This window comes from Notolepis coatsorum, assembly GCF_963971535.1.
Source record: "Notolepis coatsorum genome assembly, chromosome: 8".
In the NCBI taxonomy this organism is placed as follows: Eukaryota; Metazoa; Chordata; class Actinopteri; order Aulopiformes; family Paralepididae; genus Notolepis; species Notolepis coatsorum.
The window spans coordinates 8,960,248-9,104,426 of record NC_140172.1 but is presented as its reverse complement, the minus strand read 5'-3'; positions in this window follow the sequence as shown (position 1 = coordinate 9,104,426).

Here is a 144,179-nt window from a genome sequence, read left to right as displayed (position 1 = left end):
GTACACCGCCACATTAAAGCTCCTTTGGCCCAGTTCTCCGTGCCCGAAAGGAGGTTTGACCACGTGAATGTGGACCTGGTGGGTCCATTACCCCCATCGCATGGTTTCACATACCTCCTCACGATGGTGGACAGAACCACTCGGTGGCCAGAGGCCGTTCCGCTGTCATCCACAACGTCCACTGATGTGGCTCGGGCGTTTATATATACGTGGGTGGCCCGGTTTGGTGCTCCGTCTGACCTTTCGTCGGACCGCGGACCTCAGTTCACCTCTGAGCTTTGGTCCGAGATTGCCAGAAACTTAGGCGTGAGACTGCACCGCACTACCGCTTATCACCCGCAGGCTAACGGTTTGTGTGAGCGGTTTCACCGGTCCATGAAGGCTTCTCTCCGAGCTACCCTTAGCGATGGTAGTTGGGTCGACAGGCTCCCGTGGGTCATGTTGGGTCTCAGGACCGCCCCCAAGGCTGATCTCCAGTCATCGTCGGCTGAGCTGGTCTATGGCCAACCGCTGCGGGTCCCCGGGGAGTTTTTACCTGACACCACAGACCCCTGGTCTGCGACCCAGCAGCGCGTTTCAAACTTGGAGAACGCTAGGGCATTTGTGCCAGTCCCCACCTCGCAGCATGGTTTGCCACAGACTCGTGTTCCACCCGGCCTCCAGGCGACGGAATACGTGTTCATACGGCACGATGCCCACCGCGGGTCCTTTCAACCCCCCTACGATGGCCCGTTTCGGGTCCTACAGACGGGAAGTAAGACCTTCGTGGTGGACATTGGCGGTAAACCGGAACATGTCTCGGTGGACAGGCTTAAGCCAGCTCACTTGGATGTGGATCACCCCGTGGCACTCGCTCAGCCCCCGCGGCGGGGGCGACCTCCCCGTGTTAAACCTCGTCACCATAGGTCGCTTTTTGAAAATATGAGTCCCTCACCGCCCATTAGGCACCTTGCCCCTTGCCCTCCCCGCCACTGCAAGGCCCCAGGGGGTCCCACGGTAGCTCATATGCCGGCTCCAGTTGTTCGGAGCCGTTATGGTCGGGAGGTCCGTCTACCGACCCGTTTTGTGAGTTAGTAGGGTGAATTCTGGGGGGACATATGTAGTGGGCACTTACATGGGCACTTACCTGGACGGGACATAATCCACCTACACTGTCACTTTAAGGACACGGGGCATCCGGGGTATCTAGAGCGGCCATATTAACGCTTCACTTGGTTTGTTGTGGTATCCATGGTTATGCTATTAAATGATGCACACTGATGTGTGGTCAAAGAAACTTCACTCTCTTTGGTCGTGATTTTCCGTCTCCTACACCATCAATATTTAGGGTGAAATCCTGGGTGTGGCTGGTGAGGGATTTTGGACCGATAATGATTATTTCTGATTTATTGCAGTTTAGTTTAAGAAAGTTATTTTGCATCCATGTTTTGATGTCTGTGAGGCAGGTGCTGAGGGTGGAGAGAGTGGCTGGAGTGATAGTCTTGGTGGAGAGGTAGAGCTGAGTGTCGTCTGCATAGCAGTGAAAACGCAGGCCATGTTGGCGGAGAATCAGACCAAGTGGAAGGATGTAGAGGATGAAGAGCAGGGGACCAAGTACTGAGCCTTGGGGGACACCATGAGTGATGGGGGCAGTGGGGGATTTGCAGTTGTTGATAGAGATGAATTGGTGCCTGTGTGAGAGGTATGATTGGAGCAAGGTGAGGGGGATTCCGGAGATGCCAACGGAGGACTGGAGACGAGTGATGAGGATGGGGTGACTGATGGTGTCAAAAGCAGCGCTGAGGTCTAGGAGAATGAGGATGGAGAGGGAACCAGAGTCGGCAGAGAGGAGTATGTCGTTGGTGACCTTTAGAAGAGCAGTTTCGGTGCTGTGTTTGGTGCGGAATCCGGATTGAAATGTATCATAAAGGTTATTGTTGTCGAGGTAGGATTTTAATTGGGAGGCAATGGCTCGCTCAATTATTTTTGAGAGGAAGGGGAGGTTGGAAATGGGGCGGAAATTATCAAGGGTTTCAGGGTTGAGACCGGGTTTTTTTAGTAAGGGGGTGACGGAAGCAATTTTGAGGGCGGGGGGAAATAGGCCAGTGGTCAGAGAGGTGTTTACGATGGAGGTGATTAGGGGAGAAAGGGCAGGGAGACAAGCCTTGACTAGGATGGAGGGGATAGGGTCCAGGATGCAGGTAGAAGTTTTCATTGTAGAGAGAATGGAGGATAGGTCCGATGCAGTGATTTCAGTGAAGGATGTAAAAGGTGGGTTGGGCGGTGGAGAGGGGGTTGAATCCGGAGGGGAGATAGTGTTGGCGGAGGCAATTGTTAGTTGGGTGTGGATTTTGTCAATTTTTGTTTGGAGATGTGACAGATAGGAGACACATTTACTGACAGTGAAGGAACAGGAGATTGTGTCAGAGGGTTTAAGAAGTGTGTTGATGGTGGAAAACAGAGTCCTGGGGTTGTTGCTGCCAGACTGTATGATAGCGGAGTAGTGGGAGGAGCGTGCAGAGTTGAGGGCGTCTTTGTAGAGCTGTTGATGTTGTCTGTAGGCCTCTTAGACATAGAATGTACCTTACCTTAGCCAGAAAGTATTCCAAAAAGAATAATTCCAAGTGATTGCTGTAAAGTCAACTCTTGCTTTCCACTCCAAAGGACATAAGGAAACAACTCCAAGTTCCAACTCCAAGTCAATTTTTATTTTCAACTTTTCAACAGTTTCAGTTGCAGTTGATTCTTGACTGGTTGGTTCTTCATATAGGTTGAAAACCTTCGAAAACAAAGAAAATGGTTTTAACAATGCAATAAACATAAACAATAAACAACAATAACCATCTTTTCAAACCAATAAGTTCTTTTTAAACATGGTTGATTTTAAACATTAAATATATATTTTAAATAATCAAACGTCTGAATGCCAAAATGTAAAGTATTAAATTACCTTATAAAGTCGATATTTTAACACAGTTTTAAATTAACTCATAAAGTCGACATTTTAACCCAATTATTAAAGTCATTTTCAATTAATAATTTCTGAATTGTAACCTTTAATAAATGATTCAAGTTAGTAAACATTTGATTCAAGTCAAGTAAACATTTGGTATTTTAAATTGAATAAGTGAAGAAATATAGCTAAACTTTAAGCTTGTAGATCAGCTCTGATTGAACAAGGCATTTTAAACCTTTAAACATGAGTTGTCAACCTTTTTAGTAGTCTTTCAAATTCTTAAATCATTTTAACATTTCTAACTTGGTCTTAATTTGTAAAGAGATACTTTTAAACATAATTGAAATCCAACTCTCAAGCAAGTGAATGTGTAGACTGAAACAGTTGGAGCTACTAAACACACAATTGAATTAGCCTGATTTTAACCACATTTAAGCAGAAGTATAAATAAACAGTAGAATAAGTAGAACATAACCGACCATTGGCGTCTTTGGGGGTAGAGCTCCTTGGGTCGACCTTCAACTTGCTTTGTTTGTTTGTTCTGTGAGTGTCTCCACCACCAGCCTTTAACAGCTGTTCAATCAGCCAACGGCAGTCATCTTGCAGCTGATGCACTCTGGGAGATGTAGTTGGTAGTTGTCTGAGGTGTCTTGACATGCTCCACTCATGAGTTTTAACTCAACACCTCCCACTTGAGCTCCTGGGTTCTTAACCACAGAGGTCAATCAAGTCCTTCACGCCTCTGTTGTTCTTCAGTAGGAAGTAGAATGACCAGCCGTCTGACATCTCGATGCAGAATTGTGGCCGGGATTTTGGTTTTTTCACTGTTTGATTTTGTGGGCATTCCTTTGTCATTTGCTTTCGTGATGGGGACAGGATAGCTGGGAAAGGTCCTCACCAGCACATCTCTTACGATGCCTTTGCGGTCAGCGTTGACACTGACTACTCTAGCCAGCTTGTACTGTCCTCTCAGGGCATTTTGGTCAGCCAACCAGACCACATCTCCAACAGCAACATTTCGCTCTTTGGTGTGCCATTTGTTCCTTATGAACAAATTAGGACCGGCCAATTTGCTCCATTTCTTCCAGAACTTGCTGACTTCTGCCTGAATATTCTGAAGTCTTTTGTATGGGTAGCCATCAAACTGAAAGTCTCCAGGGTCACCTTTAGGATGGGCATGTCCTAAAAGCAGAGAGTTTGGAGTGATGTACTCTATGCAGTCTTCCCTGCTTTGAGTTCTTGCATCGATGGGTCTCTCATTAGCAAGGTTGGCTGCCATGAAGAGAAACGTTTGGAATTTTCCCCATGTGAAAACACCTTCTCCACCAAGGTTGCTTAAGGCCCGCTTCACTATTCTGACAGCTGCCTCTGCTGCACCGTTCCTGTGGGGAGAGTCTGCGGGGTGGATCTTCCATGACCATTCTGTGCCATGTTTGGCAGCTCTTCCTTCAAGTTCAGGCCTGTTCAGTTGGTCAAGGAATTTGTAAAGCTTTTCCAGAGCAGGCTTGGCTCCCACAAAGTTAGAGCCAGGGTCTGACCAGAGTTTCTTGGGGTGTCCTCTCAGCGAAGTGAACCTTTGATAGTCGAGCAGGAATCCTTCGGATGACTGGTCACTCACCACTTCAGTGTGCATGGCTCGGGAAGTCATGCAGCAGAAGACGATTCCCCATACTTTGAGTCTGGTCCTCTTTTTGACCTCATCCTTCACTTCATAGGGGCCGAACAGGTCCATGGTGGTGAATTCAAAGGGTGCAGCTGGGCCTGTTCGCTCTGGAGGCAGGTCAGCCATGATTTGTTGACACTGTTTTACATTGTTCTTTCTGCAAACGACACAGCTGTCAACCACCCTCTTGGCAAGTCTCCGGCCTTTTATCACCCAAGCCTTTTTCCTCATGCGAAGAAGGGTTCCTGCTACTCCCTCATGGTTTGCTTTGTGGGATTCTTGTGCCAGCAATGTAGACACCCACGATTCAAAAGGTAAGACTGGCACTGCAGTCTTCACTTCGTTGAACATCTGAATTCTGCCTCCACAAAGTAGGAGTCCAGAGTTCACGTCTTTGTACACTGCCAATCTGCTTAGAGTCGTCTCTGGGAAGGCTATAGCTTCTTGAGCAGCGAGGAAAAGGTCTTCAGATGCGTTGTCAAGTTATTTTACAGTCAACCCAGCTTGTTTGGGTGATGCCTCCTGTAACTGAGGGGTACAATTCCCTGACTGTATTAAATGAGTATGGTATCATTAAACCACTACTGTCTTATGTACATTACTACTGGCCATACAGTACACAGGTATATGATATGAACACCTCCACAATGACACGGTTCCACACAAATCTTGGTTATAATAATATTTATTAGCAGCAATGATAGTTGTAACTGAGGGGTACAATTCCCTGACTGTATTGATAAGTATGGTATCATTAAACCACTACCTGCTTTATGTACTTTAAATACTGGCCATCCAGTACAAGATATAGATATGATGAACACTTTCCCACCTGATGAAACGAAGTCCACACAAATGTATAAATCGAATATTTTATATAGCAAAGGGTATATACAACGTTCACTTAATGACATTTATGATTTGAATGCACTTGTAAGGCAAATGAGTATTCGTAGGTAAATCAACATTGAATGTCCAATCTCTGGTTACGCAGGGAGCAAGTATACAACCTGGTTCTTTAGGGAACTATAGCGATGGTACTTAAATGATTATAGCTGGATACACTAAAGGGGGGTCCCGCTGGTTGTAAGTCAGTAGGGGGGGGGGGGGTTAGGAGAGCCGCTGGCGATATCCCATCTGGCCGACGATTTCTTGGGAGAATTCAGAGTGCTGAACACAGAACCTCGGTCCGCAGATGAATACAGCTGGGCCCTCTTGTAGACGGTAGCTGCCGGTCCACAACGAAGAGACGTGAGGCGACCTCACTCGGGGTAGAGCGCCGTCTCACCTGGACTCCTCTCGGGGGGGGTAGTTCCAACACTCAGCAGTGTTGGCCGTTATCCATGGCATAATCAAAGCACCCAAAGCACGTAGATAATCCAAGCCGTGTAGGGCTCGTCGTCGTCCGGGTAAAGTAATCCAATGTACAGGTCCACTCGTCCTGGCCCAGAGCTCCTCGGATGCAAGCACCACACGTGGTCTGCCCAGCCTGGTTAAGACTCTAGATAACGCCAGGAACGATGGGGGTACTGCTCACTCTATAACTCTAACCGAACGATGCACCATACATAATAGACTATTATTAACTTAATAGAAATACGTCCCACTCGACGGTATAGTGCCAAACTATGACAATTCAACTATTAATCCACACGATGTCTCAATGCCTATTCTGAGGCCAAGTAGGCCATACTGCACCACACGTGCGTCGTGGGTGAGGCTTCACGTCTGTTACTAGGTTGGAGGGTAAAGGACTAATGGACTAAAAGAAAGTTCTACTTTACTTGCGCCATATATATATGCGCTGTGAACAAATAGTACCATTCGTATTTCGCCAGACGTATTCCTACGCGGAACCGGGCTTGTAACGACATGTTCGTCGGCACGATTGAACTTGAACCAAGGGGCTTGGCTGCTGGCGCCAGGTTCTCGTCCAATGGTAGAATGAAACTATTATGGGCTGTTAGTAGACTAAAGGGATATTCAGTGTATATGTACAAGGAATATACAGGGGATATCAAACGATATACAAATACTATTGAATATATATCCATAAATAAATATATATATTCGGTTTAATCTGATCCTTCACAACAATAGTATATAACAATACTTTACTTAGAGTCGCGCTTATAAGGCGAAGAATGTGCGTGAGTAAATCAATAGCGTAAGGCAATTATCATATTACGCAGGAGATAATGAATACCACCTGTATCTTAGGAATTATATCTATGGTACACTAGTGGGCAGCAGGAGATACTGGTAGGGTTCCCACCGGTTGTAAGCCAGCAGGGGGAGGAAATGTTCGAATGCAAAGTCTGGATCAACGGGGAATCAATAAACTCCAGCTACGGGAGACGGTACATTACTCCCTTGATCGGCAGACGAAAGCAGCAGCTGTAATCCAAGTATGCGTGCAGCATAGGTGAAAGCCGGCCAGCCTCTCCTAGAGACGGGCTCGAGTGATGTTCCTCACGGGTAAATCCCACACAGTAGTGGGTGTAGACGATTCTCCTCCGCTCCAACAGCCACAGGACCAAAGCAATAATCCAGCTGGAAAGGGCTCTGCATTCACCGGTGTAGATTCTCCGGTGCGCGGTACTTCACATTAACTAGGTCGAACTTGACGTTATTCCACTAAGCTCTGACACTTTACTATCCTATTCGCACGCGGTTATAAGTGCTCTATTTAGATGCACGGTTGCTCACTTCACTTGGTCGTTGACTCGTGATGAAGGCTTTTACGTTTTTGAGGGTAACACGTTTCTAGGTTAACTTGACTTTAGGCTAAGTGCTGCTGTATCCACCTGCGACGTATTTATACGTACGGCGAATAATCTAGTACCAGCCTTATTCCTGTCTCGTATTCTTGCGCCGAACCGGGCATGTCCAGGCAAGCCTTGGCGGTGACTTTGAACTAGACATTGGGGGTATGGCTGTGGCGCCTAGTGGATCGCTTCCAATAGGAGAACGAAATATTATGGTCTGTACTAGGTAAAAGGGATATTCCGTGTATATGTACAAAGAATACACAAGGGATATCAGACGATATACAAATATTATGCAATATATATCAAGTAGTAAATATATATATTCGGTTTAATCTGATCCTTCGTAACAGCCGCCTCCTAATTAGTCCGCACCTAATTAGATAAGCAGAGACAGATTAACCGCACTGTCCACTACTCAATGTCCGTTGTGAGGGTAGGGCAATTCACAAAGTCAGTGGTTCATGGTCATCATTAGGAGAGTCGGGGAGCCTTGGCAACTCTATCAGCCTCGCCATGGGTCGGGTGTATGTCCGCCTCTGGCCGAGCACTTCTGCCGCTCTGACCTTTCCGTCGGCACCAGTGATCACTTTGCTTACGCGGCCGGCCGGCCACGCAGCTCAGGGTAGTGACTGGTCTATGATCATGACGACTGGACGGGATGAAGGGGGGCTTAGGAGGAAGCGGGCCTGAGACTGCTTTGATCTGTGCTTGGCTGTGCCTCCTCCTCCTCCGTCTGTTTCTCTTGTTTGCTCTGTACCCCGTCTGAGGAGGGGCCGGTTCTGGCCGCCCCGTCAAGGAGTCGCTTGGGGTGCTAGGTTCGAGGTCAGCTACGTCTGAAGCGCAGCTGAGGGGGGTGGAGTTCCGAACTCCCTCTTGTGCCCACGGTTCTCTCACAGGCCTCTCGCTTAATGTCAATAGCCTCTCAACGGGCTGTACGAGGGAGTGGCCGGTGTTGCTCGCCTTTGTGTGTAGGCAGCGTGTAGACGTGGGTTGACTGTCAAGTCCGTAGAGGGGGCCCTGGAGCGTCCACCCCAGTCGGGTCTGAACCGCGACTGGGCATCCTTTGGGTCCGATGTGGGCCGCCTCAATTGGGAGAATGAGGTCCGCGTGGTCGGAGCCGATGAGCAGGGTCGGTGTGGCGCCGTCGATAAGCGGTATAGGTAGTTGACGTAGGTGCACATACTTGGCCATCAGCTGTGGGATGGGGTAGGTGTACTGTGATAGGCCTATGTCATGGCTGGTGAAGACGTTGGTTATACTATACTGCTTCTCGGGCTGGTCCACCGCTGCTATCTTGAAGGAGACCTTTTCACCTTTTATGGTCTTCTGGTCCCTTCTGATGGTGCGTATGGTCATGGTACCTTTGGCACCCCGCAGGCCCAACTGGGCTGCTGCGGAAGCGAGGAGGAGAGTCTTTTCAGACCCGTTGTCCAGGATGGCGTAAGTGTCCAGGACCTTGTCCTCGTAGCTCAGGAGCACTCTGACCACTTTGATGAGCACTCGGGGGGTCCCGCTATGCTGGTCAATGTGGAGCACTCCTGTTGGTCGGTTGCTTTGGATCGTCTGGGGTGGTGCCGACTCGCGGTCGTCCGAGTAGCACCGTGACTCCCAGTGTCTGCTGTAGCAGTCGGTACAGTAGGGAGCGGTCTGGTGGATCTTTGGTACTGGTGCCACCGCCTCGGCATGGTACATTACCGCGACGGGCCCACTCTGTTGTCCTGGCTGACGCCTGTTGATGTCGTGCAGGACCTCCAAGTGGGCGCCACCGCACCTGCTGCACTTCTTCTTCAAGCGGCACTCAGCTGCCATATGGCTGCGCGCGCAGCGGAAGCAGCGGCGGTGGTCCTTGATCCACTGACTCACCTCGTTCGTGGTCAGCTTCCCGAAAGTGTCGCATTGATACAGCCGATGTTCCCCTTCACAGTACTGGCATTCAATCTTCCACTCCTCTTTCGTCGAGGGGGTGTTGTGGTTCTTGTGCGGCGGTACTGATTCGGCTTGGTGCATAACGGTCACCGACCGGCGGTTATCATTTAATCCCCGAGGTCCTGGTCTTGGGCTTGGTCCACTCCATACGAACGTGTCCAGTCGTAAGCTGCTGACCTCCCTGGCGAGGAACTCAGACAGGTCTAGGAGGGATGCCTCTGGGCCGTTGGGGTCACGGTGGTCTCTCTGCCGCCGAAAACGCTCTTGTCGGGCGGGAGGGAGCTTCTCTAATATTCTCTCTACATTAGAGTTAGCGTACAGTTCGTATATCCCTTTTTCCTTTTGGGACCCCAGCATCCCTACCAGGGACTGTACCTTGATAGAGAGGTCATCTAGTGCTCTGTTGTCTCTGGCTGGGGGGAGACGGTCAATGTCTCTTATCTCCTGTATCACGTAGTCCCATATGCGTCCATAACGTTGGTCGAGGGCTACTAGAGCCGCGGTGTATGGGGTAGTAGAGTTGGAATATGCCAGCGCTATATTGTGCGCTCTGGGCACCTTCAGGTGCTTGAGTAGGATAGCATACTTGTACGTTTCATCTGGTACATCGGACATCATTGTCTCTAAGCACATTCGTAGCTCGGTGTACTGTGCTCGGTTCTCGTGTGTGAAGTCCGGGAACGTCGGTGTGCCAAGGTACGATGCCATGGATGGCTGGCACATCGGTGAGCGTTGGGGGAGAGGCCTCCTGGGCGAGTCTCCCCGTGCGTGTCGTCTTGGGCTGGTACTTGGTGGGTACCGAAGCCCGGGTACCCAGGTGCTGTTCCTCGGGGCTGGCGGTGCGTCAAACTCACCCGTGAGTTGAGTCGGGGGTTTGTAGCGCAGTGCCTCGGGGCTGACGTCTGGGCTGTACTGGACCTCCTGGTCCAGAGTACGTTGCTGCTGGTCGGGGCTGTACTGGGCCTCCTGGTCCAGAGTACGTTGCTGCTGGTCGGGGCTGTACTGGGCCTCCTGGTCCAGAGTACGTTGCTGCTGGTCGGCTTGACATTCCTCCTCTTCCTCCTCCTCTTCCTCTGCTAGGTCCTGGAGTCTTCTGTTCAGTCTCTCGGCGTGGTCCGGTTCTTCCCGGTTGCTGGGTCTCGTATGGACCGGCCGGGGAGGGGGTTCGGAGACGTGGACAGGATCCTCCTGTTGGCGGGGTCCCGGGTCGCTTGGTCGGGTAGGGGAATGTGCCCTAGACCCTTGTCGTGATGATCTCCGGGAGCTCCGTGCGGAGTGAGGGGGTGTCGCCATGGCAATCAATTTGTCCATCAGCTGCGCCTGCAGCCGGTCGCGCTCTGCCTCGCGCTGGGCATGGGCGGCGTCGCGCACTGCTTCGCGGCGGCTTCTTTCAATGTTCTCTTCCGTCTGAAGGCGTCTGGTCTCCAGTCTTATGCGGTCGTCTTCACTCCTTTGTTGCGCCTGGAAGCGCTCTCGCTCGGTTGCAGAATGTTCGCATTCACTGAGGGCTTGCACTTGGAGTTGCGCGTGAAGGCGCTCTCGTTTGTCTGCAGCTTGTTCGCGCTCGCTCGTCTGTTGCGCTTGAAGTCGATCGCGTTCGGTGGAGGCTGCCAGGGTGGCGATGAGTGCCTGCGCCAGCATCTTGTCCGCTTCGCTGGGGGAAGACACCGGCGGAGGTGATCGGCTTCTGTCAGTGCTCGTTGGAGATCTGCTCTCTGGGCGCGCCTCGAGGTCCGTCTCCTGGGCGCGCTTCTCTTCTGGTAGTGGGTCGGGTTCCGTCCCTGGAGGGCTTTCTTTATCCTGGAGCTCTCCGGGGACTACCTCGTTGGCGTCGGCGGGGGGTAAAGTCATGTCAGGTCCCTCCTGGTCCCCCCCGTGAGCTTGGTCAGTTACGTTAGAACCCACTAGGGTCTCTACTGGCGGGGTCGCCTGGTCGGTAGGGTTTGACATACTTTTACTATCCGCTTTATTTATTTTATCCGTACTTAACTTCTTTATAAAGCTAGGTAGTAGACTGTCAGCGTAGTCCTCTAGGGAAAGAGGTGGCTGCTGTCTTTGCTGCGGGCGATCTAGTTTAGGAGAACCGTTTGTGGAGTGTTCATCATCGGCCATGTTAATATTAATATTATATTAATATTACGCTAATTACCATCCGGCTCGAAGGACCAATTGTAACTGAGGGGTACAATTCCCTGACTGTATTAAATAAGTATGGTATCATTAAACCACTACTGTCTTATGGACATTACTACTGGCCATACAGTACACAGGTATATGATATGAACACCTCCACAATGACACGGTTCCACACAAATCTTGGTTATAATAATATTTATTAGCAGCAATGATAGTATATAACAATACTTTACTTAGAGTCGCGCTTATAAGGCGAAGAATGTGCGTGAGTAAATCAATAGCGTAAGTCCATTATCATATTACGCAGGAGATAATGAATACCACCTGTATCTTAGGAATTATATCTATGGTACACTAGTAGGGCAGCGGGAGATACTGGTAGGGTTCCCACCGGTTGTAAGCCAGCAGGGGGAGGAAATGTTCGAATGCAAAGTCTGGATCAACGGGGAATCAATAAACTCCAGCTACGGGAGACGGTACATTACTCCCTTGATCGGCAGACGAAAGCAGCAGCTGTAATCCAAGTATGCGTGCAGCATAGGTGAAAGCCGGCCAGCCTCTCCTAGAGACGGGCTCGAGTGATGTTCCTCACGGGTAAATCCCACACAGTAGTGGGTGTAGACGATTCTCCTCCGCTCCAACAGCCACAGGACCAAAGCAATAATCCAGCTGGAAAGGGCTCTGCATTCACCGGTGTAGATTCTCCGGTGCGCGGTACTTCACATTAACTAGGTCGAACTTGACGTTATTCCACTAAGCTCTGACACTTTACTATCCTATTCGCACGTGGTTATAAGTGCTCTATTTAGATGCACGGTTGCTCACTTCACTTGGTCGTTGACTCGTGATGAAGGCTTTTACGTTTTTGAGGGTAACACGTTTCTAGGTTAACTTGACTTTAGGCTAAGTGCTGCTGTATCCACCTGCGACGTATTTATACGTACGGAGAATAATCTAGTACCAGCCTTATTCCTGTCTCGTATTCTTGCGCCGAACCGGGCATGTCCAGGCAAGCCTTGGCGGTGACTTTGAACTAGACATTGGGGGTATGGCTGTGGCGCCTAGTGGATCGCTTCCAATAGGAGAACGAAATATTATGGTCTGTACTAGGTAAAAGGGATATTCCGTGTATATGTACAAAGAATACACAAGGGATATCAGACGATATACAAATATTATGCAATATATATCAAGTAGTAAATATATATATTCGGTTTAATCTGATCCTTCGTAACACCTCCCACTTTGACTGCCCTGGCACCTGGCACTTCCTCTCTAGCCACTGCTTGACAGCTCGATAGACCCAGGCGATGACTCTCACCAGTTTGGACAGGTTGCTGAATCTTCTTATTTCCACAAGATCTTTGACCCAGCCAGTGGGCTTCCTTCTTAGAAGAGTTGGCATTTCCTTTTGAATTTCCTGTGTGGTCAGAGGGTCGTCTTCCTGCGGACTGATTTTAGCTTGAGCTCGTGTGATTGCAGCTGAAAATGCCTTCCTTTGGAGTGTGTTTACGCTCTCCCTGGCCTGGGCAGCTACCTCTCCAGCTGATTTAATGGGCCACTCCTCCACTGGCCACTTCAGGAAATCTGGTCCATTTTGCCAGGTGGAATTCTCTTTTAAATCGTCAGGAGTGCCTCCTCTTGTAATGATGTCAGCTATGTTCAGACCTCCACGGATCCACCACCAATCCTGCACTGGTGCAGTCTTTTGGATTTCACCCACTCTGTTGGCAAAGAAGCTTTGGTACCCATAACCGTCTCTCTGGATTGCCCCAAGGACCGTCTGACTGTCCAGCAGATGGAACCATTTCTCGATCTTCATTCGAGCATGCTTTTCCACATACTTCCTGATTCTGGCTGCGAAGACTGCTCCACAGATCTCAGCTTTTACAGCTTCTCCCTTTTGATCCAGAGGTGTCAGTTTGGCTTTTGATTCCACGAACCGAACTGCAATGCCATGACATGTTTCCCACCTTAAGTACATCACAGCTCCAAAGGTTTTGTCACTTCCATCAGAGAATGTGATGCCCCAAGGGTTCCCTTTCCAGTCAGCTGGTGTGAGGCTTCTGTAGAATTTCACCTGACCAAGCTGTACATATTCTTCAAAAAGCTGTATGCCTTCTTCTCTGATGCTTTCCGAGAGTGGTTTGTCCCAGGTTTCTTGGGTCAGCTTGCCACCTCCTCCCTCTTGGAATGCCTTTCTGACAATAATTGCTCCCTTCTGCTTGACCGGTGCTACTAGGCCAATTGGGTCGTACAGCCCGGCTACTTGGCTTAAGAGAGCCCTTCTAGTCAGTGGGTTTGGTGTTTCGGTTCTCACCTCTTCTTTGAGGAGATCTTTGCAAACTCTCATTTTCTTCTTTCTTTTGGAAAAGTTAACTGAGGTCAACATGTAGAGCTTGTCTTCGTCCACTTGGTAGCCGATGCCTAGGGCTTTGTTGTCTTCTTCCCTCATTTGATTTGGGAGAATGAAGGTTTTCCCTTGTTCCTCTTTTAGGACTTCCTTCTCTGTTCCTTTCCTCCCACTTTGCCCTGACCGGACCCATGGTTTGAGGAAGAAGCCTCCCAGCTCCCAAAATCTCTTCAACTTTTGCAGTGATTTTGTCGAGTTGATCCAGGTTATTGTGGGAGGTCAAGAGGTCGTCCACATACCTGTCCTCTTCAATGACTCTGCGTTCATCTTCCAAGTGAACAAAGCTGGGCAGGCTCACCGTTTCTCTCATAGCCAACTGAGCGATGCAACCAGCAGGTTTGTCCCCGATGTTGACTCTGGTGATTGCATATTCACTGATCTTGTCTTCTGGACTGTCTCTCCAGAGGAATCTGTGTAGATGCATCTCACGCTGCTCCAGCCTCACAGAGTTGTACATCTTCTTTACGTCTCCTAGAGCTGCATGCACACCGTCTCTGAAACGTAGCAGTACAGCTCTAATAGGGTTGAGTACATCTGGTCCCTTAAGAAGGATGTCATTCATGCTCACGCCTTTGTATTTCTGGCTGCTGTTCCAGACAATACGAACTGGTGTTGTCACTGAATGGGGGTTTGGCGCCACCAGGTGGCTCACATACCACACTGGTCCAGTCCACTTGTCAATGATGTCATCGGTGAGTTTTATGGCTGCTCCTTGTTCAACCATTTCCTGGATTTGGGTTGTGTATGCGACTTTCCAGTCTGGTTCTTTGCTCAGTTGTTTTTCCATCCTTAAGAAGCAGGCCTGGACTGCACTTTTGTTGTAGGGGAGAGAGACAGGATCTACGGTCCAAGGATATTTTGCATCCCAGTGTGGAGATGGGGTGTGAGCATCCTCCTCTTTGTAGGTGAGGCCTCCTTTAATGATTTCATACTCCCTCTCCTCTGCCAGGGTCATTTCTTTTCCTCCTGGTGGACAGTGTCCACATCGACATCCTCCACATCTTGGTTCACATGCAGCTCCGATGCTGTCCCAGTGCCACCACTCAAGGAACTCACGGTTACTGGCAACTGTGAATGTCTCTTGATATTTGACTGCTGCTGTTCTCATGGAGCGAGCAAAGTGAGTTCTTGATTCATATGCTTCCACGTCCACCTCTTCATGCAGATCAGGATGTGCTCCGCCCACCGTCTTCCCCAGTGGACTCTCCCATAAGACGAGGTCTCCAACTACTTTTACTCTTTGGGGAGCGAGTCTTCCCTCTCGGTGGCTTATGAGTAGTTCAACCTCTTCTGGCCTCCAGCTCTTCAAGCTTGACCTCCGGGAAAAACCTTTGCAACCTCTCCGGTTGAATCACTTGATGGACCTTGGCGATTTCATCTAGGCCGTAGCAGACTAGTTCGTGGACTCTTTCAGTGCCTGTAGGAGTCTTCACTCTAACTTTGAGGAGGTATCTCTGAGTGTCCACCTTCATGGCCATTCCTCCAACCCCATGCACAATCAATGTTATCTTCTCTCTTCTCAACCCAAGTCTTTCAGCAGCCTTATGGGTGATGTAGTTTGTATCTGACGCTAGGTCAATCAATGTCCTAATTTTCTGACCAGCGTTTGCAGTGACTTTCATCAGCATCATGATGACAGGAAGCTCGGCGAGACCATTTCTTCGCAGTAGTTCAGACTGGCCGGAGGTTTTGAGTGCCACTGTAGTTTTGTTAGTAAAAGCCCTTCTGCCTCGATCTGCCATTTCAGAGGAGAGTTCAGACAAGAACGACTCTTGTTCCTCTGTGAGTTTGCCTTTGTTGCCGTCTCTTCCACCTCTTCCTTCTTCCCATCGAGGCTTGAATTCTCCTTTTGGGCAGAGGATATAGTGGTGGTCTGCGGCATTTCCTCCCTTCTTACAGTCTGCATTTCTGCATAGGAATGTCTCTCTGCAGTATGCAGTTCCGTCATGGCATCCGAGACATTTCCTGCATGCTCCCAGCTTCTTCAAGGCAGCCGTCTTCTCCGAAAGCTTCAGTCCCTTGAACTTCCGGCAAAAGAACAGTTTGTGGTTATGTCCACTGTCGCCACAGACAACACATACGTCAAGCTCTAGTCTCTTTGTGTTCTTTGTCGAGGCAAACTTTCTTTCATTCTTTTTGTCCGGGCGATCTGGCTTGTCAGTCTTCTCCACAATTCTTAGTTGATCAAGCCTCTCCAGTACGTCTTCCTGTTTCTTCAAATATTTCAAGAGCATGTCAAAATGGTTCTCTGCTGTGACATTTCTGCTGGGATCTACCATGAACATCAACCAGTCTTTCTTGATAAAGTTAGGTAACTTGCTTTCAATTGATTTGATCACAAGTGCGTTGTTTATGGCCCCAGAGTTGCCCAATTCAGTGAGATCTGACAGAGCCTTCTCCACAGTTTGTATAAGGTCGATGACCTTTCTTGGCTGGTTTCCTTTTACATATGGTATCCTGTCGAGCTCTTCAAGGATTTCCAGTGATGCTTGATTTATTTCCATGCCTGTTCTCTAAGACTCTGAAAATGTCTCTGGCTGTAGTGTAGGTAGAAAGTCTGAGTTATTTGGAGATTATCTCCTCCACGCTGTCCAAGAGCTGGATCTTTTTAACTTCAGGGGATCCGGATGGCTCTCCCTGCCTTTGCAGGCTTTCCCAATCTTTTCTCCATCTGTGATATTCTCTCTTATTTCCAGAGAAGGTAGGTAGGGTGGTTGGCTTTATCCTCACCAACGGTGTCGTCGGATGGTGTGGTGCAACTCCTGTGCCTTGCTCAGCATTCCTCAGGCTGCGTGCAGATGTAAACTGAGGTTTCCTCATCTTCAGCCTGAGAAGGGTGTCTTCTAGCTTCTTGAGCCTCGCATTCAGTTCATCTCTGGATTCGTCAGGTATCCATTTCTCCCACGTGGACATTATAGAGATGGCCTTGTCTCCCATCTCGTCTGAGAGCGTTAGGTGCTGTTCATAGCACTCTAAGGAGTCAGTCCTCACTGGCACAGTTCCTGCTGCTTCACTTACTTTCTCAGCTCCATCAATAGCTGTTTCCAGCTCATGTTTTCCATATTTGGACCACAGGATTAGCTGCACAATGTCTTTGATCTCTGCCATCTTTGTTTTGGCTTCTTTTGAAGTATGTTTGAGGTCGTCCTCTTGCTTCTCGTCAAGCCCTTTCTCTTCATCCTCAGGTTTTACTTCAGCCTCCAGCCCAAACCTGAATTCATCATTGCCTCAAGCACGGCTCTATAACAGAGTGAGAGTGTGCTGAACTCATCCATCAGCTCGGATCGCAGCATGGTGTCTGCTCCTCTGGCAATGTGGTTGGCTTGTTTGGTGAAGCGGCGTTTTGCTGTGGTCCTCTCCTTCTTTAGTTCTTTGACCTCCGCCATATCTTCCTCCATCTTTATCCTTCCGTGTCAGCAGTATTGGGTCGAAACAGTTTTATCCTCGTCCTCCACTGCTAGCACTTGGTTTTCAACTGTAAAGTCAACTCTTGCTTTCCACTCCAAAGGACATAAGGAAACAACTCCAAGTTCCAACTCCAAGTAAATTTTTATTTTCAACTTTTCAACAGTTTCAGTTGCAGTTGATTCTTGACTGGTTGGTTCTTCATATAGGTTGAAAACCTTCGAAAACAAAGAAAAAGGTTTTAACAATGCAATAAACATAAACAATAAACAACAATAACCATATTTTCAAACCAATAAGTTCTTTTTAAACATGGTTGATTTTAAACATTAAATATATATTTTAAATAATCAAACGTCTGAATGCCAAAATGTAAAGTATTAAATTACCTTATAAAGTCGACATTTTAACACAGTCTTAAATTAACTCATAAAGTCGACATTTTAACCCAATTATTAAAGTCATTTTCAATTAATCATTTCTGAATTGTAACCTTTAATAAATGATTCAAGTTAGTAAACATTTGATTCAAGTCAAGTAAACATTTGGTATTTTAAATTGAATAAGTGAAGAAATATAGCTAAACTTTAAGCTTGTAGATCAGCTCTGATTGAACAAGGCATTTTAAACCTTTAAACATGAGTTGTCGACCTTTTTAGTAGTCTTTCAAATTCTTAAATCATTTTAACATTTCTAACTTGGTCTTAATTTGTAAAGAGATACTTTTAAAAATAAATGAAATCCAACTCTCAAGCAAGTGAATGTGTAGACTGAAACAGTTGGAGCTACTAAACACACAATTGAATTAGCCTGATTTTAACCACATTTAAGCAGAAGTATAAATAAACAGTAGAATAAGTAGAACATAACCGACCATTGGCGTCTTTGGGGGTAGAGCTCCTTGGGTCGACCTTCAGCTTGCTTTGTTTGTTTGTTCTGTGAGTGTCTCCACCACCAGCCTTTAACAGCTGTTCAATCAGCCAACGGCAGCCATCTTGCAGCTGATGCACTCTGGGAGATGTAGTTGGTAGTTGTCTGAGGTGTCTTGACATGCTCCACTCATGAGTTTTAACTCAACAATTGCATCGCCATCGCGATTACCAGTGTATATGTCTATACACGTTTCGATGGTCAAATACGCTTAGGCGATGGAATTTCTAGGCGATCAATGTGAATGTATGTCCCGGCAGGAGGAGTGGCCACTGGCCGAGCAGAAATGCAAGTTAGAGTGTGATTCAACCCAAGCCATCGCAGTTCAGACATGGACGATACCGCCACCTGGTGATAGTCGATCGGCATTACAGTTCTAATGTGTGGGGATGGTCGAAAATGATGCAGATCTCTCTGGGCAAGTCTGTAGAGCGGGGATCAAAGTAAGAACATCAAACGATCCCAAAACTACTTTTTTTAATTTATTTTTAAAAATGTTCCCCCTCCTTTTTCCTCCGTTTTTCTCCCATCCCAATGTTAGTCGTTATTCCAATTCCCAATCCCCTTCCTGGTCGCTGCGCACTTACCCCCCACAGTCGGTCTGGGAGAGTGGAGGCTACCACGTGCTTCCTCCGACACACGTCCAGCCAATCAACCGCTTCTTTTCACCTGGCAGCGCGGACTCTCACTGAGAGGGCGTAGCGTGTGGAAGGATCACACTACCCCCCTTAGATCCTTTCCTCGCTGAGCAGGCGCCCCGACTGAACTGTAGGAGTCGCTGTTTACAACGACCAGGACCCACCCACTGGCTTTCCCACCCTCTAACACTGCCAATTGTATTAGTACGACGGCCGGCCAAGTCGGAAGCAATGCCGAGAGCTGGGCTCGATACCCCCCAAAACTACTTTTTACGTTTTTTGGCACTCAACCGCCGGCGCCTAATAATGACTTTTTACGTGTTTGGCACAGACTGTGTTAACCTGGCAGTGCTGTTAACGAGGCATTAACGATACTGCGCCCTTGCAGTAGAGGTTCGATTTTTAAGAGCAGGATCTGTATACAAGTAGCCCCACAGCTGAAAAGAAGAATATGCTATTGGATTCTTTTTTATTTTGCTAATTGAATGACCGAGCTCTTCATACAAGTTGTGTAACGTTTTGGGGGTTTGCTCTCATCTGGGAGCAAAAGCCCTAGTGTTACCCGATGGTAATTTCCTGTCTATCTGCCCTGATTGCTCTATTGGTACCTGGTGTGTATAGTTTAGTTGGCTTTATATGTCCTTCCTGGTCACAAGTCAGATTGTCAGTCGTTCACTGAACATTACCGTGAGTAGTCCTGTGTATTATTGTGAAAGCGTTATCACTCATTGCCACGGAGGAGAACCTTGTTTCGCTATTTTGTCTGCGTCGCCACGTCATTATGATTGACCGTTTATTGCAGTCATTATTTAAAGTGTTTCCTACTACGAGCACATGCAGCGCCGTCGTGTGACGTGCTTATTTAGTGCGTTTTGGAGACTTGCTTTCTCCCCTTTCTTTTCTTCTTTATTGTATTATTACCGTGTTCATTATTATAAAGCATTTAGCATGTTTTGGAGACTTGCTCTCTCCCACATACTCGAATTGAAGGAGCAGTGCTCATATAGTTATATTCAAGAACCAAGAACTGTCTCTCGTCGTGTCTGTGCTTCACTGCGCCTGGGTCCTACACACCTGTCCACACCGTAACGAGGTTGGGGTTAGGGTTAGGGTTCTTCACTGCGCCTGGGTCCTACACACCTGTCCACACCGTAACGAGGTTGGGGTTAGGGTTAGGGTTCTTCACTGCGCCTGGGTCCTACACACCTGTCCACACCGTAACGAGGTTGGGGTTAGGGTTAGGGTTCTTCACTGCACCTGGGTCCTACACACCTGTCCACACCGTAACAAGGTTGGGGTTAGGGTTAGGGTTCTTCACTGCGCCTGGGTCCTACACACCTGTCCACACCGTAACGAGGTTGGGGTTAGGGTTAGGGTTCTTCACTGCACCTGGGTCCTACACACCTGTCCACACCGTAACGAGGTTGGACAGTAAACGATAGCTAAACCTGAATATTCACACTTTTATTTAACCTTTATTTTACCAGGTAGTCACTTGAGATCAAAGATCTCTTTTTCGAGCAAGACCTGGCCAAAATGGCAGCAAATAAAAAAAAAAACATACAAAAATACACAAAACACAGACAGAGACATAAATTAAGGCAAAGTGGGGCAAGGGGACACACCCGAGCTGCAGCAAACTAGATTGAATGGGACTGGGGGGAGATTGGAGGGTAGGGTAACAAGGTAGAAAGAGGAGGGAAGGTGAGGCTCCGCAAGAGGTCGCTGGGCAGAGAAGGTCAAGTTAAAAATATAAAATATAACACCACATTATGCAGTGAAGCATCGACATTCTCCCATCTCATTCTTTAAAAATGTGTAAACAGCACTAGTACACCATAGTTGTATGATGGGTTGAGGAAATTACAGACATTATTATTAATAATAATATTAATTATTATTATTAATAATAATAATCACATAATATTATATATATTATAATATTAGTAATACAATAATAATAATTGTATTTATAGAGCACACTTTAAAATACAATGTAGGCTCAGGTGCTTTAACATACTAAATAACATACTAAATAAAAACATACAGTACATCATAATGAAACATTAAAAAGCAGTACAATTAAAACAATAGAATGGCCAAGGAAAGCAGTTAATGGGGAACTATGTTATAAATGGCTTTTTTCAGTGTTTACCATTGTTTCTTAGCTATGTGGACTTATATTAATAGGATATATGTCTCTAATTCTCATATTGGCGCATTCTTCCAATTCTCCTCTCACAATATTCACTGAACTGAGTCATCTGAAAATGTGCATATCTGTGATGTCAGAGATTTCTCAGCTGCATAATAATGTGGCAGTTGATGTGGCAGTTGGCACCAGGCCACACAGTGGTTGGAGCCCAGCCTCAAAACGGCTTAAGATCTTGAGGTAGAAAAATGCGGTTTTTGAGTACTTGATTAGAAATACAAAACAATGCATTTTCTTTTTGAAAAAAACCTAGGTGTTCCATAGACTCTCAGGAATTGTGTAAAAGTGCCCAAATAGTGAAAGAAATAGTAAAATAGTTCCCCTTTAAGTAAAACACATCAGGACCCTAAAAAAAAGCACAGTTTTGACTTAAAGGAAAACTCCAACATTTTTGGAAATTAGCTTATTTGCCATCTACCCTGGAGTTAGAGAAGAAGATACATACCCTTTTCTTCTCTGTGCATGCAGTAGGAGTAGGAAGACGTTGGGAACTAGGCTAATGGAGGAACCTACTTCCAGTGACTGACGCTAAGCAAGGCTAACGGTGTGCGTCTTCCTACTCCTACTGCATGCACAGAGAAGAAAAAGGTATGTATCTTCTTCTCTAACTCCAGGGTAGATGGCAAATAAGCTAATTTCCCAAAATGTTGGAGTTTTCCTTTAAAGAAAGTATAAAAACAGAGTCCGAGGCCCGAATTGTTTCTGGGAGCTGCTGATTCCACACTGCTGGAATTTCAGCCCAGTGCTGAAAAGTCACATCCCCCCTTAGTTTCCAGCTAAGTGTCCAGTAAGTGGTGAGTGAGGAGGTGTAATTTGGTGTACCGGCGTTAATTTGGCAGGATTATCCAAAATGGCCGTCCGCTACCATTGATTACGAGGCGCCGGTCAAAACAAAGAACTTCCCCGGCTTCTTCTTTGTCTTTCTCGTTGTAATCAGCCCTCGCGTGGGACAGCCCTGGCTCCAGAATGTCATTGGTTACAAGGTGGTCAATAATTTTCGCCATCAGAGGTGACTGGTCTGTTTAGGACCCGGCCAACTGGACGTGGTCACTTGTCCGAATGGCTTGTCAAAAATGCAGCCCGGAGCCGGCAGACGAGGGCAAGGTGCCGTGCCGTGCCGAGGGAAAGGTGCCGTGCCGTGCCGAGGGCAAGGTGCCGTGACGTGTCGTGCCGTGCCGAGGGCAAGGTGCCGTGACGTGTTGTGCCGTGCCGAGGGCAAGGTGCCGTGACGTGTTGTGCCTTGCCGAGGGCAAGGTGCCGTGAGAGAGAGAGAGAGAGAGAGAGAGAGAGAGAGAGAGAGAGAGATAGAGAGAGAGAGAGAGAGAGAGAGAGAGAGAGAGAGAGAGAGAGAGAGAGAGAGAGAGAGAGAGAGAGAGAGAGAGAGAGAGAGAGAGAGAGAGAGAGAGAGAGAGAGAGAGAGAGAGAGAGAGAGAGAGAGAGAGAGGGAGAGGGAGAGGGAGAGGGAGAGAGAGAGGCCCGTTTTAAGCTGTTGTGGGCAGGGCTTTAGTCAGCTCAAATCTGATTGGCTAGTATTGGTTTGGGAGTCCACATACATGGGGAGGCTGGAGAAAGACACCTCCCCCAGCCTCCTCTCCAGTCTCCTCTGCTGCAGTGAGTCTGACAGTGTGTTAGAGAGTGAGAAGGAGAAGAGGGAGACATTTAAAAAAAATTATAACACAGATGAAAAATAATGATTTTTTATTATTATTATAAACTATATATACATTTTTTTTCTTTTTTTTTTTCATATTTGATATTAATTCATATTTTTATAGGGAGGCCTGGCTTCCGTTGGCTTCCATGAGGATTCGCCACTGCTCTTGTGTTAGTTGTGTGTTGCACTGCAGTAGTGGAGGCTCTACTCTGCTGACATAGTGCTGCACTTCCTGATTTAATAGCACAATCTTCAGGTGCTCAGAGTCAGATATATATATATATATATATATATATATATATATATATATATATATATATATATATATATATATATATATATATATATATATATATATATATATATATATATATATATATATATATATATATATATATATATATATAATATATATATCTGTATGTCATGCATGTCTTAAATGTCATGATTAGATTTGTTTAGATGATTAGATTAGATTATTATATCTGTATGTTGTGTATGTCATAAATGTCATGAATTGAAAATGGGGGACCCTGATGTAAACGAGACAAAAGTCTTTCTCTGGTCTGCATCCCCTTAACAATTGTGTGTATTGAGCTGTACTGTACCCATTCTGCAATCTGTTAATAACATTTGTCAATCAATCAGTATATATTTGTTATTTATTTTTGGTATAGTGCTTAACAAGCATAATTTAATGTTGCCCAGTTGTGGCCTGTTGAGGGGCAATACATGATATCAAAAGTTCCAAAACATCTATTGTATTTGTATGATCCACTATATACAGATAGTAATTATAATAATATCTACATACATGGCATTTGATTGGAGGCTAGTCTCACTTTGTCCCACAGCAACATTAAAATAGTTTAGATTTGTGTATGTTGTTTATGTAAAAAAAAAGTACTTGAAAGTAACACAATAGTTACTTTCTGAAGTAACTAGTTAGTTTTATAATTTGTAACTGAGTAAGTAATTTAGTTACTTTTTGGAAGAAGTAACTAGTAACTGTTTCTAGTAACAATTTCTATCTGTAACTGAGGGGTACAATTCCCTGACTGTATTGTTAGATATGATATTTAATACCACTACCTCATGTACTTTAACTTCTGGCCACCCAGTACAAGATATAAGTATGATGAACACTTTCCCACCTGATGAAACGAATCCACACAAATGTACCAAATCGAGGGTTTAATACAGCAAAAGGTGTATACAACGATCACTTAATTACATTTATGATTTGAAATATGAAATATGCACTTTTATGGCAAATGAGTATTCGTAGGTAAATCAACATTGAATGTCCAATCTCTGGTTACGCAGGGAGTAAGTATACAACCTGGAATATTTAGGAAACGATAGCGATGGTACTTAAATGATTATAGCTGGATACACTAAGGGGGGGGGGGGGGGGGTCCCGCTGGTTGTAAGACAGTAGGAGGGGGGGGTTAGAGAAGCCGCTGGTGGTATCCCATCTGGCCGACGGTGTCTTGGGAGAATCCAAAGTCTTGGACACGGTGCCCACAGAACCTCGGGCCGCAGACGAATACAGCTGGACCCTCTGTGGAACGGTATCTGCCGGTCCACAACGGAGAGACGTGAGGCGACCTCACGTGTAGAGCGCCGTCTCACCTGGAGTCCTCTCCGGGGGGTAATTCCAACACTCCGCAGTGTTGGCCTTTATCCATGGAATAATCAAAGCACACAAAGCATAATCCAAGCCGTGGAAGGCTCGCCGTCGTCCGGGTAGAGTAATCCAATATACAGGTCCAGTCGCTCTTGGCCCGGAGCTCCTCGGATGCAATCACCACTAGGGGTCTGACCAGCCTGGTTAAGCGTCCAGATAACGTCAGGAACGATGGGGGTACTGATAACTTTAGAACTCTAACCGAACGATGCACCATACATAAATAGACCATTACTAGCCCAATAGAATACGTCCAACTCGACGGTACAGTGCCAAACTATGACTATTCAACTATTAATCTACACGATATCTCAATGCCTATTCTGGGCCAAGTAGGCCTTACTACACCGCACGTGCGTCGTGGGGAGGCTTTGCGTCTGTCACTCTGTTGGAGGGTAAAGAACTGGACTAAAAGAAAGTTCTACTTTACTTGCGCCATATATATATGCGCTATGAACAAATAGTACCATTCGTATTTCGCCCGACATATTACTGCGCGGAACCGGGGGTTGCCTCGACATGTTCGGCGGCACGATTGAACTTGGACCTAGGGGGTATGGCAACCTGGCGCCAGGTTCTCGTCCAATGGTAGAATGAAACTATTATGGGCTGTTTAGTAGAAACGGGGATATTCAATGCATATTGTACAAGGAATATACAGGGGATATCAAACGATATACAAATACAATTAAATATATATATATATAAATAAATATACATATTCGGTTTAATCTGATCCTTCACAACACTATCAGTTGACAACACAAAGCCGTGTGTAATTTATTTTGCAGTAGCACAAGTGACAGCTGTCAGAACTATGCCGGGCTAGCATATGGATAAAAGTTCCCATATTATGTGCATTACACAAACTAAAAACAGATATGATCGTCCGGATCATATGCAGTTTGAGTTATTTCTGTAGCATCTGTAAAACGGAAATGCCATTGGATATAACGTTAGCAGCTATTAGCTCTATAACTAGCCTTCCAGAAAATATACTAGACCAAATCCGCTATAATGCTTATATTCACGGCGCTATAAAATGAGAACCTATTGATGATTTTTGCTGGCCACACCTCAGGCTCTGTCAAGAAGAGAGGTCTGGAGAAATGCACACTATAATATATTAATTATTATTATTAGAGCTATACGTACATACATATCACAAAATAAATAATGCAATTGCATTGAACTGCATGATAATGTAAAGTGTGATCGCAAATCAAAATGATGTTCCTTTCAAATAGCATCCCCTCCAATATTGAAGATCTCCTTTTGATTAGATAGATTAATTCCAAACGTGCTTACCGTCTTCTCCAGAGTCAGACAGGAAGATAGATAGCAATTTCCTCTCGGTACGTTCAGTTGAAAGTGTTGGTCAAAAACACCTCTCCCAGAGTTTTAAGCTGGGCTAGCTGGTAAGCTAGGGAAGACACTCAGCAGATTGTGTTGAAGGCAAACAATTTGTGCGTGTTGTGTCAATAAATGTGTCTTAAATGAATGAAAAGCATACATGCTCTGGATACAGAGCATATATCGTGTGGGTGATATCATGACTTGTATTCTGCTTACAGAATTTCACTTATTTAGTTTTACAATGTCAAAGCCTAAATCAAAACGTTCCCGTATTTCTGCAATCTATGCACAAAATAATAACGAGTTGAGTTCTAACAAAGAACGTATTATGCTGGTAGGCTGATAGAGTAAACTATGATATGAATATGATATGATATAAAGGTATACTGGTCCGTCCGCGAGGATAGCGAGGACTCGAGTCGGATAGCCATTAAATGCAATTTGAGAATATAGGCTATTAATGCAAAGCAACGGCCTATAGCCTATACATATTATTTAATGTTTTCATAAGCGTAAAGATACAACAGCTAGATTAATGATCAAGTTAGTTTACTGTATGCAGGCATCGCAGGGCTGTGTGTTATTATATATGCGCAAGTTACTGTTGCATAATGTAGGGCTGGCTGCTATTATATGTAATTCATATAGGCTACCTAATACCCACAACAAAATAGATTGTATCATATGCCTCTACACACATTATATTATACACATCATATTATGTCTTGGTTCGGCAGCGCCTCTGTGAACAATCTCTCAGAGTTCGCTCGGGTCAGTCCATTATTTCACATCCCATGGGGGTGTTCTATTACCATATATGGATAATCGGGGCGGTTCTGGTATGCAAATGCATACAACTGTGCATGAGCTCCAGCGTAGGATCAAAGTGATATTTATCAAGACAGGTGTGCGTACGACCTGTGTACGCACGTGTGATAAATCCCGTTTTTTTTGTGCGTACACATTCTAAATTCTGTGCTCACGAACGAAAGTAGAAGACTTTCTAAGAACTGTTGATAAATGAGGGCCCAGGAGCCTCAGTCAGATACTTTGATACAGTAGCTGCTTTCAGTAGGCCTCCCGTTCTTCTACTTTGAAGGAATTTTTTTTAACATTTTCATCAAAAAAAAAACAACAACACACGAGTGTGAGAATAGACTATTAGTGAAACCAAAATACACGGCTGCCAGGTACTACATATACTCCTGCCGTCGCCCTTGACCAAGGTACTGACATTAGAACTGGAATTGGTCCCTGGGGAGTCTGTCTGGCAGATGCAATTATCATATTGGCCTATTTAGCTGCAAGCAGAGCTAAGTCCACGTCTGTCTATTAGTCCGTGGGTCGGTCAGGCTAGGAGGGACCAATCAGCGCGAGGCTTCTGTGCGGGACACCCAGGACCCTCCGCGGAGTGGGGAAATAATTCCCCCTTAATGGGTCCAAATCTCTCCACAGAATTGTGTCAGTAGGGTCAATTGAAACCACAGGACAAAACATGTATATTTCAGTTAGTTAGATAGTAAATTATAACACTACCTTATGCATACTGCACCGTATGTGACACTGTGAATACTGTACATTTCAGTTAGTTAGATAGTAAATTATATTGACTTATTTGTTTACACTGCTTGTGTTGTTTTTACTACCTGTACCCCCCCCCCCCCCATCCCCCATGCTGCCATGATGCCTGAATTTCCCCAAGGGGATCAATAAAGGAATATCTTATCTTATCTTATCTTGTAGGTTTGAATGGTACGGTAGGCCCGGTACAAAGATTCACTCAAGATTCACTCCCCCCCACCCCACTACACATTTATATTACATAAGTGCAGGGCCGGATTAACGACCGGGCCGACCGGGCCGCGGCCCGTGGGCCTCTAGTGATGAGGGGCCAAAAAAAAAAATATATATATTTAAAGAAAAATTATTTATTTTGTTTGGAGGCCCCTCGTCACTAGAGGCCCCAACATTTTTTTTATATTTTTTTTTAACTTACATTTTTTATTGTTTGAGGCCACTCGTCCCTATAGAGGCCTTTTGGAGGCCCCTCGTCACAAGAGGCCCCACATTTTTATTTTATTTTTTTTTACTTTAATTTTAAATTTGTTTGGAGGCCGCTCATCACTCGAGGCCTTTTGGAGGCCCCTCGTCACTAGAGGCCCCAAATATTTGTTTATTTTTTTTTAACTTTTATTTTAAACATTTTTGGAAGCCCCTCGTCACTAGAGGCCCCACATTTCATTTTTATTTTTTTCTTATTTTGGAGATCGATACTGTGACACTGAATGAAAACATATTTCATCAACTAAAATATTTTAGTCAGGTTAGAGTTTGTCTTAGAGCAGGGCGATAGAACACCAGCCCTGATTCCATACTCTAACCTTAACCAACTTCAAAAGAGTCGCCTAAGAAACGTCAGTGGCCAATCAGATCGCAGAACGCGAACGCGGAAATGGAAATCCGTTGGTAGAAGAATAGACACAGCCCCGACACGTCAGGTGTGTCTCCTGCAGAAATGCAATTTCAGTATTGAGCTTTTTCAAAGGAGCCATTACTCTTTCCCGCTTCGCAGCCTTATTAAGGCCCTTTCCTTTTAACACCCCTCCCCATATACCCCCACCTCCTCCCCTCCCTGGATTAGGATATTCCACAGTTATACATGTCTGTACTGAATCTTTATGTATTTGTATTTATTCAAAACAATTCAGCCTAGCTTTGTTTTATTATTGCATTTGAAACCATTTCAACATAGGCCTGAGAATGCCTTAAAGTGCGGTCTGAAAGAAAACGCTAAATCTGAATTTGAACTTGAAAAATATTTGTGGACATCTGACATTCAACTTGCCCCAGAGATACCATATGTAATTAATTAGCCCCAGAGATACCATTATGTAATTAATTAGCCCCAACAGCTCAAATGGTGTGCTATCATACAGCGTTTTGCGGGTAGACTAAAGTTTGAGGTAGGCAATTCAGAGTTAAAGTGGTATGGGGGGAGGGGGGCTGAGACAATGGGTTTAGCCAGATTTAGCTATCAGCTCAACAAACACACACACACGCACACCTTCAAGTACAGTATACCTTCAAGTATCAAACTAAATGAATGCAGGCATGATTGATTTATCAGGATCCATGTTTTCACTTCAAGAAAAAGTTTGAAAGTTTGTGCAGATTTTCAAATCTGTGGGGATCTTGTTCCACTCCTTTATAGCAGGTTGTGCATGATGGTGGTGGGTATGATGCAAGAAACATCCCATTTGAACACCAGGGAGTTGAAAACAGCATAGAATAACATTCAACCCTGAAACTAGACACTCTGAACCACCTCATAATTATATCTGTTTTAAATCACATAAAAAGGGAGCCCTAATGTTTAGATTACGATTTAAAATGTATTGTCATTATAATGCACAAGTACAGTACAACAAAATGGTTGGCATCCAACCAGAGTGCAAATCTAACATTAAAGTGCAATAGTAATACACAATGTACAGGAGATTAAACTGGGTATAAAATATATACATTAGTACTACTGAGTGTAGTGCTAATCAGATGTATGTCGATAGCTAGTGTTGTAGTATTAATGTTCAGTGATTCAGGTATAAAGACATTATGGTAGTAAGTCATACTGGCCAGCAGTGTAACTAATAATAATAATGCAGGACTTTGGATAAGTCTTTATTTGGCATGCAGGCAGACACACATGCGATGGGTGGCACACACATAGGAACACACACGCATGCAATTGTTGGGTCGCAGATGCGATTGAGTCTCTGCACTTGACCCATCCCGTCGTCCTTCCCCCCAAGGGCAGCCGGGAGCAGATAGGGGCGTCGGCGAGGGAACAATCCAAGTGCTCCTGTCCATCTTTGTCAGGGACGCGACAGCGTTAGCGATCTGTTGTGCATGTTTTTCCATTGGGTTTCTCTTTTCGGGAGGGGAAACCCTTGCGAGCACGGAGAGAACATGCAGGGAGATCCCCCACCTGGGTAACTGGCATCGCGGAAACCTGGTCCCTAAGAAGGAATCGAACCCTTGACCTTCTTGCTGTGAAGCGACAGTGTTAACCACTACACCACCGTGCCGCCTATACTACGCCTATAAGAGTAGTAGAGGTAGATTATTATGATTAGAGTGTAGTTGTAAACAGTGAAAGCAGTAGGTATGTATAAAGTGAGTGAGTATAGGCAACAGCCCAGGTGGCCAGCATACTCGGCCTGATTCCGGCTACCGGTCGGCACACTCGGCACATGTCCGGCACGGCACGCCAACGATGAGCCGGATCTGGCCCGGTAATGGTTTCCGTGCCAGAGCCGACTCCGGCTCGCCAAAGATAAACCGGCTCTGGCCCGGTAATGGTTGCCGGGCCAGAGCCGAAATTTCAGTCAAGCGACGCCGCCCCCACACACAACAGCGGTGTGATTGGCAGAATCGACTATCAATCAAAATTGTTCCATTGAGACCACCGCAACACTTCCATCAAATGAGTGAATACAGCTGTACTGTACCCACTCTGCAGTCTGTCAATAAAGCTTTCAATCAATCAATCAGACAAATGCATAGAAAAGCCCTTATTATAACCAAATAACAAAGAATTATATTATTGTTTATGAAAATGTTTTAGCCCTATGCTTGCCTATTATTTTAATGGCAACAAATAAAATAATAATAATAAAATGAATAAATAAAATGTTAGAGGAGTGGAGGGGGGGGGGGGCAGAGCCTCATAAAACTAACATTAGCTGCACTCATAGGAGCCTGTTGATGTAGCCTCATGAAGCTAACATTAGCTGCACTCATAGGAGCGTGTTGATGTAGCCTCATAAAGCTAACATAGCTGCACTCATAGGAGCGTGTTGATGTAGCCTCATAAAGCTAACAAGAGTATATGTAATACTGTGGTTATGGCCTTTAACTAGCAGCTCATAGCTAACATAACAATACTGTGGTTAAGGCCTGCAGCAGCTCAGTAGCTAACATAACAATACTATGGTTAAGGCCTTTAACACTTTGACTGCCTAAAAACGCTTTACAGCGTCATTGCTGGCCATGCTAAAGTTGCCGGGGGACGCTGTACAGCGTCCTTATATCAATATTTCAAAAATCTGGAATCGGATTCATATTCCCCCTCCGCTGGCCTGAGGTCCACCAGCAGGACCCACTGAGCTCTCTGGCGGTTCAGGAGCGCCATCTGGTGGCCGATCGGCGCAACCGCTTAACAGGAAGCGCAGTAGAGGTTTTGCTGGTCGGCCCTATTACTTCCGGGCACTCGGTATTGGTTCCGGCATTCTAGCTCGTCACTCTACATAGCGATCGATTGCCAATAACTCGATAAACAACATGATTTGGACGTATATACCATTATACAAGCTGGAGATGGACCGGGTAATAATATATCCCATAATGATAAAATTTCTACTCGACGATGATCGCCCAACGGCGCGCGGAGACTGGGGTGAGTTTCAGTGTGTAACGTTACCATCTTCGATACTAACTGCTTTTATCAACATTTGACCCACATTAGATGATTGGTATAACGCTGCCCACGGAATTATAAACGCCCCCTCGCCCATCCGGTCAACATCAGATGACGTGTAGTAACTTCTAGAAGTACGTCTAGTTGGAATTTTTTATATCGCGCTGATTGCCATCAAACTGTATTTCATCATCAATATAATGCATTTGGGGCTATATATCACGTTCTGGAGAAAGTTGCAGAAAGAGATGAAAACATACTTATACATTAGACCATACTTTACTATGAATATGTGAATGAAAAAGTTTAACGTTGCTACACAATGAACAATACATATAGGACTTTGAATGGGCCCTAATAATGGCAATGTAGCAATAGAATTAAAAAAGTTATAGCCCTGCAAAGAAGGGGACTTTCTCCATAGACAAATAGCGCTGGCAATCTATGGTATATCATTAATTTAACCCAAGGCAACCAAAGTGTTAACCAGCAGCTCAGTAGCTAACATAACAATACTGTGGTTAAGGCCTTTAACCGCATCTCAGTAGCTAACATAACAATACTGTGGTTAATGCCTTTAACCAGCAGCTCAGTAGCTAACATAACAATACTGTGGTTAATGTCTTTAACCAGCAACTCAGTAGCTAACATAACAATACTGTGGTTAAGGCCTTTAACCAGCAGCTCAGTAGCTAATGTAATACTGTGGTTAAGGCCGTTAGCTAGCAGCTCAACGTAGATAACATAACAATACTGTGGTTAATGCCTTTAACCAGCAGCTTATTGGCAATGATAGTTTTTAGTTCATTGATCTAGTAATATTCGATGTCAATATCTTATATATCTGTGCAGCCATTGTCTCCCCACGCTGTAGGACCGTGGCTCTGTGTCTCCCTCCACCCACACACACACAGGGCCCCCTGTACATCCTGATTGGGTTATCGTCTGTGGCTCCCTCCACATACACACACACCACACAGACAAACACACACACACACACACACACAGACAAGCACACAGACACACACATATACACAACTATCAGATGAAGTGCCTGAACTCATCAGGACCCGGTGACCCTTGACCAGTGGGCCGGTAAACTAGTTACATACAGAGAACTGTCATGAATATCACGAACCATTAGATGGATGTTAACCAGATGGCCCCCTTAGAAAAAACATCCATTAACTCTTGCACTTAGACACACACACCACACAGCCTAGCACACACACACCACACACACACCCATACATGCACACACGGATACATACACACACCCCCCCCTCCCCTTCTCTCCCTCCGTCCAAGAGTGTATAAATGACATGTACTGTGATGTATTCTGCCCTTCTTCTTCTACTGGTGCGAGAGGATGTGCCCGCGCGGGGTGACTGTTCTTCTTCTCTGTGAATAAAAGCTCTGTTTGAAATACTCTGGCTTCCGCGAATCTTTTGGTCGACTGGTCCACACCCATATCAATTTAAGAACTCACGAGGGATAGGAAATCCCTAACAAATGGAGGTTCCAAAGTGAGAATTGATGTGGGCCAGCCGCAACCAAGGACGGAACGAGGAATGACGATGCAGAAGATCCAGACATTCACTACCAGCTGTCTGCAGCGCGTCTGAACCAGGGGTGAGATACCAGCAGCCCCTCAGACGTCCGTGACCAGACCACCAGACGACCGGATGACGGGCAGGAGGAGACGAAGGACAGACGGGCCAGGATGAGAGGCAGACCGGAGGAGATGGCAGCTGAGCAGCAGAGGCCGGAGAGGAACACGGCAGCCAGGCACCGCAGGCACCGCAGATAATAGGCACCGCAGATTGTCTACGACAGGCAGCTCATCCACGACGAGAACGGGGGAAGCGGCAGCAGGGGAGACACTGAGCTGAGCTGGAGTGACGGTGGTCGAGCTGAGGAGAGGTGGAGGGGACAGTCCAGAGACACTGGGAAGGCAGCAGACCAGAGGAGACACGTTTGTCTAGGGGACCCGCACCTGGAACGGGGACCAACCTCAGGAGGAGGCCCTTGCCCTCCAGAAGACGGGGCCGACCCAGATGGGCGTTGTACTGTAACAGAGGGAAGGTAGCGCCCTGATGGACGTTGTGTGTGCCTGAGTAAGGGGGGTCCAACGGGGTTACATGTGTCTTCTGTTAAGTTGCAAGTCTGTGTTTCTCTCTTTCTTCTCTCTCTCTCCCGCTCCCCCCCCCTCCCTCTATATCTCTCTCTCTCATCTCCTGATGTTGATATCCCGTCTGGTATTGGATGTGATGCATGTAATGGTTGACAATCGACGGGTACAGATCCATCAATGAACTGTTGTGTTGACATATGGATTTATATGTCAAAAGGGGGATTGATAGTTTTTAGTTCATTGATCTAGTAATATTCGATGTCAATATCTTATATATCTGTGCACCCATTGTCTCCCCACGCTGTAGGACCATGGCTCTGTGTCTCCCTCCACCCACACACACACAGGGCCCCCTGTACATCCTGATTGGGTTATCATCTGTGGCTCCCTCCACATACACACACACCACACAGACAAACACACACACACACACACACACAGACAAGCACACACACACACACACATATACACAACTATCAGATGAAGTGCCTGAACTCGTCAGGACCCGGTGACCCTTGACCAGTGGGCCGGTAAACTAGTTACATACAGAGAACTGTCATGAATATCACGAACCATTAGATGGATGTTAACCAGATGGCCCCCTTAGAAAACATCCATTAACTCTTGCACTTAGACACACACACCACACAGCCTAGCACACACACACCACACACACACCCATACATGCACACACGGATACATACACACACACCCCCCTCCCCTTCTCTCCCTCCGTCCAAGATTGTATAAATGACATGTACTGTGATGTATTCTGCCCTTCTTATTCTACTGGTGCGAGAGGATGTGCCCACGCGGGGTGACTGTTCTTCTTCTCTGTGAATAAAAGCTCTGTTTGAAATACTCTGGCTTCCGCGAATCTTTTGGTCGACTGGTCCACACCCATATCAATTTAAGAACTCACGAGGGATAGGAAATCCCTAACAGCTAATGTAATACTGTGGTTAAGGCCTTTAACCAGCAGCTCAGTAGCTAACATAACAATACTGTGGTTAATGCCTTTAACCAGCAGCTCAGTAGCTAACATAACAATACTGTGGTTAAGGCCTTTAACCAGCAGCTCATTAGCTAATGTAATACTGTGGTTAAGGCCGTTAACTAGCAGCTCAACATAGCTAACATAACAATACTGTGGTTAATGCCTTTAACCAGCAGCTTATTGGCTAATGTAATACTGTGGTTAAGGCCTTTGCATCTCAGTAGCTAACATAACAATACTATGGTTAATGCCTTTAACCAGCAGCTCATTAGCTAATGTAATACTGTGGTTAAGGCCGTTAACTAGCAGCTCAACATAGCTAACATAACAATACTGTGGTTAATGCCTTTAACCAGCAGCTCATTAGCTAATGTAATACTGTGGTTAAGGCCATTAACTAGCAGCTCAACGTAGCTAACATAACAATACTGTGGTTAATGCCTTTAACCAGCAGCTCATTAGCTAATGTAATACTGTGGTTAAGGCCGTTAACTAGCAGCTCAACGTAGCTAACATAACAATACTGTGGTTAATACCTTTAACCAGCAGCTCATTAGCTAATGTAATACTGTGGTTAAGGCCGTTAACTAGCAGCTCAACATAGCTAACATAACAATACTGTGGTTAATGCCTTTAACCAGCAGCTTATTGGCTAATGTAATACTGTGGTTAAGGCCTTTAACCAGCAGCTCAGTAGCTAACATAACATGTGGTTAATGCCTTTAACCAGCAGCTCATTAGCTAATGTAATACTGTGGTTAAGGCCGTTAACGTAAGGTTATGTATATAACCTAGTTATATGAGTACTGGCTGAGCGTCCCGCTCTTAAGCCTATTGAGATATACCTCATCTCATGTACCTACTGTACTCCACTAATGAAAAACAAATACGCCCACACCTGCCGGGTCCCGCCCCTATGGAGGCGTAGCCTATAAGACACTAGGCATGGTCACCAAACACTCTTCCTCACCAAAAAACCCGTTTCCAGGAAAAGATTCCTCAAAAAGGGGACTCAGGGCCGTTAAGAGCGGGACGCTCAGCCAGTACTCATATAACTAGGTTATATACATAACCTTACATTATATTATCGTACTTGGCCATCGCGTCCCGCTCTTAAGCCTATCGAGATATAGGGTTAGAGCGGACGAGAGGCCCGACAAATGCACCCCCTGAGGACCCGTAAGCCCACATCAAGGGGTTGGGGAGTCCCGTCACCCCATCCTTTCTAATGAAGGGGGGGCGCAGTCAACTCCACCCAAGTGCGAGCAAGAGGGAACTAGAACCCCTTGAACACACAGCACAGGCGGAACCACGTGTGAACTAACACACTGTGGCCCATACCCACACACTCCTGCTACCCTACCAAAGGACGGGAAGCAGGAAAGGCCACAGACCCCAGAACCGCCTGGGAGACAGAACCCCCGGTCATGTCCATGAGGTAAAACCTTACAAAGGGGCCCGGGGAGGACCATGAAGCTGCAGCACAGATGTCCTCCACCGAGGCCCCACCCAGCAGAGCGGCAGAGGCAGCCACCCCACGAGTGGAGTGCGCCCTGACGCCCCCAGGGGGATCCAGCCCGGCCAACGTGTAGCAGAGGGCAGTGCCCTCGCACAACCAATGGGACAGGCGTTGTTCGATAGTGCCTTACCGGCATGAGAACCACCGTGACAGACAAAAAACTGATCGGTGACCCTGAGGTCCTGAGTACGGCTGAGGTAAATTCCCAAAGCACGGACCGGACATGACAGGTGAAGGCCTGCATCTAACTCACTAGCGTGAGGAGGCGGATGAAAACGCCTGAACCACAATATCCCTGGAGCTGAAGAACTCCGGATATTTTTAGGCACGAAGGCAGGATTAGGCCGCAGAGTGACACCGCAATCGGAACGAAAGACAGGCACTCTGGTCGTACCGAGAGAGCACAAAGCACACCCACGCGTTCAGCGGAGGTGACGGCCAGCAAGAACGTGGTCTTGAACGACAGCTGTTCCAATGGCGCTTGCTCAAGAGGCTCAAACGGGGCCAAGGACAACCGACCGAGGACCAATTGAAGATCCCAACTCGGAGCCAAAGAGCGTTGCACCGGCTTAACGCGTCGAGCGCCAAGCAGGAAACGCTTCACAAGAGGGTGGCTGAACAAGACATCCCCCTCAAATCCCTCATGATAGGAGGATATAGCTACTGCATATACCCTCACTGTCGAAGCCGACAGTCTATCAAGGAGAGACTGGAGGTAACTAAGGACAGCATCCAGGGGGCAGGAGACTGGGTCCCGGCCCCCCGCCTTACACCACACTTGGAACATACGCCATCTGCCCGCGTAAAGCGTGACAGTGGAGGGAGACTACCAGTAGCTGGATCAGGACCGGGAACCACACAGCTGCGCCCCGGTCCGGCGCCATCAGGATCAAGAACCTGCGCCCCTCAACGTACCCGTCCCAACAACTGACCTAACAGATGAATGGGGAAGAATCCCAGGCGGCACGGCATCGGTCCCAGACCTGCCTGGCTATGTCCGGACGTAATCCCCACCCGTCAGGATGAGGACCGCCCCGCGACAGTATACCTGTACCCACATTCACCCTGCCGGGGATGTGGGGAGCCCTCAGGGCGCGCAGATGAGGACGCCCATAGCCAGCCGCCTGGTGCAGATGGGGGGAGCGTACTCCTCCCTGTCTGTCGATATACGACACTGACGTCGTATTGTCCGTCCTGATCAACACCGTTTGAGGACCAGAAGGACTGCTTTCAATACCAACACATTGAACGTAGCGCAGACCGGGCAGCATGGTTTGCCAGCTGCCCCCTACTGCGTTGGCCCGACGCGTCACCAGCAAGGGAGGCGTCGGTGAAAAACGTGACGTGAGACAGCGCCGTAACCGTCCTAGGACGGAACATTTATGCAGGTGAACACCAGGAAGGCTGCTGGCCCAGATGGCATAACAGGACGTATACTCAAGACCTGTGCCAACCAGCTGGCCCCTGTGTTCACCGCCATATTTAATCAATCACTGGCGGAGTCAGTGGTCCCTGCCTGCTTCAAGATGTCTACCATCATTCCTGTGCCGAAGAAACCCTCCCCAGCATGTCCAAATGACTACAGACCGGTGGCACTCACCTCTGTGGTCATGAAATGTTTCGAGAGGCTGGTCAAGGACCACATTTGTGCCTCCCTCCCCAGTGATATGGACCCTATGCAATTTGCATACAGGACAAACAGGTCCACCGACGACGCGGTCTCCCAGGTACTGCACAGCACCCTCTCGCACCTTGACCGTCAGAAGGGGGGCTACGTGAGACTGTTGTTCATTGACTACAGCTCAGCGTTCAACACCATAGTCCCCACCAGACTGGTGGACAAGCTGATCGAGCTAGGTCTGAGCTCCGCCCTGAGCGCCTGGGTACTGGACTTTCTGAGCGAAAGACCCCAGGCGGTCAGGGTGGGGGGTCAGACCTCCAACACCATCACCCTGAGCATCGGGTCCCCCCAGGGCTGTGTTCTGAGCCCCCTGCTGTACTCACTCTACACACACGACTGTGTGGCCAAGTTCAGCTCCAACTCCATAGTGAAGTTCGCAGATGACACGGTGGTGGTGGGGCTGATCTCGGACAACGAAGAGAAGGCCTACCGGGAGGAGGTTGAGGTACTGGAACACTGGTGCCAGGACAACAGCCTGCTCCTGAACATTGGTAAAACCAAGGAGCTGATCGTGGATTATAGGAGAGGACAGCAGGAGACGCACACACCACTGATGATTAACGGGGCTACCGTGGACAGGGTGAGCAGCTTCAAGTACCTGGGGGTCCACATCTCAGAGGACCTGACATGGTCAACACACATAGACACAGTAGTAAAGAAGGCGAAACAGCGTCTCTACCACCTGAGACAGTTAAGGAAGTTCAGAGTATCGGGAAAGATACTCCAGTCCTTCTACTCAGGAGCTGTAGAGAGCATCCTGACCGGAAACATCACTGCCTGGTATGGAAACAGCACGGCACAGGACAAGAAGGCCCTACAGAGAGTGGTGCGCTCAGCCGAGCGTACCACGGGTATTGCACTACCCCCCCTGCAGGTTCTATACAACAAGAGGTGCAAATCCAGAGCCTGCAGGATAATGAAAGACCCTCACCACCCCAATAACAGCCTGTTTCAGCTGCTGAGGTCAGGCAGACGCCTGCGAACCCCAGCTACTAGGACAGAGCGGCTTAGGCTCAGCTTCTTCCCCCAGGCCATCAGAGCCATGAACAATGAACATTGAGTGCTCAGAACATTGAACTGTCCACACACAAGCACACATGAACACACACACGACACGCACACTGTGCACGCTCACACACGAGCAGCCACTTAACACTTTAACATGAGCGGGCACACACTCATGTCGCACACACGCACACTTATGGCCAAAGGAAAGGACACTTTAAATTAGAATAACAGGAACAGTGTATTGCACTACCAAAGCTAACTAGCATGTCCCATATGCTCTGTAAATAACTATGTACAGATACCGAGATGTCACTCCATGTTACCTGCTACCTGTTACTGCACAATGTTGTTTCCTTCTTTTGATTCTATTATATGTACCACTGTATTGCACATCGTTGCGGGCGAGACCACCCGCATTTCATTGTATACCTGTATGCCGTGACAATTAAAACTCTTGACTTGACTTGACTTGAACCTCCCGAGCGTGTCGACAACACGCTCTGAGAGGGATGCCCATAGCACTCCAACCGTTGACTGGGAAGAGGAGTACTCTACTTCCAGTCTACAGCAAACCCCAGGCTGGTAGGAACCTGCCTGGTACGAGACCCGACGATCCACCTTGACCGCGAAGGACCAGAACGTCGTCAGGGCAGAATACACTTCGTAACCCCTGACGACGCAGAGGCCCCAGTGCGGCCTCCACGCACTTGGTGAAGATGCGGGGAGCCAGAGAAAACCGAACGGCAGCCTCTGGTACTCATACGCTAACCCTGCAAAGGAAGCGTAGGTAAGCCCTAGGATGGAAGATCGGAGATGCGAATACGCATCCTACAGGTCTATGGAGGAGAACCAGACCCCCACCTGACAGTGTTCAACAGGTAGGAGACGATCCAAAAAATGCTGAACCTTCCCATGGAACAGGTCCAGCATGGGTCTGACACCCCTCCCCCTCCCGATTTCTCAGGCACCAGAGAACACCGGGAGGAGAACGCCACAACGATGGCTTGCTTCGTCCACAGAGATTGGATCTCGTTGTCACTGCTGGTGACCCTGACAATAGGGTCTGTACCAAACCCGAAAACGGTTGGTGGGGTTGTGTAAACACAAGTCCCAGCCTCAGCGTTCTCTCCATCCACCTCGACATATGGTACTGCCGTAGTCATATGTGATGACACTCCCAACGCACCCGCCGCCATGTGGCGCAGGTCCGCCAGGAACTGTAGATAGTCGGCCCGGTCCCACCCGCTGTGCGTAGCCAACCCTGGACCCTTGCGAGCAGAGCGTTCCGTGGAGTCGGGTCGGAATCTGACACTACCCACGAGGCAATCGCACCCAAGGGGGGACCCCGACAGAAAGGGCCGGTTTGATACGGGGGAAGCTGACATCAATCTAGGTGACAAAAGCCCCCCCACTGAACACCCCTCCAGAACATGCTGAGGAGTTGTTCTGCAGCCGGACATGCAAGGCGTGAGGACCCCATGGGTTCCACACACCGTAGCCCTGCAGTGATATTACTACCACCCAAATCACGCACGCCTGCGAAACCACTGCCAATCTTTCAGGAGTGGGAGGCACCAACATGATACCTGGCCTGTCGAAGGCGAGGTCAGGGAAGCCCGCACTGTGTGCCTCAAAAGGTTTCGAGCCCCCCTGCTGACAACACTTATAGTTGACAGACGTAACACCAGGCTCAACCAACACAGGTTATGGTGTGGGAGCCGCTTGACAGCACAACATTCTCACGGACAGACCCAGGCTCAGCCATCAACTGGGTGTCAGCCCCTGTCCCCATGAGAAGCGAAAAGTGGGGACGCCCGTGCTTCAACGAAGGCACACGGCCCGCAGCCAAAGGAAACAATCAGAGCCCCCTTTTTCCGCTGGTGTTGGGAGTGGGAGTGATCGTAGAGCGGGCTGCTCGCGGCAGGACGTCGACGGCTTGTTGTTCAAGCCGAGCCCATCCAACATGGCCGATCCCTCGGCCGCCAAGGCTGTCGGCCTTGTGGACACCTGTCGATTCAACGCCCAGGATACCTTCGGTGGGGGAAAACATGGCCGCCTGTCGAGGGCCTCGTCATCGCTGCTGACGAGGCCGTGCTATGTCTTCTTCTGGCTGCGCGGTGTGAGGCGGTGTGGGGCTTAGGACAATACCGCCCGCGCTCCAACAGAAGACCAAAATCCCCTGCGGAGAGGGGAACCCTGAGCGGTTATAGCTTGCGGCTAGGTCAAAGCTAATAACGTCAACAACCTTGCGCGGTGTGTCGATGTCGGCTGGCCCTCAAGGCCCCGCCACCAGACACAATTTTTTTATAGAAAAAACAGCAATTCGAACACAGTTACTAATCGCTGCCAATTCCATACCGTGGCAGTACAGGCTTTAGCAGCCCACCAGCCACTCGCCAGGCCGACCCACCTCATGGCGTCGGCCGGGCGGGGCACTGTTTCAATATGTCAAAAGCAAAGGACTGATGTTAACACGGAGCACCATTGGTGGTTGCAAACAGCAACCTCCACTGTGGTGTGCACCATGAAGGGGTTAAATGAATAAAATAACTAACACCACAAAATACTGTAGAATGAGCAAGCCCATGTACACAACGTTAAGGGGAGGCGGACCAGAGAGAACCAGTCCCGCATTCATTCATAATATTCACAACAGCACACCAGCCCTAGCTTAGCCCATTTACCCAAAAAGGTAAACAAAGCCCCCCGCACTACTCCCCCAATAGACACCGATTTACCGTCAGCATGAATGGTTGAGAGGAGAGAAAGCTGTAGCATAGACAGACATTCTCGTAGCGGAGAGACAGAACAAAACAGTAGCCCACTACACCAGTGGCGTTTTGCAATATATCGGGCCCCCCCCGCAGGTCAGACCATGAGGCCCCGCCCACTCCCCTAAATCAATAATAACGTGAAAAAAATGTGCGGGCTCCGCACGAGGTCCATCCCATAACAGCCGACCCTAATGTCCAGCTCACCCTCCGCCTATGCAGGCTCTGACACTACTTGCAGTTTCAGTAAATCCTCTTAATTACAATGACCCATAATCTCGTGCCATGTCTGAATATCGTTACTGGCCGTCCCGCTACAACACACATCATTATTATCATCACACTGGACATTGCGGCCACTTAAACCATGTACTAAAAAATTAACGGATTAGATTCCAGTTCCAATGTAACCTGTAGTCTACTCGTACCATTCTGCAATCTGTTAAATAAAGTTTTCATTCATTCATTCATTCATGAACAGCAGATCAGTTGTTGCAGATCACTGCGGCGGGTGATGAACAGATCAGAATGCATGAAAACACGACTCCATACCTTGTTTGTTGTTCAGTCCTCCAAACATGAAACATGTCAAATATCCACTCGCTGCCCTCCAATTCCAGATTGGCGTTGAATGCAGCTACTTTATCTAGCAACTTGAACACAGTTGTCATCATTGTTGTTGTTGTTGTTGTTGTTGTTTTGATTTGATTTTTGATTTTATTACGGATCCCCATTAGCTGGTGCCATGGCAACCAGCTAGTCTTCCTGGGGTCCACACAAAAAACATACAAAAACAATTGTTGCAAAACAGAATTATTAAAAGCCAGTACTCAACATACAATACACAATGAAACTAACAATTAAGATGGCTAAAATTACATGCAAGCAAAGAAACAGAAAACAAAAAACAAAACAAAACTAAATACAAAATACAGTGTTAAATACAATTTAAGATTGTTTTTAAAGTTGAATATTTTTAAGAATTGCTTTTAGAATGCTCATCAATGTTACTAATTATTAAAAGCCAGTACTCAACATACAATACACAATGAAACTAACAATTAAGATGGCTAAAATTACATGCAAGCAAAGAAACAGAGAACAAAAAAACAAAACAAAATACAAAATACAGTGTTAAATACAATTTAAGATTGTTTTTAAAATTGAATATTTTTAAGAATTGCTTTTAGAATGCTCATCAATGTTACTAAAACATCAATTTCACCATACCTTTAAAAAGAAAAGAAAAACACACAAAGTAATCAGAAGAAGTTTTGGATAACATGGCTGCAGGTACACTCATGCATGACATATATTAATTTCCTTCCGGATTATGGCTCCTTTGAGTTTCTTTTTGAAACTGTCCTTGTTTTCCGTCCGTATAATATGTAATGGGATCCTATTCCAGTATGTTATGGCTCTATACATTGCAGTTTTCTTTAGAGCGTTGGTTCTAGGCAGAGGTAGGGTGAAGCGACTACTTGAAGCATGTCTGGTATTATGGTCATGTCTATCATTGGTGGATAAAAGCATAGAATACAATTGAGTGGGTTTACCCAAGGTACAAATGTTCTTTAAAAACCTAATCAAACTGCATGCTAGTCTCTCCTCCACCCTCATCCACGACAGTCTAGCATGCATTCCCTCCACACTATTCCTTATAGAGCAGTGAAGAGTGAGTCGGGCAGCTCTATTTTGAGTGAGCTGGAGTTTACTAAGCTCATGCTTTGACGCGCTAGACCAAATTGCTGGGCAGTAGTCAAGATGGGACAAGACTAAAGATTGTACTACCATTTGAATTGTTGTATTCGTTAGGAGGTAGGCATTTATTCTTATTATGGAGATGTTTCTACTCATCCTGGTAACCATGTTATTAATCTGGGTAGACCAAAGTAGTGCCTCGTCAATAGTTACACCCAACAATTTGGCCTCCTTCACTTGTTCAATACCAGCGTCTTGTAATGAGAGACTCAGTCTATGCTCCGACCTTAAGGCATATTTAGAGCCGAGTATAAGACATTTTGTTTTTGCTACATTTAATTTTAGTCTGTTTTCAGTTATCCAATTCGAAATCATAAATTTTTTAAAGTTGTTGTTGTTGTTGTTGTTGTTGTCGCCACATATTATGCAGAGAGGACGTCGGCTCGGCACGCAAGAATCACCGACCTGTTGCGGAAATATACACGCGGCCTGGTGGGACTATTCCATTGGTTCTCCCAGTCCACGTGACCATTTCTAGCATTTCAATTGGCTATAGTGACAGACATGCTTTTGATGACTACCGGTAGATAGATACAGCTTCAACACTGGCCTCTCGCAACTCTGCTTTCCGGAGTCTGACACAACATAGCAGGGAGGGGGGGCCCCCGCCCTCTGCGTGAGATGCATCCAGCTGCAGCCCCGCAGAACCATACTGGGCTCCTCTCACTGCCACACTGCTGTTCCCGCGCGTTACGACATCTAAGAGGATAGCCTACAGTGGGGGCGGGGCCCCCTAAGCTCCGGGGCCCCCCCGCACCGCGGGGGTTGCCGGGGCCTCCGCTACGCCACTGCACTACACTACTATAGCATAGCGTCTTCAACGCTACTATGGACAGAAAACAGTCAGCTGAGCCACAACACAGGACGCCGCTAAGTCCCATCCTGCAGTAGTATAGCTCTACTGCCACCCGCCGAGCCTCAAGCATCGGCTTCTGGGTGGAAACACCGTTCAAAACCCCGCCGGGGCACAGGTTTAACGCTACCTGGCTAGGCAACCTAGTCACGGCACACCCTGTTGTCAACCCATTTACCCGTAAAAAGGGTAAAAATAGGACTCAGCAAAACCCCCACATTAGCTACCGACTGACCTTCATTGATGAACCGGGCAAGAGGAGGGAAAAGCGGCAAAATCCCACGGCGGAGACATTAGAACAGCGTAGCAGTAGTGTTAGCATATAGCATTAGCATGTAGCGTTAGCATTAGTTGTTTTAGCAGCACGCTTCCAGGATCGTTTGGAACCCGTCCACTGCAGTGAACCGTTCACCAAACCATCCCGCCCCTGGCGCCGACACACAACATGGTTGTGTAACAAAACAACCCACATTACTAACACTAACACCAATGCCTGATGACACAGGGCCTACCTGTGTACAAGTCGGCTCGATAGCCAACCTTGCACGCTGCTCCTGGATCCGCTGTCACCAGACGAGGAAACATCAGAATAGGCCCGACATGTCGTTGAAACACGAAGATTCCAGGGGTAAGCAAACCTCCGGTACCTTTCAACATTACGCAATTTCTCTAATCTTTTCATAACAACTAGTTACATAAGGCGCACTGCGACCGTTATGATGGAAACGAAATAGAGGAAGAGTGTTTGGTGACCATGCCTAGTGTCTTATAGGCTACGCCTCCATAGGGGCGGGACCCGGCAGGTGTGGGCGTATTTGTTTTTCGTTAGTGGAGTACAGTAGGTACATGAGATGAGTTATATCTTGATAGGCTTAAGAGCGGGACGCGATGGCCAAGTACGATAATATAACTAGCAGCTCAATGTAGCTAACATAACAATACTGTGGTTAATGCCTTTAACCAGCAGCTTATTGGCTAATGTAATACTGTGGTTAAGGCCTTTAACCAGCAGCTCAGTAGTTAACTTAACAATACTGTGGTTAATGCCTTTAACCAGCAGCTCATTAGCTAATGTAATACTGTGGTTAAGGCCGTTAACTAGCAGCTCAACGTAGCTAACATACTGTGGTTAATGCCTTTAACCAGCAGCTCATTAGCTAATGTAATACTGTGGTTAAGGCCGTTAACTAGCAGCTCAACGTAGCTAACATAACAATACTGTGGTTAATGCCTTTAACCAGCAGCTCATTAGCTAATGTAATACTGTGGTTAAGGCCGTTAACTAGCAGCTCAACGTAGCTAACATAACAATACTGTGGTTAATGCCTTTAACCAGCAGCTCATTAGCTAATGTAATACTGTGGTTAAGGCCGTTAACTAGCAGCTCAACGTAGCTAACATAACAATACTGTGGTTAATGCCTTTAACCAGCAGCGTATTGGCTAATGTAATACTGTGGTTAAGGCCTTTAACCAGCAGCTCAGTAGCTAACATAACATGTGGTTAATGCCTTTAACCAGCAGCTCATTAGCTAATGTAATACTGTGGTTAAGGCCGTTAACTAGAAGCTCAATGTAGCTAACATAACAATACTGTGGTTAATGCCTTTAACCAGCACCGCATTGGCTAATGTAATACTGTGGTTAAGGCCTTTAACCAGCAGCTCAGTAGCTAACATAACAATACTGTGGTTAATGCCTTTAACCAGCAGCTCAGTAGCTAACATAATAATAATAATAATAATAATAATAATAATAATAATAATAATAATAATAATAATAATAATAATAATAATAATAATAATAATAATAATAATAATAATAATAATAATAATAATAATAATAATAATAATAATAATAATAATAATAATAATAATAATAATAATAATGGCTTGGATTTATATATCGCTCTTCATGACACCCAGAGTGCTTCACAGAGTCCATTATTCGTTCATACACAGTCATACCGGTGGTGGTAAGCTACAATTGCAGCCAGAACTGCCCTGAGGCAGACTCACGGAAGCGTGGCGAATAATCATCGCCTACGGCCCCTCCGACCACCACCAACATTCATTCACATGCATACACATTCATACGAGGCAAGTAGGTTAAGTGTCTTGCCCAAGGACACAACGGCGATGGGATGGACATGGGCTTGAGCGGGATTCGAACCACCAACCCTTCGATCATTGGACGACCCGCTCTACCCCTGAGCCAAAGCCGCCCAGCAATACTGTGGTTAATGCCTTTAACCAGCAGCTCAGTAGCTAACATAACAATACTGTGGTTAAGGCCTTTAACCAGCAGCTCAATAGCTAACATAACAATACTGTGGTTAATGCCTTTAACCAGCAGCTCAGTAGCTAACATAACAATACTGTGGTTAAGGCCTTTAACCAGCAGCTCAGTAGCTAACATAACAATACTGTGGTTAAGGCTTTTAACCAGCAGCTCAGTAGCTAACATAACAATACTGTGGTTAATGCCTTTAACCAGCAGCTCACTGCATAGTGCACTTTAAAGATAATTAGATTAGTATCTTTGTGAGGTTACTGATTTATTATTTACATTGAAAAGATACAGAGATAATTTGTTAAAGCTGGACCAGCGCACTACACCTAGGTTAGTAAATCCTAGGCCCCATCCACTCCCTCTGCTAAAGCTCCACTCCTGCACTAAAGTCGGGGATTCAGTTGGACTGAGATCTGCTGCGTTCCCCCCTACCTGGTGACAGTGTACATCTACTCTCATAAAGTAGGGATAATCCACCCTGCTACACAAACATCTCAAAACAAACTGGTCAGACTACTGCTTGACCTTACTCCTAGAACCCACCTCACCCCTGCCCACTTTGACAACCTAGGATGGCTTAGTAGACGACAGAGTACAGCAACTTGCAATGGGCCTGGTCTACAAGATACACTATACGACCAAGGTACCTCCCAGAATGATGAAACCCAAGGTCGCTTTACAATCAAGAGGGCTAGGGAAATGGGGCAGTAGGGGAAAAGGGGAGGATGAGGGCAGGTAAGGGTTAATGAACCTAATCTAATCTAAACTAACTAATGGGGAAGAGCCTTGGTGAAGAGGTGTGTTTTGAGAGCAGTTTTAAAAGTGTCCAGGGGTTGGGGACTCTGGCAGGAGCACTCATTCAAGGGTACTACGACTATGCTTGCACCTCATGGTACCAAAGCACCTCAAAGGCGCTAAGGCCTAGCAGGCCAGCCTGGGTTAAGTACACATGATTGTTGTGTGATAGCCCAGCATTTCAACCCTTAAAGGGATGGGGTCCATTACTGTGTATTGACCGGTGTGGAAAGAGAACTAATCATGGTGTTGGGTAACAGGGGAGCTAACAGCAGCAGCTAAAGAGGCTAACAGTAATACTGTGGTTAGCTTTGACCAGCAGCTTAAGTGTGTATACAGATCGGAGGATCGTAGGTTCCAGGATGGAGTGTGCTGGTGGAGGAGATCAGACAGGTATCGGGGGAGGGGGGGGGGCTTGTAGGTGAGGAGCAGGAGTTTAAAAGAGATCCGGAACTTGACTGGGAGCCAGTGGAGGTGGATGAGGGTGGGGGTGATGTGCTGCCAGTTAGGGCTTGGTGGTGTGAGTGCATGAGAACCCTGGCAGCTCAGCCACAGAATCTGAGAGTGAGGGTCGGACACAGGAGATGTTTTTGAGGTGGTACACTGTAAACAATAAATGTTTTTTCACAGGAAATTCACTGTATTATTTTACAGATTCCTTTTGTTTTTCTACTTTAAGAGTAAAAGCCATACAAATTATTTAAGGGGACCGCAAGGATGATGTACTGGTGGGTGGTGTCCGACCGATTATGGTGGGCCGGTCTGGGCCAAAAATGCCAGGGCCGATTTTTGGTCCCAGTCCAGCCCTGGTTGGAGCGTGCGGCTGTGTGATGTCCTGCACTCAGCTGACTTATCACTGGGGGCAAATGGTGTGTTACAGAAATATAGCCTATAATGTAATGTCATTCTAAACAATAATAATAAACAATTTAACATAAATATCTATTAGGCTATTCTAGACCAGATTTATGCCAATTCATGTATACACTTTATGCTACAATAAAAATGATATTTTAGGCTATTCAAATAATGTAATTATCAAAAAGTCACCCTATAATTCAGTGTGGCAGCTCCCACCCTCTGGAACTCCCTCCTCGCTGAACTCCGCAACGCCCCAACTCTGGACTCATTCAAAAAACTGCTCAAAACCCACCTAAATGTCATGTTCACTATATGCAAATGTACAAATCCAAAACTGCATAGTGCACTTTAAAGATAATTAGATTAGTATCTGTAACTGCCCCCCGGCTTGGTCTTGAAATAAAGATGCGGTTATGTTTCGTACAGATGCTTTTATTTATTTTCTCTTTTTTCTCTTGCATTTCAGCTTAGCAGTACTGTAGCTTTTCTTTGGTACTTTGTACAGGTAGTGACGGTTGCCTCATTTGGTCCGTTTGCACCTCGTTTGCACCTCGTTTGCACCTCGTTTGCACCTCGTTTGCACCGTGAAAACTGCATAGGACAGTCAAACACAAACATACAATTAGTTACATATTTCACATTTCAATATTGTTCACATGTCGTTCATTATTATACCAAAGTGTTCAAACAAACAATTGTATTAAAGATATTTAAAGGGTGAACTCGTCTTACATAGCAAAGGCACTCAGGGAAAAACAATGATATATAATAACGTTACTTGTCCGGCAGCAGGTGCCTTTCATTAGAATCTGCTTTGTGAGTGCACCACTTTATATGTTTATAAATGTTTGGCGGTTACACACATAAATATACAACAACATATCTTCAACAACAGTAATAATAATAATACATTTGAGTGTTCGACATACCTTATTCCGCTTTACCAAGGGTAGTTAATTTAACTGGAGCAAGGTCCTTCCATCATACAATTCGCTGCCTGCTCCGTCGTTATCTGAGTTACTTCCGCCTTGGTCACACAGAAAGCTGTGACCTTTATACTAAAGAAAGACGAGCTCTGCCCCCATGTGGACACTAAATGAAAGTGCACAAGTGGCTCCGAAATATTATTTTCTTAGATAGATAAATAGAGGGCTCAGTATTCTGAGCCTATACAGAGAAATTGATCATCTAGACCAACGCAAATCAAAGCTTACTGACAGTAAAGATGATAGGCATCTTTACCCTTGGCGGTCAGTTACAGTATCTTTGTGAGGTTACTGATTTATTATTTACATTGAAAAGATACAGAGATAATTTGTTAAAGCTGGATTTTCTACACAAGATGTATTAATTCAAACATTATTTCATATTATTTTACTTGAAAAGAGAGCTATTATTTGTTTAAGTTATTCTTGTGCCATTGAGATTTGTCAGAGAGATTGTAGGCATAAAGCAAGTTGATTGAGTAACTGTTATATAAAATAATATAAATAATAATTGTCTGGAAACCGTGGTCTGCAGTCTGTGAAGGAAGAGCGGGTTGCCAGATCGGATTAAAATTTCCCAACCGTGCCCAATGTAATCAAGGGAACGCCACATTGGGGCATACTCAAATTTGGCAACACTGACTAACAGCTGCGTTGCATTGTGGGGGGGGGATCCCCACAATGCATTGTGGTTTTTGAAATTTTGAATTGAGGCGCACAGTCAGACCAGTACGACACGGTTGCATTTCTTCTCATCTCAGGTAATTTATGCAACAGATATTTTTGATTATTTATAAGTAATACCGCTAATATAAATGAGTGCTGTTTAGTCTGTGTTTCAGTGAGTGTAGCGCGAGCTCATGTTAGCTACTATAGGCTACATACACTGAGTGTAGCGCAAGCTCACGTTAGCTACTATATGCTACATACACTGTAGCGCGCGCTCACCTTAGCTACTAGGCTACATACACTGTAGCGCGAGCTCACGTTAGCTGGGTCATTCCAGAATTGGAGGACAATTAGGCATCAATACTTTTGAAAAATGGACCCTTTATTTGATAATTTTCTGTTATGTATTTCAGAAAAACAGGTATTAAACCATCAAATAATTGGATTCGTCCAGCTCAGGCATCAAAGGTACACTTTTTATGATATGTTTTATTTGTTGTGTGCTATGTTTGCCGCAACCCTGTTACAAATACTCAGGAAGCTGAAAAAAGTACATTTTAAAATATTTTCAATAAATCCTTTACAATTAAGTAAAGAAAGTCACATGCTTACTGAATACTGATTTAATTTCAGATAAGACTTCACTTATATTAATTTAAGCAACTTTGAAATCGATCTTGCCCAACTTTTCAATAGTCACATCTTTCCTTTTACTAATTTTAGTATTTCATTTCAAATATTTGTTCAAATACATTATGCATTTAATCATGCAAACTATTACATTTACAATAGGTTAAACCACTGTGAGCTGAGAAAATCATGTACGATTATTTGAATAAAAATGATATGGTAACAGCCTTCAAATTAGAGTAACAGGGTTGCGCTAAGTAACAGTTACTTTACTTTTGATTGTAGATCATGACATATGTGACACATACATACTCAGGACCACAGGAATGTTGTTTAATAATATTATTTTATTTTGGGACTCAACAGGATGAGTAGGAATGATACAAAATAAACTAAAATAAATAAATGTCAACAAAACCCCAAACTGGATCAGAATAGGCCAACAACCTGGCATTCTTGCTGCATTCCTCACCTGAATAAGCATATCAACAATAGTAATGAACTGATCAATCTTTTAGAAAGCTGATTTTATGTTCAGATTTCATTTTTCGTGGCTGGCCAGAGTATCCCATACCTCTCTTGCTATAGCCATGTGGCGCAAGGTAACGTTCTCTGGGGGAGGAATGAGGGTCAGCATATCCTCTGAGGGATACCAGTGGAGATCATCCCTCAATGGCCAGAAAAAAACGGTTTGCCCCCACTCTATGCATACATTTCACCTGGCAGTGGGTCTCATTCACCTCCTGGATGATCCCAGGGTAGATGGTGTGGTCGTACAGCAGGGCACACCATTTCCCCACAACGCCTGGACTGAGCCATTGCACTTCTTCACATACACGTGTGCTGTGTATGGGGTCTTCTGTGTGGTCATCTGTGGGATTAAAGCTGAAGCTCTCACACTCCAGATTCCCTGTTGCAGAACATATGCAGCTGACATCGTGGTAGAGCATTTTCCCAGGTGAAAGAGTGACCACCTGGTGGAGCCTCATAGTGGACGGTACGGCTGGAAGGTCAGCTGGCATTTCTTTCACTGCATTATCCACAGCTTGCTCCTGAATGTAAAACAATTTCACTTTTGATTGTTCCTTACTCAGAGCTTGGTACAGGGACAGTGCCGTAGGGATATCAACTCCTTGGGTGACAAGCCTGTCGGCCCTCCTCTTCAATGTGACAACCACACCATCTGGGGCACCTTTTCCATGGCTGGCTTCAAAGTAGTTCCATGATCCTCTTGTAAACCCCCTTTTGAAGATTTCAGTACAAAACAGGTAAAAATGGCCACGCTGCTTGTACTGTGTGCAGGGTCCGTCGCTAAGAAAATGGATGGTTTTCACATCTGGGAGTTTCTCTCTGATTTCCCTCAGGATGGGCTGCAGGTGTTGCCATATGGCAGGTGGTCCCTTCAGTCTGGATGCTGATACAGTGCAGAAGGTGGTAGGGGCAGATGCCTCCCCCACATAGTAAACCCCAGTGTGCAAAGTGGCCTGTTGGTGTGATGCACCAAAATGGACAGCCTGTACTTCAGTGCTGTACTTGCAGCTGTAGTTCTCTGAGAAGTCGATATGGACTGCACATTCATTTGCAGGGAGGTTCAGCTTCAGGGCCCGTGAGAAAGCATATTGCTGCCTGATGTTGTAGAGATGGCGCCTGAACTTCTGGAGCAAAATCTGAAAAGTTTCCACCAGCTCTTCTTGGGAGCATTCAAATTATTTTTTCAAAGTGACCTTTGAGGCTGCTCCAGGATAATTTGTGTGCTTTTTGTCCACAGTGGCCCACTGAAGGTAGGAGACACGATCGGTGGCTCTGTAGTGGCTTGTGAGTGTATAGGTATTGTTGCTGCAGTTCTCACATTCCCCATACATACATTGCTTGCTTGTGGTGTCACACATGATGGCTTGTGTCAGGCTCTCCAAATTGGATGTGTCAATGATGTGCATCTGGTGAAGCCTTTTGGCAATAAAGCCTAGATTTTCATTTTGTTTGCACATGCAGGTTTCACAATCTGCCAATGTTGGATGCACAATCCAGTAGGGGCGAAGCGTGCAGAACAGTGAGTATGATAGATGGAGGTTGGTGTGCTCAGCCAGGAACTTCAAATGGAGGTGGTTCTTCATTGAATCCATCAGTAACCTTTTCTTTTTTTCTTTTGTCAGCGTTTGCTTTTTTCCAGTTGTGATCCTGCTGACATCGTCACGTGAAAAGAACAATCTCACCGTTGACCTCAGTGTAGCAGCTAAACCCTTGTGTTTCTTCCTCTGGTACTTGCAGACATTTTCATTTGCCAGTTTTGTCCACCTTCTCCTTGAAAAACCATAAACCTCCTGTGCCAATCTCTGCAGCCTGTACTTCTTCAGGACTTTGTTGGTGACTATTCCTGTAATGACCTGTTTGTCACTCTCTCTCTTTGAATGTGCATACTTGTCACGTACTTCCTCAGCTACAGCTGTGTGGAACAACAGGGTTCTCCTTAGGGTTGTGCCCGAGATGTGTCGAATCAACTTGTTGACTTTGCATCTTGGAGATGGATTGTTCTTTTTCAAACGTTGGAGTCGCTTTCTGTATTTTGCTTCCCTCTGTTCAGCTTTCCTCAACGTATCCTGTACTTTCTGGAACTCCCTGTTTAACTTTGCTTTGGTAGCCCTCAATGTTCTTCTCCCAGCATCACGTTGCCTAAAATAAAGATATAAACATAAATACATTGTCACATAATCATTTCACTTGCATGGACTTTTTCCCAATTGTAGTTTTGCACCAAACAAAGTAATTACCAGGATTAGATATGCCTAATAATTACTGAGTACATATATCAAGTAAATTAAATGGTAAATGGTGCATTTACTGTATAGCACTTTTATCCAAAGCACTTTACAATGTTTTGTAAAAGATTTAATGATAATTTTTTTTCACTATGTCACTGTCCATTCTACAGATAACGTTAATTCACCTTTCTTTACTTAAATATATATCCTCAATGACCTAAACGTATGTCCTGACCTTGAAGTCCCAGGTTGAGAGCTGACTGGGGATTCTGGCCTGACTGGAACGTCTGGACTGACTGGGGCATCAAGGCTGACTGGAGGGGTGTTCAACCCTTCAAGTACACTTTTCCTGGCATCACTCCTATTATAAGCCTTCTTCCATTTTTTACGCTGGGCACGCTGCTCTCTCATACTGCAGTCTTTTTGCCTTTTCTTCTTCCCTGTTTCTACATCTTTTCTCCACTTCTCTTTCTCTTTTTCTAAGTACTGCTGTCTCTGTTCATCAGCATCACGCCTGGCACGGTAGCACCTCTGCTTTTCAGCAGTGCTCAATGGTGTGGAAGAACTCTGTAGAAATCAATTACATTTCAAACAAAATGTCTATTAACCTAAAATAATGATTTGGGTAACACCTTACATTAAGTCTGCATTCACTACTATTAGGCACTAATAACATAGGTGTTACTAGTACACGTAAGTACAGTTAGTTACAGATGGAACAAGACATCTAATAATTACAAAGAAATGTGTGTAATTACACATGTTCATGTTCTACTTCTGTAAAGACATACTGCTGAACTGAAGGAGATGCAACCCTGTTACTGTAGTGCAACACTGTTACTCTAATTATAGTAACAGGGTTGCAAGTAACAGGGTTGCAAATCCATGCTAATGTTAGCTTTTACCTCAGGAAAATAAGCTAGCTGAGGAATGTAAGTTACTGTCAATGTCAAGGTTAAACATAGTTATATGAATAAAGAAAGACAAATTTGAAATAAATGTGTCTTATTGTGATAATATGAGTAACAGGGTTGCGTTAGCTAGAGTGACACAGTCAATCAATGCTGAAAAGATTAGAAAAATATAAAAAGTAGAAGAGAGGACTTACCTTTGGTCTAGCCATTTTGTTAGCAGATGGCTTGATGATGTAATTTCCTGTGTCATGTGACTCACTGTTTTTAGGTTTCGGTAACAGGGTTGCACACATGTTGTGGGACACAACTTCAGTTCATAATTACTATTATTTAAAATATGTTGATGAGTAAACAAATAGTTTTTATAATTACAAAAGACATATCAACAATCTAATACCAAAAAAGTATATTTAAAACATATATTTAAATGTTATATTGGACATGCAAGTTGGTCATCAAGAAGGTGGGACAAGAGAAAAGTGCCATTTTAGGGGGTGTTCAAGAGCTATTTGGTATTTTAAATAATATTTTCGAACCACACCAACTTTTTCCCACAACCATATTTACATTTTGTCTCAGGACAAGTACAAGTTACATAACAAGTGCATGTTTTAGTATTTTGTGTATGGATTGTTTGGAATTTCATGGGTGGGACTGAAAATGTCCTCCAATTCTGGAATGTCCCAGCTACTAGGCTACATACACTGAGTGTAGCGCGAGCTCACGTTAGCTACTAGGCTACATACACTGCTACAGGCAGAGCCTCACGTCGTCACCAACTGTTCTCATCTCAGGTAATTGTGCAACACATATATTTTATTATTTATACGTAATGCGTGCTGCTGATATAAATGCTGTTTAGTCTGTGTGTCAGTGACTAGTCTACTGTAACGTTATTAGCTCGATATTATGAAACTGGCGGGATCTGTAAACTACAGTAGCACTACTGCTAGCAGGCCTAGACTGCAGAATCATGCTGCACAGATCTTTCATGGTTTAATTTTATTTACAGTGCTGGATCTCAACAACGACATGAAAGCAGAAGACGGCTCAATAACAACTACCTGTACTTCAAGTGGTCGTAAGTGATGTATACATTTTTTTTTATTGTGTGTGTGACTGTATATATAATATATAGTTTTAAATCTGGGACATCATTTTCAAAGAGTCATTCTGTAATGCCTTCTCTCTCTCTCTCCCAAGACGGTCAAAATCGACCTTCTTCAAGTGGTCATGCTTGTAAGTGATGTATAAAATGTTTTATTGTGTGTGTGTGTGTGTGTGTGTGTGTGTGTGTGTGTGTGTGTGTGTGTGTGTGTGTGTGTGTGTGTGTGTGTGTGTGTGTGTGTGTGTGTGTGTGTGTGTGTGTGTGTGTGTGTGTGTGTGTGTGTGTGTGACTGTGTATATATATACTTTTCAATCTGGGACTTTCATTTCAATAGCTGGAAAGAGTCATCCTGTAAATGCCTTCATATACTGAATGTTGAATGTCCTTACTTTTAGCTCTTCTGCAATGACTTCTTACAAATCAAGAAGTGTTGATGGATGCTACAGTATATTTTGTCACACACCACCAATTCATCATTCGGGAGGGGGGTGGGGGGACTTGTCTCGTTCCTCTTGTTCCTCATTAAAGCCTCCATTCATTCCATGATGACTCTTCCCTCGTTCCCTTTCTCACCACGCCCAGAACTCTGGCTATGACCCTATGGAGACTCTGGTGAAGCTCCAGACAATGTGTCTGGCCAGCTGGTCGGAGTGGACCTGAGCACAGGTTAGTCACACTGCACCCACTGTGTACATTAACACTAGGGGTGTGGATAAAGTAATGGATGCATTGTGATGTACAGTGTGTTTTGAGAACTAAACATTCTGCTGAAAAATAGAGTTCTAGAATTCCAAATAAATAAAAAAAAACGAAAACCTTGTAGTTCTGACCCTGTCTTTGACTAATGTTACTACATCCGTCAACTTCCTCAAGTGATCTCTTTTGCACAGAGAACACCCACGGATGCTACTGTAGGTCTCCCTGGACTCCTATATCTGTGCTATACTAACTCTGGTCTGTACACAGGAAAATTCGCAGAGTCAAATTTACTCAAATTGAGTAAATTTTACTCCCAAAAAGACAGTATTGGCTCCGACTCCAGATAGAGTGAAAATGACTCTTGTCACAGAGTTAAATCTTCAGAGTTATTTCTACTCCATTTAGTGTTAACATTTAACTCTACAAAATACCAACTTACTCCATTTAGCATAAAGTAAAAACAACTCTAACATCTATAGAGTTATTTTTCACTCAATATAGAGATATTTTAAGTTATATTTCACTCAATATAGAGTGGTATTTTAATCAATATAGAGTTATATTTTCACTCAATAGAGTTATATTTCACTCAATATAGAGATATTTTAAGTTATATTTCACTCAATATAGAGATACTTAAAGTTATATTTCACTCAATATAGAGTGGTATTTTAATCAATATAGAGTTGTAATTCCCTCAATATGGAGTTGTAGTTCACTCAATATAGAATAGATTTCACTCGATATAGAATATCATATTTCACTCAATATAGAGTGGTATTTTAATCAATATAGAGTTGTAATTCCCTCAATATGGAGTTGTAGTTCACTCAATATAGAATAGATTTCACTCGATATAGAATATCATATTTCACTCAATATAGAGTGGTATTTTAATCAATATAGAGTTATATTTTCACTCAATAGAGTTATATTTCACTCAATATAGAGATATTTTAAGTTATATTTCACTCAATATAGAGATACTTAAAGTTATATTTCACTCAATATAGAGTGGTATTTTAATCAATATAGAGTTGTAATTCCCTCAATATGGAGTTGTAGTTCACTCAATATAGAATAGATTTCACTCGATATAGAATATCATATTTCACTCAATATAGAGTGGTATTTTAATCAATATAGAGTTGTAATTCCCTCAATATGGAGTTGTAGTTCACTCAATATAGAATAGATTTCACTCGATATAGAATATCATATTTCACTCAATATAGAGTGGTATTTTAATCAATATAGAGTTGTAATTCCCTCAATATGGAGTTGTAGTTCACTCAATATAGAATAGATTTCACTCAATATAGAATATCATATTTCACTCAATATAGAATTAAATAATAATTTACTCTGGAATAATACATTTAAAATAAACGGGGGCAAAGCAGAAATCAGTATTTAACAATGCACTTTTATTTGCAACATGCAGGCATATCCTTTGGGATGCAAACAGTTTTACAACAGCGTGTGAGAATCATGACTTCAAGGGGCAATCGATAGAAAAAAAAATTAATAAAATAAGATTCATCAATATAAGCTTGTGCAATCTTTGTTTTCAGTTGCCAAGAAATTTGAAATTCCTAGTACCTTGGACTTAAAGGTCTATGATGACTTAAAACACTGAAGTCGACAAGGAGGCGTTTCAGTTGGGATGCAAACAGTTTTACAACAGCGTGTGAGAATCATGACTTCAAGGGGCGATCGATAGAAAGAAAAAAAGGTCATTAATAAAATAAGATTCATCAATAAGCTTGTGCAATCTTTGTTTTCAGTTGCCAAGAAATTTGAAATTCCTAGTACCTTGGACTTAAAGGTCTATGATGACTTAAAACACTGAAGTCGACAAGGAGGCGTTTCAGTTAAAGAAACCAGACATGGGTGTGTTGGAGATTTGTTCACCCCAAGTTGCTTATTAACATGGAGCCTAGCCTCATCCAAAATGTCACACAGGTACTGTATATGTTTGTACTTTGAAATGATCTTTGTTTCTATACGCCCAATGTAATGTAACATAGTAAAAAAAAAAAAAAAAACACGTCTGAGGAAGAACTTGCTTGGTGTGGATCCTTCCTAATCTTTTTACATTACACTTGTCACAAACATTCCTCTCTTGCTAATCACACTTGGTATATGTCTACGTGATTGTTAGATTCAGTGAGCCCCTCTGCAAACAACTCCATTATATACAAAAATCACCATGACTTCAAGGCTTCATGGGGAGAGTAATCGATAGAAAAAAGGTCATAAATAAAAGACAATTACATTTTGGCCTCTGTAAAGTGACAGCAGCATCTGCACCCTTTTAAAAAGGGATAGCTCACCCAAAAAAAGAAATCTACCAATTACACACCCCATGAATCCTTGAATTCATGGAGATTTGTTCGTTTGTCGCATTCCTGAGCCAATAATTCAAGCCAGTCATCAAATTATTGGCTCAGGAATGCAACAAAAAGAAATCACAATGACTTCAATTAAGGCTTCATGGGGAGAGTAATCGATCAATTACATTTTGGCCTCTGTAAAGTGACAGCAGCATCTGTACACCCTTTTAAAAAGGGATAGCTCACCCAAAAAAAGAAATCTACCAATTACACACCCCATGAATCCTTGAATTCATGGAGATTTGTTTGTTTGTCGCATTCCTGAGCCAATAATTCAAGCCAGTCATCAAATTATTGGCTCAGGAATGCAACAAAAAGAAATCACCATGACTTCAATTAAGGCTTCATGGGGAGAGTAATCGATCAATTACATTTTGGCCTCTGTAAAGTGACAGCAGCATCTGTACACCCTTTTAAAAAGGGATAGCTCACCCAAAAAAAGAAATCTACCAATTACACACCCCATGAATCCTTGAATTCATGGAGATTTGTTTGTTTGTCGCATTCCTGAGCCAATAAATCAAGCCAGTCATCAAATTATTGGCTCAGGAATGCAACAAAAAGAAATCACCATGACTTCAATTAAGGCTTCATGGGGAGAGTAATCGATCAATTACATTTTGGCCTCTATATAAAGTGACAGCTGCATCTGTTCACCCCAAAGAAATAAAAGAAAACTAATAGTGTTCATCCCCAGTGCAATAGTTCAAGAGCTTAGTGATTTTCTCTTTTCCTTTTTTAAATCACAGGAAACAGTATGGAACAATAAATGAGCTTGAATCGTCATCACTGTATGACATCTGTATATCGAATGCTTTGTAAAACAAAAGCTCTTTGACATCAACTACATGAGGTCCATCTGTAGTACACACAACTTTAAATGCATAAAAATGGTCATCCAGAGACACGGTTTGTAGTGCAAATGTAAACAACAGTAACCTCTCATCTTTAAGAACAACACGGTGGATTTTGTGAAAAACTGGAACCTCACTAAGAACTTTAAGGCAAACAACTAAACCTGGACGATACATATTTCCATGGTGTTTGGCCCATCTAACATTTAACACCTTGGTGTCACTTGGTACCTGAAGAGTCTCCGCTATCTCACAGCCTCTGTCCATCACATTTAATGCTACCATTTTACTTGGACCAAGCACCAGTCTGTTGGGATCAAATGTCTGCCAATTGTATGCTACTTGACTTTGGTGTTTCTTTGCCAACGTTTTAGTTATATTTTTGAAGCTTTTTAGTTGTTTTTTAAAGAAATTATGCTTCGCTTCATAGCGCATGCACCAGACATGCAAAAGTGGTCCAATTTTACGAATACATGTAGGATAGTGCACCATAAAATGATGCTTTGGTAGTAGCCTCCTGTTGGGAAACAAATGCTTGAATAACCCATGGTGCTCTGCAATCAAGTGTTTTAAATAAATAGTAATGCCAGTTGATAACCTGGGAGAAAATACAATATCTGCTATTTGAAGCAACAGCAGAAGCAAATACCAGTGTTGATCATTTGGACAAACCAAGTCTCCAAAGATAAGTGGTAGATTGCGAAGTAAACACCAAGATTGGATTGCATTTAACCCCAAGTCATTTGAGGTCTCTACTAACTTCAATGCAGGTGGCTTGTTGTTTTGTTCCAGGTAACCATAGTTAAAGCTCTTAATTCTCAAGTCTATTTCCTTTGATGTTGTGTAGTTTTTAATCAAGTGTAGTATTAGCAGTTTCATTTCATATTGTGCCACGCCCTCCAAGATATCATGCATAATATCGACAGAGAAATTGTCACATGTATTGAAGTACTGCAAGGAATTTAGAATGCAAGAACGTTTAACTCCCATCACATAGGGAAGACCAATAGTAGTCTCCATTGTGTGGCAGTGTTCTGCATGAAGTGCTCGAGTTCGCATAACTATCTTGGGTGAATCTTCTTTGAATTCCGTCTGAAAGTCCTCTTTCTCAGCAAGACAAAAGCGGCAACAATATCTGGCACTGAATGATTCTACGAAACCAAACAAACCGTGAATACCAAGGTTGTCACCTGTAACTTGGACAATAGTTCCATACACTGGCTGATCATACAATGGGACCTTAATTCCATCCTTCTCCAGTATTTTAATATCTTCCACAAGTGGAGCAAGTATTTTAGAAAAGCCATGTGTTTTAATGTCTTGGGCATGGAATAAAGCGACCAAATGAATATTAAGCAGAATTGAGTTGTACTTTGGAGAAAAATTACGCAAGGTGAAATAGATTGCTCCTAATTTATGTATTCCCTTTTTACTCCCCAACGGATTCGCGCATTCAAAATCATCATAGAAAAGCTGCACCTGAATTGCATGCTTCTGTTTTGAAAATAGAGGATGACTCTTGAAATACTCTCCATCACACAAGTCATTAAGAAGATCTTCTCTTAAACTGGAATCACTCTGCATCATCTCTTTTATATTAGGGTGTTTGTAAATAAAGTCTAATGTTTTCAAAATTGGGATATAAACACATTTATCAGTAACAACAGCCTGATCATAAGTTCCAGTAGTCCGATTGCGCAGGGTATCAAATCTAGTACCAAGGACATATTCAACTGGGTCTACCCTTCCCCACTTCTCTGTAAAATATTGCCTTCTCTTAGTTTCAGAATTTAAGATACAAAAGGGATTTTCAATTTCTTCATAACACTGATCAATTTTACACTCAACCTCACTTTTGATAGGTTCCTGTAAAGATAGACACTGCTTCACATATTGTTTTGCTTGATTATGGATATCATCAACAATCACTTCCATTGAAGTTACCAAAGAGTTGATTATTGTTTCACCTACACCTGCCACTTTAAGTTCAGCTACTGTTGCAGCACAGCTGTCTACAAGACTATTATTAAGAAGGACTGGAAGGACTGGGTCAGAAGGGGCACTGCCTGATGGAAAGTCATCAACATAACTTTCAGCTAAATGTTCAGCTGTAGAGCGGCCTTCACCAGGATCATCACATGGTTGATGACGTGCTTTAAGATGCTTTCGAAACCCAGAAAAAGTGCAAAAGACATGTAAACAACCAGGCTGACCACATTTAAGACGAAGTGTCCTTCCTGAACAAAGTCCGTGGATCAACCTTAAGTGCCTCATCAGTGAATTGGCATTTGCCTGAGAGTTTTTGCAAATGAAACACAACATCTTATCAAAAAATACTGGAGCATCAGAGGCCTCAAGATAAAATATCTTCTCAGTATCAAAAGTCTGTGCAGCATCAGAGGCCTCAAGATAAAATATCTTCTCAGTATCAAAAGTCTGTGCAGCATCAGAGGCCCGAGATAAAATATCCTCTCAGTATAAAAAAGAAATCAGTGCAGCATCCGAGCCCTCATCTCTTTAACCCTGGGGTTGACATTAGTGGTAGCAGCATCGATCTTGTAAATGGCGGTTTGCAAGAAGTTGTACATATTGGCCAGATCCCGGTTGTATGAGGTACCAAAGACAAAATGAGCTTTGAAAAGCTCATCAAAAGAGGCAAGAGAGTCTGGTGACTTACAAGGGATTGCATGTTTGTCAATCACAATGAAGTACTTGTGAATCACACTCCTCTGGGTCCCCACAGCAAGCAGATAGGGTTGAAGGCTCTCCGTGATGCTGTCCAAATGCCCCTGGATACTGGTCCCAGTCTGTGACAAGAGAACTTCATTAGTCTTGCTATTAAAATTAGTCACGGTTTGCAAACCGTGGTCTTTGCATGATTTCAATCATGCAGGTCAATATCAGGGATGCACGATAATTATCAGGCCAATATCAGCAATTATGACGTCATCCCGATAAAAGTATTGATAGCTCTGATAATAAAAAAAATATATATATTTTTTTTACTTTTTTCTTTTCATGTCAACATTCACACGCACTATATATGCTTATTTAGGATTTGACTTGATTCAACAACAAAGCAGTCGGGGCAAAGGCAAGCCAAAAACGGTCGAAAATGTGGTTATTTGAAGTTTGGATTTTTTTCTTCTCACAACTGAGGTAGGTAGATTACATTTTTAGAGACTAAAGTACCGAAAAAGGTACCGTTGGGTACCGGTATCGATTCACAGGTACCGGTACCGTATCGGTTCAAATGTGAACAGCATCCCTACTGACAAAGCACAATACCTGTTGGTTTTTAGTTGTTCAGGGAAACACATTGTTAATGACATTGACGGATTGTGAATTTTGTGATCGACTCAAATTATATTTATTTGGAAAAATAAATAGTCACTTTATTTGAAGAGTCAAAACTGTTCTCTTGGCTTTGTTTTGTTCATATAGTAACGCTCATGTCATGATAAATCTGGTTAGGTCAAAACTACAGGAATATACATAAAAAAATGTATAATTATAGTACAATAAATATATATATCGGTTATCGGTATCGACCTTGAGGAGCAGAAAGTTATTGGTATCGATATCGGGGTCAACAAATCAATATCGTGCACCCCTAGACAGAACAGTGATCCTTCTTATACTTTAATTCAACTGTAACTAGGGATGCTCGATATTGGCTTTTTTACCGATATACCGATATTGTCCAACTCTTAATTTCCAATACCAATATCAACCGATACCGATATATGCAGGGTTTCCCCCCCAAAAAACTGAATAATTTCAGGTAATTAACATTACATATGTCTTGTTGTGGAATTAACATAACATTATGCATACTTTTGACAATAAATAAAATCAGAATTTGTTCTTACTTGCCTGGGTAAATAAAAGTTAGTTATAGAAATGTAAAAAGAATAATTAATTTTTTTTTTACCGATATTTTCCTATATCACATTTGAATGCCAATATCGGCCGATAATATAGGCAACTGTAACCTTACCTTTATGAACTTCACAAGGGAGTCAATGGCTTCTCTGGCTGAGAGCTTTCCCGGTCTCTTGTTGCGTCCCTGAGGTGATGGTGGCAGGAGGTGGACAAGAAGCAAGAGGGAGGACATTTCACTGTCCCATGCTAAAAATACAAAAAATTAAATAAAAAAAATCAGAAATACATTTGACTAAAAGCTGTGTTTCCATTTGTTTAAAAAACAATTCACCCTTCCATTATTATATTCCTTTAATTCAAGCATACCATTGTTCAGTTCTATTGTGTCTGTTGTGGATTCAGCATTCTGAAGCAGGTCTTGAAGGTCGCCGGTCTGGGTGAGGCCACGGCTTTGTTCAAGGACTTTCTGCCTGCAGAAAGTAGGCCACTTCTCCAGGAACTTTGCAGAGATGTCATCACCAAACATCAGACTGAAATCCTGCTCAATCTGCAGACAAGATGGAATAAAACATGGTTGAAATTTTTTTGTCATACATTGTTAAATAGTAGGGCTGACCCCTATTAATCGATTAGTCGACTAATCGGTCGAAAGGGGCCGTAGTCGACTGGCCAACCTCTTAGTCGAATATAATATTATAAAAAAAAAAAAAAAAAAAATATATATATATTATAATTTTTTTCAAAAGAAAAGAGGCATAGAAGCGTGGCTAACGCTAATGGCAGGCATACCAGAGGCTAACTGCCTACGAAAACAGGCACAGAGGCACTGAAAGAGGATTTCATCAGTGGACCAATTGTATGCTTTTGCAGAGGACAAGAAGCCTTCAGTTGACTCCTTCAGACATTAAGCACCCCCCATAGCCCAAATGGAATGATAAAAAAAAAAAACGTTTTTTTTTTTTTTTTTAACAATCCTAGTCGACCATCCAAATCCTTAGTCAGGGACAGCCCTATTAAATAGGTTCACCCTATGACCAGGGATGTGATCTAAATTGTTTAAAAAGGTCATTTTTTATTTCAGTTAGACTTTAATGCAAGCCACATACCATTCCTGTGATGTCTAGGAATCGTGGAAAGGTGGTGAATATTTCAGAGGACTTGATTGGGTCATGCATCATTTCTTGGCGATGGGTGAAGGTCTGTTTCATCTTCTCCTTGATGATTGCTTCATCAGTTGTATGCTTCATCAGTGCACTGGCCTCACGAAACTGGGTGTCTGTGGTTAGCTGGTTTTCCTCAGAGAAGGGGGCTCTGTCGCCAGAACTTGGACCACCTGTAACAGTGTAGAAACCACACATACTGCTGTAATACTTTCCAGTGATATGCATTTACTATAATGATCCATCTTCACAGTTGCTAGATAAACAGTGGACTGGGACAATCAAAATTACATACCGATCAGTGGCTGAACATTACGGCTCTTCTTTTGTCCCTCTGATGCTATCTTTTGAAGTGATTTCACCCTCCATGCCAGAAACCCACTCCCATCTACTGGATTGTAATACTGCTCCTAAAACACAAGAAGTAAAGAGAAAAAAAAAAAAGTTATTTGGTTTAAATGGGCATGTGTAAATGTGTTTATTTCTCTCCTTAAAACTTAACACATGCCCTTCTCTGAAGAATTGCTAAAATCAAGGTCAACAGGTAGGACATCTGTGGTTCTTAAATTGTTGAGGTTAGGAGAAATGGTCAGCATACAGAAATGTTAACAAATATTTAGTTGAAATCGTACTCCGCACAGCCCTTTTAAGCAATTCCAGAGAAGTGAGGAGTAATGGGGTTGGTGTTTTATGTACCATGCATGTGATTGGATAATGTTATGCATAATGTTGTGTTAATTCCACGACAAGAGATATGTAGCCTAATGTTAATTACCTGAAATTATTCCTTTTGGGGGGGGGGGGGAGAAACCCTGCATATATCGGTATCGGTTGATATCGGTATTGGAAATTAAAGAGTTGGACAATATCGGTATATCGGATATCGGTAAAAAAAAGCCAATATCGAACATCCCTAGAAATTATATAACAAGAATGACCTATAAACATAATAATTGTTAGACTAGAAGTCTTTATTTGTCATGCAGTTTTAACACACACGCAAGATGGGCGACCCACAGGAACACACATGCACTGAGTCGCCGATGAAATGTCTCTCTGCACTTTTCCCTGATGTACTTACATATCCCAAATTGCCCTGGGGATCGGCCAGGTATGGGAATAAGGCAGTGATGCCCTTTGCGTAGTCTTCTTTAACACGCCTTGAAGGACTCGTCCTACAGTGCACACATACACAAGTATGAGATCCAAACAAAAGTATTGCTGTGCCAATGCCTTCTGCACAATCTATGTAAAGCGCTTTGGATAACCATTTATCATTTACCAATTCTGCAAAAAGGAGGATCTTAGTAAAAACCAAAAATGTGTATTGGGTGCGTAATGTTTAGATAACATAATTACCCATGCTCTTTTGCCATGTGCGCAACCAATATCTTCACCATGTCGCGTCTTCTGGTATCCGTTAGGGTTTTCGTCCGAGCATAATCGGCAATGATCCTCTCTCCTCCAGCTGTGTCCCTCAGAATCTTTTCAGTCATCTAAGCGGGAGTAAAAAGGGGGGGGGGGGGAGGACACACATGGATAGACAGTCATTTGGTGGCCAAGTATATTTAACCCTTTCACTGCCACACTAGTACCAGTATGTGGTATACAGTATGTGGTACAGTATGTGGTATACAGTATGTGGTACAGTATGTGGTATACAGTATGTGGTACAGTATGTGGTACAGTATGTGGTACAGTATGTGGTATACAGTATGTGGTACAGTATGTGGTACAGTATGTGGTACAGTATGTGGTACAGTATGTGGTATACAGTATGTGGTACAGTATGTGGTATACAGTATGTGGTACAGTATGTGGTATACAGTATGTGGTGCAGTATGTGGTGCAGTATGTGGTACAGTATGTGGTACAGTATGTGGTACAGTATGTGGTACAGTATGTGGTACAGTATGTGGTATACAGTATGTGGTGCAGTATGTGGTACAGTATGTGGTACAGTATGTGGTATACAGTATGTGGTACAGTATGTGGTACAGTATGTGGTACAGTATGTGGTACAGTATGTGGTACAGTATGTGGTATACAGTATGTGGTACAGTATGTGGTACAGTATGTGGTACAGTATGTGGTATACAGTATGTGGTATACAGTATGTGGTACAGTATGTGGTACAGTATGTGGTATACAGTATGTGGTACAGTATGTGGTATACAGTATGTGGTGCAGTATGTGGTACAGTATGTGGTACAGTATGTGGTATACAGTATGTGGTACAGTATGTGGTACAGTATGTGGTACAGTATGTGGTACAGTATGTGGTATACAGTATGTGGTACAGTATGTGGTACAGTATGTGGTATACAGTATGTGGTACAGTATGTGGTATACAGTATGTGGTACAGTATGTGGTACAGTTTGTGGTATACAGTATGTGGTACAGTATGTGGTATACAGTATGTGGTGCAGTATGTGGTACAGTATGTGGTATACAGTATGTGGTACAGTATGTGGTACAGTATGTGGTACAGTATGTGGTACAGTATGTGGTACATTATGTGGTATACAGTATGTGGTACAGTATGTGGTACAGTATGTGGTACAGTATGTGGTACAGTATGTGGTACAGTATGTGGAACAGTATGTGGTATACAGTATGTGGTACAGTATGTGGTATACAGTATGTGGTATACAGTATGTGGTACAGTATGTGGTATACAGTATGTGGTACAGTATGTGGTACAGTATGTGGTATACAGTATGTGGTACAGTATGTGGTATACAGTATGTGGTACAGTATGTGGTACAGTATGTGGTATACAGTATGTGGTATACAGTATGTTGTATACAGTATGTGGTACAGTATGTGGTACAGTATGTGGTACAGTATGTGGTATACAGTATGTGGTACAGTATGTGATAGTAAAGGGTTAACCTTCTGTAGTGCGGCAGTGAAAGGGTTAACCTTCTGTAGTGCGGCAGTGAAAGGGTTAACCTGCTGTTGTGCGGCAGTGAAAGGGTTAAGGTGACAAATGTAAACCATGACCCCCCCCCCCCATTTTCTCTTTGTACTTGGCCATCCCCAATGCCCATGCTACCCCTTTATCAGAGTCACCATCTCCATTTCAAACAGTCATATGCAAAGCTTACCAGAGTGATACGAGTCAGGTCAGCACCGTTTCTTGGAGCAGGACTAGACTGCAAAATGATGGTGTCATCAGACTCCCCCTCATTGTCTGCACCAGAGCTGAGAACGGAGCTTTGGCTGCTGGAGTTGCTTGCAGAGGTCCTCACTGAATCTAACAATCATGTAGACATATAAGTGTGATTAGATAGGAATGTTTGTGACAAGTGTAATGTAAAAAGACCACATTAGATTAGGAAGGATCCACACGTTACATTGGGCATATATACAAAGATCATTTCAAAGTACAAAAATACACAGTACCTGTGTGACATTTTAGGTTAGCCAGGACACGTGTAGCCTTTTTACAACGCATCCGCGTTTCCGGCGCTCTGATTGGCCAGGTCATGTGACATGTGCGCCCAATAGCGTGTTTGCCCATTTCCGCGTCGAACAGCCTGCAAACTACCTGGCGTTCTATCGCCATGCTCTAAGACAAACTCTAACCTTAACCAACTTCGAAGAGTGCCCTTAACCAGTGTAGAAACTTGCCGTCCCACGATTGCCGCTCATGTCACATGACCTGGCCAATCAGAGCGAAAAAACGGGAACCCGGAAATGTTGTAAAAAGGCTTCAAGCAGCCAGGACTGTATGGATGAGGCTATAAGGCTCCATGTTAGCAACTCACCTTCAGGATTTGAGTCTTGGGGTGAACAAATCTCCAACACACCCAGGTCTGGTTTTTTTAGAAGAAATTGAAACGCCTCGTCGTCGACTTCAGTGTTTGAGTCATCATAGACCTTTAAGTCCAAGGTACTAGGAATTTCAAATTTCTTGGCAACTATAGACAAAACAAGATTGCACAAGCTTATTGATAAATCTGTTGTGCAATTTATTTAATTTGTATTAATTAAAATGTCATAAAATGGGATATTAAAATAGCCACTGAAAATGTGATCATATGAGGAAGATTGACAGCCTTAATTGACATACTTAACACCGGTTCCTGACAGGCAGCGAGCGTGCGAACTGGAGACGAAATCGTGCGCGACACTGTCCTGATATGAGGCGGCGCGTGTCCGGGTGTGTCTGTGTGTGTGTTACCTGGAAGCACACAGGGGCAAAGCAGCCTGCGATTCTTGACCAATAAAAAGTGTTTAGGGGCGTGACTCGGCCGCGTAATCGCTCAACTAGAGACACAGCGAGCGAATATTTGAGGGGGGAACGACATCGCCGCTCAGTTTGCTGTCGCTCGCGGCAGGTCAGGATAGTCTGATTGAAACGAATACATTTTAATAATTTTCGCAATCACGCTCGCTCGCGTCACTGCCTGTCAGGAAGGGGTGTAAGACATTTATTGGTTCACTCTATCCTAAATAAAATGGATTGTGCTTTGTACTGTAGGCCTACAGCTTAAATTAACATGCAGGGAAAGCCTAAACTGATACCCAGTATGTTGTTGCATAGGGCAGTGGTTCTCAAACATTTCATGTCAAGGACCCCCCAAATTGACAATTAGCCCACAGACCCCCCATTTGAAAAGATGTGCCATGGACCCCCATAAGACAATATTTGTACGGCTCTAGCAGTGATTCTCAACCATTTTAATTCCAAGGGCACCCATTTAATGGCATTTGTATCTTTGGGACCCCAATTTATATTGTAAAATCAATGTTAATTTAACTCTTGACGGTGTACAATGGACGTTGGGGTCCATGTGTTCACAGTCAGAGTTACAGACCAATAAGGGTCCATTTGGTTCCTAACTATCAAGGCGGACGCCATTTTGAGAACCAACGGCACGCTGTGCAAAATGTTTCACTCACCACACTCCAAAAAAGTTGTGAAGGTCAATTGGCCCTCAAAACAGATGAATTTCTGCCGGTCAACGTGTTTAACACGTACAGCCTGCATCTGATGGCAAATAAATAATAACAGTTACTAAGATGATACATATAGGGCACAACAACTCATGCATTATGAGGAGTGTTACAATTAGAAAATATTACAAAAGCACCATACAGTAAATTTCGCTGAGTACATTTTACTCAAACTGAGTAAAACTTTACTCACGTCTTGGGCTCAAATTGACTCAGTTTGAGTAAAATTTACTCTGTGAAATTTACTGTGAGGATAGTTCCACAAGTTTCCATTATATTATACATGGAGACAGAACACACAAATTAGTCAACCCAGTACAATGGTTCAAATAAACACTTGTTGAACCGAACAGTGCGTCAAATTAACTTGTTATGTCCATTTACCACTAGTAAAACAGTCAACCTACAGCACATTGCGGCAAATTTACGTGACTCTATTTAGAGTAAAACACACGTTGTCTCTTCAGCAAAATCCGCCAACATGTAACATATAATTGTTCCATCTCCTGTACTATGTCTACTTGTCTTGTATGTTCTTAATACGTCAGTTTTTGTATGGATATAGTTATATCACTACTTTTAACAACAGCCTACAGGCATGGTCTACAGGTATGGTCTCAGGCCTATACAGGTATAGCCGCATGCAGGTGAAAATTAGCTTCTGGCTAACACTAGCTCATATACATTTTACATGAAAACCGACATGTTGATTAATGTGCACTGTCCCTGATAGCAATACTGTTGATAATTGAATACTCGTGTTGCACCGACGTACCTGTTCTTAAGTTATTGTCCATAAAACTGTAAAACGTTTATTTAATAGCGTGCGTGCTAGCAGCTAACATGCTAACATCGTGATAGATGGCTCTGTGGCTTAGCTGTAATGTACGGTGACTCTATTTAGAGTAAAACACACGTTGTCTCTGCCACCGTTTCAGCAAAAACCGCCAACATGTAACATATAATTGTTCCATCTCCTGTACTATGTCTACTTGTCTTGTATGTTCTTAATAAGTCAGTTTTTGTATGGATATAGTTATATCACTACTTTTAACAACAGCCTACAGGCATGGTCTACAGGTATGGTCTCAGGCCTATACAGGTGGAAATTAGCTTCTGGCTATACACTAGCTCATATACATTTTACATGAAAACCGACATGTTGATTAATGTGCACTGTCCCTGATAGCAATACTGTTGATAATTGAATACTTGTCCATACAACTGTAAAACGTTTATTTAATAGCGTGCGTGCAAACGTATAGCAGCTAACATGCAAACATCGTGATAGATGGCTCTGTGGCTTAGCTGTAATGTTGCAAATTAGTTACACACATTGCTGTTTAATAAATTAACAAATAATAATAATAATCTTACCTGGTATTTGGCATCCAAGAGAAGGAAAATATCGCTGTATTGCGCTCTTGCTGGTATACCTGAGCTTGAAGCGAGAGAGAAAGATGGCGTCGGCACCTTTGGGAATTATATGGATAGTAGGCGTGACCAATGCTGTATTACTCCAATAGAAACTCTTCTGGAACTTTACTCTCACTCTATTGGCCACAGGCAATGATTATGCCCCAAATGGAGTAAATATGACTACTTGAGAGGAAAATAATAACTCCGTAATAATTACTCTGGGAAAATGACTCCCCAGTTTTTCCTGTGTACCTCGTATCCACGTATCCGCTTCAAGGCCCTCGACCTAGCATACCGTGCGGCAAAGGGAACCGCTCCCGCCTACCTCTGGTCAATGGTCTCTAACTACACACCCTCAAGACCCCTACGCTCTGCATCTTCTGGCCGCCTTAGACCTACTCCTATCCAAGCTCCGGGAGGGTCATCAAAGAGAAGCCGCCTATTCTCAGTCCTTGCCCCACAATGGTGGAATGAACTACCCACCCCAGTTATGACAGCCGAATCCCGTCCAATCTTTCGCCGTCGACTAAAGACGCACTTCTTCAACCATTATCTAAAAAATTTAAATAAAAAATTTAACCCTAACTAACCTTACTGTCATGCACTTGTCCTAATAAACTAACATACACTGTAACACGCAACACTTTGATGAATATTGTTACTCAGCTGATAGAGTTGTATCCTTCCTGATGACCTGTCGTACAGAACTTGTAAGTCGCTTTGGATAAAAGCGTCAGCTAAATGACTAGCAGGTGTCTGGGATAACTACAGTGTCAAGAAACAGCTCCCACAAACTTGCCGTCTTCACTTGCAGTTAAAACAACTTTTCAGTACAAGGACTTTCATTGTCAGGGTAGATGACGACCATTTATGTGAGCTCTTTAGTGAAATCGAACCATGTACGTGAGCTCTTTTGTGAATACGACCATGTGAGTGAGCTCTTTAGTGAATAGAACCATGTGCATGAGCTCTTTAGTGAATACGGCCATGTGAGTGAGCTCTTTAGTGAATAGAACCATGTGCATGAGCTCTTTAGTGAATACGGCCATGTGAGTGAGCTCTTTAGTGAATAGAACCATGTGCATGAGCTCTTTAGTGAATACGGCCATGTGAGTGAGCCGTATTCAAAATATTCAAAGCCCTCCATAGCCTGGCCCCCCCCTACCTGACTGACCTCCTTCTCCCCTACCGCCCCACCCGTTCCCTCCGGTCCTCTTCCACTCTTTCCCTCACTGTCCCGTCATCCAAACTCAAAAGTTTTGGTGACCGGGCATTCTCACAAGCTGCACCCCGACTCTGGAACTCCCTCCCTCAGACCATCAGAGACTCTCCCTCACTCTCCACCTTCAAATCCAGACTCAAAACCTACCTGTTCTCCCAAGCATTCAACCTTCCTTACCCATAACCACAGTCCTCCAACTCGCCACCATTTCCCCCTGCCCCACGTTATCTCCTCTCCTGCCCCCCTTCCCCCCTTGGTTTTCCCTTACTCTCCTCCTGACTGTCTCCCCTACTCACTCCCGTATTTGTTATCCGTTACTTGTGGTTTTATGTTCCTGTGTATTTCTTATTGTCCTCCGTTTCCCTGTGGTTCTATGTTTCTTTGTTTCTTTTTTGCCTATTGTCAGCGACTTTGGGTCTTTGAAAAGCACTATACAAAATAAATGAATTATTATTATTATTATTATTATTATTATTATTATTATAGTATAGCTAAATTTTTCAATATTCAGATTATGTGATCACAGTACTGTACAACTATGTGCCTACCTGGCCCATATTTCTTGACATGCAAATGGGCAAGCACAACCAATATTTGTGTGTGAGAGAGTGCGAGTAACTCAAACCTGCAGTCTGCAGGCATAATGTCTGCAGCACAACCCCCCCCCCCCCCCAATTAAAGAAAATGTCTGTTCCATTCTTGTTTAAAAAAATTCTTTCAGGGTCTGTGGGACGCAATGGGAGCAGTAAAAGTGCATATGATGCAGACATAGACAAATGCATCAAAATGTGGCTGCAGCTTGCATCAGACGGCGGAAGGAGAGAGCGGGCCTTGAGACAAGATCATTTTTAGTAAGTTGTAGTCTGTCACATATACTTTGTGCATGACACAAATAATCTTTCCAATAATTGTTTACAGACAGATTATTTCACTTATAATAGCCTACAGTCAGTGGTCCGTTATTACTCGATAACGGACCTCTGCCGAACAATAATGACCGCTGTGCGCAGCTGTAGAAATCAAGCCCACTGTCATCAGTGCAATCAGACCACAGATCTGCCGGCTGCTGCCGGCGATGACAGCGGGAGCGACAGAACAGAACTGCGTCTGCATTTGATCTCGTCTTGTCGATGGTATAAAATGAATTGGGTATATTGTTAGTAAGTTAGCCATGTAATAAGCGGGATAATGTATAGCCTATACTGGGTCATTGTCGCAAAATAATTGACCTTCACTGACGTTTAAAACACCTCGTTCTTTTTATTTGCCTCTTTCACTTTTCGTGTAGGGCAGTAGTTCGGTGAGTGGAAGTCCCGTCCCCTCCACGTCGGGGACCAGCACGCCTCGCCGGGGCCGGCGACAGCTCCCCCAGACCCCCGCCACGCCACGCCCCCACGTCACCTATTCCCCCATGGTCCGTTAGGCTATGCCCACGCCTCCCGGGGTGCCCCAGGGGCGCCTCCCGGCCCCCCGGCGCTTTTCTCTGGAGCCCCCCCAGGGCCAGGGGCCTCCCCCTGCCGGCCCCCCGCCACCCCACCATGGCTCACCCCGTCAGGGTCGCCACCCGCCACCTCGCTGGGGTGACGCGGGAGCAGGGGGGGGCTCCATGGAGGGCGACGGTTGCTTCTACAACCAGGACTACCAGGACTACGAGCCACGCCACGAGCCGCTCGCCTATGAGCAGAGCCCCGCGCCTGGTGCTAATCCGCACCCTCACCCCCACGCCCTCACCAGCCACACCCTGGCTCCGCCCCCCCAGCCACACCCCGTTAACAATCCCCACCCTCATCCCCCGGCATGACTGGGTAGCCTTCGGGAGAGGTGTTAGTTGGACAATGCCTAGGCTAACCAGTCATGCCCGCTTCCATTCATTGTGCTAAGCTATAGGCTAACATGCAGCCAGATAGCTTTCTACTCGACGCACAGAGAGGAGACTGGTATCTATCTTCTTGTCTCTCTCTGGAGAAGACGGTAAGCTAATTTCCCAAAATGTTGGGAGTTTTAAGTGAAATATGGGTACCGTCTCAAAATCGTACTCAAGTAAAAGTCAGAGTATCTGGCTAAAAACACACTTGAGTAAAAGTCTCTACTAAAGTTTCTACTTTTAAATGTACTTAGTTAAAAGTACAATTTTTTTTCTGACTCTCTATTCTTCTGATAGCAGTGTTTAAGCAAAGATCCCCGCTTTCTATAGTCTTGCACAAGGACCAATCAGCAAACCTAATACTACTCAAGTAAAGTACAAATCCCCAAAAACAGTTTGACTAATTGCACTTCGTTTTTTACACCCCTGCAGTGCACACACATGTTGGGTATGGACTCTGGGAGAAGACTGTTACAGGGGTACAATTGAGTTGTAACAATGATTATATTTCTATAGTCTTGCACAAGGACCAATCCGCAAACCTAATACTACTCAAGTACAGTATAAATCCCCCAAAACAGTTTGACTAATTGCACTTCGTTCTTTACACCCATGTTGGGTGTATGGACTATTTAATATTGTTACATGTTTTGTTAATTATCTCTCAAGGCCTGTTTTATGGTAATAAATGTTTGCTAATGTTCACAGAGAGAGAGAGAGAGAATACATTATTCTTGTGATGATTGGTCCGATTCCGCACGCTTCAAGGTACCAATTACCTTCGCGCACCTGAAGTGAGTTCTAATCAGCTCGGTGGAGCCCTTATATACTCTGGTGTTCCTAACGTTCTGTGTCGGGTCGTTTTGGATTACCACTGGCTGCTGCTTGTTCCCTCCCGTGTTGTACCTCGTCTGTTTTTCTCCAGGACGTCTATGGAAGTCGCCGCTGTTGCTTTTCTCTGCCATCCGTTGGATCTGTGCCTCGTTGCCCGCTTTGCGCAATTGCGCCTGGGTGAGTTTTGGAACGTACTTTTTTGGATACTCTGTTTTTCCTCGCATCTTCCTGACTCGGGACCTTTCTGTTTTTTGTGTGTTTGGGTAACACTGAAGATGTGCCGTTTTTGTTTGTACTGGACTCAGCTAAGGAGGACTGGACTGCCTTGTATTCCGTTCGCTTGTTTGTTGACAATTCTCTCTCTCTCTGTTCCTCCCCGAGTGGATCTTCAAGTAGCTGCAGAGCCGCAAAGTCAGAGGCGCAGCGCGACAGTGCCGTCTCTGCTCTGAGACGAGCTGCAGAGCCGCAGACAACTCTGCCAAGAACATTCCCCACTTGTGCTTTTTGTTGTTTTTGCTATTCTCTGTTATTGGAAATAAATACGCCCTGGTTTTTGGCTAACTCTGAACTACCTGTCTGTGCCGTGCTGTTGGGGTTGGTAACAAACCTTCATCTCACCTTCCTGAGGGGGCTCAACGACGCTGTAAGGGACCAGCTCGCGACCCGAGAGGAGCCCGATTCTCTTGAGGGCCTAATCAGCCTCGCTATTCGCATCGACAGACGCCTCCGGGAGAGAAGGCGTGAGAGAGCCCGACTGGTACCCCCAGACGTTCCCCAGACTCCCCGTACTCGTGACAGTACTGCTGTCCGTCCTGCCCCCTCCGCGACTGGACCTGTCTGTGACCGAGGAGGAACCCATACAGCTGGGACGCACACACCTTAGCCAGGCTGAACGGGAGTCCAGGCTCAGGTCCGGCTTTTGTCTCTACTGCGGCCGGGATGGACACCGTATCTCCAATTGCCCTACCCGGGCAAAAGACCAGGCTCGCCGGGACCCCGGGAGATCCTGGTGAGCCGTTTTTCCTGTTCCCACACCCGTGCACCACCTAACCGTCTGACGAGCGTCACCCTAGCCTGGGCGGACCAACGGGTGACGGTGGAGGCACTCATTGACTCGGGTGCTGATGAGAGTTTCCTGGACGTTGAGTTTGCCACCCAGGCCAACATTCCACTTGAGGACCTCGAGAGGCCCTTGGAGGTTTTCGCGCTGGATCAGCACCGCCTGGCTGACATCACTCAACGCACCTGTCCTGTCCTCCTCACCATTGCTGGTAACCAGTTTTTTATTACCAGATCCCCTCTTGTCCCAGTAGTCCTGGGTCGGCCCTGGCTCGCGCTGCATGAGCCCCACATCACCTGGTCCTCCGGCACCATCAGGGGGTGGAGCTCCTCCTGTCATGCCCAGTGTCTTCAGGCGGCATCCAGTCCTTCGCCCCGGAGTTCCCCTTGTGTGCCGCCCCCGGACCTCTCAACTATTCCCCCCGAGTACCAATACCTCGGGGAGGTTTTCAACAAGTCCCGGGCTCTGGCCCTTCCGCCTCACCGGCCTTACGACTGTGCCATCGACCTCCGCTCAGGGGCCCCCCTTCCCGGCAGCCGCCTCTACAGTCTGACCGTCCCTGAGAAGGCAGCGATGGAGAAGTACATCTCTGAGTCCTTGGCAGCAGGCCTCATTCGGCCCTCTTCCTCCCCGGTGGCGGCCGGTTTCTTTTTTGTTGGGAAGAAGGATGGAGACCTTCGACCCTGCATTGACTATCGCCAACTCAACGAGATCACCATTAAGAACAAATATCCTCTTCCTCTCATGAACTCCACCTTCGAGCCCCTCACCCAGGCTACCGTCTTCACCAAACTGGACCTCCGGAGTGCCTACCATCTGGTCCGTATCCGAGAGGGTGATGAATGGAAGACCGCCTTCAAGACTCCCAGGGGTCATTACGAGTACCTGGTGATGCCGTTCGGCCTCACCAACGCTCCGGCGGTATTCCAGGCGCTCATGAACGACGTCCTCCGTGACATGCTCGAGGAGTTTGTGGTGGTATACCTGGACGACATCCTCATCTTCTCCAAGACCCTCGAGGAACACGTCCAGCATGTCCGCTGTGTGCTGGAGCGCCTCCTCCACAATCGGCTCTTCGTTAAGGCAGAGAAGTGCCGTTTCCACTCCGACTCCGTCGATTACCTAGGCTTCATCGTGGAGAGCGGCCTGACCCGAGCTGACCCTCGCAAGATCCGGGCCGTGGAGGAGTGGCCGGAACCCACCTCTCGGAAGGAGCTACAGAACTTCCTCGGGTTCGCAAACTTCTACCCGAGATTCATCCGGAACTACAGCCAGGTGGCGGAACCACTTACCAGGCTGACCTCTCCCTCCCTGCCGTTTGACTGGTCTTCAGCGGCCTGCGCTGCGTTCCGTTCCCTCAAGAAGAGGTTCACCACCGCCCCGGTCTTGCTCCACCCAGACCCCAAGAGGCAGTTCATTGTGGAGGTGGACGCCTCGGATACTGGACTAGGGGCTATCTTGTCTCAGCGGTCCACCAGAAGGTCCATCCGTGCGCTTTCTACTCACGTCGTTTCCTTCCTGCCAAGAGGAACTATGACATTGGCAATCGGGAGCTGCTGGCGGTAGTGGCTGCCTTGCAGGAGTGGCGTCATTGGCTGGAGGGGGCCGAGGAACCGTTCACCATTTGGACGGACCATAAGAACTTGATGTACATCCGTGCATCCAAGCGCCTCAACGGCCGGCCGGCAGGCAAGGTGGGCCAGCTTCCTCAGTCGGTTCGACTTCTCGCTGACCTTTCGCCCTGGGTCCCGCAACACGAAGGCCGACTCTCTGTCCCGGTTACACTCCAAGGGGGCTCCAACCACTGAGGATCCGACCCCCATCCTCCCAGAGGCCAGGGTGGTGGGAGTGGTCACCTTGGGCATCGAAACCGTGGTCAGGCGTGCCCTATGTTTCCATCCCGCTCCCAGCAACGTACCCGTTCGTCGCCTCTTCGTCCCCGACTCAGTCCGGCCCCGGGTTCTCCAATGGGGCCATACCAGCCGGTTTGCCTGCCACCCCGGCGTTCATCGCACTTTCTCCTTCCTGGCTCGTCGATTCTGGTGGCCCACCATGAGGAACGACGTCAAGGAGTTTGTTCTGGCCTGCACGGTCTGCGCCCGCAGCAAGGCCTCCCACCAGGCACCCTCCGGGCTATTACAGCCACTTCCCATTCCGAGCCGCCCTTGGTCCCATGTGGCATTGGACTTCATCACGGGTCTTCCATCGTCCCAGGGAAACACGTGCCTTCTGACTGTGGTGGATCGGTTCAGCAAGGGGGTTCACCTCGTGGCCCTTCCCAAGCTTCCCTCAGCTTCCGAGACAGCGGACCTCCTGACAAGCCACGTGTTCCGCCTCCATGGTTTCCCCCAGGACGTCGTCTCGGACCGGGGTCCCCAGTTCACTTCCCAGGTGTGGCGGGCCTTTTGCAAGGGATTGGGGGCAACTGTCAGTCTTTCGTCTGGTTATCATCCCCAGACCAACGGACAAACAGAGAGGATGAACCAGAGTGTGGAGTCTGCTCTCCATTGTGTTGCCGCCGAGAGACCCGCTTCCTGGAGCCGGTTCCTTCCCTGGGTCGAGTACGCCATCAACTCCCTGGTCAGTTCCGCCACCGGCCTCTCGCCATTTGAGGTATCCCTGGGCTACCAACCACCTCTTTTCCCTGCACAGGAGTCGGAAGTGGCAGTTCCCTCCGTGCAGGATCATTTCGACCGGTGTCGTCAGGTCTGGGAGATCACCAGGACTGCGCTGCTCCGGTCATCGGAGCGTGCCAGTCGTGGAGCTGACCGACGCCGGATCCCTGCGCCGACGTACCACCCTGGGCAGAGGGTATGGTTGTCCGTCAAGGATCTTCCGCTTCGATCCTCGGCCAAGAAGCTTAACCCCCGGTTCGTCGGCCCTTTTGAGGTCCAGAAGGTGCTCAGTCCCGCGGCGGTGAGTCTTAAGCTTCCTGCGTCCATGCGCATTCACCCCGTTTTCCATGTGTCCCGGGTTAAACCGGTCTCTCTCAGTCCCCTGATGCCTCCTGCTCCAGATCCGCCTCCTCCCGAGATGGTGGACGGACACCCCCAGTGGAAGGTCTGTCAGCTCATGGACGTCCGACGGCGGGGACGGAGGTTCCAGTACCTGGTGGACTGGGAGGGATACGGTCCGGATGAACGGAGCTGGGTCTCCCGCCAGCTCATCATGGACCCCGTCCTGATCACCGACTTCCATCGGTCCCATCCGGGGAAGCCGAGGCCGGGCAGGTTGCCGGGTGGCTCCCGTGGAGGGGGGGGTACTGTGAGGATTGGTCCGATTCCGCACGCTTCAAGGTACCAATTACCTTCGCGCACCTGAAGTGAGTTCTAATCAGCTCGGTGGAGCCCTTATATACTCTGGTGTTCCTAACGTTCTGTGTCGGGTCGTTTTGGATTACCACTGGCTGCTGCTTGTTCCCTCCCGTGTTGTACCTCGTCTGTTTTTCTCCAGGACGTCTATGGAAGTCGCCGCTGTTGCTTTTCTCTGCCATCCGTTGGATCTGTGCCTCGTTGCCCGCTTTGCGCAATTGTGCCTGGGTGAGTTTTGGAACGTACTATTTTTGGATACTCTGTTTTTCCTTGCATCTTCCTGAGCCGCAGACAACTCTGCCAAGAACATTCCCCACTTGTGCTTTTTGTTGTTTTTGCTATTCTCTGTTATTGGAAATAAATACGCCCTGGTTTTTGGCTAACTCTGAACTACCTGTCTGTGCCGTGCTGTTGGGGTTGGTAACAAACCATAACAATTCTATATGTATGTTGGTGTAGGTATATTTACATAATGAGCAATAATGGATATTCAAATGTTTTTAAATTTTTTTAAGGTAATGTAATTACCACCATAGGTAGATTTTTTTTTAAACTGATCATATTCATGCTTACGGTCATCTCCAGAGAGAGAGAAGGAGATATATACCAGTCTCCTAACTGTGCATTTGAGTAATCTATCTGTACTATGATTTATTGTGATGTTGATTTGATTAAACCTCATTTGGGTGTAATGGCCCAGTAAAGTCATATTAATGTGATTAATGTGATATTTTTTTGTTAATAAATGTTTAAATATCTATTCAAGTTATAATTTTTAACTGGAAAAAGTAGCATTGTTACTTTACTTGATATTTGAGCTTCACTGCAGAATGATGTATATTGTGTACAATGTGCACATATACTGATAATATATTTCAGTGAGGTAGGAGACAGCATGTAAACTTCTGAATTTTTCAATGAGGGACATGCCAATACTGAATTGGTAAAGGGAAGGGTCCTTAAATATGTGGCATTGTATTACTTATCAACAATTTCCTACTGTATTTCCGGTAATGTACGGTCATAGGCAGATAGTGGAGTAGCTCTGGCAGAATACTGGGTACTAGGGCTGTCCCCGACTAAGGATTTGGATGGTCGACTAGGATTGTCCTCTGCAAAAGCATGCAATTGGTCCACTGATGGATACATCTTGATATTTGTCTAGTCTAGTGTGTTCATTAGATGGGTGAAATCCTCTTTCAGTGCCTCTGTGCCTGTTTTCTTTGGCAGTTAGCCTCTGGTATGCGTGCCATTAGCGTTAGCCACGCTTCTAGGCCTCTTTTCTTTTAAAAAAAATGATAAAAAAAAAAAATTATTATATTCGACTAAGAGGTTGGCCAGTCGACTACGGCCCCTTTCGACCGATTAGTCGACTAATCGATTAATAGGGGTCAGCCCTACTGGGTACACAGTAAATTCCGCTGACTCAAACTGAGTACATTTCACTCAAACTGAGTAAAATTTCTTTACTCAGTTTGAGTCAAATGTACTCTGCGGAATTTACTGTGTAGTACCAGTATTGCATTGGCAGTGTCGGCTAGGCTTCAGGCAACCAGACCTGGCCCAGTGTGTTTGGGCCGCATCTGGGCTGCTTTAGGCAACCGGACGTTCACCGCTTCCGGCAACCCCAGATCTGGCCCAGTGTACTCGGGCCGGAATCGGCCAGTCAGTCATTGCCGCCTACTTGGCCGATTCTGGCAACCGGACTAGGGCCTATTAATTTCTTCCGGCCTGCCGGATACAGGCCATTAATGGGCCGGAACTTTTTGGCCACCTGGGAGAGTTTAAAGTCGTAGCTACAATATGGGTATTGTAACACTTCAGCCCCTTATTAAGCTGTACCTATTCAAATCAAGAGTCATCGTTTGTCAGGAATGGAAATATTAAGCTCATTTTAAATGTATCCATAAATTGTATCTAACTCCAATAAAAATGCATAACATTTCTAGAGATAACTCATTAAACTGTCCTAGATGTAAAACTAATGAAGGAACATTTCTACACATGTTTTGGCACTGTGAAAAACTAAAACGATTCTGGAATTGTATTCATTCATTTACAAAATCTGTATTGGAAACGGAATTTGACTTGTCTCCATGTGCCTACTTACTAAATGAATTACCTGAGATCCAGATGGATCCAAAAAAATATAGATTGCTGATTGTTATAACATACTTTGCCAAGAAATGTATTGTCCTGTTTTGGAAAAATTACTCTTCACCCACTTTTGAGATGTTTCAAGATCAGATATCCCAGCTTCTTCCACTGGAGAGATTGACCTTGGAGGAACGTGGCCGGGGGCGGATGTTCCGGGACCTTTGATCTCCGCTGTTTTCTCGATTGAGCAGGGGGGCTGTTGATTGATACGGCTAGTGACGGTATGTGAATATATCCGCATGCTGTCTCTGGCAGGGGTGCAGTGCTGGGCATACGCGGTCAAACAACGTTTGGGCTTCGTCACTGAGGCCGAAGTGCGCGCATCCTATTATTATGCAAAGTCTAGGTGATAAGTGCCGGCGCGATGACACAAAAATGACTCGTCGCGGCATTTATCACCTAGACTTTGCATAATAATAGGATACCGACAACCAAATACAAGCCCTGTAGGTGGGGGGTTGCTTGATCTACCGACTGGAAGGATGATACAAGGTGTATCATCTGTTCTGTGCGCAACCGAGGGAACATGTATGCGCGTGCGCGTGCACATGCGCGCGTGCATATGCGCGCGTGCGCGGGAGCGCGCGTGCACGGGCGTTTGGCCTTCGCCCATATTACGACTGCACCCCTGGTCGCTGGCCTTGTCGATTGGTGGTTTTGCTGTTTGGTTGGGGGAGGGGTGGGGGCCGGGGGTCTTGGGGTGTCTGTCCCCGGTTGGGTTTTTTTGGAGGTGGGTTTCCCTAGTGGAAGAAGTTGTACAACAGACGTGTAAGAGGCCCGTCTGTTGTACAACAATGATGTTGTTGTTGTCATTGTTGTTATTATTTATTATTGTTTATTTTAATTTTATTATTGTCCTGTCTTTATTTAGTTTCGTTCGCCGTGGGTGGGGGAAGGGACCAGAGGGTGAGATAATTGCGGTGTGCTATGGAACATGTATCTGCTATCTGCTGTACACCTGTTATTCAAAAAAAAATTAAAAAAAAAAAAGCTGATCCTCTACTGCCACCAGTGGTGCAGTGGTAAATTGACAGTAGGTCAAACGCTCCACGCGCGTGCGCACGCGCGCGCGCATGCACAGTTTTTTTGGCAAATTTTTTTTTTTTTTTTTTGCCTTGAAATAGAGAAGCTGAAAAATGTAGCAGGATGTTGCCTATATTGTCAACAGATATGGTTGAAAAACAAACAATGTTTTAAATGTATTGATACAATTTCTTTAATTGAATCAACTTAAACTAGAAAAGTAAATACAAACTAAATTAACAATGTAAGTTACATTGTTAATTTAGTTTGTATTTACTTTTAGTTTAAGTTAATTCAATTAAAGAAATTGTTTTACACACAAACACAAAAGCAAACTTAAAATAATCAGACAACTTGTGTTTACTTGGTTCTTTATTTTGAGAAGGGGAAAAAGTACACATCACTTAAATTTGTTCAATGTAATTTGTTTCACAACAGTGGTTTCAAAACAGTTTCAAGTTTCTTTAATAGTTGTCATACAGAAGTACAGAATACTTTTATACAAAATGCTTCTTACTGTTACGCTCCAGAGACTGTGCTAGAGAAGATAAGTATGAAATAAAATAAAGTAGCATGTAAAAAGAAGTAAAAATAGAGGTCCCAGTGTTCAGTATAGACATATGTACAATGTTCGATGCAGACTAGAAGTAACTGAGTTACCATACAATCAGTCAAGCAAGCCCCCACCATAGGGTGCTGGGCCTATGATTTGGTTTTGCTATCCTCGTTCTCTTGTCCTCAGCTGAGCGATGGCCTCTCAGCCAAGTTGCAACATATGTTGTTGAATCCCAGATCTCTGGAGGTGGCCCGTTGATCTTAATGAACATCAAAGATGCTACCCGTGAAATCATTAACCTTGTGCGTGTTGGGGTGATAATTTGATTCATGGCACTGAATCCCCTTTCACATTCTGCAGTGCTACATGGAATTACTTTTGTGCAATTCAATAAAGGAATAAGCTCATCGGGTATCATTTCTCCATTGCTCTCAACAAAGTCCCTGAATCCATCAATAGTACTGTTAAGGGGCAGCTTGAATCTTTTGCACAGATGCCTTATTTCCACCTCGCCAAATCCTAGTGGCATTTCTTTTGGCCAGCTTTTACACTCAACAACTTGGAGTTGTGCAAGCAATTGAACATACTGTGCTTCAGACTCTTTCTGTGCCACTAATGATGACCCCTTAAAAGATGCAGTGGTGAACAACCGATTAGTTAGATTATCACTCAGACTTCTGATAAACTGTTTCCGGTTGATGGAAACAATTTTCGGTCTGTCTGTCAGATCAACTGTGCCAAATTTACCTGCTTTTATTGCAGTTTCAGCTTCAAGGACTTTGTTGCCTTGTTTTTCTCCCATTACATCAATGAATTTAATGCAACGCCTCATACGTTTGTCTGCAGAGGTTAGTGTCATTTGGCGGTTTTGCAGAGCTTCTGAAAGAATGCTTAACTCACTTAGGGTGTCGTACAGCAGTGCTAAATCTAGCAAAAACTGATATGAAGTCATTTTCCTGAATAGACCTTCATATGTTTTCCTATCAGCGCTCTGTCGTCCCCTGTCTGTCATTGCCATGCTGAAGTGAGCACAAAGTGCATCATAACCATCCCACACTGCAGACACTGTGCGGAAAGAACTGGATACCCATCTTGTGTCTAGCAAACGGCCAATTTTTCTCACTTGTTTTTCCAGGCCGGCTGCACACTCGTTCAGTTGCTCTTTGTTTAGTGGTGATCTACTGTACACAGTATACAATTTATCCATAAAGATCTGGAAATGGTTCATAGCTGTGATATCATTAACTGTGTCACCTACAGCAAGTTCCAGCCGGTGATTTAAGCAATGCCAGGTCAATATGTTAGGATACAGTTCAGTCAGTTTTGCAGCTATACCAGCTTTGCGTCCCAACATGACACTGGCTCCATCACTTGCAAATGCAACCAAGTGCTTCTTCAAATATGCATCATCAAAGCCATGTTCACTGAGGCATTTCAACAGATGGTGCATAATCGTTTCTGCTTTTTGGTTGGGAAGTTCAATCAGATCTAAAAATAAGAACTGTGAGTCCAAGTGCTTGAAAACTTCAGTTTTGAGGTACACAATCAGTGTAGTTTTAGCTGCATGGGTAGTTGACTCATCAATCAGAACTGAAATTTTACCTTCTATGGATTGGATTTGTTTGCAAAAATTTTTGCGCATTTCTGTACCTATATGCGTGGTGATGTTTGCTGCACTCTCTCTTGAGTGCAAGCTGTAGCCAGTGTCAGACCCAGTTCTCCCTATTAAAGCCAGCAGACCAACACTATCTGAAAACGGCTTGTCCCCCTCTGCTAAATAGTACACAGAATGGAAAACATTATTTGTAGCCGTCAGTTCTGATACGAGCATGGTGTCAGTGGATTTCTCAATTCTTTTTTGCGTCATTGAGAATACGTACTGCTTGGACATGCGCATTCGAGCTGTTGTGGAGCCACACCTTTCTCCTGAGACTCATCATCATAGCAGATTTTTTTGTTCCACTGTGTGTGATCTCGTAGTTAGTCCATTCTGCTGCAAATCGTTGACCTCTGCTTTTCTGAGCGTCTGCGGCTGAGCACACTTTACAGCCGAACTTCCCATCTTTACAATCCAGCCACGGGTAGTTGGCCTGTTTTTCTTCCCACATCTTGTCTGACCATATGTCAGGTATCGGTGAGGATGTACTGGAATCAGGTTGAACAATTCCATCTCCCTGCTGAAAAAACAACAAAGACAGAAAAAAACATGAGAACATCATTCCCAGCATATGAAAGACAATGACACTGTCACTAATGGCCTCTATGGATGGAATGGCATTCCATGGCAATCACAGACACAGCCCATCGTTCACACCAAACTTGATAAGGGGGGGCAGGGAATCAGGGATTCAATGTGGACAGTGGAACGCTCTACCCAAAGCTGTAAAGGAATGTGAACCACTACCCACTTTCAAAAACACTCAAAAAACAGTAAATTACCAAGTATGGCTTTGTCAGTATTCCAATGTACAGTGTGTCCCCCCCCCCCACCTCCAATGTACAGCCCCCCATCCATCCACCCACCCACCCAACCTCCAATGTACAGTTTCTACGTCAAATGTATATACACTTTTTCTGTACACTTTTTGTATCAAACAGTACTGTATTTGCAAATCTGGTATGTCATAAATGTATAGATGTAGGTGTAGCAGTACTGTCTATCTGTATGTTGTGTATGTCATATGATGAATTGAAAATGGGGGACCCTGATGTAAACAAGACGAAAGTCTTTCTCTGGTCTGCATCCCCTTAACAATTGTGTGTATTGAGCTGTACTGTAGGCTATTGTACCATTCTGAAATCTGTTAATAAACGGTTCAATCAATCACTTACATTATTCGTTTCATTCAGTGATGGTGGCAGGGTACTTTTTGTACAAGTGGTGGGCACCGTTTCATGGTCCTGTTGATGAATAAACAAAACAGAGAACATTAGAACATATACAATTAGTCAACTGAATGCTTTGTATCTTGTTTGCTAATTCAGGTTAAAGACAGCCGATTTAACCAGCATATTAAGAGAGCAAGACTGTCTATCTGGTGTATGTTATGATGTTATGTTACTGATGTAAACAAGACGAAAGTCTTTCTCTGGTCTGCAGAGAACATCATTCCCAGCATATGAAAGACAATGACACTGTCACTAATGGCCTCTATGGATGGAATGGCATTCCATGGCAATCACAGACACAGCCCATCGTTCACACCAAACTTGATAAGGGGGGGCAGGGAATCAGGGATTCAATGTGGACAGTGGAACGCTCTACCCAAAGCTGTAAAGGAATGTGAACCACTACCCACTTTCAAAAACACTCAAAAAACAGTAAATTACCAAGTATGGCTTTGTCAGTATTCCAATGTACAGTGTGTCCCCCCCCCCCCACCTCCAATGTACAGCCCCCCATCCATCCACCCACCCACCCAACCTCCAATGTACAGTTTCTACGTCAAATGTATATACACTTTTTCTGTACACTTTTTGTATCAAACAGTACTGTATTTGCAAATCTGGTATGTCATAAATGTATAGATGTAGGTGTAGCAGTACTGTCTATCTGTATGTTGTGTATGTCATATGATGAATTGAAAATGGGGGACCCTGATGTAAACAAGACGAAAGTCTTTCTCTGGTCTGCATCCCCTTAACAATTGTGTGTATTGAGCTGTACTGTAGGTTACTGTACCATTCTGCAATCTGTTAATAAACGTTTCAATCAATCACTTACATTATTTGTTTCAAAACAGAGAACATTAGAACATATACAATTAGTCAACTGAATGCTTTGTATCTTGTTGTATGTACCCATTCTGCAATCTGTTAATACATTTTTCAATCAATAGCAAGGCAAATCATTACTGAATGATTATTCTTCCAATGTGATTGCGTGGCAAATACATTTCTTTGTAAGAATATATCTGCATTTTGTCAATACAATATTAATCAGTGATCACATTGAATTAAAACATGATTATTTCTTGACTCTGTAAACAAAACACGCATTTGTCATGTCTCAATCTCATGATTCATGAACCACAGAACCAGTGACTGTGCCACGATTATTTATTTCAAGATAATAAACAAACAGGCAAATAGCCTATAGCTTAGTCAATCTGGATAAATAAAGAAAAAAAGAAAAGCTATTTTAAATGCGTTACTACTTGCCTTGTTGAACTTGTACTGGAGTGGCAAGAGGACTGCTGGACTCAGTGGACTCGGAGGCTTTGGAGGTAAAGCGAAACTGAGTTTGCTTTGGGCGAGCTGCTGCGGCATCTTTCTTCTCTTGGACGGCGGTGGCATGTTGCGTTGCAGGTAGATTAACAAGTTCAACATGAATGATACTGTTGTTGTCAAAATGATCCGTTTATAACGACTACTCGCGGACGTGGTTGGAGACACTGACTCTACCTGTGCTTTTGTTATGTAAAAACGGTGGCCGCGCCGAGCCGGCACTTAGTTACAACGAATGGGAACAGCGGATTTTTGTGTGAGTGACTGCGCGTACACGCGCGAACATTTCCGTGCGCGATTGCGCGTACTTCAGCCTCAGTGAGTGAGGTATCACAGTGTGAAACCGAGTGATACCAGCACTGCAACACTGACTGCCACCCTGTGTTCAAGCACAGCAATAGCAACGCAGTTCGGACAATACTAATATTGAATGCACCCAATTCTCTTTAATACTTCTGCTTTATCTCTTTGGTCTAACCTGTGCAGGTCCTTTGTGAATAGCAGCCCTCCTGGAATCTTGCTGCATATAATCGGTCAGTCCCACACTGCTGACATCAATGTGGGGAGCTGCAGTCCCTAGTAAAGTGAGACAGACCATAATATGATGTGTGGCACAAGGTTCATGATGCTGCTGAAACGCTGGTATATTAGCCACACCAAACCTTTCACAATAGCCGATACATTTGCATTCAACAGACCGGTGGTGGTGGTGGTGTCCTTTGTTTAACCCTTTCACTACCACACATTACCAACCGTCTGTAGTGTGGTAGTGAAAGGGTTAACATTCTGTAGTGTTGTAGTGAAAGGGTTAACATTGTCTAAAATCTATGTGTATATCTGTTTGTGGAGTAAGATTATGGAATGGATTGGACGAGGAGGTTAAATTGAGTGAAAACATATAACAGTTTAAAAGAAGTAAAAAAAAAAAAGGAATATTGGAAAGGTATAAGGAGGAGGGTGAACATGATGTTTGGCATTAAAGGAAAACTCCAACATTTTGGGAAATTAGCTTATTTAACATCTTCCCTGGAGTTAGACAAGAAGATACATACCTTTTTTGTCTCTGTGCATGCATTGCATTAGGCTTAGGGAACAGCCGCTCCGTTAGCATAGCTTAGCTTCATCACTGGAAGTTGGTCAGACTTGTACCCTGACGTTCCCTACAGTGCCCTACAGTCACGAAATACACTCCAAATACAACTCCAAAACATTCCTGTAAACATGTTGTGACCTGTGTATTTACCACATGGACAAATAAAAAATAATTGAATTCGACAATTACGTTTTCTAAGCAAATATACTCTTTTTTGCCTAACCACTCCTCTCTGGGCGCAGTGATTTCAGTGCTACTTTCTAACGTGACGCCGTGTTTGTTTACATTCTCATTTCATTCAAATGATCCGAACCGATTGAAGTTTATGGATACCATGACTTAAAATCCTCTTACCTTGACGATTAAAAGCCTCCCCAATTTAGAAAACAGTATTTCCATGGCTGGTATTGATATGCTGCACGCAAACGGAGCTAACCAGCAACCGGACACTCAAGCGGATAACGAGGGTAATGACTTCCGGTCGGGGAGGTCCAAAATAAAAGAGCGACGTCTATAGCAGCGGAAATACGTTTATTTTCTACATTATCTAACGTTAACACAAACCTAAACACACCTACCCACCCCCTCCTAAAGTACAGTATCCTCCCTCTCCCACCTACCCACCCCCTCCTAATGTACAGTCTCCTCCCCCTCCCACCTACCCACCCCCTCCTAATGTACAGTCTCCTCCCCCTCCCATCCCCTCCTAATGTACAGTTTCCTCCCACCTACCCACCCCCTCCTAATGTACAGTCTCCTCCCCCTCCCACCTACCCACCCCCTCCTAATGTACAGTTTCCTCCCCCTCCCACCTACCCACCCCCTCCTAATGTACAGTTTCCTTCCCCTCCCACCTACCCACCCCCTCCTAATGTAAAGTCTACTCCCTTTCCCACCTACCCACCCCCTCCTAATGTACAGTTTCCTCCCCCTCTCACCCCCTCCGAATGTACAGTTTCCTCCCCCTCCCACCTACCCACCCCCTCCTAATGTACAGTCTCCTCCCCCTCCCACCTACCCACCCCCTCCTAATGTACAGTTTCCTCCCCCTCCCACCTACCCACCCCCTCCTAATGTACAGTTTCCTTCCCCTCCCACCTACCCACCCCCTCCTAATGTAATGTCTACTCCCTCTCCCACCTACCCACCCCCTCCTAATGTACAGTTTCCTCCCCCTCCCACCCCCTCCTAATGTACAGTTTCCTCCCCCTCCCACCTACCCACCCCCTCCTAATGTACAGTTTCCTCCCCCTCCCACCTACCCACCCCTCCTAATGTACAGTATCCTCCCCCTCCCACCTACCCACCCTCTCCTAATGTACAGTATCCTCCCCCTCCCACCTACCCACCCCCTCCTAATGTACAGTTTCCTCCCCCTCCCACCTACCCACCCCCTCCTAATGTACATTTTCCTCCCGCTCCCACCTACCCACCCCCTCCTAATGTACAGTTTCCTCCCCCTCGTATGTATATATTTTCTGTTAGGATAACAGTATTGTATACCTGTATGTCATGTATGTCAGAAATGTCAAGATATATATCTGTATGTTGCGTATGTCATGCATGATTTTTTTCCGTAGCCTATGTGTGCGAAGGCGCTCTCTGATTGGCTAGCCGCATACAGCGAAGACCCTCTCTGATTGGTTTAGCTTTGAAGGGTCTCTTCCGCCTTGTACATATATATTCTCTGCTTCAAAGTGTATTTGCTTTGGCCCTCTTTCGAAGTGGGTTATGCTTAGAGTGTAACGTCCCCAGGTTATGAGAATGACAGTGGACATTTCCTCCCTCCTGACAATGGTCGCCTACCTCCTGACAGTGGTCCCCTACCTCCCTCTAGTGGCCAGATAAGCCAGTTGGTGCAGACATTGATTCTGCCCTTATTAACTCACATGCTTACTTTGATTAATGGGATGATTAATGGGATGTCACTGTGTGTATTGTTGTTGAACTTCCCCACCCTGGTGTGAATTGGTTTCCCTGGTTAGTGTTGTTTGGTATTTTGCTTGTTGTCTAGTTTGGTGTTGATAGATTCTGTGTTTTGGCCTGGCCCGGCCAGGTGTTGCTCATTGTAATCAGTGTCTGTATATATGCCTGTTAGTTCCTCATTTCCTCGTGGCGTCATCCAGTACCCTCCTTGTTACCCTCACTCACCTCAGTGTTCCCTTGCTTCATTTCCTTAAGTGTTGTAAGTAGTTTATGTTTCCGTTTTCGTTCCTCCTTGTTTTCCCGTGTCCTTCAGTGTTGTTTTGTCTTAGAGCCAGCTCGGCTGAGCCTTTGTATGTTCCGTTTTGTATTATTTCGTCCAAGTAAAGCCTTTATATATTTCCCTGTTACCCTGCCGTCTCTGCCTCCTCTCTTCCTGGTCTGCAACTGCGTTCTCACCCTCATAGCACCCCCAATCCTAACATAGAGTTAGGGTTAGGGTTAGGGTTAAGGTTAAGGTTAAGGTTAGGGTTAGTGTTGTAAATTCCCCACTATTTTCCATACTGTGTATTATTATTTCCATTCAGGCATTACTTTGGACAGCCCAGGGGGTATTCTTATTCCTAGTCAGGCATCTCTCACTTCCACACCCGTCTCAAGGATACAATATTCCTTTTGTACGCACTAGTTCAGCTTCTTAGAATTATAGAAAAGTATGACATTGATTATAGATATAAGTGGTCTGAGTGATAAACGTAAAGGGAGTTTAAAGACTGTGGTTGAACTGCAGTTGGTTCAGAAAGGCATACTAGTGGCTAAGCAGAGCTGTTATTTGTGGGTTCTGTCAGGTAACTTAACCTTTGAGCAGCAAAATAGTTGCTTTTATTACTGTCTTATGAGCGAGAAAAACTGTAATTGGAAGTGGAAAAGCACATAGATGGAGATGAATAAGCAAGTGGAAATTGAACGGTTTCAGCGTGAGACAGAGCAAGCAAAAATAGACTTGCAAGTTGGAAGTCATGGAGGGGAAGACATGTCATCTTCGCGGTCGAGGCCTTCCAATGTGGTGGGTAATTAGTGGCTCTTACCTAAGTTCAATGAGAAACATCCAGACATTCTTTTTTTGTCTCTTTGAGCGGATTGCGGAGGCAAAGAAATGGTCAGATTCTGAACAAACTTTACTACTACAGTGTGTGTTGTGATGAAAAGCACAGGAGGCATTTGCGGCTTTAGACGATGATAATCTGTCCTATCTGCGGCACTGAAGGCCTATGAGTTGGTCCCAGAGGCATATCGCCAGCATGTCAGGACTTGGGAAAAGGGGGTTAATAAATGGCATATGGAATTTGCAAGAGAGCTGACAGATCAGTTTGATCGTCGGTGTATGGCCTCGAATGTGGATGATTTAGTGTCTGTGTGATTTGGTAACCTTTGGAACAGTTTAAATACTCTCTGCCTGGCGGCGTTGCCACATACATTAACCCTTTCACTGCCACACGACAGCCGGTTAACCCTTTCACTGTGACAATACAGAAGGTTAGCCCTTTACTATCACACAACCGACAGCGATGCTCCATCATTAGCATCATTAGCTCTGCTAATGATGGAGCATCGCCGTCGGTTGTGTGATAGTAAAGGGTTAACATTTTGTCGTATGGCAGTGAAAGGCTTAACTCATTGAGCGCCACGCTCTTTTCCCATCTTTACTCAATGGCGCCAGAATTATTGACCATTTTAGCGATGTTTGCAGACCCATCGTGTGGTCTATATTTTAGCTATGGAGACAATAGTATGGCTCATTTGACAGGCATTCTTCATAGTCAATCACTGACTAGCCAGTTCATTTCTACATACTGTAGTTTGTGCGCTATTACACGCTAAACATGGCCCCTTTCCAAAATAATCCAGTATTTTTTCATAGATTGCGAGATATGACACGTTATATGCAATATGCCCAAATCGTTCCGGTTGCTCGTCTGAAACCCCAAATACTTCCAAATCAAAGGTATATACGTACCATATACATATGTGTCTTCACAAAATCATCAGGGGGGGGGGGGGTCTTCCCCCGAAAATGCGATTGTTACCAAAAGCAGGGTTTAGGTTCAGTAAAATACGACACTGTGATCGGTAGAGAAACATGTTTCAGGTTCGGTAAAATAAACATAGAATAGACCTTACCTTAGCGGCTTAGCCAGAAGCTTCTCCAAAAAGAATAATCCCAGTGATCCCATCGGCGATCGCGATTACTCGTGTATATGTGTATACTCATGTATACGGGAAGCGATAGGTTTGAGCCGAGAAAATCTCAGAGCGATTGCTCTGCAAGAACTCCTCCCCCTCAGAGGGAGTCAGGACAGACAGGGATCAGGACAGACACTGTCTAAACTAAACTATCCTAGTTCAAAAGGTAGGTGATACTGCCACCTGGCGATATTCAATCGTCATTGCAATTCCAACGTAGGCAGATGTGCCAGGTAGACCTAGGGAGCTCCAGCTGAGTGTTTAGAACGGGGATCAAAGGAAAAAGATCAAAGGATAAAAACCCGAGAATTCTTGGGTATGACGCTCAACCGCTGGCGGCGAAACTCGACTTTTCTCGGGCTTGGTTCAGAAAGGGTTAATGAGCATAACGTTACAACTGTTACTGAGGCTGTGGGATTGGCTGACGAATATGTGCTCATTCATAAAAGCCGGCCCAGTGAATCTGTGCATAAAGATGGGTATGGAAGGGCGCCTGTTTTTCTTTCAGGTAAGGGGTCTCGGGGAGCATCTGAGAAAGGAGAGAATGTGTGCCACTACTGCCATGAGGCAGGCCATTGGAAGTCAGACTCCCCAGTGCTGAGGACTCTAAGAAGCAGCATGCGGGGGGCGGGCGTATAAAACCTGCAGCCCTGGCTGCGAGCATCTCTGGCCTGTAGGAGGGTTAGGGTCATCTCTGGGTTAGGGTCATCTCTGGCCTGTAGAAGGGTGGCAAAGGTGGGCATATAGAATCTGGTGCGATTGGCGCACCCGGTGCGTCCTATTTACCACAAGGGTTTGTAACTGGGGTTGGGAGTGACACGTAAGATGTTGAGAGATACAGGTCTGTTAGCTCCTATGTTTTGGAGTCTGTTTTGCTGTTTTCAGAGAAGACTGATGTTGGGGATAGAATCTGTGGTGGACGGCTGTCTGGCCTTCCCCCGCCAATGCACTTCCCCTCTGTCTCTACCCATCACCTACCCTTTTCCTGTACCCTCCCCCCCTCTGGCCCCCATGTGTCTCCCTCCTCCCTCCTTCACCCTTCTCCAGGCCCTCCCTTTGGCCCAATGTATCATCCTATCTCCTCTGTTAGGATTAGGGGGAGAAAAGAACCCAATATGCGGAATGACAGAGGAGAACCCAAACTGCCGAATGACAGGAGGAACGTAGACGGTGGTTGCTCTTCTCAAACGTTGAGTTCTATTTATTTAAGAACCACGACAGCAAGGGAATTTTACAAGTACAAAACAAAAGCAAAAGGCACAGACGAGCTGGCACTTAGAAAACACGAACTGGAAACACGAAAACAAAAGTGCACAAAACGGAATACTAATAAAACGTACTATGACTCAAAACAAACAACAGGTCGAGGAAGACGACAGCAGAGACACGACAGGTACAGGAACACGGCGGTATGACGCCACAAAGGAAGTGAGGCCAGACCCACACTTAAATACACAACTAATTATAATTGACAACATCTGCACAGCCAGTCCAAAACACAGAAACAATTAAACACCAAACTAAACACAAAAAGCCATATCACAAACAACAACCAGACAGGAGGACGACATTTAAACAAGGGAAGGAAGAGCCCAGGACAACATACGAGGAAATCAATTCAATAACATTTACCCAACAGAAAATAATGGTCTGCACCATCTAGCGGTGCCCGCTAGATGTCGCTATGAGACCACTGTTCATTTTGTCTTTACAGCCCCAGCCAGGACTTAAACTGGGACTCTTACACTCCTCCATACCTGGTCACCTAACCACACCCCTTTTGTAACGTATAAATGTCGCCGTACACCTCTACTCTGGGAGCCAGTTCCATAGGGAGGTGTAGTGGTTACGTCATTGCTGTTTCCCACATGGTCCACCCCTCTTGAAATCGCCATGTATTTCCAATGGACCCATTTCTAAATCGTCTCGTTTAAAACAAATAAAGCATGGTGTACCCCATTTTCAATTCATAATAACATTCATGACATACACAGCATACAGATGTGTAAGGGATAATGTATAGCTACGAGGTCATTCTCGCAAAATAATTGACCGACACGGTGTTCTAAACGCAGTGAAGGTCAATTCTTTTGTGACAATGACTGAGTATAGCTATACATTATCCCGCTTATTACATGGCTAACTTACTAACAATAATACGTAATTCATTTTATACTATCGATAAGACGAGATCAAATGCAGACGCAGTTGTTTTGTTGCTCCTCGGCAGGTGTGTGGACTTGATTGCACCTGATGTAGTGCAGCTGTGCGAGATAAAACTGGGAACGAGGTTATAGCTTTCGTGACTGTAATCAAAATGCTTGATTGTGATTGGTCAATAGCGCTCTGTTGGCCCTAACATCGTTCATTATTGCGCGTTGCCCATAGCAGCGGTGAATTATCGAGAAATAATTGACCAATTGCGCTATTGACCAATCACAATCAAGCATTTTGGTGAATGTTAAAATGCCATGTAATAAACATATATATCATGATATTTATGACATACAGTACTGTTACATTTATGACATAAGATATACAAATATACAGTACTGTTTAACAGAGATCCTAACAGAAACTATATACATTAGAGGGGGAGGAAACTGTACACTAGGAGGGGGTTGGGTGGGTGGTTGATAGGGTTTGGACATTTATGGGGCCAGTTTCAAATTGCAGCCTCCCGTAGGTGCTCTTTGAGGGCGGTTTTGAAGGTGGGTAGGGATTCACATTTTTTTACGGCTGTAGGTAGGGTGTTCCACATTGTTGTGGCTAGGGCTGACCTTCGAAGCTTTTTTTGGCCGTCGAAGCTTCGGGCCGAGATTCGATTTCAATTCAAAGGTTCGAGATAAAAAAATTTAAATAATTATTTTTGTATCTTATGTTGTGGGACCTGTACAGCACTTTGGTCAACTTCGTTGTTTTTAAATGTGCTCTATAAATAAAGTGGCTGCTCTCCATTACCCAGCCAACACCATTACATTACATAATTATGTTGCAAACTTCGTCTATAAAGCAAACAATTATATAAATATTTATATGTAGTTAATAGAGACAAAGGCAGAATTCGACATCATTTTTTATTAAGACATGTTTTTATATGGGTCAGGACACTATAAAAAATACTATAGAGAATTGTCAGTGCTGTAAAGTATAAACCTTTTAAAATCTTAGACAAATGAAACACTTTGCTTTTATGAAATATTGTAAGCCGTCATTTGAGGCTTTATAAAAGCAGCACAATGAACACAAATCTGTCAGTGCCGAGTCCGACCTCATCTTAAATAATAATGTAACACTTCCGGGTTATAATATCTACAGAAGGGATGGAATGAATACGAAAGGGGGCGGTGTTCTGATCTACACTAGACACCATCCGTTGTAAGGAGATTCAATGGCAAGACCCAAAGGATCTAGAATGTATAGGTCTGAATATGATCCTGTCGCCTCAGATGTCCTTTACACTTATAGTCATTTATCCACCACCTTCCTCCAACATGAGCTTTATGATAAATTTAAGAATGTACTAAGTCAATGTGATTTTAAGAGATAGCTCATTATAATGGGTGACTTACTGTACATTTGAACTGGGAAGACAAATCAACAAGGAAGAAGCTCAAGCTAATTACTGACAGTTTTAACTTAACTCAAATGGTTAAAGGCCCAACGTGAATAACAAACAGCACCAGTACTCAGATTGACTTAATATTCACTAATAGGCCCGAAAGAATTACAAAAACACACAATATGATAACAGGGCTGTCAGATCATAATATGGTGCTGATATCAAGAAAACTAACAGGTTCAATACAAATGGTGGGAAAAGTTAATCCTTTGGCATTCCAAAACACAAGCAAGAGAAGTTTAGATTAGCCATAGGACTTCCGGTTTAGCTGCAATATGTAGCGCACGCAATTGGTTACAGCTCCGCTCCCGTTATCGTTAATTTCGTTTAAAAACCTTATTTGGACAATACCAAAAGAGATTAGACCACATCGTATGTATTGATAAGACCCTCTACTAACTATATCAAAAAGACAACATGGATAAGGATAAGAGAAAGGGTGGAAGGAAACAAGACACAGCAATTCTAACGGCGCCGATTGAAACACGCTCAAGGAAAATGACAGGCGACGCTGTGGCAGATCCGTTGGGGACAAGCCCCGACGCGGGGAATATAGAGGAGAATACACAGGGACCAAGGACAACTGGCCCCGAGATGGAGACAATAGATGACAACATAACAGGAACATCAGAAAAAAGTACCGTGAAGGAAAAAGCAGGCGATTTTGAGAAGATAATAGCAAAAACATCCATCGGATCCCTCACTGCTCCAATAACATCAACTGACACAAGCAGTTCAGTTGCACAGCCCGACTTCAACTCTCTGACTATCCTGATAAAAGAACAGATGGTCGCTTTCAAAGCACACGTAGAAGAACAGATGGTCGCTTCCAAAGCACACGTTGAACACATCGATACTAAATTCGAAGAGGTTATGAGAGCGGTCGCTTTGCAGTCCGTGCGAATCACGACAGTGGAGATTTCGGTGACAGAAAACACAAAAGCAGTCAAAGCGAACGAAGGTGGCTTGACAGAGATGGGAGAAGAGATGGAAAGAGCTAAAGAGGAATATCGGAGGGAAATAAAATTGCTTAAAAACGAAGCGATGGAGAGGCAACTAGAAACCCATCGTTACCACAGGCGGAATAACATCCGCATTGTGGGGCTTGATGAAGCAGTGAACTGCGAAGACATCAACTTTCCAAAAGAGTTATCAACGATTTTGGAAAACACCGATCCAAACAAAGTGCCAGAAGTGGAACAAGTTTACAGAATCGGTTCCCAGGGGCAAAGTATCAACGGGCCGAGAGTCATCATTGTCACTCTGCGGAAAACTACAACAAGGGATGACATCATCAAATATGCTCGCAACCAACGTGGGAAGCTGAAGTATGGTGATAAACCAATATTTATCTACGAAGATTTGAGCAGAGAGGCCATCATCCGACGTCAACCATACAAAGATGTGATGCAAAAGCTGTACAAAGCCGGCTACAAGCCAAGGCTAGCATATCCGGCGCTGTTATCATTCTTGGGCAATAACGGCCGCAGGTCAGGTCCATATACACCTTTTGAAGCTGAGGATTTCCTGAATCAAAATGTAGCAAATAACCCAAAGCATGACGAAAATGCCGGAATCAGTTAAGCCTCTCTCTAAATATATACCAGTGTTGGAATGACTTTATTGTGTTCATCAATGAGGTCATTCCACCAGTGTTGGAATGACATTGTTGTGTTCATCAAAGTAGCAAACGATATGCAAGTCGTCTATAACAAAGTGTACTGTGTATAATACGATTCATAACACATTATAATTTCAGTCTCTGGTCTCTGAGGGGACAAATAAATATCAATGCAAAAAGATCTATCTGGAATATTCTGGGTTTATCGCTCAAATGCCCTGGGTCTCTTAGATCATTCTGGAATGTAAAATAGTCTAGGCACTAGTATATTCTACAACCTTCTAGAATATAAGGCACCATGACAACGAAGCATACAACTCTAACAATAACATTCGGTGTGCATACACATAGCAGATAATAAATTAAATGAAGTGCAATCAGTCCTTAATAATACTTTAAAATTAACCACACATAAACGTATGAGCACAGCAAGGTTATTCTAACAATTTAAGTAATCACTCCATTAAAGGCACATTGAAGCGCTAAAAGGCGCTGCTTTTCTATCTTATCTAATCAGTTAAATCGGTTCTAGTGGCTTCTCCACGTTGATAATTATTTATCTCTTATTCCTTATCTATATCTTTCCATTGATTTTTATTTTATTTAATTTTTTCTTCTCATTACTCTATATTTTTTAAATATATTTTAACTTACATTGTTCTTTTCCAATGTTCTTCACATTAAGGTGTCAATATTACTCTATATTTTTTAAATATATTTTAACTTACATTATTCTTTTCCAATGTTCTTCACATTAAGGTGTCAATATTGCTCTACAATCTTTTCCTTTTTTTTCCCCCCACACGTTGGTGGAGGGTTCAAAAGAATATGTCGATAAAGGTTTATTCTCTTTTTTTATTTTATTTTTTATTTTTATCTTTAGTTATTTATCACAATACTTCATTACAGTAAGGGAAGGTGCAAGACCAAAAGCGACATTCTATTGCAATAGAATGGAAATGTTAGATCCTATGGCAATGAGCATAGGAAAATTAGGATTACAATGCTCAGTTTGGGCAATCCGGTGGACCATGGGAGAAAGTCAATCGCGGAGGATGTGTTCTTGGAACACAGGCATGTTCGACTTTCTGGGTGAGGGGAAAATAGGGGATTTTTATTTGTATATATATATGTTTTTAAGCTCAGCTCTCAACGGGACCTCATTAATTGGATGTGCATCTATTGTAGCTTCATACTCCAGAAACATTACCAAAAACTACACGAAAACATGCATAGACTATGGCTAGTTTGAATATAATGGTATGGAACACCGGTGGGATAAACAAACAACACAAGCGCAAAAGCGTGCTTACACTGATGAAAAAAGAACATGTGGACGTGGCTCTATTAAGCGAAACGCACATTTTAGAGGGAGACATAAATACGTTAGCGGATAACATATACCATAATATTAGTCACTCTTCTTTTGTTACGAGAACTAGAGGGGTAGCCATAGTCGTCAGACGCAAATTAAATATCGAATTGAAAGGGGTATGGTCGGATGCTGAGGGGCGCATAACTATAGCTAGGATTATACACAATAACAGGAAAATTGCATTGGCAGCGGTATATGCCCCGAATTTGTACGAAGTGGGTTTCTTCACTTCACTAACAGGAGAAATGTTAAACCATCCCGAGTACTCATATATAATAGGTGCGGATTTTAATGCCATTTGGAACCCAAGGATGGACAAAACTTACCTTTCCTTCTCCAGCGAACAAAAGAATTCATCTAAAGCATTAAAAGATTGGTCGAAATCAACAGGAGTAACTGATTTATGGCGTTCACTTAACCCCATGACCCGCAAGTACTCCTGTCGTTCGGCGAGACACAACACACTATCCAGAATTGATTACGTCTTTGCATCCCCGAGAATATTTGATAAATATGAAGTGGAAATGACACCCAATGCGCTATCAGATCACTGCTACTTAATCCTGAAAGCAACATTTGGTACACTATCTACCCGGGCCCCAAGATGGCGTTTTAATTCGATGCTGCTTAACAACAAGGAATTCATTACACAAATTAAAGAAGCTCTCACAGTATTCCTACAAGATAATGCTAACTCGGTGCAAGATCCCAGAATATTATGGATGTCGGTAAAGAATATGATCAAGGATTTCTCGGATAGATTTACCTCCATATTGCGCAAAAATCAAAACACAAAACTGTCTGAAATGGAAACGCTTTACTCAACGCTTTTTAATTCTTTAAAATACAACAACTCTACTAGACTAGATAACCAAGTTAACATTCTAAAGACAGAGATCAAAGCAATGTACAGACAAAAATCGGAATTGCAAATACGCAGCACTAGACAACAGCAGTACTTCCAAGGTTCTAAACCTAGTCACCTATTAGCCATGCGACTAAGAATTAATGCAAAATTTGCAGATATAACTGCCATTAGGAAACAACAAGCTCTAGTAACAGAACCCAAAATAATAAACGATACATTCAAAGAATTCTACTCCGATTTATATAACTCAGAAACGACCTTTGATCAAGACAAATTAGACACATATCTTAATCAAATTACTCTCCCTAAACTTACGGATGAAGACGCTAAACAGTTAGAAGTACCGATCACATTAGAAGAACTCAAGAAGGCCATATCCGGAATGAAAAACGGCAAAGCTCCGGGAATTGACGGTATCCCATCAGAAATGTACATTTCTTGCTGGGACATATTTGGACCCTTATTACTAAATATGATCTTATACTCAGTCAAAGAGGGAAGCTTCATTGAACACCAAAATACCACACTCATTTCAGTTCTTCACAAAAAAGACAAAGACCCCACTGAGTGCGGTAGTTACCGTCCTTTAAGCCTCCTCGGAACCGATGTCAAACTGTACTCTAAGATATTAGCCATCAGATTGCAAAAGCATATGACGTCTTTAGTTCATCCGGACCAAACAGGCTTCATAAAAGGTCGCCTGATCAATGATAACATAAGGCGAATACTGCACGTACTAGATACAGACAAAGAGGACATCACACCTAAGGCGATACTATCCCTGGATGCTATGAAAGCATTTGACAGGTTGGAATGGTCGTTTCTATGGGCAGTATTGGAAAGGATGGGGTTAGGAAAAGGTTTCATTGATATGATTAAAGTACTATACAAGGACCCATCGGCCAGGATTACAACAGGCACATTCATCTCCGATATCTTTCCGGTATCACGCTCAGCCAGACAAGGTTGCCCTCTTAGTCCCGGACTATTCGATCTATCATTAGAACCTTTAGCACAATTTATAAGACAATCCCAACACATAGAACCAATAGTAATCAAGGGCACACATCATAAAATTCGTTTATATGCGGACGACGTAATATTGTTCATGCAAAACCCCAACAACACATTGCCGCTTATACTCAAGTTGATAGAGAACTTTGGTGATTTATCGGGATTTAAAATAAATTGGCCTAAGTCGGCTTTTCTTCCTCTTAACACCAGTGCAAAAAAAGAGACAACCCTCCCAGGTGCGATACCCATGGTCAAACATTTCAGATGCTTGGGTGTGGAAATATTTCCCACCATAAGACAAACGGTGAAGCACAATTACACAAAAATACAGAACAAAATCAAGGACGACCTGGACAGGTGGGCAAAACTTAAAAACTCAGTACAGGCAAGGGTATCAATAGTTAAGATGGATGTATTACCAAGAATCAATTTATTCAGCTCAATGCTTCCGTTACCTCCTCCAGAGGGCTACTGGAAAAGATTACAAACCTCCACATACAAATTTATTTGGAATAACAAACCACCTCGCATAAAAAGATCCACCGCACAGAGAAATAAAGCAGACGGTGGCATGGCAGTCCCAGATTTTTTACAATATTTTAATGCCTTCACATTAAGACCATTGAAGAAGATATGGTTTGACCCCGAGGCTTTGGTATCTTGGAGAAAATTAGAAGAAAACATAGTAGCCCCACAGAGATTGAAAGACATAGCATACACTAAACTTTCAATCAAGCATTGTGAGCGAGAATTTGGCCCAATAATAACCCATGCAATCAGGACATGGCGGGAAACACAAAGGAAATTTCCTAACCCTCAAGTATGGCATAATCACACTCCCATATTCAATAACAATGCTCTCTTAATGGGAAAACGACCTATAAGATTCCCTATATGGGAAGAAAGAGGCATACACTCATTAGGGGATATTTTTAATAACAAGGGCCTCTGTAGTTATGTCGAAATATGCATAAAGTTTAACCTCACCGAGTCCACATGGCTTTTTTACATACAGTTACGACTTTGTATGAGATCTCACGGTGTTCCATTACACATACCAATTGAACACCACAGATACCACACATTTTTCTATGAAAGAGATACATTGGGAGGTTTTGTATCAGGTTTTTATTATCAATTACTAACGTCCTCGTATGAAACCCTTCAACTAGACAATGTCTGGAGGAGGGATATACCAGACCTGGAAAATGACTTTGATTGGCAAGGAGCCTGGGCAAATGTCCGACTTACATCAAGGAACCCGGATCATCAACAAATCAATCTGAACTATATTCACAGGACATACTTGACTCCTATAAGGCTGTGCAAAATGGGGCTTATACAAGACTCCAAATGCTCCCAATGTACAAATGGGGACGAAGGAACATTTATGCACATGTATTGGGACTGCCCACCAGTTAAGGCATTCTGGAAAGATGTGTCCCAACAATTATCAATACTCGTATTTTGGAATATACACCCCGCGGTATTGCTATTGAATGATGTTTTTGAGTTTGCAGTGAATCCACAACTAAAAAGATTGGTTTTATCGGGTATCACAGTAGCTAAAAAACTGATCGCATCACGTTGGTTTCAACCGGAAAAAATGTGCCGGAAAGTGTGGTTTCTTACATATCTCGATGTGATATATCAAGAAATATCTACAGCAAGAATTCTGGGGCTCAATGAATCCAAAATGTCAATGTGGTTAGAAGTGGTGGAGAGAATAAAAGCTAGCCTATAATGGTGGTGTCTGGTTAGGAGTGAGGGATAATGGAGGTACTATCCAAGAGGGGGTCCGGGAGGGGGGGGTTTGAGCTGGAGCATATGTGTGTAGGGTTTTAGAAAATAGGTATTAGGGGTATATTATATACTAACATTTATATAATTGTAACTTCGCTGGATATACACTGTATACGGTTAAAATGTTATTATTGACTATTTTTGTTTTATCCTGTTTCTGTACTTGCATATATTTTAACCACCTTTACTGAAAGTTTCATTATACATTGTGTGTTGAGTACTGACTTTTAATAAGTTTTGTTTTGCAATAATAAAAAAAAAAAAAAAAAAAAAAAAAAAAAAAAACTTAAAGGGGAACTATTTTACTATTTCTTTCACTATTTGGGCACTTTTACACAATTCCTGTGAGTTTATGGAACACCTCTGTAATTATATATTTTTTTAATTCATTGTTTTGTATTTCTAATCAAGTCCTCAAAAACAGCATTTTTCTACCTCAAGATCTCGAGCCGTTTTGAGGCTGGGCTCCTAAACCACTGTGTGGCCTGGTGGCATCTTATTATGCAGCTGAGTCTCTCTGACATCACAAATCATCACATTTTCAGATGACTCAGTTCAGTGAGGGTGAATATTGTGAGAGGAGAATTTGAAGAATGCGCCAATATGAGAATTAGAGACATAGATCATATTAATATAAGTCCACATAGCTAGGAAACAATGCTAAACACTGAAAAAGGCCATTTATAAGATAGTTCCCCTTTAAACTGGGACGATCTCCTGCTTGAAAATGACCTAGAAACAATTAGTCAAGTTTTCACGGAAAAATTACAATCTACAATGAATACATTTTCAATTAGGATAAAACGCAAAAATAAGAAACAGACTCTCCCCTGGGCGAACGATTTGGTGAATAAATGAATGAAGGAACGGGACGCGGTTGGCTCCACCTCCCTCTGACAGGCAGCTGGAAGAAGGTCTGGTTCTGTGGGAGGAGTTTGGAGCGGGCGGAGCTGTTCCTCTCTCTCTGCCTGGTGTGATGATGTCACTGTGGCGGGATGTGTGTGAAATGGAAAGTCATAGGATGAGGGGGGGGGGGGGGGGGGGGGGGGGGACCCCAAATATAAAAATAAACACTATAGACACCAGGGTTTCCGTTAGAAAAAATTGTTGCCGGTCTCCGTGACCTGCAAGATTTCAATCTACCGGACAAATGAGATTAATTCCGGTCATAGTTTATTGAGCTTTAAAACAATTGATAGGCAGGCTATATAAAGAATGTCATCCTCAAGGCATGTAGATTTATAATATTATTACTTAAAACTAGGCTACTTTTGCGTATACAGTCATTAATTAATATATTCCAAATAAAATAAGTCCCTCGAGTCGATACTCCGTGCTGCTGCTGACTTTATCCGCGTATGTGGGCAGTCGGTCCGACACTAAACAGCAGTCTGTTATAATCATATTTTTATGAGCTAACGAATTCCGTTATATTGGACATTTGTATTAATTATATCAAGCGAAGAACTGAGAAAGCAGAGACGGCAACATTATCGTGGTTTGCGTGACGACTCTCTCCACCTCGCAACGACTTATTTGCAAAGAGTATGGCGCTGCAGAGAAGCTGATTTAGCTGTTATTGGCTCTTTTCTGGGAACCGCACAGCAGCGCCCCCCACCCAACATTGGCTGAAAATGGCTGAATTGGAGTACTGCTGGAATACTGCATTGGGCTGCTTGTGCTATGGCTCTGCAGCTTCACAAAAGTTTGCACACCCAGCACTAAGCTCTCGCTCGCTGACAACGTCGTTGTCATTATTAGAAGCAACGAGGAAACAAATGTAATGATCGTTTCGTTCATCGCATAGGCTATTTAATTTTAGCCTATTTTAATACAATTCAAATAATCAAATTGTGCTTAGACTCAGGGAATTATTTTCACCGGACATTAAGACCGGAGAGATGAAATATGTCGGACTTAAACAGATTTTGCCGGTCAAATACCGGTAATTACCGGCTAACGGAAACGCTGCTAGACACCATTGTTAGGAAGTTCTCCCAACTGGTATTTTGCACTGTACGCGTTGCCCTCAGTAATGACATTTTGTATGCAATTTAAAAAAAGGGGAAGAAAAGAATAAGGCCAGTATAGAAACAGCAGGAGGTATTGCTTTGAACCAACGTGCGCTCCTTTTTAATTTCTTTCTCCATTATAAAGCTCTTTACACAAACCAGTCATTTCTGTACAAACACTGCTTTCTAGAAAACACAAAAAGGAGATCGAGAAAATACTGAAAATACTGTACAAAACAACATGGAATGACACGGTCACAGAGAGGTGTGGCACCTAATGGGTTAGCTTATATATATATATATTGAAAGATCTTAAAAAAAAGAAAGAAAAAAAAGGTACTTATCTCAATTGTAATAAAAAAAGTGCCATTTTTCTCTCAGAAATGTACATTCTTTCAACCATAATAAGGAAGGGCTCTGTAGCCAACTCGTTATGACAAAATATGAAAAGTTAAAAGTATCTTTTCTTTTTCTTACGTTACTGTAAGTATTTACGTTACTGTAAGTATTTAAATAAAATAATAAACAAAACAGTATTTTGTCCAAAAATGAATAGGAAGAAGCAATATGCTTATAACCCTAACCATTAACAATCTTTCCAAACACTGTTACATTCTCCAACAGAATCATCTTTAAACAAAATCACTTGTTAATAAAAAGTTATTTTACAATCAATAGGCTACTGTCCATCCAGTATTTTTTAGAAAGCAAAAGGTATATGCTGACTAGATCAGAACAAAAATTGCAACAAATACTTGAGTAAACATACTTAATTACTTCCCACCACTGCGTTTAAAGGAACATGCTAACATTTTGGGAAATTAGGGAAGATGGATATTGTTTCTTTCTGTGTCCTGCCCTGCTCTACCTAGGAGCCACCCCTCTAAACCACATGCAGTATTTCCTGAGTCCTATTGCAAAGCTTACAGATGTCAACGAATAATTGGGAGGATCTTTCAAAACTTAAAAATGCATTGTTTTGCATCTATATTTAGCACATATTTGATAGAATCTCTATAGAAAATAATCAGGCACCCTTTGGGCCCTATGTGTTACCCATAAGGTTCCTCTTCTGTATGAATGTGCTGGTGTGTCTTTAAGCTGTCTCCCAGGGGCCAACAGGCCAACAGGCTCTCAGGGGCCAACAGGCTCTCAACAGGCCAACAAGCTGTCATATCTACTGAAGCTCTTCTCACACTGGTCACTTCTCTCCTGTATGAATGCGCTGGTGACTCTTTAAGTTGCCATAGGTACTGAAGCTCTTCTCACACTGGTCACAATGGTAGGGCTTGTCTCCTGTATGACTGCGCCGGTGTATCGTTAAGCTGCCATATTGACTGAAGCTCTTCTCACACTGGTCACAGTAGTAGGGCTTGTCTCCTGTATGAATGCGCTGGTGTATCTCTAAGTTTCCAGACTGACTGAAGCTCTTCTCACACTGGTCACAATGGTAGGGCTTCTGTCCTGTATGAATGCGCTGGTGATTCTTTAAGTTTCCAGACTGACTGAAGCTCTTCTCACATTGGTCACAGTAGTAGGGCTTCTCTCCTGTATGAATGCGCTGGTGTGTCTTTAAGTGTCCAGACTGACTGAAGCGTGATCCACACTGGTCACAGTAGTAAGGCTTCTCTCCTGTATGAATGCGCTGGTGATTTAGAAACGCAGACATTTTGATGAAGCTCTTTCCACACTGGTCACAGCAGTGAGGCCTTGACTCATTCATATCTCTGCTTGTTGTTGGGAAGCAATGCAGCAATTGTACCTGGAGAAGAGAGAAGTACACCAATGAAGAGTTCAGATTTTGCATTTGTTCAGTTTGTATTTCTCAAGTTCTCAAAATGTTTTATGGTCCAAATGTAGTTGTTGATGTGATTTAAAAGTGAATCTGCTCCAAGGGCGGTTATTGAAAACTGGCGAACATTAATACAATACTGAGATAAATCCCAACAGGCAGTTGGCTGCAATATGACATTGTGGTTGTATCTGTACTTGTAACAATATCATTGTTGTTCCTAATTTGTGTTGTTTTGGGGAGCAATTAAGAGTACACAGACCACTAGTACAGATAATTCAGTCTGAAATTATATATTCAATGGAATGGATATTATATTAGCAATATCAATTACATGTAAATTAATCCATGTATTGTTTAGCCAAAGAGTAGCCTATTGATCATTCGTTTGTAATATGTCTATCATATCAAGATCATGAATTAAGATCACTTTTTGTCTGTTTCTTTCAAGTCTTATAGTATCCAGCATATTGCCACCCTATAACCTTTCAGTCTGCCCAGCACCAAGACAACTGTTGGCATTGCAGCCTTGATGCTGCTCGTTAATCCTCTTGTGGCCTATGGCTGAAAGGAAAGGTAAAGGAGGAAAGACCTTTTTCTGTTGATTTGGTCATATCTGTCTGTCATAGTAGTCTTTAGTGGTCTGTCTTTGACCAATTAATTGACAATGTATGTCTTTACAGCTAAGATAGACCTATCAGAGGTTGTAATATTGTGAAGAGAATGAATGTAATATTTAATTGTGAAGAGAATTACGACGCTGCAGATGCTAGCAGTTAGCTGACCATTATTAGAGTAAAATCACATGTTCACCTTCTTTATACTTTGTACCCTTTAACCTCCGTCTGACCGCTCGGGCTAAAGAGGTTAATTAACTAGAAATAATTTAAAAGTAAAGAAAGATTAGGCATTTTATCGCACTTTAATATTTTTGCACTCCAGATCCCGCAGAATGTTTCTCAGTGGACCAGTTCCAGGCATACCGTTTATCCAGTTGCACAGCGTGCATGGAGTGACGTCTCAGAGTTATAGCCAACATGGAAAAATCAGTTGCTGCGTTGCTTGGCCCGTTGAATGGGATGTTTCGTTTGGTTTAAAAAAAAAAAAAAACAGACGGAAGTGTCGATACGAGAATGGTAGCGTGCACTTTGTGCAGCAAAGACTTTGCCCATCACCGGAGCGTTTCTAGCCTACACTATCACCTAAATGCCAAGCATGTTGGAGCTACCGTGCAAACTAAATCTAACACCGGTCAGGCAAACATTACCCAGAGTACAAGCAAGCAGGGTTGCCTAACCACACTAGACCAGATGACGGGATTAAGAGCAAACATTAGTCAGACCAAGTGTAACAAATTAACTAACTCACTGGCTCGCTGGATTGCCGTGGACTCAGGGAACAAAATTAACTTTTTGGCTTACCAGCCAAGGTGGCTGGTAGATTTAAAAAACTATCAGCCAGGCAGATTTTTTACCAGCCAAGAATTTTAAAACGCATTTTTGTGTCACATATATATATATATAAAAAAAATCAGAAAATTTCAAGTAGATAAGGTATTACGTTCAAGTAGATAAATAATACACATTTAAATAAGAGGCCAGAGTAACATTTTGAGCAAATTATTTTAATATATTGATTGATTAATCAATACAAGTCAATCTTAAGCTTACATTTCCTCCACCTGATCAACTAAGACAACAGTGTCAAACAGACTCTCCAATGCTCCTACACAGTACAAGAACACAATGGAATAGAATAGAGATATGAAGATATGTAATGTACAAGAACACAATGGAATAGAATAGATATGAAGATATGTAATGTACAAGAACACAATGGAATAGAATAGAGATATGAAGATATGTAATGTACAAGAACACCATGGAATAGAGATATGAGGATATCTAATGTACAAGAACACCATGGAAACAGAGATATGAAGATATCTAATATACAAGAACATAATGGAATAGAGATATGAAGATATCTAATGTACAAGAACACAATGGGAAATTCACATTTATTTGAATTTTTTTTTATATATCCTCAAACTAAATCCTCAATTTGAATAAAGTGATTAATCTGATTAAATTAGTCTTTTTTCTTTTATTAAATCAACTTTCCAGCCCCATGTCAACTGTCAAACGATGTCAACTGTCAACCTGAATTAACATTCAGTATTCAATAGTGTCTGATTCAATATTAACATTCAGTATTCAATATGGTCTGATTCAATATTAACATTCAGTATTCAAGTAGAACAGCTAGCTAGCCGTTGTGGACACTCACCTTTCCACAGCAAAACAGTAGGCAAGGCACCTTGGTTGAGACATGCAGGCTTCAATCTATGTTGTTTAGTCTATCTGTTCAGTACTGTTCAAAGATGCACAATGAGATCTTCTTCTTCTTCTTCTTATTTGAATTTCCGGCAGTGTAGACGCATCGAGGCGTATTACTGCCCTCCACAATTCTTGCTTCGCCCACACTTGAGAAAGTTTACTCTCCTCTTCTTCTTCTCATCTTCAAAACACATTTCTATCATCTCTGTCTCCTTCTTCTCTGCTCCTCTTGTCATACAATCACAATACAAACATCGTCTCCTCTCTTGGAGGGCCCCCCCAAGAGGGGGAACCCTCCATCTCATCGCCACCTCTCTTCCTCTCCTCTGAGAAATTGTTCCTTCTTCTTCTTCTTCTTATTTGAATTTCCGGCAAATGTTCTAGAATGTTTGATTATGACATCATACTGTGACATCACAAATGTTCTAGAATGTACTATTATGACATCATCCTGTGACATCACAACAGAACATGTTTGAGGTCCATTTGAATAATATAAATAATATGTATGGTAAGGCTGTCCCCGAAGCATGTTTTTGGGATTCAAACTTTGTCAGGGTTCCTCGAACGGACGTTCGAACCTTCGTTTTTAATAAAATAAATTAAATAAAAATAAAATAATTTTATAATTTTTTCTTTTTCTTTTTTATATCCTCAAACTAAATCCTCAATTTTAATAAAGTGATTCATCTGATAACATTTTTCTTTTCTTTTATTAAATCAACTTTTCCAGCCCCATGTCAACTGTCAAATGATGTCAACTGTCAACCTGAATTAACATTCAGTATCCAATAGTGTCTGATTCAATATTATCATTCAGTATTCAAGTAGAACAGCTAGCTAGCCGTTGTGGACACTCACCTTTCCACAGCAAAACGGTAGGCAAGGCACCTTGGTTGAGAAATGCAGGTTTCAATCTATGTTCAGTCTATCTGTTCAGTACTGTTCAGTCCTGTTTCAAGATGCACAATGAGATCTTTGGAGAGAATTGAATAGTTGAATAGATACACAAATGTTCTAGAATGTTCTATTATGACATCATACTGTGACATCACAAATGTTCTAGAATGTTCTTTTATGACATCATACTGTGACATCACAAATGTTCTATAATGTGCTATTATGACATCATACTGTGACATCACAATGGAACATGTTTGAGTTCCATTTGAATACTATAAATAATATGTATGGTAAGGCTGTCCCCGAAGGCTGTTTTTGGGATTCAAACTTCGTCAGGGTTCTTCGAACGGACGTTCGAACCTTCGTTTTTAATAAAAAAAGTTAAATAAAAAAAATAATTCTCCTTTTTTTATTTTTATTTTTTTTATCCTCAAACTAAATCCTCAATTTGAATAAAGTGATTAATATGATTAAATTAGTCTTTTTTGTTTTATTATTTTGTTAGTGATGTAATAAAAAATAACGATTAACTCTGATTAACTTAAAAGAAAACTGGATGAATTATTATAATACTATGTGGTTGGCACTTCTTTATCATTGCTATTGTAGATAACTGTGGCAATTCTAGAGTTAATACTGTACATGTAAAAAAAAAAGTATTCATTGATAACCCAAAAAAAAACATTATCTACTTGAGGAGAGAATGTGTATATCTGTGTTTTAACTTTGTGTACACACCATAATGGGAGTAGGTATGCGTTACTCATAAATTGTTTCTGCTTGGGGAGAAGTCTTGGTTTTGGGGAGAGTAATACTTAGGGTTTCCAACCTGCTCTACTTCTAGAAACAAAACAGTGAACAAAATGTGTATTTTAGCAGCTTTAGGGGCTACAGGCGTGTAGTTCACCAGTTTGATAAGAATCTATTATTTGGGAAACAGAAAATACTCTGTTACACTATAACCACTTGTAGGGCTGGGCGATATGGCCAAAAATAATATTGTGATAACGATATCGATAACAATATCATATTACGTGATACCGATAATTATCGATATTGTTATAAGTATTAAAAAAAAAACAGATGTATGTTTATTTTGCAGCAATTCTTTGTCGTTGCCGCAATCTTTAGTGTTACATCCCCTCACTCACACCAGTTCTCAGGCTGCAGCTGGTTTGAAAGCGAAAGTAAACAGGCTTCTCTGCTGGCTCAAGTTTCAAGTTTCTTTAATAGTTGTCATACAGAAGTACAGAATACTTTTATACAAAATGCTTCTTACTGTTACGCTCCAGAGACTGTGCAAGACAAGATAAGTATGAAATAAAATAACATAGTATAGCATGTAAATTAGAAGTAAAAAAAAAATGAGGTCACAGTGTTCAGTTTAGACATATGTACAATGTTCGATGCAGCATAGTAACTGAGTTACCATATAATATACAATACTGTGCAGTGTACTAATATACAATACTATATAGTGCAAGGCAGAAATGGGATGAGGTGCAATTTAGGTACAATTTACAGTAGGTGTACGAGTTGTAGTGCAAATCCTTTATCAATAAATATAAAGTGTAAAGTGTGTTTGTGTGATCTAAAGTGTGGAGAGTGGGTGCTGCAGTGTGTTGTTTGTTTGAGTGAGTGTGTGCGTGTGGGTGTGTGTGCTGTGTGCATTTGATGGTTGTTGCATAGTGTTTATTGTTCGTTTAGCAGCCTGATGGCCTGGGGATAGAAGCTTCTTCTGAGTCTTTCTGTGCTCGCCTTAAGACTCCGGTATCGCTTGCCTGACCGCAGTAGTTCAAAGAGGCAGTTGTTCGGGTGGCTCGAGTCCTTAATAATTCTCTTAGCCTTCCCCTTGCACCGCTTGTTGTAAATGTTCTGGAGGGTGGGAAATCCCCCTCCAATTGTGCGTTCGGCTGAACGTGTCACTCTTTGTAGTCTGCTACGGTCTTGTGCAGTGCTATTCCCAAACCAGGAGGTGATGTTGCCGGTCAGGATGCTATCTATTGTACATGAGTAGAAGTTCCTAAGGATCTTCTGACTGACTTGGAACTTCCTTAGGCGCCTGAGGAAGTAGAGGCGTTGTCGTGCCTTCTTCACAACACTGTCAATGTGTGTGGTCCATGTCAAGTCCTCGGATATGTGGGCTCCGAGGTACTTGAAACTGTTCACTCTCTCAACCGGTGCCCCATCGATGCTGAGGGGGCTGTAGTCCTTGACCCCCGACCTCCTGAAGTCTACAATCATCTCTTTTGTTTTGCTGACGTTCAGGGAGAGGCAGTTCTCCTGACACCACTGTGACAGGTTCTCTACCTCTTCCAGGTAGGCCCTTTCGTCGTTGGCAGATATCAGGCCCACCACTACTGTGTCATCAGCAAATTTGATGATGGTGTTGATGTTCCGCTGTGCTACGCAGTCATGTGTGTACAGGGAGTAGAGGAGGGGGCTCAGAACACAGCCCTGGGGGGCCCCTATGTTGAGCGTGATGGATGAGGAGGTGCAGTTGCCTGCTCTTACCACCTGGGGTCTGCCCGTCAGGAAGTCCAAGACCCACTGGCAGAGGTCATAGTTCAAGCCCAGGTCCCTGAGCTTGGCTATGAGTTTGGAGGGGACTATGGTATTGAATGCTGAGCTGTAGTCGATGAACAGCATTCTCACATAGTTCCCCTGCCTCTTGTCCAGGTGTGATGCTGCTGTGTGCAGCACATGGGCTATGGCGTCCTCCGTGGACCTGTTGGGGCGATATGCAAATTGCAGAGGGTCCAGGTTGATGGGGAGGGAGGAACAGATGTAGCCCTTCACTAGCTTCTTAAAGCACTTCATGGCTATGGAGGTGAGGGCTACAGGGCAGTAGTCGTTGAGGCAAGCAGGCGTAGATTTTTTGGGTACAGGGATGATGGTGGACTTCTTCAGACAGGTGGGGATGACAGCCTGTTCCAAGGACAGGTTGTAGATGTCAGTGAATACCGGGGCCAGTTGGTCGGCACAGACTTTTAGGACGCGGCCGGGGATGCCGTCCGGTCCTGCTGCCTTCCTGATATTCACTTTTTTAAAGATCCGTCTCACCTCATGTTCTGTTACCCTGAACACTGAGTCTCCATCAGCAGCAGACCCCCCCCTCCCACTGCCGTGGTTTGTAGGCTGGTGTTTTTATTCACAGCCTCAAACCTTGCATAGAAGGAATTGAGATCATTTGCTAAGGAGATGTCACTGTTCAGTTTGAGGGAGGTGCCTTTGTCATTGTTCTGAGGCCCTGCCACATGCCTCTCGAGTCAGCCTGTTCAAACTGAAGTTCAACTTTATCCCTGTAACGCCGTTTTGCCTCTATTACTGCTCTCCTGACGTTGTATCTTGCCATCTTGTGTTCTTCCATGTTGCCTGTCACCAGACCGGTGTTGTATGCTGATGTGCGCACTTTCAGAGCCTCACGGACGGATTTGTCTACCCAGGGCTTTTGATTTGGGTAGATTTTAATTGTGGTGGAGGGGATTGTTTCTTCTACCAGAGTACAGACATAGTCAAGCACCGTTTCAGTGTATTCGTTAATATTGGCTGTGTTATCACGGAATACACTCCAGTCTGTGCATTCAAGTGCAGCTTGGAGTGACTCCTCTGACGTCACGGTCCAACGCTTAACCTCTCGCGAGACCACCGGCGTTCGCTTGAGACTTTGTTTGTACTTTGGCTAAAGGAAAATGGCGGCGTGATCGGACTTCCCGAATGGACTAAGAGCCTGTGACTTATACCCATTCTTAAATTGCGAGTATACATGGTCTAATATGTTCTCGCCTCTGGTGGGACAGGTCACATGCTGATAGAAATTCGGCAACACCTTTTTAAGACGCGCGCTGTTGAAATCACCCAGAACCAAAATGGCAGCGTCAACGTTTGCTGTCTGGAGTTTGTTTACCTCGTCGTGAAGTTTTGAAAGTGCGGTCCCAGTGCTCGCGTGTGGTGGTATATACACTCCGATGAGTATGATGGACGTCAGCTCTCTCGGAAGAAAGAAGGGTCGACATTTGATCGCGATAAACTCCAGGTCTGGGGAGCAGTGGTTAGACAATTCCTTTGCGTTGCCTATATCGCACCACTCCTTGTTTATCATGAAGGCAATGCCGCCTCCCTTCGTCCTTAGTGACTCCGCCGTCCGGTCTTTGCGGAGGACAAAGAAGTGGTCTGCCGGTTCTATTGCATGATTCGGGACATCAGGAGACAGCCAAGTTTCTGTGAAACAGAGGACATTACAGTCCCGAATGTCCCTCTGGAATTGGATCCGTGCTCTGATGTCGTCCAGTTTATTTCCTATCGATTGCACATTGGCCAACAATATGCTGGGCAATGTGGTTCTGTGTCGTTTGGACCTCAGTCTGTTCCGGACCCCGGCTCTCTTCCCACGTCGTCGCGGCCTTTCCTGGCTTTGGCCACGGTCACAACAAAGGATCTCAGCGGGCCACTGCTGCTGTTCTGCAATCCGATCCAGAGAGCAATCCAATCGGTAAGTTGTCCTTAATCCAATGTCAATGATTGACTGACGGTCATACACATATAATGCACCAACAGTAGGTGCAAATAAAACTCTTAATACTATAAAAATTAACAAAAGAAAGCACAGTCTCGACGGAGCGATCAGAGAGGCAGCCGTTCGTTGCAGCGCCATACCGCTGTGGCTCCAGGGGAGTTGAACAGTTCTGGCTCTGCTAGTTTCTTTTCTATCTTTTGGCGCTTTTTTGGTGGACAAACCACCACACATGTGCACCGTGACTCGTGACTGGAGACTAGCTCTGCTAGCACACATAGCCTACTGTGTACAGACGGTTTCAAACAAAGTAAAAAAGAGAAAAATAAATCTCAATTTGGTCAGTATTGTCATTTGGACAAGCAAAGCCATTACTTTAAGTTGCAGGCAAGAAAGACAAGTCTGTCCACTGTCTCTGGGTTAAAAAAAATTGATATTTAATTTTTTCACATTTTTCTTTCCGATATTGATTATTAAAATATATCGCGATAATTATCGTTATTGTTATATCGCCCAGCCCTAACACTTGAATGTGTAAACACCATGTCTCATGCCTCACCATAGTGTGAACAATATGTATATATACCATCTTATATATCTTTACATATTGTTTTCAAAGGCTTTTTTTTTGTCTCATGAGTGTTTTACAAAGGTGTGAGAGAGAGAGAGAGAGAGAGAGAGAGAGAGAGAGAGAGAGAGAGAGAGAGAGAGAGAGAGATAGAGAGACAAACAGACACGATATAGACAGACAAATGATCAACTATATATGCTTTGCTATTTTAATGTTACGATTCTGGTTCTTGACTACGGTCGGGAACCACCCACCTTCTCTGTCATCTGTCACTTGATTGCTGTCACTTGTTTTTCCCTGTCATTTAGTGCTGTCACTTAGGGGTTGGCTTCTGATTGGCTGTCACGGGGGTGTGTGTGGAATGTTGGTATTTGGTGGCTATGTAGCATTCCTTTCCTCTGCTTGTCATTCGTCAGGTCTTCACTATAGGCGTTCGGAGATAACGCGGCCGGTTCCAGTTCTGGACCACCACTCAGCTCCATTATCTATTCTCTCTTTCCCTTGCCTTGGCATAGTATCCTAGTATTACTCTTTGTGTTCTTTACTATTAAAGTCGAACCTGTTCAAGAGTATACCTTCTCCGTCTCTGTGATTGCCTACAACAATTGGAACTCACCTACCTCCATCCTGACAGAAGACCTGACCATCAGAGTTCCATGGAGGCAATCATGGAGATGCTCCGGGCACAGAAGAGTGCACAAGAGCGCATGGAGGAACACCAACATCTGGTCAGCGCCGAGTTGGTTCAGCTGGGCGGGATCGTCAGCGCGTCGCAGGAGACGCCGCAGTCGGCGCTCCTCACAGCCCAGCAGGCACAACTCGAGGTGGCGGGGGTAAGGACGACGGTGGGAGAGACGGCGGCAGGAGAGGCGGCGTTCAACACCACGTTCAACACGAGGAGAGTCGGGGAGCTCTTGGGCACCAGGATCGGAACCAGGAGCCACGGCTACCCGCACCAAGCCGCTACGCGGGAGCACCGGGGGGATGCAGGGAGTTCATCACCCAGTGCTCACTCGTGTTCCAGTTGCAGCCACGTTCATTTCCCTCTTCCAGAGCACAAGTCGCCTATATTATCACCCTCCTCACCGGTCAAGCACTCTCCTGGGCTACGGCCGAATTAGAGAGCGGTTCGTCTATCTGCGACTGTGTGGACGACTTCACCGGGGAGTTGAGAAGGGTATTCGACACTTCCCGAGTACTCTCGATCTTCGAGGCCGGTGGGCGGCTTCTCGCCTGCCGGCAGGGCCTCCGCACGGTCTCAGAATACGCCATCGAATTTCGGATTGTGGCTCGGGAGGCAGCTTGGCCGGAAATTCCTTATGTGGTCCTGTTCCTCAAGGGACTCTCCGCACGGATGAGGGACGAGTTCTCCGTGCGTGAGATCCCTGAGCAGTTGGAAACGCTCATCAACACCGCGGATGGACAACCGGCATCGGGAGAGAGAGAGGGAGCGTGAAGATACTATCCAGGTACGTGTCCTTTCTCCTCCCGTTGTTGATATCTTCCCGCATTACACGAGTGGGCCACTGGGTGATGAATCCATGCAGCTTGGGGCGCTGTCGCTCTCAGACGACGAGCGGCGGCGCTTCATCGAGGAGCGACACTGCTTCCGGTGCGGCCGCGCCGGTCATCGTTTCGGCAGCTGTCGGGAACAGGCTGGCTCAACTCGGCGCCAGTCGGGAAGAGGAGGTGCTCCGCCGGGCCTCGAGGGGGCGCCAGCAGGTGGGCTCTCCCCAGCACTACCATCTGACTCACGTACATTTCTGGAGGTGGCGGTTAACTGTGGGGGTAACGTTAGTGGAACGAAGGCTCTCATTGACTCAGGGGCGGCGGGCAATTTCATTCACTTGGGGTTGGTGAGAGAATGGGGAATCCCGGTAGAAGAGTTGGGGGTTCCCATTCCGGTCTACGCCCTGGACGGTCAGCCCCTGGGCAGTGGGAGCGTCACTCAACGCACTGTTCCTATGCACATCCGGGTGGCGGGTGGGGGGTGGGAGTGAGTTCAATTATTTGTTATTGTCTCCCCCTATTCTGTAATGGTGTTGGGTCATCCCTGGTTGTCTTCATGTGTACGGAATATTAATTGGAGCACGGGCAAGCTCTCAACGGAGGTCGACGTGAAGTCGGTCGTCGGCGAGAGTTTGTCCACTCCCTTGTCTCCCTTCCCCTCTTCTCTTTTTTCTCCTTCTTCTCTCTCCAGGGTGGTGGGGAGCGTCGCAGATTCTGTTCCACCCTCTAATTCCGATTTGATAGGGGTTCCTGAGATCTATTGGGACCTGGCGGACGTTTTTAGCAAGACGCGTGCTAAAGCACTACCGCCTCATAGATCATACGACTGTCCCATTAATCTCCTACCCGGTACCTCCCCGCCTCGCGGGGCGAATGTTCTCTCTCTCACGCCCCGAGACCTTGGCCATGAACACCTACATTGAGGAGGCATTGCTTGCGGGGCACATACGTCCTTCCACATCCCCAGCCGGCGCTAGTTTCTTCTTTGTTGATAAAAAAGATGGGGATCAGCGTCCGTGCATTGATTATAGGGGATTGAATGACGTTTCCATCAAGAACCGATATCCTTTACCTCACAGCCTTTGAGTGCTTACAGGGGGCACAGGTCTTTTCTAAACTTGACTTACGTAATGCATAAAATCTGGTCAGGATTAGAGAAGGAGACGAGTGGAAGACTGCATTTAATACGCCCAATGGTCACTATGAGTATTTGGTCATGCCCTTTGGTTTGGCTAATGCTCCGGCAGTCTTCCAAGCCCTGGTTAACGACGTGCTGCGAGACTTGATTGGGGTGTCGGTGTTTGTTTACCTAGATGATATCCTAATTTTTTATCGCGATATGGTGCAACACCAACTGCATGTTCGGGAGGTGCTAGACCATCTCCTCAAGCATCAACTATTCGTTAAGGCCGAGAAGTGTGTGTTTCACACTGATACCGTTTCCTTCCTGGGCTTTGTGTTGACGAAGGGTGATCTACACATGGATTTGGCCAAGGTGAGTGCAGTCTTGGACTGGCCACGGCCTTCGTCGCTCAAGGGGTTACAACGGTTTTTGGGCTTTGCAAATTTTTACAGGCGCTTTATTCGCAACTTTAGCGCCTTAGCCAATCCGTTAACAGCTCTCACTAAGGCCTCTCTCCCTGGGGCAGAGTCGGCCTTCTGCGATCTCAAACGTCGGTTTACATCCGCTCTTGTATTGATCCGCCACGATGCGGAGGTTCCGTTCATTGTGGAGGTGGATGCCTCTGACATCGCGGTGGGGGGGGGGTGCTCTCTCAGAGGTGCTTAAAGGATGGGAAAGTGCACCTGTGTGCTTTTTTTTCTCGCCGTCTGTCACCAGCCGAGCACAACTATGACGTGGGTAATCGGGAGTTGTTGGCTATCAAATTGGCACTGGAGGAATGGAGACATTGGTTGGAGGGTGCGGCACATCCTTTCATTGTTTGGACCGATCATAAGAACTTGGCTTACATCCAAGGGGCTAAACGCCTTAACGCTCGCCAGGCCAGGTGGGCGTTATTCTTCACACGATTTCGATTTACCATCTCCTATAGGCCCGGGTCCAAGAATATCAAACCCGACCCGTTATCGCGCCAGTTTGATCTTCCTGGCCGGGAGGAGCAGCCCCATCCCATTATTCCACCGGCCTTGATTTTGGCACCTGTGTCTTGGGGCATAGATAAGGTGGTAAGGTCGGCGCTTGCGGGGGCCCTCCGGGGCGGTCGTATGTGCCCAAGGCGGCACGCTCACGTTTGCTGCAGTGGGTACATGCCTCATCCCTCACCAGCCACCCTGGGGCCACCAGGACCCTGGAATTTATCCGTAGGAGGTTCTGGTGGCCGACAGTGGAGGGGGATACGCGTTCCTTTGTGGCGGCCTGCCCGATGTGCGCGCGCAGTAAGACCTCTCGCCGTGCACCGGCAGGTCTCCTCCGGCCACTTCCTATTCCTAAACGGCCCTGGTCGCATGTATCCCTGGACTTTATTTCTGGCCTCCCCCTTTCGGACGGGGTCACCGCCATTTTGGTGGTGGTGGACCGGTTTTCGAAGGCGGCTCACTTTGTTCCTCTCCCCAAGCTTCCATCGGCCCGAGAGACTGCTGATCTGGTGATACAGCATGTCTTTCGGGTCCACGGGCTTCCGGTGGATATCGTGTCGGACCGGGGTGGAGTAGGAGGTTGGCATGGGCTGAGTACGCATAATACCCTCCTCTCCTCCTCTACCGGTATGTCTCCCTTTCAGTGTCAGTATGGTTTTCAACCTCCTTTGTTTCCCGAGCAGGATCAGGAGGCGGAGGTGCCCTCGGCCCAGGCACATGTGTATGGCTGTCGCGAAGTCATTGATAAGCGACAGCCATATTAGACACATAATTTAAGATATAGTTTATGCATTCGCAAAATATGAGAGCTCTGTCATTGAAGGGCTTCTACAATGGAGCACGGCCGCTGCTGCTGGAGCTGGACCGAGTCAAGCCGGCGGCGGCGCACGGAAGCCGGGGACAAACCACCGCATCGCCCCGCTGACGCTTCAGCAAGCAGCCTCCACTGATGTACAGTGACGAGTGAATCTGGTAGTGCGTTGGTTTATGACGTTAAAAACGCGAAATAACGCATAATGTTACAGCTTACAGTTCCACACTGATGTACAGTGACACCCAGAGTTTCTAGTCCTAACACTGTAACAGTGTTTATTATTAAGAGTCAGATAGTCCTAGCAGTGTTTATAGTCCTAACAGTGTTTATTAGTAAGAGTCAGATAGTCCTAACAGTGTTTATTATTAAGAGTCAGATAGTCCTAACAGTGTTTATTATTAAGAGTCCTAACAGTGTTTATTATTAATTAACGTCATAAACGAACTACCAGATTTATTTTGCACCAGGGAACTTGAAGGTTCCTGCCGCACTCGCGGCAAAAGGGGGCGGGCTAGCGGCGTGGGGTCGTGGCCAATCAGAGAAAAGCTGAACACAAGTTGGTTGCCTTTAATATTCACGCGTCCGGGCGGCGCTGCAGAAGGTTTCGGTTAGTACACAGCGGCAGGCTAACCGCAAGCGTCGTCCAGCCCCGGTTTACCGTCCTGGGCAGCGGGTTTGGCTTTCCACCCGGGATCTCCCTCTCTGGGTGGAATCCAGGAAGCTGGCTCCTCGCTTTATAGGGCCCTTTAAAGTGGTACGTCGGGTGAATCCTGTGGCTTACAGGCTACGGCTTCCGAGCTCTATGAGGGTTCATCCGACGTTTCATGTGTCCCTGTTGAAGCCGTTCCTCTCATCGCCCTTGGCCCCGCCACTGCCTACGGTTCTTCCGCCTCGGTTTATGGGTGGTCAGCCCATTTACACGGTGCAGAGGATACTGGGTTGTAGGCGGAGGGGTAGGGGGTTTCAGTTCTTGGTGGATTGGAAGTGGTACGGGATAGAAGAGCGTTCTTGGGTGCCTCAAAGGAATATTTTAGATCCCAGCCTGATCGTTGATTTCCGGCGGCTGAATCCCGAGGCCCCCAGGTGAACGTCTGGTGCCGTTCGTCGGGGGAGGCTACTGTTACGATTCTGGTTCTTGACTACGGTCGGGAACCACCCACCTTCTCTGTCATCTGTCACTTGATTGCTGTCACTTGTTTTTCCCTGTCATTTAGTGCTGTCACTTAGGGGTTGGCTTCTGATTGGCTGTCACGGGGGTGTGTGTGGAATGTTAGTATTTGGTGGCTATGTAACATTCCTTTCCTCTGCTTGTCATTTGTCAGGTCTTCACTATAGGCGTTCGGAGATAACGCGGCCGGTTCCAGTTCTGGACCACCACTAAGCTCCATTATCTATTCTCTCTTTCCCTTGCCTTGGCATAGTATCCTAGTATTACTCTTTGTGTTCTTTACTATTAAAGTCGAACCTGTTCAAGAGTATACCTTCTCCGTCTCTGTGATTGCCTACAACAATTGGAACTCACCTACCTCCATCCTGACATTTTAAGCTTGTTCTGGAAGAAACCTTTAGTAAAGTCCTGTCTTTAGTTATCCTAAATAAATCTTATACAATTGATATCTTAATTATAACTTATTAACCTTAGTTGTATAGTGCATAATGAAACATTTGTCAATCTGTATTGTTCTAGAGAAATAATGGGCATTCATTCAAGTCAAAGTTAATTTATCATGGATGATTCTAAAATGTATATATTATTTTCAGTTGTATATTGGTATAACAAATTTAGATTTAGACATATTAACCCAATTACATTATGTATCATTGTCAATTAGCAAGTTATAGTGCTGTTATCGTTATTTATCGCGAAACCGGACATGAGATCAAACTACAATTCAAAATGGTCGCTCGTCGTGGCATCACTACGGCGTCTATACTTTCCGTAGCCGCATTTCTGGCAGACGTTCTCTGATTGGCCGACGTCAGTTTCTACACTGGTTAGGCTTAGGCACTTTTCGAAGTTGGTTAAGGTTAGAGTTTGTCTTAGAGCGTGACGGCAAGTTCTTTCGACGGTTAAGCTTAGGCACTCTTTCGAAGTTGGTTAAGGTTAGAGTTTGTCTTAGAGCATGGCGATAGAACGCCAGGTAGTTTGCAGGCTGTTCGACGCGGAAATGGGCAAAGACACAGCTCGTCACGCTATTGGGCAAACATGTCAGTGGCCAATCAGAGAGCGTCAGTCAGTGCCAATCAGAGAACGTCTGCCAGAAATGTGGCTACGGAAAGTATACACGTGTCACTACGCCCTCTGTTGTTGTCTGATTCTCCATAAACCCGGACGTGTTTAACAGGGTCGGCTTTTGTTGACACCGGAGGCTACTAGGCTAGCATGTCGCGCGATTTACAATGGTCGGGTGCATGAGACTGTCGACTCACGACTGTCAAAACACAATATTAATATGAACACAACTATTTCGAGTGATATACTCGTTGTGTATGAAAATAAAGTTATGTCCTGTAATTTTTACACACACTAGGCAAAGCTATAGTGTTTGTTGAGTTTATGTGTTATATATGATTGCATGTAACTGCTTAACTGTTCCACAAGAGGGCGCTATAGGCGCAAGGAGACGTAGCTATTGTAGCTGACGTAAGGTAAGAGGGTATATAAGGGATTGTTCCCTCCCCCTCGATCTCTTCCTCCGTCGCCTCTCATAGAGAGAAGGTCTCATGGTGCATATCCAATGTGAAATAAACCACGCCAGTTAAAGGCTAAAGAAGGACCTTGTCGTCATGAACCAATTATTGTTGCTCCCCAGGTGACAGGGCCCAGATCACAAAAGAGCAAAATAGTAAGGGTAGCGAGTTTAGCTGAAAGTATAGGCTAGGTTAGCAGCGGGAGCACCACGTGGCTAAGGCTAGGCTAACGGGAGCTAAAGCTACGCCTACCATCAAAAAGAGGATGGCGACAAGTAAGTAAGTAAGTAAGTAAGTATTTATAAAGCACCTTTCATACATGTCATGTAGCTCAAAGTGCTGTACACAAATATAGGCATATATAACGATAAAAGCAACAAAGTCACAGTGATCAGTTAAGATCAATGTTTAAAAAAAAATAAAATAATAATAATAATAATAATAATAATAATAATAATAATAATAATAATAATAATAATAATAATAATAATAATAATAATAATAATAATAATAATAATAATAATAATAATAATAATAATAATAATAATAATAATAATAATAATAATAATAGTAACGTAAAAATGAAAATAACGTAAAAACAGTCATTTGCTTACCAGTTTGGGAGAACAAGAGGAAGGAGCAAGTGGCCCTCGTTTAACGGAAGGGCAGAAGACTACGAGCTCTGGGAAGAGCGAATGTTGTGCTGCATGCACGGAGTGGGACTGAAGACAACAATCTTGACGGCCCCCACGGGAGAACTAACGGCGGAAGCGCAAGCCCAGAATATCAAGCAAAATGCCGACGCATACTGCGAGTTAGCACCACTCCTCAGTAGCGGCTGGTGCCGCTGGTGCCTTGTGGGTCGCAGTTCACGTAAGGAGGTCGAGTTGAAAATGTAATGCTCTGAGATGCTCTGGAGCAATCTCTCTCTCTGTCTCTCGGATCAATCAAATCAAATAATTAACACATGTATGTTGTCATTTTAAACAACTCACCATTCATTCATTATGCATCAGCAGCAGCTAAATTAATGTTATAGTTCACAACACAGCAGCGCGTTTTGAATCGCTAGCCTATTATCGTCTCAGCAAGCACAGTCAATACTTTTTTCCGTAGCCGCATTTCGCGGAGACAGCTGTGTATAGCGAGAGAGAGAGAGAGAGCGAGAGAGAGAGAGAGAGAGAGAGAGAGAGAGAGAGAGAGAGAGAGAGAGAGAGACTCACTGTTTAGTTGAAACGTCCAGGGCAGGAGGGCTGTGTCCAGACTGCATCCGCCATATAGCTTGTTAGCCAAGTGTTAGCTTGTTAGCACCACACAACACAAGTATATTTCTTTGTCCATTTCCGCGTCGAACAGACTGCAAACTACCTGGAGTTCTATCGCCATGCTCTAAGACAAACTCTAACCTTAACCAACTTTGAAAGAGTGCCTAAGCTTAACCGTCTAAAGAACTTGCAGTCACGCTCTAAGACAAACAGCTGCATCTCAGTAACAACAACACAACTATCTCTACCGCACCAACCTAGGAATAAGCTAGAATTGGAACATTAGAAATTGGATTCGGCCAATCAGAGATCGTCTCCGCGAAATTCTGCTACGGAAAAAAATACTGGCGTCGGCCAATCAGAGAGCGTCTCGGCGAAATGCGGCTACAGAAATTCTTGACGCTGCTGCCTAGACCGCTTCAAATCGCGCTCGGATTCCAACATAATAGTCATATTTCAACGCACAACGCGTTACGCACTGATTGGCTGCGACGGATACAGCGATCAAACCGTGACGCACACTCAGAGCGCTATCGCGTCTAGCCCGGGCCGAGAAAAAAAAATAAAAAAAAAAAGTGAGTCACTTCCTGTTCAAGAAAACGAGTATTTTTTATTTTATATAATAACGTTATATTGTGCATTGGAAACACAAACATACTTAAAATGAGTAAATATTATTAATTTTAAACATGTTTATATTATTTATAGGGCTATAAAACAAAAAACAAAAAAATTATTTTTCTTGTTCTCTCATATAACCAGGGCAGGGCCTGAGGGGGGGGCGGCGCCCGAGCGCCCCTAGTGGCGAGCCGCCACTGCCACTCCTAGACGACACGAGCTTGTGGCTGATATTCCGCGACACAAAGGACAAAGGCAGAGAGAACACTACATCGGCAGGGGTAGACCCCGGATCGTATCCCTCTATATAACACTGACCGCGCTGAAGAAAGCGAACACAGAGACTGTGACTGAATACATCATCAGGGCTGAACAAATCATCACGGCGCTTAAGAGTGCAGGAGAAGCACAGAGCGACGAATTAATGATGGCGATGGTTATGAGAGGACTACCGGAGATGTATAAACCATTCACACTGTTGGTAACACACGGTTCTGCGGACATGTCGCTGGGGGAGTTCAAGGCCAAGCTGCCGAACTTCAAGGCCTCAGAAGTAAGTAGTAAGTAAAGTTTATTTATATAGCACTTTTCACAGAGACAACTCACAAAGTGCTTTACATACAGCAGAAATAAAATAAAATAAAAAGCAAGAACCATTCAAGAGATAAGAGACAGAACAAAACACAATGCATCACAGAGAAACAAAACAAAACAAAATACATATTCTATACCTGAAGGAGAAGCTCAAACATTACTGTAAAGTGTCACAGCCAACTAAGTGACACTTTGTATAAATGACATCCTGTTCTCTCTGTCCCTTGTATGATTTAATAGGTTTATTGTATATATCTGTTTTAAATCTAGGCATATGTTACTGTAGGTGTCTAGATGTGATATGTATTCATATATATATATATACATATATATGTGTATACGTATATATATGCATATACGCTTTGAACAAGTATCTAGGCCTGAGCTGAGAGCAAGTCGGCACAGTTTAACCCTGTCCTGTCTGCATAGAATAAAACCAGTATGTGCATATATATGTGTACACTGTATACTATATATATATGTGCTGTATTATACATGTATGTGTATCTGTATATATCTGTAGTATGTGTTGGGCTATGTACTATATAGCCAGCAGTCTCCCTCGTCTGCATCCCCTTGAGTTGGGGCGAGTGAGAACGAAGGGGGGCCCCTTCGGAATGCCATCTCTGAGCAGGGTGCTTTCCACAGCAGGTTGTCACACCCTGCGTGGAGTAGACAAGGATAGGTACAAGTATGTGCATATATGTGTGTACACTGTATGCTATATATATATGTACTGTATTATACATGTATGTGTATCTGTATATATCTGTAGTATGTGTTGGGCTATGTACTATGTACTCATGCTGGAGATGTGAGTTGCTTTCGCTTCAATACTGTTTGGCCACTGAGGAATGTGACAGACAACCTTGGGGCCTCTGGTCTCTGCTAAGTAACGGATGGGTATTTTCCAACACAAGGTAATCTGTTACTTCTCCAACAAAGAGGCATTCATGTTCTGAGGTAAATGGGGTTTTCCCAGTAGAGGTAATGACTAAAATGGGAGGAGAGCTAGAACCCTACGTATTGTGCATTGACTGGCTGGTGAAATGACATCACGGTGACAGCGCTGTATTTGGACCAATAAGCAGAAGAGACCCTGGGGCCCTTTATAAGGGCCAACTGGCGAGAGCACAGGGGAATTTTTACACGGAGAAGGAGAGAGAAGAAGAATGGTGCCTACAGACTTCTTTGAGAGATTTTGAAGTTTTTACCAGTGTGTGACTTGGAAGACAAAGTGCAGATGACATGTTTTGTTTTTATATAATCTTTTAAACTGTAATGGATATTTTTTATTTAGTCTTTTTCTGTAACTTCATTGAAATAAAGATGACTTTTTATAATCCATTGAGTTCTTGGACTGATCTCTGCCGGCAGTGCCAGCAAATGCCAGCCGCGCCTTGATTTCCTCTGAGGTGACTATGTCCTGAAATACAGATTGAATCAATTGACTGGTTAATGCTTTTCAGCTAAAATATATATATTTATATATGTATATGCTATGTACTGATAAGAAAATACTAAGCATGTAGATGAGTGTTGTTTGCGGGTTCCGGTGTCTCTGTGTCCAGACTGACTCTGTCTTGTGTGGGACCTCGACCGTCTGAATCACTGCAGGGTCAGACGGTCGGTTCCGTTGAAGGAGGAGGAGGAGGGGGACAAAGAAGGCCGGGGAGTGCAAACAATGATTACGTGTTAGTACAGTGGTAATACTTATTAAAAAAGTAGTAATACAACCAAGCTTTCAAATGAGCAGTATTACAAGCCCTTTCGTAAAATGATGATAATGATGATGATGATAATAATAATATTATTTTTATTACATGATATAATAGTTCTCCTAAACAAAATATTCGGTTTATTTCAAACAAGAAGAGATTAACAACTCTTCATGATTACATTTCATATCAACTGGATATCACAAGACCAGTGACTTGAAGTAATCTAGACAGAAATAGTAAATTGACTCGAGAACTTGGCGAGTTTAGCACCTCGCCGGGGGATATCGAGCGGCCGCAGGTTTATATCTCGAGTAGGTGATTGAGATGTATAGAGGCGACCTGTAGCTTTCAACATGGCGTCCCTGGGTTAGGGCTGAGATCGGTAAGATAACAGCCAAAATAAAATAAACTAGAAATATTGAAAAAAAAAAAAAAACGGAGAACCGAGTTTTAGAATACACCAGTCAAAGGATATTGATCTGTAGGGCCCTCGATGGAGAGCAGTGGCAAATTAAAGGCATCTGCATAGTGGGGGCATTGCTGGTGGAGCGGTTGAGCCCGCAAAATTGGATTAAAAAAAAAAAAAAAAAAAGGGGTAAAGAAAACCCTCTCTCTAAAATGTCTGGCAGTTTAGAGAGACAGAAGCGCAGTCAAACGACCGTTCACAGAAAGGCGAGCTGGATGGCTACCTAGCCCAAAGATACCGTATGTGAGCATGGGAGACTGGATGTGAAGCGCAGTCAAAACGACCGTTCACAGAAAGGCGAGCTGGATGGCTACCTAGCCCAAAGATACCGTATGTGAGTATGGGAGACTGGATGTGAAGCGCAGTCAAAACGACCGTTCACAGAAAGGCGAGCTGGATGGCTACCTAGCCCAAAGATACCGTATGTGAGTATGGGAGACTGGATGTGAAGCGAAGTCAAAACGACCGTTCACAGAAAGGCGAAGCTAACTAGCACTACATCGGCTAACAAGCCAGTGCTAACACCCATGAGCTGGCCCTAGCCAGACGGAAGACCCATGAGCTAGCCAGACGGTGCGACCCATGAGCTGGCTAGACGGAAGACCCAGGAGCTGGCCGTAGCCAGACGGAAGCTAACTAGCACTACATCGGCTAACAAGCCAGTGCTAACACCCAGAAGCTAGCTCAGGAGGAGCTAGCACGAGAGAAGCTAGCTCAGGAGGAGCTAGCACGAGAGAAGCTAGCTCAAGAGGAGCTAGCACGAGAGAAGCTAGCTCAAGAGGAGCTAGCACGAGAGAAGCTAGCTCAGGAGGAGCTAGCACGAGAGAAGCTAGCTCAAGAGGAGCTAGCACGAGAGAAGCTAGCTCAAGAGGAGCTAGCACGAGAGAAGCTAGCTCAGGAGGAGCTAGCACGAGAGAAGCTAGCTCAGGAGGAGCTAGCACGAGAGAAGCTAGCTCAAGAGGAGCCAGCACGAGAGAAGCTAGCTCAGGAGGAGCTAGCACGAGAGAAGCTAGCTCAAGAGGAGCTAGCACGAGAGAAGCTAGCTCAGGAGGAGCTAGCACGAGAGAAGCTAGCTCAAGAGGAGCCAGCACGAGAGAAGCTAGCTCAGGAGGAGCTAGCACGAGAGAAGCTAGCTCAGGAGGAGCTAGCACGAGAGAAGCTAGCTCAAGAGGAGCTAGCACGAGAGAAGCTAGCTCAAGAGGAGCTAGCACGAGAGAAGCTAGCTCAAGAGGAGCTAGCACGAGAGAAGCTAGCTCAGGAGGAGCTAGCACGAGAGAAGCTAGCTCAAGAGGAGCTAGCACGAGAGAAGCTAGCTCAGGAGGAGCTAGCACGAGAGATGCTAGCTCAGGAGGAGCTGGCACGCCAGAAGCTAGCTCAGGAGGAGCTAGCACGAGAGATGCTAGCTCAGGAGGAGCTGGCACGCCAGAAGCTAGCTCAGGAGGAGCTAGCACAAGAGAAGCCAGCCCAGGAGATGCTAGCCCAGGAGAAGCTGGCACGGGTAGCTCAGGAGAGGCTGGCGCGGCAGATGCTAGCTCAGGAGAAGCTGGCACGGGTAGCTCAGAAGAAACTGGCGCAGCAGATGCTAGCTCATGAGAAGCTGGCGCAGCAGATGCTCGCTCAGGAGATACAAGCACACGAGACGCTAGCTCGCATGTTGAGACATCTCAAAGGACTAGAAATCCCCGAAAGGGCCTCAATGGACCAACTGATGGAAAGAGAAGTAAGGACCCCCGGTCAAGATCCAGGGTATAAGATGGTGGAGAAACTAATCGCACAGGTGCGAGGCGGGAGCATGTCTCTCAATGATGCAGCAGAATCAGTCATGAATGGAACACCTATGCAAGGATCATGCTCACTGCTTGAAAAGCTACTCAGAGGAGTCCCAGGGGGTAACCCACTGGCAGCCCGATGCGCAGCATGGTCACAAGACCAGCTACGTATCGAATGTATGCTGTATGACCAAGTTAAAATGCTATCTGACAAAAGGGGGGCCTCCCAGGAGTTCCCCCCGAAAACAACCAAGGACAGAACAGGGAAAAAGAAGTACCAATACCTACCTGCAGACGAGTGGGCCGCACTAACCCCAGAACAGCAAGCAGAGGTGAGGACAACAAGGGAGGAATTCAAAGCCCGGAAGGAGAATCAATAGTATCCTTACCCTCTGGGGCCCTGACACAAGTGACTCAAGCAAGTGCAAACTGCACTTGACATACAGCTCATCTGTCAAGAGGAATAATATAAAGTGTTATTGTCATTTAGGAAGAAACATGACATAGAATACTACAAAAGTTTTGTATATATTCTAAGTATAATATATAAAGATGTCCGTCCTTGCTCTAAACCCAGAGTAAAGTAAAGTGAATTTGTAATCTATTTCATTCGGAAGGGATTTCCTGACAGCAACCATTTGGTGGGTTAGCACCCTACCAGCCATATCAGCTGCATGAGATGTACACTCACCAGCACCTATGGGTAAAAAATTGAGACTCTGCAAACTCTCATCAAGCTTAGCACCTTGACGCGGGGGGACAGAGCGAGCATCAGGGTCTCTGTATCCGACGGGCCTATCAGATTTGTGGGGACTTGGAAGCCTCAGCATACAGGACGCTGTGGTGCTTGGGCGGCCAGGTCACTGGTTTATAGGTCTGTCAAAACGGATTGGAGGTTCCGGGGCTAAGAACATAAGTTCAAGTGAGTTGGGCTTTATACTATTTAAATAGGTATCAAAAACCGAAAGAATATGAACCGAAATGACTGCTGTCGGGTGCCTCTGGAGTAGAATCAATTACAGATTTGAAAAAAACCAAACGTAGAAGGTTCTACTCAAAGAAAGAATCACACTTAAAGTATATTTCTGTGATAGCAGTAAAAGTTTACTCACGACTAAAAAGTTACGTAATGTTTTCTTACAGTCAAAAAACGTAGAAGGTTCTACTCAAAGAAAGAATCACACTTAAAGTATATTTCTGTGATAGCAGTAAAAGTTTACTCACGACTAAAAAATTACGTAATGTTTTCTTACAGTCAAAAAAACGTAGAAGGTTCTACTCAAAGAAAGAATCACACTTAAAGTATATTTCTGTGATAGCAGTAAAAGTTTACTCACGACTAAAAAGTTACGTAATGTTTTCTTACAGTCAAAAAACTTAGAAGGTTCTACTCAAAGAAAGAATCACACTTAAAGTATATTTCTGTGATAGCAGTAAAAGTTTACTCACAACTAAAAAGTTACGTAATGTTTTCTTACAGTCAAAAAACGTAGAAGGTTCTACTCAAAGAAAGAATCACACTTAAAGTATATTTCTGTGATAGCAGTAAAAGTTTACTCACGACTAAAAAGTTACGTAATGTTTTCTTACAGTCAAAAGACGTAGAAGGTTCTACTCAAAGAAAGAATCACACTTAAAGTATATTTCTGTGATAGCAGTAAAAGTTTACTCACGACTAAAAAGTTACGTAATGTTTTCTTACAGTCAAAAAACGTAGAAGGTTCTACTCAAAGAAAGAATCACACTTAAAGTATATTTCTGTGATAGCAGTAAAAGTTTACTCACGACTAAAAAGTTACGTAATGTTTTCTTACAGTCAAAAGACGTAGAAGGTTCTACTCAAAGAAAGAATCACACTTAAAGTATATTTCTGTGATAGCAGTAAAAGTTTACTCACGACTAAAAAGTTACGTAATGTTTTCTTACAGTCAAAAAACGTAGAAGGTTCTACTCAAAGAAAGAATCACACTTAAAGTATATTTCTGTGATAGCAGTAAAAGTTTACTCACGACTAAAAAGTTACGTAATGTTTTCTTACAGTCAAAAAACGTAGAAGGTTCTACTCAAAGAAAGAATCACACTTAAAGTATATTTCTGTGATAGCAGTAAAAGTTTACTCACGACTAAAAAGTTACGTAATGTTTTCTTACAGTCAAAAGACGTAGAAGGTTCTACTCAAAGAAAGAATCACACTTAAAGTATATTTCTGTGATAGCAGTAAAAGTTTACTCACGACTAAAAAGTAACGTAATTACAGTCGAAACCTAAGTAGAAAAAATAGGTACCAGGTCACCTCAACCAGAAGTAACCTAATGTTTACTTAAAATCAGAATAAGTCCTGCTACTGGGACGGAAATGGAACCGGCGTAATAATACAGGCTGGTGTTATCAGCAGGAGCTGAGTCTATAAGAGGCTACATAGCCTGAATCTACAAGCTGGCTAACTAGCCGGAACTAATACCAGACATAAACAGTAACTAACTACCCAGTCTGGACCGAGACAAGCACAACACAGGGTAGACCCCCTGTGCAAGAAGGAAGTGGACGGAAACAACAGTCCGAAGGATCTGTGAACAATGTGCGCTGGTAAAGGTGCGCTGGTAAAGGGACAAAACCTGAACCAGTGCCGCATTCTTAGACAAGGGGGGGGGGTCCCCCGGAGTCAGCGGACGACGCAGCGAATGGCAAGAAGGAATATACTGACTCAGGTCAGAAATCGGAAATGGAGGAAGACCGGGATAGGTCAAGCTCCAGAGCATCCTCAAGGTCCTCATCTAGACCTCCCAGACCTCCCAGACCTCCCAGACCTCCCAGACCTCCCAGACCTCCTAGACCTCCCAGACCGGACAGAGAGACATCGGCCTGGACCCGGGTTACAGGGCGACGAGAGCCCTGAATGGACCTGAAAGAGAGAAAAGAAATGAGTCCTCTGTGGACTGTATCTGTGATGTCCTGCGAGGCCTACGGACAGGGTCACAAGACCAGGCCAACCACACTTCAATAGAGGACTGCTGCTACAATTCTCGGGGACCCGTGGGGGTCGCCCGAGAAGTGACAAATCAACCTGCCCCAAACTATGGGAGAGATCCAAGAGGTCAGAGGGGGTGACCCCAAGATGACCAAGGTGACCCCGATGACCAAGATGACGAAGACGACAACAACCTGGGTGCATCGGCCGGGAACAACAGATGCAAGTCTTCCCGCCGGATACCAAGCAACAACGTGACCCCTATCCTGTCGAGCCGTCCAGCCAGGGAACAACAGATGCAAGTCTTCCCGCCGGCTACCAGGGTAACAAGGTACCAAGATGGCAGAGGGGGTGTGGAGAGTCACAGCCACGTGACCCCACAATCGCCATCTCGTCCCCCAGTACAGACGCTATTAAGACAATGGAAAATGACCGACCAGGATGACAGAGGGGGTGTAAAGTGTCACAGCCAACTAAGTGACACTTTGTATAAATGACATCCTGTTCTCTCTGTCCCTTGTATGATTTAATAGGTTTATTGTATATATCTGTTTTAAATCTAGGCATATGTTACTGTAGGTGTCTAGATGTGATATGTATTCATATATATATATATACATATATATGTGTATACGTATATATATGCATATACGCTTTGAACAAGTATCTAGGCCTGAGCTGAGAGCAAGTCGGCACAGTTTAACCCTGTCCTGTCTGCATAGAATAAAACCAGTATGTGCATATATATGTGTACACTGTATACTATATATATATGTGCTGTATTATACATGTATGTGTATCTGTATATATCTGTAGTATGTGTTGGGCTATGTACTATATAGCCAGCAGTCTCCCTCGTCTGCATCCCCTTGAGTTGGGGCGAGTGAGAACGAAGGGGGGCCCCTTCGGAATGCCATCTCTGAGCAGGGTGCTTTCCACAGCAGGTTGTCACACCCTGCGTGGAGTAGACAAGGATAGGTACAAGTATGTGCATATATGTGTGTACACTGTATGCTATATATATATGTACTGTATTATACATGTATGTGTATCTGTATATATCTGTAGTATGTGTTGGGCTATGTACTATGTACTCATGCTGGAGATGTGAGTTGCTTTCGCTTCAATACTGTTTGGCCACTGAGGAATGTGACAGACAACCTTGGGGCCTCTGGTCTCTGCTAAGTAACGGATGGGTATTTTCCAACACAAGGTAATCTGTTACTTCTCCAACAAAGAGGCATTCATGTTCTGAGGTAAATGGGGTTTTCCCAGTAGAGGTAATGACTAAAATGGGAGGAGAGCTAGAACCCTACGTATTGTGCATTGACTGGCTGGTGAAATGACATCACGGTGACAGCGCTGTATTTGGACCAATAAGCAGAAGAGACCCTGGGGCCCTTTATAAGGGCCAACTGGCGAGAGCACAGGGGAATTTTTACACGGAGAAGGAGAGAGAAGAAGAATGGTGCCTACAGACTTCTTTGAGAGATTTTGAAGTTTTTACCAGTGTGTGACTTGGAAGACAAAGTGCAGATGACATGTTTTGTTTTTATATAATCTTTTAAACTGTAATGGATATTTTTTATTTAGTCTTTTTCTGTAACTTCATTGAAATAAAGATGACTTTTTATAATCCATTGAGTTCTTGGACTGATCTCTGCCGGCAGTGCCAGCAAATGCCAGCCGCGCCTTGATTTCCTCTGAGGTGACTATGTCCTGAAATACAGATTGAATCAATTGACTGGTTAATGCTTTTCAGCTAAAATATATATATTTATATATGTATATGCTATGTACTGATAAGAAAATACTAAGCATGTAGATGAGTGTTGTTTGCGGGTTCCGGTGTCTCTGTGTCCAGACTGACTCTGTCTTGTGTGGGACCTCGACCGTCTGAATCACTGCAGGGTCAGACGGTCGGTTCCGTTGAAGGAGGAGGAGGAGGGGGACAAAGAAGGCCGGGGAGTGCAAACAATGATTACGTGTTAGTACAGTGGTAATACTTATTAAAAAAGTAGTAATACAACCAAGCTTTCAAATGAGCAGTATTACAAGCCCTTTCGTAAAATGATGATAATGATGATGATGATAATAATAATATTATTTTTATTACATGATATAATAGTTCTCCTAAACAAAATATTCGGTTTATTTCAAACAAGAAGAGATTAACAACTCTTCATGATTACATTTCATATCAACTGGATATCACAAGACCAGTGACTTGAAGTAATCTAGACAGAAATAGTAAATTGACTCGAGAACTTGGCGAGTTTAGCACCTCGCCGGGGGATATCGAGCGGCCGCAGGTTTATATCTCGAGTAGGTGATTGAGATGTATAGAGGCGACCTGTAGCTTTCAACAATTACCCAAAGGCCTGTTTAAACAGTAATGTTTTTAGCTGATTTTTTAAAATGTCAACAGCTCTTAGGCCACGAGGAAGGGCATTCCAGAGTCTAGGCGCTACAGACTGAAAGGCTCTGTCACCTTTGGTGATCAGCCTGGTGCGCGGAATGACCAACAGATCCTGGTCAGCTGTCCTCAGGGTCCTGCTGGGCACATATGGTTCCAGCAGGTCAGTTAAATATTCTGGTGCCTGGCCGTGTAGAGCTCTGAAAGTGAGCACCAGGGCCCTCATTTATCAACAATTCTTAGAAAGTGTTCTATTTTCGTAAGTAAGCACAGAATTTAGAATGTGTGTACGCACAGAAATATTGGGATTTATCAACCGTGCGTACACAGGTCCTACGCTCCTCCATGTTGATAAATACCTCTTTGTTCTACCGTCAATGCTTGTGCATGATTATCCATATATGGTAATGAAACACCCCCCATGGGATGTGAAATAATGGACTGACCCGAGCGAACTATGAGAAACTCCACAAGCGAGATTGTTCATTGACACGCTGTCAACCAAAAAGACACAACCCGTGTCTTTACGCTTATGAAAACATTAAATAATATGTATAGGCTATAGGCCGTCGCTTTGCATTAATAGCCTATATTCTCAAATGGCATTTAATGGCTATCCGACTCCTCGCTATCCTCGCGACGGACCAGTATACCTTATATCATATCATATTCATATTCATATCATAGTTTACTCTATCAGCCTACCCAGCATGTAATACGTCTCGTTATTATTTTGTGCATAGATTGCAGAAATATGGGAACGTTTTGATTTATATTAAAAGGCTTTGACATTGTAAAACTAAATACGTGGAATTCTGTAAGCAGAATACAAGTCATATCACCCACACGATATATGCATGTGTTTCATTAATTTAAGACACATTTATTGCAAGGGTTTTGTATACACATAAACTCAACAAATAACCTCTGTTCTCGTTGCGTTTTTTATTCTTTCTTATAGGAAGGGAGAACACTATATCGTGGGTGTTCATACGACTTGTATTCTGCTTACAGCTTTGAAATTCCACTTATTATGTTTAACAATGGCAAAGCCTTTAAAATATAATCAAAACGTTCCCGTATTTCTGCAATCTATGCGCAAAATAATAACGAGTTGAGTTACGCGGAGCGCCAGCCCCTTTCATGACTGTGATGCACAGAGTGAATCCACAGTCACTTGCTCCTCAATAGGAAACCAACCTAGATTTACCATGAAGGACTGGTTCTGCCCGAACCGTTCGTTATACAAGTATCACAGAGACATTTCAAAGGTACTCACAGTTGCACGAGGGTTTCAGACAGAGATACGGGATTGTTTGAAAGTTCGGCGTTGCTAATAAACATTTTAAATATGTTTTATAAACTGCATTATTTCCGGCGTTGGGTGCATGATGCGCATGCGCTGTGATCACAGCGCAGGCGCACCAGGCAGCCAACGCCGGAAATAATGCCGTTTTGAGCAGTGTTGACCAGTTTATAAAAAATATTTAAAATGTTTATTAGCAACGCCGCAGCTTTCAAACCATCCCGTATATCTGTCTGAAATCCTCGTGCAACTGTGAGTACCTTTGAAATGTCTCTGTGATACTTGTATAACGAACGGTTCGGCCAGAACCAGTCCTTCATGGTCAACATAGGTTGGTTTCCTATTGAGGAGCAAGTGACTGTGGATTCACTCGGTGCATCACAGTCACGAAAGGGGCTAGCGGAGTGCAGTCAGTACACCCTGTATATTCCGATAACGCTATATATAAACCATGCTGCATTCATTCAGAATGAAATACCTATTATTCCAAATGCTATTTATAGGGTTTTGACCATAATTACACTACTGTTGCTATTTTACAATTAACTATAATGAAATACGGGGGTCATACAGAACACGTCAGTCAAACTAATGAACGCAAGCTTATTTCCGCGTTGAAACTAATGCATGAAACTGATGCCGTCCGTCTGCATTATAATATTCTACCGCCGGGCGCCAGGTACGCATGCCCTGAGCTGTGCGTATATATACGCACAAAGTCAAGCACAAGTTCAAATTGATAAGTCCCACACGTTGCTTAGAAATTATCGTACGCACGGGTTACGCACATATCTGTGCGTACGCAACGTTGATAAATGAGGGCCCTGGACTTTTAAATGAATTCTAAAATGTATAGGAAGCCAGTGCAAGGAGGCCAGAACTGGAGTAATGTGACACCTTCTGCTTGATCTGGTTAGCAGTCTTGCAGCGGAAGACACACACCCGGTCGCCGAGGAGGCGGGAGAGAGGGTACTGAAGGCCCGGGGCGGCACCAAGAGAGAAGACCAGACCCCCGACGGAGCTGGCGTGTTGGCAATGTGGAGAAAAGGGTCACCGGAAAGATAACTGCACAAAGACTGTTTGGTGTAGTTTCTGTAAAAGCACGGGGCACACAGACAAAGCGTGCAGAAAGAAACGCGACCAGAGCGCTCGGTATGCGCACGTGCAAGATGGCGGCTGTGGACAAGATGACGGCAATGGTGGACGTGAGGTGAATCGAGACGACGCCCGGAGAGCAGCGGGACGAGAGGACTTCATCTTCGGGGCGCAGACAACCTACGTGACCCAGTCAACGCAGCAGCAGCAGGTCCAAAGGAAGGGACTGATCGTGGACACAGGTGCGTCGTCCCACATCATCAATGACAGGAACCGATTCAAGAACTTTGACAACACCTTCGAGCCGGAGAGACATAGCATGGAGCTGGCAGACGGGAAGCGCACATTCGGGTTGGCGCAGGGGAGAGGAGATGCACAGGTATGCCTCATAAACAGTGAGGGGCGCCGGTGTAAAGTGACGTTAAAGAACGCTCCCTACATACCCTCGTTCCCACAAGAACTATTCTCTGTAAAATCTGCTACTGCAAACGGTGCCAAAGTGTTCTTCAATGAAGGTAAATATGTGCTTGTAGAACCTGGCAGTACGAGATTTAACACAGAGGTGTACAAGAGAATGTATTATCTACAAACAGAATGTAACGATAATGATATGTGTAATGTCAGTCATGATATTCAGACATGGCATGAGATCATGGGTCATTGTAATTACGAGGATATACTGAAGCTGCAAGCGGTGACAATAGGCATGCACATTAATGGTGAAAAGCATAGACCTAACAAGGAATGTGATGTGTGTATAAAGCGGAAGTTCACTCAATCGAGGAACAGAGGTCCCACGGAAAAAGTAAAGATACCACTTGAGCTAGTTAACACAGATCTAGCCGGTCCAGTAAGCAATGAGTCCATAAGTGGCTTTAAATATGTACAGTCTTTTACAGATGTGTGTACAGGGGCAGTGTTTGTTTACTTTCTCAAAGCAAAGAGTGACACATTCCAGGCCACAGAGAAATTCCTTGCAGATGTAGCCCCTTATGGCAACATAAGATGCTTGAGGTCCGACAACGGAACCGAGTTCACAAATAGAGAGTTCTAATCACTGTTGACAAGGAACAAGATAAGACACAAGACGTCCTGTCCTTACTCCCTGCACCAGAACGGGATAGCAGAGAGGGAAGGACGCACTATTTTCTAAATGGCTAGGTGTAAGCTAATAGATGGTAACTTACCTAAGAGTCTATGGCATTATGCGGTACAAGAAGCTGCTTACACCAGAAATCTGTGTTTTAATAAGCACACTGGCACCACCCCGTATACAGCACTGAGAGGAAAAAAGTGTGATCTAGCCAGAATGCACAAATTTGGGTCAGTGTGTTATGCTTAGGACAGAGGAAAGCTCGAGTCCAGGGCCCTCATTTATTAACACTTCTCAGAAAGTGTTCTATTTTCATACGTAAGCACATAATTTAGAATGTGTGCACGCACAGAAATACTGGGATTTATCAACCGTGCGTACACAGGTCCTACGGTCCTCCGTGTTGATAAATACCTCTTTGTTCTACCGTCAATGCTCGTGCATGATTATCCATATATAGTCATGAAACACCCCCCATGGGATGTGAAATAATGGACTGACCCGAGCGGAACTCTGAGAAACTTCACGGGAGATTGTTCACTGAGGCGCTGCCGAACCAAGAAGACACAACCTGTGTGTTATGGGATAAATAAAAGGCTGACTTGTACACAGTGATGTCAGATATCAACGGCTCCCTAAGACCATTGCTGCAATTCTGCCTGGACAGCTCAAAATACTAATAAAGACCGTTCGTTGACCACTGTTTGGCGTTGGTGGTGTGTCATTATAACCGTGCTGTAATATGAATGCCTTTATTAGTTGTGTTCGATTGGCTATAATATGATTTTTAGAGGCATCTATTTTGAATGAATGAATGAATGAAAACTTTATTTAACAGATTGCAGAATGGGTACAATACAGTACGGCTCAATACACACAATTGTTAAGGTTGGGCAGACCAAAGAAAGACGTTTGTCTTGTTTACATCAGGGTCCCCCCCTGTTGTTGTCGGTATTAGCCTAATACCGACAACAAAATAGATGCCTCTAAAAATCGTATACTATTAGGTAGCCTATATGACTTACATAATAATAGCAGCCATAGCCTACATTATGCAACAGTAACTTGCGCATATATAATAGCACAATGCACAGCCCTGCGAACCCTGCACAGTAAACTAACTTGATCATTAATCTAGCTGTTGTATCTTTACGCTTATGAAAACATTAAATAATATGTATAGGTTATACGCCGTCGCTTTAGCCTAAATTCTCAAATTGCATTTAATGGCTATCCTACTTGAGTCCTCGATATCCTCGCAGACGGACCAGTATACCTTTATATCATATCATATTCATATTCATATCATAGTTTACTCTATCAGCCTACCAGCATGTAATACGTTCTTTGTTAGAACTCAACTCGTTATTATTTTGCGCATAGATTGCAGAAATACGGGAACGTTTTGATTTAGGCTTTGACATTGTAAAACTAAATAAGTGAAATTCTGTAAGCAGAATACAAGTCATGATATCACCCACACGATATATGCTCTGTGTCCAGAGCAGAGGCGGATTTAGGATTGTAGGAGATCCCAGATAGCCCAGATAGGATTTTTTTTACTTCGACACAACAATTTTTTACTTATACCACCACCTTGAAAGTGTTAATATGCATCTTTGTTTACGGTTTGATTATCACTGATACAAAGTAAAATAGTGCAGTGCAATAAAATAGTTAGTAAAATAGAATAAAATAATGCAATAGTGCATTGCAATAAAATAGTTATCATCGTATTTTTTTGGGAGGCCGGTAAGGAGTGCATTACAGTAGTCGAGTCAGCTTGAGATAAAGGCATGGATCTGGTTTTCAGCGTCCTTTTGATTTATAAATGGCCGTACTTTAGCTATGTTTCTAAGGTGGAAGAATTATGTTTTTGTCAACTTGTTGATTGTGATTTAAAGCTTAGGTCTGAGTCTACCATAATACCAAGACTTAACTCACTCAAATACAGTTAGCAGCTGGATTGACTACAGATGGAAATTAGCTTCTGCTAAATCTGGTGCAAACATATTTTCATGTAACAATGATGAATTGTCAAAAAAAAAATAAAAAAAAATGTGGGGGGAAAATAGATTCTGGGCTTTTCAGAAAACATTCAGGGCTTGAGCCCAAGTAGCCACCCCCTAGCCCCGCCCCTGGTCCAGAGCATGTATGCTTTTCATTCATTTAAGACACATTAATTTTATTGCAAGGGTTTTGTATACACATACACTCAACAAATAACCTCAGTCTGTTCTCGTTGCAATGCGTTTTTTATTCTTTCTTATAGGAAAGGGGAAGAACACTATATCGTGGGTGTTCATATGACTTGTATTCTGCTTACAGCTTCGGGGTTCCACTTATTACGTTTAACAATGGCAAAGCCTTTTAAATATAATCAAAACGTTACCGTATTTCTGCAATATATGCGCAAAATAATAACGAGTTGAGTTACGCGGAGCGCAGTCAGTGCTTATTTCCGCGTTGTAAAAATATTCTACCACCGGCGCCAGCTACACATGGTCCGACCTGTGCTTAAATATACACACAAAGTCAAGCACAAGTTCAAATTGATAAATCCCACACTTTGCTTAGAAATGATCGTTACGCACGGGTTACGCACATATCTGTGCGTACGCCACGTTGATAAATGAGGGCCCAGGTACGCATGCTCTGAGCTGTGCGTATAAATACTCACAAAGTCAAGCACACGTTCAAATTGATAAGTCCCACACTTTGCTTAGAAATGATCGTACGCACGGGTTATGCACATATCTGTGCATACGCACCATTGATAAATGAGGGCCCAGGTGTGAAAAAGGACAATTTTTTTATTACATTTTTTTTAACGGATCCCCATTAGCTGACGCCTTAGCGGCAGCTAGTCTTCCTGGGGTCCAACAACATACATATACACAAGATAACATACACCTAGCATATATCACAAAGACACTTAATCATAGAATAGAGTAAAAACATGTATCATAGAAAAAAAGAAATGTAAAACAGGAGATGAAAAAACAAGAGATACAATCCAGTTATACCAAAATAAAACAATTTGTCAGGGTGTGCATGTATTCCAGCTGTGCTGAATACAAAATGTTATTGTGTGTGTAAATAGTGTTTAAGATTTCTTTTAAAACTAGCCTTTTCTTTGATGTTCCTAACATCGCCGGGAAGACAGTTCTAGGATACTATCGCCCTATAAAATACTGCCCTTTTCATAAATTTAGACTTAGGTAGAGGTAAATTAATCAATCCACCTCTTGCCCCTCTGGTTGAATGTTTGTGAGTACTTGCGCTGTACACAATGCAATTATACAGGAACTTTGGAGTTTGAGTTTGAGTAACTCTATGAAAATATGTAATGAAGTTAGCAGATAATCTTACCTTAACACTGAGCCATGAGAGACATGCATGCATGTCAACTACACTAGCCCTAGGTGAGCAGCCTAGGACCAGTCTAGCTGCCTTGTTTTGAGCTACTTGTAGTTTTCTGAGTAGACCATTGGATGCAGATGACCATACTACAGAGCAGTAGTCTAAATTACATAAAACCATAAAACCATCTTTGTAGGGCATGACAAGGGTAGCCCCGCTTTTCTAGTCTACTATCCCAGTAAAGGGAAAGTGCAAAAACATAGGCTAGTCAAATTTGTCACAAAGACAACATGTGAGAACGAGACACAGACAGAGGAGCCAGAGCTGGACTCCAGAGTAGGGTGTGAGGAAAGAGAGACACCACAGCCTAGTGTACTGAGCACAGACGTGCAGACAGACAGTCAACAACACCCAGAGGATGATGACGGGAAGCACCCAAGGGTGACGGCACGTGCCTCATGCAGTGGGAGATATCCCTCCCGGGAACACAAACCCCCAAAGTATCTGACAGACTATGCCCGGAGAGAAAGTGACGAGGATGACAGTACACTTACCAGCATAGATTACTGCTACAGAGTAGTGAGTGGAGTACCTCAGACCTTTAAAGAGGCCATAGTGTCCCCTGAGTCAAGAAAATGAGAGAGAGCAATGGATGAGGAGATGAGGTCCCTAGAGGACAACCATACCTTTACTCTAACCAAGTTACCAGAGGGTAGACAGACCGTGCATGTGCGTGCAGGCGCTTCTGCTAAAATCTTTGGGTGCACGGAGTGCAACCCCGTCCCATGAAGAACACATCCCTGACCGTACCACAACCATACCACAACCACACCATCAAGTCAAGTCAAGTCAAGAGTTTTAATTGTCACGGCATACAGGTATACAATGAAATGCGGTGGTCTTGCCCGCGACGATGTGCAATACAGTGGTACAACATATAATAGAATCCAATAAAAATACAGTGGTACAACATATAGTAGAATCCAATAAAAACAACAGTGCAATAAACAGGTAACATGGTGTGACATCTCGGTATCTGTACATAGTATTTACAGAGAATATAGGACATGCTAGGTAGCTTTAGTAGTGCAATACACTGTTCCTGTTGTTATACTAATTTAAAGTGGCCTTTCCTCTTGGCCATAAGTGTGCGTGTGTGCGGCATGAGTGTTAAAGTGGCTGCTAGTGTGTGAGCGTGCTCAACGTGCGTGTCGTGTGTGTGCTTGTGTGTGCTTGTGTGTGGATAGTTCAGTTTCTGTGGCTCTCAATGTTCATTGTTCAAGGCTCTGATGGCCTGGGGGAAGAAGCTGAGCCTAAGCCTCTCCGTCCTAGTAGCTGGGGTTCGCAGGCGTCTGCCTGACCTCAGCAGCTGGAACAGGCTGTTATTGGGGTGGTGGGGGTCTTTCATTATTCTGCAGGCTCTGGATTTGCACCTCTTGTTGTATAGAACCTGCAGGGTAGGTAGCGCAATACCCGTGGTACGCTCGGCTGAGCGCACCACTCTCTGTAGGGCCTTCTTGTCCTGTGCCGTGCTGTTTCCATACCAGGCAGTGATGTTTCCGGTCAAGATGCTCTCTACAGCTCCTGAGTAGAAGGACTGGAGTATCTTCCCCGATACTCTGAACTTCCTTAACTGTCTCAGGTGGTAGAGGCGCTGCTTCGCTTTCTTTACTACTGTGTCTATGTGTGTTGACCATGTCAGATCCTCTGAGATGTGGACCCCCAGGTACTTGAAGCTGCTCACCCTGTCCACGGTAGCCCCGTTAATCATCAGTGGTGTGTGTGTCTCCTGCTGTCCTCTCCTATAATCCACGATCAGCTCCTTGGTTTTACCAATGTTCAGGAGCAGGCTGTTGTCCTGGCACCAACGTTCCAGTACCACAACCTCCTCCCGGTAGGCCTTCTCGTTGTTGTCCGAGATCAGCCCCACCACCACCGTGTCGTCTGCGAACTTCACTATGGAGTTGGAGCTGAACTTGGCCACACAATCGTGTGTGTAGAGTGAGTACAGCAGGGGGCTTAGAACACAGCCCTGGGGGGACCCGATGCTCAGGGTGATGGTGTTGGAGGTCTGACCCCCCACCCTGACCGCCTGGGGTCTTTCACTCAGAAAGTCCAGTACCCAGGCGCTCAGGGCGGAGCTCAGACCTAGCTCGATCAGCTTGTCCACTAGTCTGGTGGGGACTATGGTGTTGAACGCTGAGCTGTAGTCAATGAACAACAGTCTCACATAGCCCCCCTTCTGACGGTCAAGGTGGGAGAGAGTGCTGTGCAGTACCTGGGAGACCGCGTCGTCAGTGGACCTGTTTGTCCTGTATGCAAATTGCATAGGGTCCATATCACTGGGGAGGGAGGCACAAATGTGGTCCTTGACCAGCCTCTCGAAACATTTCATGACCACAGAGGTGAGTGCCACCGGTCTGTAGTTATTTGGACATGTTGGGGAGGGTTTCTTCGGTACAGGGATGATGGTAGACATCTTGAAGCAGGCAGGGACCACTGACTCCGCCAGGGATTGATTAAATATACCACATACCACATACCACAACCACACCATAACCATAACCATACCACAACCACACCATAACACAACTGTGGAATAATATATATTGTGAGGAGCCCCCAACTTTCATGTAAAGACATTCTCCTCCCTTCTCCCCTATCCTGTGCCCCCCCCCCCACTCGTTTGACCTATCATGTGAGTGTCCCCCCCCCCCCCCCCCCCCCCTCCCCGTTTCACTATATAGGGCTCCTCCCGACAACAATCGGTCTTCTCTACCTGGGCAATTTCAGCTGATTATCTGGGCAGAAGCCTCAGCCATTTTCTCTAACTACCTTGTATATATTTGATCTATCTGGCTAATAAACCTTGTTATTAATCGGACCCACAGAGTGAGTAAGTCATTTGACTAATTTCCTACTATTGATATATCCTACAATTTGGTGTCGCGAACTTTCGTGCTTGTGCAACTGTGTTTCGCTCTCATGCATAGAAAAAAAGGGAGTAGTTAGCCGGCTTTATTGGAATGCATTGGTGCATTCCCCCTCTTTCTCTGTGCACGCTTGAGCATCTACGGTGTATATTAATATTGAGATCATGGCTGAGTAGTAGAGTGACGTGCATTGAATATTTGGTCTCTATTGTGAATTGTTACGGGAGAACGTGCGTATCCCGGTCCTCTACAGTGTTACTGGGGGATTTGCTGGGTTGTGGTGTACAAATCCCAGTTTGGGTGTTGCCGACTAAAAAAATAGGTACAGGGTTGTAGTGTACTAATCCCAGTTCGGGTGTTGCCGACAAAAGAATAGGTACAATATCTGTTGTGTGCGTACGACTCGACCGAGTGTATGTGTGTTTGTACGCATAGCTAACGCTATACGGTTGTGTGTAATTCTTGGAGACAATATTTGGATTGGATTGTTCTCTGTCTCTGTAATGGGTAGGACGTGCGACTGACAACAGGGGATTGAGGTAATTCATCCAAATATTGTTGTATTATTCAAAAGCTCCAAGTTCAGCCATAAAAGACGTTTGTGGTTGTTATTATTTTCCCCTTCTTTCCTGAAAGTGATCTTAGGTTAAGTTAACTATTGTCATAACAGATAGGCGGGCAGGGAAACGGCATTTTGGTCGTGTTGTTTAGGGAGAGATACAGGAGAGCGCGTATACAGGAGAGAGGAGGATAAATTAGATAACGTGTTTTTTTGGGGTACGTTATATAGCGTGTTAGATCAGTGATTGTCGGCGTGAACACTATAGCTTTGCCTAGTGTGTGTAAAAATTACAGGACATAACTTTATTTTCATACACAACGATTATATCACTCGAAATAGTTGTGTTCATATTAATATTGTGTTTAGACAGTCGTGAGTCGACAGTCTCATGCACCCGACCATTGTAAATCGCGCGGCATGCTAGCCTAGTAGCCTCCGGTGTCAACAAAAGCCGACCCTGTTAAACACTTCCGGGTTTATGGAGAATCAGACAACAACAGAGGGCGTAGTAACGCCACGAGGAGCGACCATTTTGAATTGTAGTTTGATCTCATGTCATGGTTTCGTGATAAATAACGATAACAGCACTATAACTTGCTTATTGACAACGATACATAATGTAATTGGGTTA